This window comes from Engraulis encrasicolus, chromosome 10, assembly GCF_034702125.1.
Source record: "Engraulis encrasicolus isolate BLACKSEA-1 chromosome 10, IST_EnEncr_1.0, whole genome shotgun sequence".
Taxonomy (NCBI): Eukaryota; Metazoa; Chordata; class Actinopteri; order Clupeiformes; family Engraulidae; genus Engraulis; species Engraulis encrasicolus.
The window spans coordinates 55,751,472-55,894,660 of NC_085866.1; the positions used below are offsets into that span (position 1 = coordinate 55,751,472).

The 143,189-nt window shown below is 42.5% G+C and overlaps 2 protein-coding genes across 2 annotated transcripts; both read left to right on the forward strand.

Moving 5' to 3' along the window:
• The first annotated feature begins 38,684 nt into the window (after positions 1-38,684).
• Positions 38,685-98,178, forward strand: LOC134457388 (immunoglobulin-like and fibronectin type III domain-containing protein 1). Its single transcript, XM_063209388.1, has 28 exons — positions 38,685-38,931; positions 40,051-40,139; positions 43,101-43,139; positions 43,630-43,752; positions 44,418-44,557; positions 57,583-57,682; positions 57,874-57,918; positions 58,493-58,526; positions 66,218-66,407; positions 67,027-67,140; positions 67,768-67,930; positions 68,505-68,777; positions 69,748-69,931; positions 70,364-70,800; positions 71,276-71,317; positions 71,548-71,673; positions 76,705-76,829; positions 77,028-77,169; positions 77,285-77,578; positions 77,823-78,119; positions 79,128-79,313; positions 79,875-80,003; positions 80,397-80,705; positions 85,182-85,267; positions 87,151-87,343; positions 94,989-95,285; positions 95,827-96,153; positions 97,360-98,178. Exons 2-28 carry the CDS (start codon positions 40,094-40,096, stop codon positions 97,362-97,364), a joined length of 4,446 nt encoding a protein of 1,481 aa, XP_063065458.1. The 5' UTR covers positions 38,685-38,931; positions 40,051-40,093; the 3' UTR covers positions 97,365-98,178.
• Positions 98,179-99,028: 850 nt separating this feature from the next.
• Positions 99,029-113,210, forward strand: LOC134457389 (chromosome partition protein Smc-like). Its single transcript, XM_063209389.1, has 7 exons — positions 99,029-99,517; positions 103,198-103,323; positions 104,757-104,949; positions 105,538-105,703; positions 106,976-107,138; positions 111,149-111,398; positions 112,370-113,210. Exons 1-6 carry the CDS (start codon positions 99,245-99,247, stop codon positions 111,395-111,397), a joined length of 1,170 nt encoding a protein of 389 aa, XP_063065459.1. The 5' UTR covers positions 99,029-99,244; the 3' UTR covers position 111,398; positions 112,370-113,210.
• The last annotated feature ends 29,979 nt before the right edge of the window (positions 113,211-143,189 follow it).

Below are 143,189 nucleotides of genomic sequence, written 5' to 3' on the forward strand. Positions count from 1 at the left end.
CGGCCACCACTTCTGCTTTACGATTGAGCTGTGTCATGTCCAATTGAAAAGCAAAAAGTGGGGGCCAAGTCGCGCTGTGTTGAGCTGTAGGCCTACCAGAAAACCGGCAGTGGAAAAGAACCTTAAGTGGCTTTGGATAAAAGTGTCAGTGTAATGTAATATAATGTAACTGAGCAATGTAGCCGTTCCTTCAAATGGAGTGGTGGTCCTGCTTGACCATGCCGGCATCATATGACAGACAGTGGTGGCTCCCATCTGGAGCACACAGTAATCCACAGTCACATTACCACTTAACAGAGAGAAACATAAGACCCAATTTGTTTGAGTGTTTCGGGCAAGTGGATACACTATTTCAATATATATATATATATATATATATATATATATACAGTGAGGAGAATAAGTATTTGATCCCTTGCTGATTTTGTTGGTTTGCCCACTAATAAAGACATGATCAGTCTTTAATGTTAATGATAATATGTATTCTAATATGGAGAGACAGAATATCAAAAAGAAAATTCAGAAATTAACTCTAAAGAATATATAATAATTGATTTATATTTAATTGCGGGAAATAAGTATTTGATCCCCTGCCAACCACTAAGAGTTCTGATCCCGCAGATCAAATGGCACTTCCAATCAACTTGTTATCTGAATTGAACACACCTGTTAATAGTAAACTGCACAAAAGACACACTGAATCGGCAGAATCAGTCCATAGAATCAGTCAATCAATCAAACTAAACTTGCCAACATGGGACAGACCAAAAAGCTGTCAAAGGATGTCAGGGACAAGATTTTAGAACTCAATAAGGCTGAAATGGGCTCCTGGATATTAAAGAGCAAACTGTTGGTGCATTTCTTCCCAATTTTAGGACATACAAAATGATCATCAATCATCAATCTTAGGCCTGTCTCTGGTTCTATACAAGATTTGACCTTGTGGGAATTTAATAACCAAAAAAAGGAGATAAAGCACCTTAAAACTGTATGGGAGGAGCTAGGAAATTATCTCAAGGCAGCTGGGACCTCAATCATTAAAAAAAACTATTGGAAACACTTGATACCACAGCGGATTAAAATCCTGCAGTGCATGTATGGTACCCCGGCTTCAGAAGGAACCTGTTCAGGCTCATCTGAGGTTTGCCAATGAATGTCAAACTGGATTAGGATATGATTGGGAGGTGCTGGAATCAGATAACACCAAAATCAAACTGTTTGGCATTAACACAACTCTATGTGTTTGGAGGAAGAGAAATGCTGCCTATGATCCCAAGAACAACACCTTCTCCAACATCATAAATGAAAGTGGTAACATTATGTTTTGAGGTTGTTTGTCTGGCCAAGACACAGGACAACTTCACATCGTCAAGAAATGGATGGAGGGAGACATGTAAACGTACAATGCTGCATGCCAACCTCTTTCCCACCACCACTAGACTGAAGGTGGGTCATGGATTAGCCTCCCAAAATGATAATAATCCATAACATACAGCCCAAGCAACGAAGGAGTAGCTCAAGCAGAAGCACATTAAGGTCATGAAGTGGCCTAGACAGTTTCCAAACATTAACCCTATAATAATCCTGTGAAGGGAACAGAAGTTCCCATTTGGCAAGCACCAGGCATACACCTTAAGTGATTTAGAGATGATCTGCAAAGAAAAGTGGACAAAAATCATTTCTAATATACCCACAAACATTGTCATTAACTGAAAGAAACATCTAACCTCTGTATGTGAAAACAAGGGCTTTGCCACCAAGTATTTTGTCTTTTTTGACTAGAGGGGTCAAATACTTATTTCCCGCAATTAAATATAAATCAATTATTATATATTCTTTAGAGTTATTTTCTGGATTTTCTTTTTGATATTCTGTCTCTCTATATTATAATACATTTTATCATTAACATTATAGAATGATCATGTCTTTATTAGTGGGCAAACCAACAAAATCAGCAAGGGATCAAATACTTATTCTCCTCACTGTATATATATTCCAAGCAGTCCTTCCAAGCAGTCGATTATTATGCCAGACTATCGATGAAAGTGTCTGTGTTGGTAGAGTACGAGTACGATTGAGATGAAACTAACTTTGTAATGAACTGTTGCATGTTGAGGGACTATTCTCAGCAGCAGTGGAATTTTATGCTGCCCTTGTCAGCTCACCAGAGACTTCTTGAAGCTAGCTCTAGCTCCATAAAATAGGAAATTTGGTCCTATGGTAAAAAAGAATCCTGGAGGGTCACTTTAAGGTATGCATCCTGATATGTTACTCTTAATCTGTTGAGAGCAGAAAGCAGAAAGCAGAAATTGATTATACAAAGGATAGCCATTTTTGAAGAAACTCATTATTTTTACAAGCCACAACAACATAGCTTTGGGCAGAGTTATATCAATAATGAAAAGCATACTTACTCACACAACATTCATCAATCTGACGAGAGGAGATTTTTTTTAAGCAGCAGGTGTGCTGAAGGCCATCTAAGTTAATTTGAAAACTCTTTTGAGTTTTTTGCAGTTAAAATCATTGGCCTGAACTGCAGAGGCTTTTCAATACAAGGTTTCTTGACTGTTGAGAAAAAAAATAGGGTAAAAAAGAGTTTCACCGCACAGGCCCTGCTGTAAATTAGCTGTTACGATAATGGTAATCACCAAGTCATAATGTATTACCAAAGGCCCTGTGTACTCTCATAGTGGTGTAGTACTATGGTAGTTAGGGTTTTTTTCAGTGACTATGACAGCATCCCACTGGTAGAACGGCGTGCATTAAGGAGAGTCTTATATTTACTTATAATCAATACATACAGCATTACGGGATAATTGTTTAGAAGCATGTAGCAGTAGACTACTACACTGTAGGCTACTGTAGCATTGATAGCATTACAGTATGAATCCAATTCACAGAATCATACACTACTTTAAACTAATAGCTTCCATTTTCTAGACTTTTTTAGCAGCATGGTTTTTTATAAGCACCCAGGCTAAAAAGACAGACACATGTCAGGATTTATGATTTTTGAGTGACAAGGGTGTGTCTGGAAGGGAACCAAAGCGGCTTTCTTCCTCATACAGACAGCCAGCCATGATCCATTCAATGTGGACTTTCTGTCAAGCCTTTCCAAAGACTGATGGAGTGCTGTCAACTCTCACGAAACTGCCACATCAAAGACTTGTGAAGCCTTTTTGCCATGTTTTTTTTTTTATCTCGGTTGGTTACACATATTCAACTAGGCCTGAGATATGTCTTTATGCAGTCAGTGACTACACAAAAACACCTGGACCGGCTGACGAACGCATCAGATCTACCTCTAACATGAGCAAGTATCTGAAACCCTTCTTTCCCCTTCTATTACGTGCCTTGTTTACCAATTCCTCCCACGAGTTTGTTTACAAACTTTTGGTGTGTGTGTTGTGTTGCTTAGTCAGGCAGAGTTGTCTTCACCCAGAGGGACGTAGTCTACCTGTCTCTTCTTTAATGTGTTTACTAGTAGAGGAAAACACGTGGGGGGCGGGGGAGGGAAAGCAAACCTGCGGGGCACACTGTGTGTGTGTGTGTGTGTGTGTGTGTGTGTGTGTGTGTGTGTGTGTGTGTGTGTGTGTGTGTGTGTGTGTGTGTGTGTGCGTGCGTGTATTGATTACACATCTAAAAGAGACATGATGAATCAGTATGCGCCACAGGTGAGCCCCATCCATTCTCACTTCCCCTGCTAGACACACACACACACACACACACACACACACACACACACACACACACACACACACACACACACACACACACACACACACACACACACACACACACACGGCAGTGCCATCCATTCTCCCCTCTCCTGCCCTTGCCATGATGATTAAGCGAGTTGTGTGTGTGTGTGTGTGTGTGTGTGTGTGTGTGTGTGTGTGTGTGTGTGTGTGTGTGTGTGTGTGTGTGTGTGTGTGTATGTTGTGTGTGTGTGTGTGTTTATGTGTGACAGAGCGAGACAGAGAGACAGTGTCTCAGTGTGCTTGTGTGAGTGTGTGAGAGTATGTGTGAGTTTGAGGACTGTGTGTGTGTGTTTGTACACGCGCACATGCGTGCGTGTGGAGAGTCTGAGAGTGTCTGTGTGTGTGTGTCAGCATTTCCAACTAGCCATCCGCAGTCCACCCCATCACACTCCATACTTTCCGCTCGGTGTGTGTGTGTGTGTGTGTGTGTGTGTGTGTGTGTGTGTGTGTGTGTGTGTGTGTGTGTGTGTGTGTGTGTGTGTGTGTGTGTGTGTGTGTGTGTTCACACCTCAATATCGATGTCGGCATTATGAAACACACCACCAAGGAAACCTCCCATGTTCACAGTTAATGAATAGCCAGGAAAAAGGGGACAAGGGACCAGCAGGACACATGGCTTGTGTTTATATGTGTGAGGCACATACCTGTACAATACCTGTGTGTGTGTGTACCTACACTTACACTGAATCCTAATTCACACCAGAGCGGGGAGGCGGGGCGGGACGGAAGCAATTTTTACCGGCGGTGGCGAAAATACATGGAAACATATCTGTTCTACCAAACCAACCGGCGGTAGTCAAGCGGTAGTCAAGCGGTAGCAGCGCGGGAGCCGGTTCGGCTCCGCTCTGCATTTGGAAAATAGAACTTGAGCTGATTTTGGATGGCAGTGGCAGGCGGTGTCCCATTCAAAGGAATGGCAAAGTAGCGAGCTAGCTTTGGCTGTGGGGAGATTTTGAACAGGTCTGGCCGTAAATGCTGACGCTGTCAGTGTGAAAGTGAGAGTAGCACACAACGACCAAAACTAAGCAGAAAGACCTCAGTCGTCTCGCTGCCATTCCGCCACGCTCTAGTGTGATTTAAGCCTAATGCCCGGCTTACACTGTGCGACTTTTTGCCCAATTTTGCCACGCTTTGTCACTCGCACGACTTTTAGGAGTCGTACCGATTTCTTGCTCAATCGTAGGTCAATCGAGAGTCTCACATCGAGTAGTGTACATGAGGTAGCGACAAGCGATTTCACCTCACGATCGTGCAATCGTAGGGTCGCAAGAAAATCAAAACTGTGAAATCCTCATTGTCCCGTGTGAGTAAAGCTGGGCATACACTGTGCAATATTTTCAGTCGTGTGTATTAAGCTCCTGCTCACACTGCACGAGGAAATTTCACTATTTAAAAGTTCTTATCTCACGACTCATGTCCTCACACTATGCGAGCCGACGGTCGGATGCGAGCAGAATGGTCCGACTCAGAGCCATACAAAGGGAGAGTCGGGCAATCTCCACTGTGTCCGACTTCCGCATTAGCAAAATTAGCTGCTTTAGCGTCTCGGAACTGCTTAGTAGAGGTGCTTAACTCGAATCTTTGAGGCGTCTGGATGGATTGGATCATTCCAAGGAGGGTATCCGGATTAGACGGATCACTCGGATCATTCGGATCACTTATTTGAAATAAATAAAAATAAATAATAATAATGTATTTTTTAAAACGTTTCTGCCGTTGAGTGGCTATGCGCCTCGCCTTTGTTGTCCCATTTATCAATTCACATGGATAAATCAAAGAGTAAGACAGTTTGATCAACAAAACTCACTTTATGAATCGTCACAGTTCCTAAACTCATGCTGCGATCCGACCCTGGGTCTCCTCACTAAACATGCGACCACGACTCGAAGAGCCTTTGGCAGCAGTGAAACGGCATGTTCCTGATTTTGCAATAAATAATGTGTGTGTTTGTATTTAAGAAGACTAAAAGTCAAATATTTGATGAATGACGAGGCGGGAGTTGGTTCCGTTTTACTCAGTGAGTGTTCGTGACTGAACAGCAAACTGAGATATTAGAGAATGGCTGTTGTAGTCAACTAAAGAGGATATATTCCGGTTTCACAATTTCTCACGCTATAACTGCCATTTTGTTGACATATTAATGAAATGCCGTCTGACCCGCCTTTGGCGGATCAATGCATGACAGCCATCCGGTCTGTCCGGAGGAGGTCTTGATCCGGTTGTCCAAACGGATCATCCGGGTTTTAATCAGCGCTACTGCTTAGAATTGCGATTGTTAGTGCCTAGAAGTGGGCGTAGCACACAGCAAATGCAATGTGATGCAATGCAGGGAATATGACAAGACTCACTGTTCATAGAAATAACTTCAGATAAACGGTAAAACTGTTGTGATTATCATTACCGAGACAGTTGATAGTTTACATATTTGTGGTGATTACCCCGCAGTATAGTTCGTTAGTCCTTATTTTTGGCTTTTTATGTGGTGGTTCTATGTTGAGTCTATGGAAAGACAGCCGCTTTAGGCACGAACTCGATCTCGTTGAAAAGCGGGGCTGCAATTTATTTCCTGGTCCTCCAATTGCGTAACTCTCCCTCTGTATGGCTCTGGTCCAACTGTGCGACACAATGCGCGTGTTTCCTGGGGCTGCAGAGGAGGGAACATGCCTACCTGAGGTGGAGATGAGGACGAGATAAAGAGCGAATCGCACGGCCCTATTAACTTGTGCATGTGTAGTGTCAAATCGGGTCGTAGCACTTGATGTCATCAATAAAGTATCTTTACTATACTCTGTTCTACTCTTTAACTCGTATAATGTGAGGACGTGAGTCATGAAATGTGAACTTTTAAATCCTTGTGCAGTGTGAGAAGGAGCTTAATACCCACGATTGAAAATATTGCATAGTGTATGCCCGCCTTAAATGGAAGTCAAGTCACCTTAGAGAGCTCAGCAAGGATTCACTCAACAGGGTGGACACAAACAATACTGTGTGTTTGTGTGTGTGTGTGTAATATATTCCTGTTCTGAAGATAAATCAACTGGTACACACTGTTGCTTTGCTAGGAGAATCGCTAAAGATAGAAAAGTAATTCAGTGCACCACAGGAGGGTCATCAGCAACATTTTGTGCTGGAAGCAAAAGAGGAGAACGCTACCAAGCGTGCAAACGACACATTCTAGTTACACCGCAGAGAGAAATCAGATGAATTCTATAATTCCCACGATGGCCAATCATCTTCCTTTCACTGGAAAACACTCAAGCCTCCTTAACCAATCAATGTATCTGAAAAGGACAAGCTGAAAAGAAAATATAATTTAGTCTAGCAGCTGAAATCAGACTAGTGATACAGTATGTGTAGAGGGGGGTCTGTTCTGTGGCCTGTAAAAAGACTTTATCACATCTTTGCACATTTATGTGCACATAAACATAGCACATGAACAACAACAACAACAGGGCTGATTGTACGGTAGAATACAATAGTGTTTCTAAGCACGTAGAAAAACATAATAATAATACACCAGCCCCTGTGAGTGCGAAATATATAATACCAAGTAGTTTAGATACATGATCCATAATGGGAAGACCGGGCCGGACCAACTTTTCACTGTCCCATTATTTCTCAGGTCTCTCTCCTGGCTAGCAGGGTGCTGCAGGAAGAACAACATAAACATAGAGGACACTTCCTCTGGGGACAGCACGGTATATCACTGGGGATTCCCAGTGGACATCTAGCATCCATCAATTGTGTTTACTAGCATTAGGCCCATAAGTGACATCTCAAGAGGGCTCAATGTACAGAGCTGTGTGTCTGAAAAGGGCTCAGTAATGCTGTGTGTGCCCCATCTCAGAAACAATCTCATCACAGATTCATGTTGGATTAGACCTAAATCTAGCCTAGAAATCTAGACGCCCCTAGCGACCGCAAATTGAATTTGCTCCCGGGGGCAGTCTAGCGGACCCCGGTCGTTTTGCGAGGCTGAAAGTTATCCGATGACAGGGCCAATCAAATCGCGAGGGGGGCCGGGCTACTTAGTAAACAGGAACCTTAGAAGAAGCATGGTGTCCGTCCGTGCTACGTACAGCACGAAAGTGTTCACTTAATTTAAAAAGCCTGGATGATAATACATTTCGTGTCTGACATGGATTGATGTAATAATACACCATGAACTTATCGGACACAAATAGATCACAACACATTACCATTTGATCATTCGATGTTTTAAACTAGCTCGATAAGCTAAGTTGAGCATTTTACAGAACCAGATCACACGCTATTATCAGACCACTACTGTAGGTGTAGAATGAAATTGCTGCCCCAATTTCTAATAAGACACAATCACATTAATAAGACACAAGCCATTAAAAACGAGACATTTGGGAGCTTTGAAAGTCTTTGAGTAGCTTACTAAATAGATGGGAATTACATAGTCTACCAAGCTAGTGGCTAGCTAACCTGTCGTCAATAACAGCTTTTATTATATGCCTGCCCCAAATTCTAGTAAGATCCATGTCATTAAAAACGAGACATTTGGGAGCTTTGGAAGTCTGTAAGTCGCTTACTAAATAGATGGGAATGACACCTAGTCTACCGAGCTAGCGGCTAGCCAATCTGTCGTCAATTACACAGAGCTTGGTATCCGTGTATTAGTTATGGGTATACAGCTAGCTAGCTAACACCGAACATGATGTTGACAACAATCATAAATATAACCATTTAACAAGCCCAAAATGGCTCAACATTTCACTGGTTGATCAAGGAGGGCCATGTGGTTGAAAACGAGGCATTTTTTAACTGTATAAGTGAAAACACGATTTATTAGGACACTTTTGTGGCTGTGGTCATCACACGCAGATTCCCTGATTGTCGCTCCCAACGCAGGACGCTCCCCGGCCGGCTGGGTATACAGCTAGCTAGCTAACACCGAACATGCCATGTCGACAACAATCATAAATATGACCATTTAACAAGCCCCAAATTGCTCAACATTTCGCTGGTTGATCAAGGAGGGCTGTGTGGTTGAAAACGAGGCATTTTTGAACTATGTAAGTGAAAACACGATTTATTGGGAAACTTGTTTGTGGCTGTGGTGATCACACGCATTCACTGCTACGACGCCTCGGAATTGCCGCTTCACAAGACAGCTGTGACGTTACACAAAAGTGTGTGGGGATTGGTTGTTTGCCATCCAATTGCGTGGCGTTGAGTGCTGAAGCAACCGTTTATCCCGCCCACACTGCTGCCCAGCCCTCCTAGACCCTGGTACAGCTTTTTGCTGTACGGCGTCTAGATTTCTAGGCTAGCCTAAATCTGGACTCCGTTTCTCGATTCTTGTCGTTGCTAACCGTCTTAAGTCGGTCTTGAGTTGGTCATAAGTTGCTCTTGAGTTGGTCTTAAGTTGCTCTTGAGTTGATCTTAAGTTGGTCTTCAGTTGGTCTTTAGACGCAAGACCGACCGAAGTCGCGACCAACCTTTGGACGTACGTATGTACATTCTCAGACACGAGGAAGTCTTCGGAAATGCTTGGAGTGTCTCGCCTCAGCTCGGCTGCATTGGTCGCAATCAAAGTAGTGACGGCGTCATGATTCACGTGGCTGTCAGATACAATAATTACAACGCTATCAAAGTCCACAAATCTTTGTCAACACAACCGTGCCCTCAAAACCATCCCTCTTCGACAGCAGAAACCAAATAATGCATTACGTGTCACAATGTCTTATATTTTATTCCGGTTTTGCTAAATCAATTAACGATAAGTCTTCAGTAACTTCTCTCAGAAACCGGTGGTTGGTGGATGAGTGGTTGTCATGCCTTGCCGGAGGGTAATAGCAATGATTCTAGACCCGAAGGGATAAATGTATGCATGGACTTTTAAATCTCTAACATCCATAATATTCTCCTCTGAGTCCGCTTGAGTTCTAATTTTCACAATATGTTGTCGCAGTGGGAAACAAATACCCACGCGCGCACAACGTGGTCGGATTGCGCACACATTGTGAACATTTCTACTATGTCATTGTTGTCTATAGACTACGCTACACGAACTCCAACCCATCGCAACCCTGGGGAAAAAAAGCAGCTTAATAAAATAATGTGAGGATAGCCTACTCTGAAAGGCATGCGACATCACATTGGGATCATTTTACTTTGCACATTCAGCCTACTTTACGCGGCCACCTGGTTACTCTGCGGGAGGCAGAGGGTTGAGAATATGGACACGCACACACGCGCGCGCACACACGCACACGCACACGCACACACACACACACACACACACACACACACACACACACACTTGTCGCGCTGTCTTTGGGTCTCTGTTGTGGGTCAAATATATGTCTAACCGTTGTTACCCATATCTCTAACTTGAAGTGACTCAAGGCGCTTGCTGGAGAAAGCTCAGTCTTACTGTAGTTGATCAGATGTAGGCTATTCTTTAAGCTTAAACTCTGTAAACCCCAAGGGATGCCTTCGGGCTGGCCTCTGACACTGCCAACACCCGAACGCATGTAGAAGAACTCTAAGTGCGAGACAACAGCGAGGTCCTTCCCCACGCAGAGTGGACAGTTCAATGATGTTTGAAATGATAACTGAAAGGAATCGATCATTCTAAAATATATATTTGGTTGTTTATGTCGTCTTCCTGCCTGCACGCCCTTACGCGCAAAATAGGCTACAAGAAAAATAATTGCCATTATGACCTTTACGCGTAAAGATGTGCAGGAAGGGTTGATGCACGGAGGGTCCGTCAAGCACAGTACACATGACATCTCCATGAAAGTCGTTAAATACTTGTCAACGCAATCATGTCACCGAAATCCATCCCCAATAACCAAATGTCGGTCTACATATCACTGTAGCATAATCACTCCAAATAACTACACAGAAATGGCCGGTGAAAGCGTGATGGCATGTATACTATCCTAATTCTCACTTGCTGGTGGTAACTGGTAACATATCCATTTCGGCTGAATTTTAAATTAAGCGCAGGTGCCTTATCTGCACAACAGTATATCCACTTGTCCACATGTCAGGAGCAAGACCAACTTAAGAACAATTTAAGACCAACTTAAGACCAACTCAAGACCAAGCCGGAAGACTGTCTTACGAGCGACTTAAGACCTTGGTTACAACGTTGGTCTTAAGAACGAACAAAATGGCTAACGTCGTTAGCAAAGGCACTGTCGAGAAACGACCCCCTGACCAGAACGGGAAAGCGGGGTGGGATGGGAGCGTTTTTTACCGGCAGTGGCGAAAATACATGGAAAAAGATCTGTCCTTCCACACCAACACGGTGGTAGTTGAGCGGTAGCGGTGCGCGGGAGACGGCTCCATGCTGTGCTGCATCTGGAAAATAGAATTTTGGACGGCAGTGGTCGGTGGTGTACCATTGAAATGAATGGCAAAGTAGCAAACTGTTGTTGGCTGTGGGTTTTTTTTTTAACAGGACTGGCCACACACGCTGACGCTGTTAGTGTGAAAGACTGACTAGAACACACCGCCCAATCCTCGGCTGAGAACTCGGCCGTTCCGCCACGCTCTAGTGTGAATCTGGCCTTAAGGCAGACAAGGGCCAGGGACAACAACACATATATCATGTACAGAGCATAAAACAGATAGTAGAGAAGTACATCTCAACACATTCTATATTAATCTGTATCACATATCTTAGTGTTATACCACATATAAGTGTCTGTTCTTGAAACGAAATCCAGAAGTGTTGTATTTGATTTGGCTTCACAGTCTTGCCAGACCAGCACTCAGACCCAGGGTGATTGTGCTCACACTCACACTCACTCATAGCAGTAAGCTACCAACAGGGCACTTTGAAACCTGAGGTTGCCTGCCAATGTCAGCCAGAATTGTCCATCGCTGCACTTTGTCCCACTGAGTACTAGTGCTGGGTGCCAAATTATCTGGTCTTCTTGCACAAACACAATTTCACTGTCCCTATTATACGTGTATACCAGCAAGCAGGTCATTTCGTTGAGCCAGCAATGGCCACGTTGACAGGATGTCTTCAGAATTAAATAGTTCCAATGAGTTTACCTTGCTTTTCATTTATATTAATTCCGAACTGTGAAAATGCGACGATGTTTTCAAAGCGGAATTAAGATTTATTCAGAATTAAATTGAGTTAATTCTGAATTAAATGTATCATGTAAACGAGGCTACTGACGCTTTGTAAACATATACTGTAGATCTCCATTAGTTCTGCAAGACAAGACACACAGTACTTTGACAGATGAGGTTACACTGAGTTTGATGTAATGTCCCATATAATGTCAGATGATAAATGTACAACACATACACTGGCACCATGAATCAAGCCTTCCAATTAGCATACAATATGTCTGACAACTAAATAGCTGCATTCAATAGCAATAACAGCAAGAGAAGCCCCACACAGAACTAACAAAGAGCTCTTAAGAACAATTCCGTCAGCATCTGCTGTATGATTTATGAGGCCCTTTGCCACATTCAGATCATTGGTAACGAGCAAGACTATTTTTTTAACCAAAGCACCTAATATTTCTCCTTTATCTCTTCAGAAGAAATCAAATAAAACTTTTAACAATCTCAAAAATATTAAAACTGATACATATAGGTCAGTATCTTCTGGGACTTGTGTTGTATTTGTGTACAGATTGTGTTTGTCCGGGCGAGCCAAGATTTCATTGCTATTGCTCTGAATTATCTGTAGAAAGCCTACCTCTTAATTTAAACTCTACATCAGTGGTCTCCAATTATTTTTCTCCAAGGGCAAAATTATGTAAGCAAGTGAGGCTGTGGGCCAAACCAACGGCACACCCAATGAAAAACAAGTTAGATGTCTGGACACAGAACACATTTTCGCCTTTTTGTTATCTCTTCATGTCAATGTCTGTTATGAGACTGTTAGAATAAGATCTAACTCTTTGTGAATGTTTTGGAGAGATACATGTATGACCCACTAAAGTTTTAGATGATCGAAAAATCACTCACATTTGTCTTTTCATTTGTTCTTACCTCATGGCGGGCCATGCCGGATTTGGCCTGCGGGCCTTGGTTTGGAGACCAAGGCTCTACATGGTTTGTCTGGTCCAGAAACAGACAGATGTGTTTATTAAAGACAGGATTGTGTTTAGTTTTAAATTATGGGTGATTAGCAGTGATCATTCAAGGGGATGAATAGCAGTGGGAGAAGGAGGTAAGTTATGTAGCTGGGACACAAACTGTTGAGGAGAGAGCTGTTGCTCCAGAGTGGCTTTGGATCAGGAGTGTAAGTCTGTGAAATTAGAGAACAAGAAGGGCTGACAAGTGTGGGCCTGATGTTTAGGAGTCAATCTCAAAATCATAAGGTTGGTGGTTCAAACCCCATATTATCCATGGCTGAAGTACCCTTGAATGAGTCACATAACCCTTCATTGCTCCAGGGACGGTAACCAATAACCTGTACACAGAGAAACCAATTGTAAGTTGGATGGATCAAGGGACACCTCAAAGAAGAAATCCTAACCGCTCATCCTAACTTAAACCTCCTAAATGTCCTCTTATCTTAAGATTGGATAGAATTACAAAGTTAGAACGTTTCTTTAATGAGGCCCCATTGCAGTCAGTTTATGGGAGGTCATCAATGACATGCCATGGATATAACTTTTGAAATAAGACACAAGCACAACATTGCTACTCACATGGACAAACATTTCTTTATTTGAGAAAAAAACCCTCTTTATCTGAGTCATTGTTCTGTGTTTCCTGGTCTCACAGGAAAGGCAGGTCTTTCCAAATAAAAAAAGTCTGAGTAGAAATGTTGAGCTTTTCAGCTTATTGCAAAAGTTAGGTCAAGATAAAATTGGCAGCACTGGCAATATAACAAATCAAGGTGTTCAAGGACCTGCCAGCCCTTATGATGCCCTATAGCAGTATGAAAATTTTAGCTATAGCTAAAAAGAAGAGAGGTTGCGAGATCCCAGGCGCTCCAAGATTGAAATTGTGATTGATATTGTCCAAACATATTTGACATACAGTATTTTTTTTACAATCCCGAATGTCGTATAATGTGCCAGCCTCACCAATGTCACACACCTCTGATTTTGCCAATACACCCTTGAATATACAGTATCCACATTGGCCATTAGGCTTTTGTGTCTGGTCAATTTTGCTGGTTTTCAGTGGGAATATCACTGTCCACTACAGTATGGAGGGTCATATTACTAATACTAATACTAATAAATATACTAATACTGTCTTAAGTCCATGTATAAGTACTGTCTATGTCTATACTGTCTATGTCCTTACCTATGGCTAGATTAGTCTATGTCTGTATGGGAAAGCAAGAAATGTAATTTCAAATTCTTTGTATGACCAGTGCATGTAAAGAAATTGACAATAAAACCTACTTGACTTGACTTGATATTCAGTAGCTAAACTGATCATATTAAACTGAAAAGGAATAGGAGGGCTAACGAGGTGGTGAGAACAGATGCAACAGTCAACAGTGGCATTAACTGATGTCTCACAGCTGTCATTTATGACCTTGTTGATAATTACTTGTGATGACAATGATCAATATGTCAATTGTCATGACTGTTGTTGTCATAAGACTTCAGGTCAAAGGTCAATGAGGTCATGTGGACAGATGAGAAAACAAACACAAAGCCAATTTGCCCCTCCAGCATTGTGCTCCGCACTGATCAATGATCAATATCAGGGGAATGTAACTGGAGTATTCATTCATCCACTTCACAGTCTGAAGTATTCATTTGTCATGTCCTTAATGAAGACATCACATGACAAAGGAATGCACACATTAAAAAGTCTATTTCTTTTTGATGCGAATTGTAATTGTGAACGGGTGCTTCATGAGTCACTTCAATATGCTTTTGTTCTGTTCTTGGAGTTCTAATCTAAACCCAATGCCGAAAGTGGCCTTCAGATTCACAGCTTTTCCAAAAATCTTCTTTAAAACATCATCTTGTTTTTCTTCTTTTACTTCTTCTTTTTCTTCTTCTTCTACTACTACGTCTATACTACTACTACTACTACTACTACTACTACCACAGATCTTATAGACAGAGATACGTCATTCTAGTTCTTTTCAAGTATCCACCGTGATGTCGGGTGAACGCCCCTTTAGGAGACCTTCGGAGTCCTGAGATTGAGAATAAATGGCCCCTAAGCGCTGTAGATGGCAGTAGCACACTTCTTATGCAAACACAATTTGTTAAAAAATATTTTTTTATTTGCCTTGTGTTTCACTACTCAGTCCCCCCAGGATTTTGCACTGGGATTTTGTGATTTTTGCGGTCAAAATGTCTGATTTTGTGGCGGCATTTTCTCATTTTTTGCAAAGATTTTGCGCCCCTTTCTGGGGTTTTTTTGTTGACGTTGACAAGTCTGTAGAGCTACTGTTTTGAAAACCGAATTGTTTCACTTCTCGAGGTGCAGTCCATGCACGCACATACTAGCCTAATAATTATTTTTAAAAGAAACTGCTACATTTAACTGCGATGACTTCCCCGACTGCACTTGTGTTCTCTCTCGTGCACAGGAATGAAACAGGTAGGCTACTGGTAGACGCCACGCCTATCCTTTGGATACAACTTTTCAAGCTTTATGCAACTTTTTCACTCGAAAGCTGGCGCAGAGATGTCTGCTGCAGTGTGCATGAAGTTCACATCACAAACATGACAGAGGGGTCTGCATAAAGTGCCCCGGCTTTTTATGCTCCCAGCTCAAAGAAAAGCAGCCCGACTACATCAGCCCCGAGGACTGTGTTGAGCGCACCGAACGCCAGTCCAGGCTGATCACGCGCAACCACAAGCGGAACCACGAAGCACTCAAATAACAGAACACAATTTGCAGCATGCTATTCATGTCAGCAAACATAGAATAACACGTGTGCAATAAGTCTTGAAATATCCAAGCTGCAATGCAACATGCTGGATGCCAGCTGCCTATAAACTCCACAGAATGTTGAAGGGGACAAAGGGGAAAATTTGCGGGAAAAATGCGGCTTTACAGGAATTACGTGGCATCATGAAATTATGCGGAATATCATTGAATTTGCATGAATCCACGCGATCGCTGAATCGCGAAAAACTGGAGGGACTGACTACTGCATTCTCATTATACTGTAATCATCATCTTAAGAACATGGTTCTTCTTTAAATTTACATCCAGTGATCTGTTGAAATTAGACTGCTCTGTCAAAATGATCGTTACCCAAACCTTAATCTGTGGGGGAACTACTGTAATGATTTGCAGGCTGTGGGTAGTCCATTTTGACACACACACACACACACACACACACACACACACACACACACACACACACACACACACACACACACACACACACACACACCGGTCCAGCCAGGGACAGAGACCAAGACTGTCCTCAGTCTACTATGTCTTCAAAGGTCTATGTTGGGTTCAGAGACAGAACAGTTTCTGAGAGTCTGACAATAAGCAGGCCAGTTACATAAGTGTAGAGGAAGTTCAAAAGGTACAGCACAGTAAGTCTTCAGTTAGCTTTTCAAGGTGTCCGGTGAATTCAAGGTCGTTCCAAGTCCTTGAGTTGTGCATGTACTGTACTAGAAGGCTTCTTCTCCATTACTCTTGGTCTGTGCTTCTGAAATCCCTGGGAGGTCGACCTCTGCAGAGCATTCACCCAGTAACGCGTGCCTTTGCAACATCACCATTCTTTATCTGTCACTCCTTATTCAGGTTCTCAAGGCTGATGGCTAAACAAATAGCAGACGGCCAGAGAAGCCTGGTGTGTCCGTGTCCTCGCATACTGAAAAGACCAGGAGCTGTCCTCACATAGGCAGCTTAAAAGACCAGGATCTGAAGAAAGGAAGTTGAATAAAACTGAAGTCTGCAATCAAAGTCACCTACAAGAGAAAAAAAAAACAAAAAACAATAATTTTACTTATTTAGATGAAAAGTCAGTGTGTTGGTCTTGTTGGATTTTTTTATTTTTATTTATGTTGATGTTTTATTCACGTTAGTGTTATTGTTATAGTGGTGATAGTGATATATTATTATGCCCTTTTCAACAGTTATATAAACACTTAATGTGTTAATAATGAAATTAAACCATTCAATTATCATTACAATTACATTTCATGTGTCGCAAGTGTCGTCAGTGTTATGATTGTCAACATAAACAAATTCACCTCCAGTAATAGAGATGTCTTCAAAATTGTAAATGAAAAATAATGTGACAACAAGGGGAAAGCCCCTTATTATCGTCCCCTCAGCGAGCGTTGTATCACACAGAGGTTAAGCGTAATTACTCTCCCTCATCTCATCTGGCTGAGCTGAACTGTCCCCCAAGGGCCTGACTCCTAACTCCACAGCCAAGCCAAGCTGATCCCACTCATGCCAGGCTCTGTTGTTATTTCCCCAAGTGAAAGGCTTTAAAATGTGTTTTTATGGACCGAGGAGAGAGGAGCCCTCCCCTACCTTCCCCACTCATTATCACAGGAGTGGACGGAGCTATAATAATTTGTGCTGCCATTTGGCGCCATCATTTGCGCACACCAACTAGCGGGCCACGGCCGTGACAGGGGGCCATAAAGAAAGGAGCCTGCGGGTCTCTAAAAGTGGAGATATATGAGGAGAGGGCCGCCACATGACAGAGTTGTGCAGCCGGGATTATTTAGTGCCACTTAAAAGCATCAAGGAGACATGATGGAGTACGGCCCTCCTGATTAGGGCACACGGGTAGGTGAGGAGACTGCTGGAGGAGGGAGGTTGGGTCGGTAAAGTGACCTCGGCACTCTGATGGCAGCTAAATGACAAATGTTATAATCACAGGGATTGGTTATTGGGTAGTATTTAATGCCAATCAGGGTTATTCACCATATTAATGGGGAAATTATAATCATCATGTTAACAATGAACACACGTTTTGATCATGAACAACTCAAAGTCTTATTGTCAAAAAGAGAAAAACACGCACATCCGTCTCAAAAAAATTGGGGGCAGGACTAGCAATAAATGAAAATGAAAACTGAAAGAAAAGTCTGCGACACCAAGCTCCTGTTTCTCTTATTTCATGTGATGTTTCGGGCAGCATGCAGCATTGGGCAGCATGATAGCTTGGTGTCACAGACTTTTCTTTCAGTTTTCATGACAACTCAAAGTCTTACACAGTGTACTTTTATTGTTGTGGAAACGTCTGTTCCCACCAGAGCTGTAGCTAGTCTTATGAGTAACTAGGGTAACTGTAACCTCTGTAACTAGAGGTCAGATGCAGTGAGAGCATGGCCATTGCAGCCATGAACCTTTAGCATTTAAGTGGCAATGTTGTCAAAGGAAGCCTGTAAATTGTACCTCAAAGCAAGAGAAATTTAAATTTCATCCAGAAGCTCATTGAAGCCATTTCCAAAGCAAGCTCATTCAAATGTTCTACCATGTGAACCCATAGCCTTTAAGTGGAGGAGCAGGTCAGAGAAATCACCTGAATTAGACGCATACAGTATAGGCAGAATCAATACTGAGCGGGATTCATCTTCTTTAATCTATAAAAATCGAGCTGGGCTTGCCTTTCCCATTACTAATCTCTACCCCTATCCCTACGCATTCCTCTTGCCCCTCGTGCTTTCAAACGAAGCCGCAAGGTGTAGGGCTTGAAACGCAACCCCTATGGATTGAGATACCCCTTAAACAATCACGGAATGACACTCACTGCTGTCACTAATTTCATGCATTAGGTTGACGTTAATAGCGTAAATTTTTTCCACATGCGTGGAATTGACATTAGGACAATGTTAAACTTAGTAGGCCAACAATGGAATAATTATTACCACTTTAAAACTGTCAATTGCGGTGAAAATACTTAAACTTGTGTGCTGTTGTGGATGCCGCAGCTTGCCGCCAATTTGTATGCATTCAGGGACATGTGAGGGGTGGAAAGCCCTTTGCCGTACCCCTACCCCTCTGTCTGAACGTGAATCGAGATGCCACTACCCCTACACGTGGACAAGCAAAACGAAGGGGAAGGGGAAAGGCGTAGGGCTAAGGGGTGTAATGGGATTAACCGTTAAGAGAAGTCGGTCTTCAGAAAAGTTCATACTGTGACAGTGAAAGCTCAGGCTGAGATCATACAAAATGTATCACAATCTGAGAAAATGTTTTTTTTTAATCTAAAAGCACAAGAGTATAGGAATGTAAAGCTAAATGGCAGCATGTGCTGCATTTCCAACACTGAAGATCATTGCTCAGCGTACAGATAGGCATACTAGGCCAGTCAATCGAGCGTTTCACCCGGGACAAATTGCAATAGTAATCATTCCAAGTTTTTTTGTAATCCCTAGGTATGTCTAAATAACATATTAAAAATCTACAGCTTTATATTTAGTGGAACATACTTCTTTTCAAGGTCAAAGTTGGAGATTTCTCATTCATTTTCCCATGGGGAGACAATATAGGAGATACTTGGGGAATAGGATAACATTTTAAACAATGCGATATCAATTTGAAACTTTCACAATAATTTACTCAAGCAAAGACAAAGATATTTCGTATTGCAAGTTGTCTGAAATATGATGATTAAATATGCAAATGAGATCACATCTTCTTAAATATGTGATAAATTGCAACAACGGGCAAAATATAAAACAAATTGCAAAAGTATTGATTCACACTTTTTATTGATATTTAAGCCACCCTCCATCACATATGAAAAATCTACCTTCATCACTTTAGTGGAACATTGTTTTTTGAAGGTCAGAAGTAGCAGATTTCCAATGCATTTTGCCATTCAGTGGGTAAAATCGGATACTTTTGACCTTGGGAAAAGTATGTTCCACTGAATTGATGAAAGTAGATTTTTAATATGTGATGCAGAGGGGTTGAAGGATCAATATAATGTATGAACCATTACTATTGCAATTTGTTTTGTGCTTGGTCTGTTGCCACACATTTATCACATAGTTCAGTACATATGACCTCATTTGCATATTTCATCATCATCTTTCAGAAAATGGGCAATACAAACATTGTTTGTCTGAATGTGAGTTACCAACTGTGAAAGTTTCAAATGAATATGTCATAGTTTAAAATTTTACCTTATTCACCTTGTAGCTCCTATTGTCTCCCTATGGAGAAATGAATGGGAAATCTGCCAACTTTGACCTTGAAAAAAGTATGTTCCACTAAATATAAAGCTGTAGATTTTTAATATGTGATACAAGGGGGTTTAAGGATCACTTAAAAGTAGGAACCATTACTATTGCAATTTGTCCCGGGTTTGGGCCTCTCTCTCTCTCTCTCTCTCTCTCTCTCTCTCTCTCTCTCTCTATCTCTCTCTCTCTCTCTCTCTCTCTCTCTCTCTCTCTCTCTCTCTCTCTCTCTCTCTCTCTCTCTCCCTCCCTCCCTCTCTCTATTATAGCTCATATTTCACACAAGAGCCCCTGCAGCCCACACACACACACACACACACACACACACACACACACACACACACACACACACACACACACACACACACACACACACACACACACACACACACACACACACACAACACACACACACACACACACACACACACACACACACACACACACACACACACACACACACACACACACACACACACTTGCGTATTCATGTGCATATCAGGTCTTTGAAAAGCAATTTAAAAGGTATAGTAAGATGGATGGGGCCCATAGCCTATCACTGACGCCAGGTTATTTAAAATGGGCTGCATGAACACAAAAACACATATCTATACAAATATGGCACAGGCACTAAGTACAACAATAACATGCTTGGAGCATGTGAGAGTGGAGGAGATCAGTGTTGTTTGTGGTGGCATCCAGTTCTGCACATTGCAATATATTTCTCTCCCTATATTCAGGACTGGCCTGGGACCAAAATTGTGGTCCATTATGGCATATTTGGCATAGGCTGGCCCGTAACACATAGCCTACAATACATAACACAGGTCACTTTAATACTACATCCTGACTGGCTGAGTCCACTCCACAGTCTATATTGGCAATGGACCAAGTGGCTTCCCCCTTTAAAATGTCAGCCAATCCCAAGGGGAAAAAAGCAAAACAAAAACAAAACAACAACAACAGTATCTGCCCCTGAGGCCTGTCAGCCCAATGAGAAAATGCCATGTTTGCCAGATTTCCAGTCCAGACCTACCCTTATTCAAATGGTAGAAACTTGTACAAGGGGCTTGCCGTGATGCCATTTGAGGTGCACTCACTATGTCAGCCACATGAGCTGGAGTAGGTTTGCCTTGTGGAAGACACCTCAATACTGTGACGTGTAGGCAACGAATCGTATGTGAGGAACGCTGGATAGGAGAAGTATGGTGGGAGATGACACAGTCTTGGTCTAGGGCCGCTTCCTGTCCTCAAAAAGTCCCTTTGATTGAGGTGCTCTTTGGATCTGAAGATGTAGATGATAGAACAAGAGGAACTCCAAGGCATTGCCATTTAGAATATGTAATAAAGCCTTTATTGTAGTGGCCTGGTCCCATTCATCTTTTTAAAACCTTTTCAGGGATTCAGACAGTCATGATGGCTGATAGACAGTTCAGTGTGTCTGAGTCGCATATAGGTACACACTCTGAAAGGAAAAGCATTTTAACCCATTACGTAAGACGCAGCGTTAAAGATTTGCTGTTACCAGAATGGCAATGACCAAGTTGTAATTCATTACTAAAGGCCCTGTGCTATGTCATGGTATTGTAGTACTAGTTAACTTTTCAATGACTATTACAGAATGCCACTGGAGGTATGGCATGCATTAAGGGGCAACAAAGTGACATAAACATTCTTGCGGATCATGTGTTGTGACTGCTAAGTATGTCTATTTGGGTTTTGAATATTGACCAAAGGGTCAGATGTCGCAGGCAGCTTCCCGACATCTACAATAACAAATAATGTACGCTACTATAACTTGTTTGTTACTTAATTCCTGTACATTGTAATGTAATGTATGTAGACGACTACAGCAACCTGTGTAGGCCTATTTGGCTTAAAAGACCCCTGTCTTGGGTACCCAACCTTGGGTAGATAATCACTTTGGATTGAAAAATTGAGTTCTTTGAAAAGGCTCAGTGGGCCAGATGAAATGGTTCAATAGGCCGTATGTGGACCCAGGCCCTTATAAGCCAACACACCGGCGGGGGCGAGATTAAGCGACAGATAATTGCTGCGCTGTGTAGACAGAGTGACACAAGCTCATTTGCATAATAGCGTAGCTAATTTGCATAATATTCGATAAAGTCCATACAAATTGACGCTAAAATCGCCAAAATTACTTTTGTCTTCTCTATCGCCAGCGGCTCAATACAAAGTCAAAGCCATTTCTGCCATTAGTTTGGCCAGGATACAAGGATGTTTATTCTTCATATGCATAGAGATATGTCCATGCATAGTGTCACAAGTGATGTAATGAATGTAATGAATGGCCGGTGCAAAACGTGTGTGTGTGTGTGTGTGTGTGTGTGTGTGTGTGTGTGTGTGTGTGTGTGTGTGTGTGTGTGTGTGTGCGTGCGTGCGTGCGTGCGTGCGTGCGTGTGTGTGCGTGCGTGCGAGCGTATGTGTGTGTGTGTGTGGGTGGGTGGAGGTGGAGGTGTGTGTGTGTGTAGGTGTGTGTGTGTGTGTGTCACTGGCATCTGAAAACCAGTAAAGCTTGGCTGTGGCCAGTAAAACCGGTAAAACTTGGCTGTGGGTAACAACTCCACTTTCACTTGCACTTTTGGAAGGTAACTTGTTCTTGGATATGACATCACAGTTTATCCTATTATTTGCTCCTTCACGGTTGGTTATATTTAAGTTCAAGAAAAATCATACTCTGATTCTATTCATCTAAAATATTTTTTCACTATGGTCATAGCATTGATCTCCCTTTAGCATTTCATCTCAGAGCTTACACGTACCATGGGAAAGAAAGAATAATGACATATAATCATGACTGCCAGCAGGGCCGGATCTTGGGGTCCTAGGCGAAATATACACATGGGACCCTCAAAAGCCATTATATATATACAAGCTGTGTTTTGGTGTGATTTTAGTGTTTTGTCTCATTTATATCTTCGATTACTTCACATAAGTAACAAATTGAGATTAAGCCTTCTTTTTTGTGTGTTTACCGTGACTGATGTGACAGTTGGGGCACCTATGGTCAGATTTGATTGGGGCCCTAGGCAATTGCCTAGGTTTGCCTAATGGGAAGTCCACCTCTGGCTACTAGAAAGGCTTATAAGTGACTCAGGAAAACTACTAGCCACATAGGTCGGTGTGAAAAAAAAGTTAATGTCAAGCCCTGGTGTGTGTGTGTGTGTGTGTGTGTGTGTGTGTGTGTGTGTGTGTGTGTGTGTGTGTGTGTGTGTGTGTGTGTGTGTGTGTGTGTGTGTGTGTGTGTGTGTGTGTGTGTGTGTGTGTGTGTGTGTGTGTGTGTGTGTGTGTGTGTACATGGGTTCTCAGTGTTTATCAACACGATGTTATGAGGAGGGGCAAGACACTGGCAGACAACCACGTGAGCTAATTTTTTGACTGACAGCGGTTTCCAACAATCAGAGGTTGAGTTCTGCACTGCTAGGTTTGCACAGTCAGGTTATAAACAACATTTAGAACGGTAGGCTATCCAGTGCTGCATTGTTGTATATTTACTCTAGCACACATAACAGAACATTTCATTTCAAAGCAGAGAGCAACACGGCAATGTAGTAGACTCCAAAGTACAGCTCAGCGCAGCACTAAGTTTGTTGTTGGAAGTCCTGGCCCAGAAACACATTTTGCAAACTTAATGATGTTTATGTAATTCAGTGGTGTTTGTATGCGTGCGTTGGCGATGCTCTCTCTTGTTGAGTGCGATTGTATGTTTTTTCGCCCACTGACACACAAAGAATGTGTTTCCTTTGTGGTAATTATCTTCTATATGCTAGACTGGCATAACAGTACATCAACCTTAATGAGCTATGATAATAAAATGTGCACTGCAAATAACATTGTTACATTGTGTGTCTTTCTCTCTCTCCCTCTCTCTGTGTGTGTGTGTGTGTGTGTGTGTGTGTGCAGGCCCACTGACAGGGAGGGACAAAGGGGTATGTTGTCCCAGGCCCAGGGAGATAGGGGGCCCAGAATTGGGTTCCCATTACATTGTATGTATTGGGTAGGGGGCCCATTTGGATGACTTTGTCCTGGGCCCAGGGGAAGCTGTCAGCGGCCCTGTGTGTGTGTGTGTGTGTGTGTGTGTGTGTGTGTGTGTGTGTGTGTGTGTGTGTGTGTGTGTGTGTGTGTGTGTGTGTTACAAACATACACCATAGTACATAGTACATAGTACATAGTACATAGTACATTAACTACATCCCACTAGATTTGTGCAATGGAAGATACAGGGCACCACCTGATGGCCAAAGAGAGAAATGCATCAACCCGAGAAGTAATGTATGGTAATGTGCATTATATCCGTTATTTTCTTCTGTCCATGGACATTAATGTTTATAAAACGTCAGTAACAACATCTCAACCACTCTGTTTGGTTAGGAATCCTGCACTTTGTAATTATCCAAAGATGATGAATTGGTTCAAAATGTGTTATAATTTAAGAGTGTTCTTTCTTATTCAGTTCGACTTTACTTCCTGCCACAAAAGACAAAGGGAAGAAGTGTTGAAGAACATTCTGGAGGTCAAGGCCCTCAGCTATAATCATAATAGCACCGTCACACTGTCACGCAGTGCCCAAGAGCCGCAGTAAATGGGACAGCTGTTGTCTTTAAACACTGCGGAGGAGGTGCTGCACCTTTAAGCGTAATGCTGTTGAGAGTGTGGCCTTGTATGCCATGACTGGCTTGCGTCAAATTATTAATGTCAGCCAGTAAAATGAGTGAACAAATGTGACAGGGCCTCAAAGGATATTATGGTGGACAATGACTTCAACCTCAAATTATGAAGAGCCGAATGTGGCAGGCTCTGCCAATGACCATGAACAAGAATTTGGCGAACTGCTTATCATTGTAACTAGATATTACTTATTGGTCTAATTTCCAACAACTCCATGACAACTACAACTGTATTACAGCTACATTACAAGGCACTTAGCAGACAAATTTATCCCGAACAACTGGAACAAAACAGGACATAGACACGCTCCAGTGGGACCTATTAATGATTTGTACAGTTTGTAAAATGTGTAAGATGATCCGACACCTTATTTTTGACATCTGTTGCTGTTAATGCATGTGGTGGTCGGCACTATGCCTGGCACCTGATAGCATGATAGCTCTGAAGCATCCGTCATTGGGCCGCTGCCGCCGTGGTCGCAGCTATGTTGGAGGGACAGATGATGACTCCATGGGCCCCTGGGCCAGACAGTAAGGAAGGCCCCCCTGAAGGATGTTGCTAGTTTCCAAAGAGATTCATTGTTTCAGGTCAGAAATTAGAGACCCTATGTTGGTAGGGATTCCGGAGGGGGGGGGATAAGTGAATATGCGAATGCAAATGTGAGAATGAAAGTCCAATATATGCAATGTGAGAATGTAAATAAAGGCTTGGGCTTCAGGGCCCCCTTGGCTCTTGGGCTCCTGGGATCCCAGGACACAGTAGGCCCGTGCAGTAAGCCCGCCTTGGCCATCTGGGGGGGTCAAGGTGCTCCCTTGATCAGCCACCGCTGATGGGAATCCTGTGGCCTCAGTTGAGCCGCGACGTTTGTTGACATGTGACAACTGTCAGGTGACATCTCAGTCACTGCACAGTTAATACAACACATAGGGAGTGGGATCAACTAAGGCTGTGAAATCGGACTATTTGTTGGACTCTACTTGTGTTGTTAATGTGAAAGTTCATCTGGATCTATTCTGTAGTGGACATTACTGAACAAGCCCACGTTCAACCATATCTATAAATATATCTATAAATATGAACAAAATTCAAGAGACACCGCACACTGCTTACTTTTCTTTACTTTATTTCTCGGAGCGAACTATATCTATAAATATATCTATAAAAAGTAATATTTACATAAATATTGAAAAATCTGTAATTTGATATTCTTGCTTAGTCTTCCCCTTAAGAAGGCCTACTACTCAGGCCTAAGTACTACTTACTGTGAGAGTTTTTGGGAAACGCAGCCCTGGTTAACATTCTAACATAATATTATATGGTTGTGACGTCATCGGTCGAATGCTCCATTCATTTCAACGGGGCTCCCCAACGTTCGCACGTCTGTTATTTTTCGATAACGGACGGGTTGGTCTATACAGACCGCTGTCAATGGCAACAAGACTTTTCACTGCTAAAGCGACTTTTCAACAAGACTCTAATCAGCTGCTGTGATAGACAACACCTGTTGTCCTGGTTACCTAGCTGTTGCCGAGCGGTGTTCCACAACGGCACTGTTTTGTTTTGCGCAGCAACAATCTTAACATTAAATAGACCTAAAGAAATGTCCCCGCCATGTGTGAATCATTTAAGTATATCCATATAATAAGCGGGTTAACTTTCGGCGAGTCGGTCGCTTTGTGGAATAGCAGCACTTCAGAGAGAACAAGACCCCTCCGCTCCGCGTCGGGGTCTAAAGATTCTCTCTGTCGTGCTGCTATTCCACGGTAGCGACCTTCTCGCCGAACGTTAACCCTTACATATTATCCAACCATGGCAATATATTGTCTAGCCATCGTAAGTCAATAGGCGTGTTTACATGGGCACTTTTCGTTTAAAGAGATTAAATGTGATCGGTTTATCAGTATTCGACCGAACTGTACACGAGCAACTATTTAAGACATTAAATCAATTTTAATCAATTTAATCCGACAGGATGATGTTTTAACAATTGATGCAGTGAGTCTTAGCTGTTTCTTTGCTTTGTGTTACATGAATAAAATGAGGTGCTCTGTTTTTGTCTTTAAAAAATTAAATAAAATAAAATAAATCAATTAGAACTCTCACGTACAGAAGTCTATTTGGTCGCGCAAGGCTGTCGGTTTGTTTTTAGCCGCTTTACACACTGGACTAGGATACACAAGTGCTATTGGTTGCGAGTGGTGAAATACTTTTGACAGGATTTTTTTTTTTGTCCTGATCAAAAATTAAAGGGACATTCCACCGGTGGAGACATGAATATATTGAAAGTGGGTCATATATGTAGTAGAATAGTAGCATACATTTCTAATTTGGTGGAAGGTAGAAAATGACTTTTTAGTGCTTGTGGATTTGTGACAACAATCCCCATAATGCATTGCAATTCTCAAGTTCCACAGGCCACACCCAGGCAGCTCTGCCAGTAGCTGAATACGACTTCGTAGCTGTCAACCAACGTTGATGAAGCACGTGAGCGAGAACTTGTCACGATGTGGGTGTTATTAAATACAGCACATTTAAAGTCGGCCACAAATATGAACGAGACGATGAGCTCGCACCAGTTTGCTCTACTAACGCATTTAAACGCAACATCGACGAAATTTCGAAGTTTGACAGGAAATCTAACCGTCATGCAGCATTTTCATCCAGGGTGCATTGCTGTCTAAATGCGCATGCATGCGTTGACGACAAGTCGATCGCGCCTAGTGACTTACTGGAGCCTAAATGCCAGTGATTTCAAAAGCACTGGCACACTGATATGTGATAGGTCTGTTAGTGCATTAGGTCCAACCCCCTATGGGCGGGGTTGAAAGGCTTGTAGTCTCAACAGAAATCCACCTCTCTTACACTTTCTCCTACAATGATGCAAAATGACGATTTTTACATCATTGTAGGAGGAAGTGATAAGATGTGAATACGGATTTCTCCTGTCTCAGGGGGAATTGAGAGAGTGTTGCACGACCATTCAAAAGTATGACTGGGTGTCTAGCAATGGAAAGCCTAATGCAAATGGGTGGGGTGTCCCTTAAGTCTTTCACTAACACCCAGTGGTTGAATACGATATTCTGCAGCTAACTGTGGGGCCCGTCCAACAGTGAAATAGTTTGTGTTTTCAATGTGTACATACAGCCGGAACAAGAAGTTGGACTTCTAACGTGCACCGGCACATGCAAGGCGACGTGGCTGTCTGAGCATGAATGCAGGGGGCAGCTCCATCATAGTCTTGGCCATATGGAGAATCTGCTAAAAATCAATAGCTTGATGAATGCGTAGAGCAGAGCTATAACCAAATTTCCATTCATCACAGCCCAAACCTTTGGGATGTTTGTTTTGCTAATGGCCCAGGCTTTCATTTCTCAAGCCATCAATGGCCCCAGACACTCTGCAAATACTACAATCGATACGGCACCTCTCCGCTGATGTCTTCGAAGTGCTTCAAACGGCCACCTGTAAGGCCTCACCGCCGCATTATTACCCCCCTGAGGCACCATTCAGACAAGGAGGAAGAAAAATACCACAACCAAAATCACACAAGCAGGCTAATGGTGAAAAAGCCCTCATGAAAGCTGGACCAAAATGGCAATAGAAAAATATTGTGTGATCTGGAAGGAAGTGGCCACAGAATTATGTAGAACTCTTACTGCAGCTGGGCCTGTCGACGGGCCTATTCACTCTTTGCTGAAAACAGTCAACTACATCATGACAACATTGCTATGACATAAGCATTAAGTAACAGATTAAGACATTATCTGTCATTATAATTTTAGTGACAGTACGGTTATACTGTAGCATAGGCTCTGCGCCAGCGGTGTACTCTACTTTTGTGTGGTGGGTATACTGTATATTAGAGCATTTTTTGAAGTGGGTATACTGTATATATTTGTGCTATTCAAAACAATGGATCAATCAATTTTAAGTGGGTATACTGAAATCCCTGAAATTTAGAAGTGGGTATACTCCGTATACCCGCGTTCTACGTAGACTACACCACTGCTCTGCGCAAAGAGGTTAAAGAAATACACCAGAAAGTCAGCATTTGTTTTCTTCAGCATTGTATTCTGGTTAAGTTACACTAAATGTTTGTTTGTGACATGATGCAATATTTTTGTGCTTTGTTATTGTTGTTGGTTCTGACACATATCATTTTGTGAATACTAACAAAGATCTCAACCCTTTATTTGTGTACCCATGGAGATTTTTTTGTGACGGTAAAGATCACAAGCTTTTCTTCTTGTTTCCATCAAAATATATGTGGGTGATCTTCAAAAAAAACAGCAACAAAAAACCTGTAGGCATTCTACCCCAGTAAGTGTCAGTTGTTTGCTGTTGGCTCAGCTGATTTATGGCATGCCAGTGATGGCAGTAGTGTTGCACATGAGAGCGGCTGGTGTTGCCGTTGCTGCGTCTCACATTGCATATAGTAATGAATCAGGGCTGTCTCAATGTGGACAGTGAACGCGCGGGGAAACCCAATAAATCTCTGCACGCTAGGACAAGATGCCCCCTCTCTGTTGCATTGTTATCAACTCACCCCTACCACACACACAAAAAAGAAACAAAAAGCCTCTTGATTTCATCATTCCTTCCCCATATTGCCATTTTGACCAATCACCTGTAAAGTCTTCATGCAGTGAGCTACTTGTGACAGATATATGCTCTGACAACTGTTTGTCTTCAAAATTAAACACTCGGCTCAACACTGTTTATGGTATCGCATAGCAATAAGGGTGAAATGTGCGCCATTGCCAGTCGTCTGTGGAGCGGCTTAAGAATAGCACCTGATTTATATTCCAGTCTTGATGTCAGTTCGCAGATTGTTTGAACATTGCTAACCGTACTGCTAATAAATCAATTCTCTTTGCGTGACCTTTTCGAAAGAGGCTTGGTAAACGACTGCACAACCTATCACACATGCCCAACCCTCAAACACGTCCTGAACAACACTGATCAGATATGACATGGTCTGTGTTAAAAATGTAATTTCATTTGATTAAAAATGTGATTTACCAGGGTTACCAGGTCAATAAAAATAGTATGCATGGGTTGACAAACATTGTGTTGTTGTGTTTTAAATACCTCTAAGACTCATGGCATGATTTAAAGACGCACCTGTAGCGATCATCCCTGTCCCTGTGTGTGTGTGTGTGCGTGTGTGCGTGTGTGCGTGCATGTGTGTGCGTGTATGCATGCGTGCGTGTGCATGCACGTGCCCTGTCGTGGTTTGACTCCATGGGGGTCAGGGAAAGACACTCGGAGCACTTTCTCCTCTGAGAACAATCTGTGGGGTTATTTGTGTGTGTGTGTGTGTGTGTGTGTGTGTGTGTGTGTGTGTGTGTGTGTGTGTGTGTGTGTGTGTGTGTGTGTGTGTGTGTGTGTGTGTGTGTGTGTGTGTGTGTGTGTGTGTGTGTGTGTGTGTGTGTGTGTGTGTGTGTGTGTATGAATGATGCGTGTGTGTGTTAGTTTTCGAGAACAATGTGTGAGGTTATTTTCGTAAGGCCTCTGACATTTATCGCTAATGTGACGTTTACTTAATTTACGCCACCAGACATCATGAGACTCACAAATTCACAGATAAGGAAAACCAAATTCTGTCCATTATAATTGTTTAATTATAATGATCAAAGTGGTTTTAGTATAGTATTGTTTGAAGTAATCAAAGGAATCTAATTTGTTTTAACAACCATTGTGGCCTGGCTTGACTGAAGCAATCCCTGAATGCAAACTTACTCATTATATATGCTAAGCCCCCTCCAGACTGAAAACTTTGCAGTCATAGGCCCAAAACTCTGGAACGAGCTCCCACCCCACATACGGCCCCATCCCTATCGGTTTTTAAAGCCCATCTTAAAACTCATTTTTATGCCTTAGCTTTTAACTCTTTATAACTTTTCAGTTTTCTTATCCATTTATTTACTTATTGCTTGCTCTTCGTTTAATGTTATACGAGCATTTTATGTGCATTTTAATTAGCCTATTTTTATTTTTTTCAGACACTGCTTGTATACCTGTATATATTTTTTCTGTTGGTTATTATATTGTTTTATTTACATCATGTTTTTGTTCAAAGATTAGACTAGTTTCTGGGTCTATTTTTGTTGTCTTTGTGTGTCTTAAGGGGTCATCAAATCCTTTTATTTGCCTGTCCAACACTTTGGTCAGGTATCTTGTTGTATTTTTAAAGTGCTCTATAAATAAACTTTGACTAATTATCCAGTAACAATAAACTAAGCTAAAAAATGTACGGACTTTAATAAACTTCTTTGTTATTTTCAAGCTCAAACCACAGAGTATGCAGAAGATTAAAGGAGGAAGCGGGCAGGATACAGGCAACTGCTAGACTGAGCTGACCATTCTTGTTGTGGCCTAATAATGGACAGATGGCGTCTGGCACAAGAAGAGTGCAATGGACACAGGATGCAGGCTGTCACTTTTGAGAGGTCAGTAATCAGAGGCATAATTCAAACAGACAGTGCCCTGCTAAAATACACAGCAAGAGCATTCATATGCGTTCCAGGTTTATGTAATTACAGCGCATGTCGTAAAATGACTGTAGTTCCTGATGTTTGTGGACATACTTATACTGTATTTCTGCTCTTGCAACTCAATCAGCCCGATCCATGATATTACAATGATATTGTGTGCCCCTGAATAGAGCCCTTTTTGTGTGCCCTTATGTCTTTAAATATTATTATATTACATTATATTGCACTTAGCTGACGCTTTCATTTTATTCAAAGCGACTTACAACTACTATTTTCCAGGGTATTGGTTACAGTCCCAGGAGCAATGTGGGGTTAGGTGCCTTGCTCAAGGGCACTTCAGCCATGGATGGAGGGAGAGGTCAGGGGGATTGGAACCGGCAACCCCTAGATTGAAAGACCAACTCCCTAACCACTAGGCCACGGCTGCCTCCTATCATGAAGAGTTAAATATCATGAGGAGTTCAGACACTTCAACGGCGATATGCAAACTTTGCTGACAAGTCAAAGGAATGATACCCAAACAGCACCTTTACAAGTACCTCTACAAAATATGCCCAAGTTCTTCCATAGTCTACAATAGTGAAGATGCAGCAGCTTGAAGTGCTTTAAGATTGCCGTAAAACTGTATTTCTTGCTAAATGTACTTCAGGGGTTAGCCACTCTGAGTTGGGAAACTAACAGCAAACCGGTAGCATGTCATTATTCCGACGTCTCTTTAGTCCGATGCGTCAATATTCCGAAAATTTCCCATTGATCCTACAGCCCACTAACTCGAAATAATTAAATTAAACCCTTTGCTCCAACAGCTCAATGTTCTGACCAATGGCTGTTTGGGTTCGGTCATCATCCCAGGTCGTAGGTCCTGCTTTTCCTGGTGCCAAGTAGACTTCAGCTGCATGCGCTGCGACGAGCACATACAGCGCCGCCAGTTAGTATTGGCACCCCTTAATTTTATTTACAAATTGTGCAATATATCCAGAAATAGATGGATATATACACAACTTTTACCATCAGAATCTTTTAATTGAACATTATAAGATATTTGGAATTGCCAAGTATTTATTTCCAAATGCATTTTGTAATTTCAATGAAAAACACTTAAAACGGCATGTCCAGGAATATTGGCACCCCTCCTTCAAGGGTTAATTGCACACTATTAGACAGCAATGGCAGCCTCCGAAGGTTTTGGTTTTCATCAATGACTGTGTTCTTTCATTTTTACAACCAATCCACTGTGCATTTGGATGTGTTCTTTGGGTTTTTGTCTTTCTGGAGTGCACATGATGTTCAACTCAAACCAAGTGTTCTTGCCATGGTTACACATTTTACTGTAAATGATGATACCTGTCATGTCATGATGCCTGTCATGATACCTGTGATACGGTCAAAGCCTCCAATACCTGATGCAACAATGGGGTGACATAATATTATGGATCGGACACCATGCTTGCTTTTTGGTAGGGTGTCCTTTTCCTTAAAGACTTTCTTGCAGAGTATGCAAACATGCTGTTTGTGTGAGTCACTGAAAAACTGTGCTATTGCTTCATCTGACCTTAAAACATTCTTAAAAAGGCTATGCTAGGCATGTATTTTTTCATACAGCCGTCAGGTGTTCCCTGTTCCCTCTTTTATTAAGCAATGCGGTCTGCCTTGGTCTCCAACCAAAAGGCACGTCTTTGTGTAGTGTTTAACACAGGGTGCTTATTGAAAAAAACTACCCAAAACAGTTCAAAGTTGACCGTCAGGTCTGTAGATGTTAGTCCCTGTGTTTTTTCATTATTTGCACCGACTTCCAAAGACTTTTATCCTAATGTCTTCCTCTACCCCCCAAATCCAAGGATGTTCTTTACAGCTCCATGTTGGGCAGATTTCTGAATAACACAACACAGTGTTGGAAATGGTTTACCAAGGTCTTTTGAGATTACCTTTTATTATTTGGGGTCTTGTTTTTGCAAACAATAGAATTTGTGGTGTCCTCGGGCAGCTCCTCTGTCTTCACATTGGTGAAAGACACACAAGACAGGTAACAGGTGGCTATTTAAACACAAATATCATAATTCCTTGCCTAATTCATGTGTCTATGGACAAAAGCAATTGCTCAAAGGTGATTCCCATTTGCGCTTTACCATAATTGAGTCAAATTAGGTTTCCACAATGGTATCCAGTAAAGGGTGCCAATACCAGTGATCCCGGGAACTTTACTATCTTCAATTTTTTCCCTGTCATAGTTTAGTATTTAATGCTGTTGATATTTTTTATATTTAGTATCAACCACAAGCTATCTATAGAAAAATCATGGTTGACCTTATTATTTGTTGTCTGGAGATATGTCCCATAATGTACTTAAACTTCAAGGGTGCCAATAGTAACTGGCGGCACTGTAGATGCCGTCTGAGTCGGTCTTGCTGTGCCCTTACCAAAACCACCCCTAAACATAACCTAATGCAATGTTGCCAAGTTTTACAATGCCCTACCCAAAACCATTCCTAACCCTAACCTGTCAGTAGGCTATTGCAATGTTTCTGAGTTTTAAATTTGTGCCTTGACCAAAACTTTACCTAAACCTAACCTGTCACAGACAGCTGCATGACCACTGCGCAGGCTTCAGAGATGATGGTGATGTAAAGCAGCTTTTGGTCGGAACATTGGACTGTCGGAACAAAGGGTTTCATGTGATTGGTAAAACGTTATCTGAGAAGTGCTGTAGGATCAATGGGAAATGTTCGGAACATTGACGCATCGGACCAATGGGGCGTCGGAAAAACGAGCAGACCCCCAGCAAACCATGTATTTCTTCTAGCCAATTCAATAAACAATAGCTATAGTAACTAATAACTGTAGTATAGATGAGGAGGGTAGGAGAACAAATAAGGTGAAATCATCTGTATTGTAAACCTGTAGGGTTTATAAAGGTGGTAGAGTGTCTTATTTTTCATGTAAGCCATTGTCCTGCTTTAAGACAAGTTAAAAGAGGGAGCATGTCGCTAAGCTTGTGAAAGTCAATGGATCCGTGTAGCATGCTACATGCTACCCGGATCCATTGACTTTCACTAGCTACATACTCCCTCTTTTAACTTGTCTTAAAGCAAGACAACGCTTAACAAGAAAAATAAGACACTTTACCACCTTTATAAACCCCGGCGAACGATTTGAACTGTGTTAAGCCCCAAAATAGTGGCATACCCCTTTAAGACACAGCTTTATAAAATAGCTGTTACCAGAATGGCAATGACCAAGTCATTACTAAAGGCCCCCTGCACTGTCATAGTAGCGTAGTACTGAAGTTAACTTTCAATGTCTATTACAGCGTGCCACAGGAGGTACGGCGTGCATTTAGGGGCTACAGGACCATTTCAGCCAATTTCAATATGCTTGACTTGTCAGTACCTGGTAATGCCGCATTTTTTGGCTCAGCCCTTTCCAAGATCTGAGCTATTCTAATGGGGACAGGTCTTTGTTTACAGTACATTTTTAAAAATCTTAACATAGATAAAACTACTCCAAAAGTTTTCCCAAAAGGTATCGCTGTTTGCTAGTTGTCTGCTGATGTTGTATAACATTTTGGATATTTTTGGGAATAAATCAAAATGTTTTTTGAATTGTAAACAAGCACCTGCCCCCATTACAATGACTAGGATCTCGGAAAAGGCTGAAGAGAGAGAGAAAAAAATCCCAGGTACTGACAAGTCCAGGGTAGTGTGAGCATTACAACTGCATGTTGAAATAGGATGAAGTTATCCTTTAAGCAAGCAAATTCATGACAAATACAAATATGTTTTTAAGATAACTTTATTTGTCTCCTGCTGGTTTGCACACGCCACATCTCATTCCTCTTATAGCCTCTAAATATCAGGAGGAGGTGGATGGGGGGGTCTGATGTCACCTCAGTGAGTAGGGATGGATGGGATGGCCAACCCACATGTTCCAACGGAGGTTGCCCTGCCGGCCTGCATCGCACCCTGCCTGTACCCGCATATTCCCAGTGAGGTTGCCCTGCCGGCCTGCCTGTCTAGTTAGCACGTACTCACGCTGGACAGTGTCAGGAATGATCACTATGCAGCGTGACATTTAGTGAAAATGCAAGGCGATAGGCAAGAGGGTTTGATCTCTTAATCCCAAAGGGATATGTTGGCTGCTGCACCGCCTGGTGACCCCTTGCCTGGAATACCAAGAGGAACGGTGGTGTGGTGGCGTCTAGAAGGGGAGAAGAGAAGAGACACAGAGGGGGAGGTGTGTGTCTGGAGGGGGTGAAGAAAAGACAAGAGGGGGAGATGTGTGTCTGGAGGGAGAGAAGAGAGACACAGAGTGGGGATATGCATCTAGAGGAGTAAATGAGAAGAGATACAGAGAAGGATGTTTTTCTGGGGGGACAAGACACACAGAGGCATGTGTGTCTGTGGGGGGAGAAGGGAGATACAACGTGGGGGATATGTGAGGAGACACAGAAAGAGGATATGAGTGGCGCAGAGGGGGATATGTGACTGGGGTCAGATGAGATTCGGGACGGGAGGGGATCGATATGTGTCTTTCCACAGAGCCGTACGCAGGGTACTCCAGTATTAGCACCTGGTTTGCATTCGTGAGAGGGAATTCCAGTCTGGCACTGGTGATGTACAAAGTTCGGCAGATCAATTTAGCAGCAAAGCCAAATGAAATGCTGGCCAACATTGCAGTTGAGGCAAGCTGGCTACTTTTTCATGTTCAAATAGCAACTAGCTTGGAATAATGAAATGCTTGGGATATCTATAAATGTAACTCATTTATGTTCGTGGAAAAACATTTTAAAAAGAAAGATTTATTGCATAGGGAAGCATGATAGCTTGGTCTGCAACTTGGTGTGAAAAAGGTGTGAGAAATGAATTAAAAAAAACTACTGTTGTCTGTTTTTAATCCCATGCTGTGCATATTCAGGTGAAAGCCTAAGAACATTAACCTGACTAATGCCATCTGGCTGTATTTCACCACACACTATATGCAAGAGCATAACGGTTTCCTAACGCAACCATGTGGGGACCGTGAAAATCAGAAATATTGCCGAACGAATGAGCCAATCACGATCGCCAGGTGGGATTTTCCATAGATGGGCGGCGTTATGGAACTTCTCACCTGCCAGTCTCAGCTGTGTCACGGCTTGGGTTGAAAGTGAATGGCTGAAGTAGAATGTCAGTAAAGATGAGAACAGCTGTTAATACAATCACATGCAAGGATTTTTGATATGGAACATCATTTGAAAAATGCAGTTGAGGGGGACTTCACAGATGGTGAATATGAAGAATATGAAGGCGAAACATACCAGCTGGCGAGAGGCAGCTTATAAGAATGTAACAGAATAGAGATGAAAAAGTCAGCTTCAACCAGTATTTTTTTTTGCTCCCACTTTTTTCATATTTACGTAATGTTTTGGGTGAACACCCATCTAGTCATTTGGTTGTCCTGCTGCCAGGTCAGGTTTTTTTTCGGATGATCAGGCTTCAAACTACTCCTATAAGAATTATAACACACAAGTTCAAAAGTGCTGTGCTGTGAGGCTCTTCTTAAGCCGAGGCAGGCCCGTCGTCTAGTCTAGGAGTGTGATGCTTATCATGCACTATTGCATCCTCCAAAAATAAACACTTCATGTCTCCAATCAATCACAGTCTGGGCAACATGGTCGCGCCGGAACTCAAGCGCGTCAATTGTTTATTTTAAGGTCACAAGGACTGCGCGTGTGGGAGAGCAGTCATTCCTACCATCTTGCTGTGAGACAGTCATGGTACAGCAAAGCACATATTAGCTGCAATACACGCTCTCTATCAAAACTATATAATCCTACATAATCCAATATGTAATTGCCAATCAATTACGTCTGTATTATTCTTTTAATTAAGTGTATTTAATTTGATCTTAACGTGACTACACGCAAAGTCGCCATGGCTCCTTAGAATGATTTCCGAGTTGCACGAATTACCCCACTGCTGCTTTCGCTGAATGTTGTGGATCAAATTTATTTCCAATTAGACTCAGAGGCCTTATTTTTATTCCGCCAGGAACAGCAAGATCAAACAAAGTCTTCGACAGAGCCATCTCAAGTGTTGCGGATTATGATGGCGAGTGAGGCAGACAAAGAAGTGTGTGTTTGTGTGTGTTTGTGTGTGTGTGTGTGTGTGTGTGTGTGTGTGTGTGTGTGTGTGTGTGTGTGTGTGTGTGTGTGTGTGTGTGTGTGTGTGTGTGTGTGTGTGTGTGTGTGTGTGTGTGTGTGTGTGTGTGTGTGTGTGTGTGTGTGTGTGTGTGTGTGTCACAACCAAAGCGGCATCACATTTAGAACTTGTCCCCCTAGTGTGTCTGCTCTGGAAATCCACGAACAACTGAACAAACAGGCTGCACCTGCTGGTGTTAACCAAACCAAACACTGCCGGACAATACCAAGTTCAGCCGCTCAAGCATGCTGTGTCAAATCCTACGGATTTCATTTTTATTTGTTGTACAGCAACCGTTGATATAACTGTGCAAATTGGGGTGCTGCCACATGATTATCTCTCTCAGCCTGTAATCACATCGTTTCCAGGTTTCGCAGACACAAACTATACCTTCATGCTGTTTTTTTCTCTCTACAGTCGCTAATGTGGTGCAGTGATCGGACCGACTACTATAGAAGAACTGAAGGAACAGGATGGCCAGAGGGCCGTGTCATGCATCCCTCCCCTTATGTAATATGTGTAACACTATAAGTCCATTAGGAAGACAGTAATAGCAGCTGAACTGCACTTAACCTTCAATTTCCAGACTGGCCTCCGCCAAGGTCAACCGGCCTACACGGTCAACTTCAAACCAGCCGAACAATTCACCTTTCACTTCCACAGTGTGCCGATGCCTGAACCAAGACCCAGTTGCAAATGTGTCTTCCTGTCATTGATGTGTCATTGATTTACACTTGACTGTAAGCCAGCAAGGAATCTCCCAACAAGAAACATTGTACAATAGGCTTAATTGTGGCAAAAAAAGGTTTGATAAACTTTATTAAATTGCCATTTTACTACATCGTTAACTGATATGTATATCATTGTCCCATTTATTTATGTAAATACAAAGACACACATACGCACACATAAGGTAAAATTGTTAAGTGGGATGCCACTTCACTGCTAAGTTAAGAAACAAAAGCCCAAAGGGGAATTGGCCCTGAGCCTGTTCTATGACACTATAGCTCCACTGCAGAAGTGGGGCAGAATACCTCAACCACATTAACACCTTCTTTTCGCCCAAGCTCACACTTATCATGGACTTGTCAGCAAATATGCAGCTTGGGACGAGTGCGCTGTCACCAGCCATTAGGCACAGGGATATCCACCACGAGGTGAAACGTTCAGAGAGCACGACACAACACAACACAACGCACACGACACAACACAACACAACGCAACGCACACAGAACAGGACAGTCCTTGCCACCCACCACACCACACACACACACTACAACCTCCTCACCTCCCACCCCCAGCCTCCCCAATCCCAATGCACACAGCACAATCCTCTGCACCCCACCTCACCACACCCAACAGCCCAACCCTCAAGGCCGCCCCACACAACCCATCACCCACTGACTCCGCACCCCAGCCTCCCTGTTCCCTCTAGCCCTCTTTCCAATTAGCTACTCCCCTCGGAGCTCCGTGGGTACCGGCCTGACTCCCGCGGGGACTGTACTTATTCTGTCTAGACACGTGCTGGTCAGCAGGGCAAGTGAGTGAAAACATTTGCGATCGTCTGAGGATTTATTGTCTGACCGGGACAGGACGGTACAGGACAGGAAAGAGCACACAAGGCATAGGAGAGGGCGTCTGACAGCGTTTGGTATCCTTTGGGGACAAGAGATATAGTCGAGTGGAAGTGCAGGTAGGTGCCTGTTCTCTTTGTCCTTGTATGTTAAATCCTGGCTGAAATCAGGTGGTTTGTACCAGCTAAGGTGATCATAGACCAGAGATCGAACTAAGTTACCAATCTTGCTGTATTGATAACTACTATTTCCATAAATGTGTCCCCAATAGATTCAGACTAATTTATCAGTGATACAAAACTGTTTATGTTCAGCATATGACTGACTATGTTGTGTCTTATCCAGTAGATTCAAATCCATGACCTTGGAGTAATTACTCTCTCACTTGCTACACACCAAGCTTTAGAGGGCAATGTTTAAATATAACATGCAATGCGTATCAAACCACTTACAAGTACAACCTATTAAATATAATGCACATTATGGTGATTATTCAATAATACACGTTGGCTCCTGGTTGTATTTATACTTCAATGACGGTATGCCAGTTGAAAAGAAAATCAAATCAAGTTAATCAAATGTCTTGCGCGCCACTGAGTAGACATGCAGTGGAATTTTCGGGCACTTTTCAGCAGGTACAACTCTGAATTAGAACATGTCATCAAGACATTGCAGTGACGGATGAGTGGAGTGGGCCCATGCTTAGGGCCACTTAGCTGTACCCCACAAGCTGCTATGACGGTGGCACTTCCCTCACTCTTGGGGGCTGTCACTACTGTGCAGACACATCAGTCATATCCTGAGTTTGTTTGTGTGTGTGCATGCGTGTGTGCGTGTGCGCGTATGTGCTTGTGTGTGGTGTTGTGTGCGTGCATGTGTATGTGCATATGTGCTTGTGTGTGGTGTGGTGCGTGCCTGCGAGCAAATGTGTGTTTGCTGTTTGAGTGGGCAGTTTGGGTGGGAGTTATTGATACATTGTGATGTCCCAGTGTAAGTCTTGAGTATACAGTATCTGGTGGTAACCGAAAGGTACTCTGTCACCACATAGTCACAACATGACTTAAATTTGCTTTTCCCCCTACATAACAAAAAATGTACAGTAGTGAATGAGTTTGGATGTTATTTTATAATACATCTATTTTTGGAGGGGTTGCAGTCATTCATGCAGAATGGTCGTCTGGGATGGGGTTCATTTTTTGTTCCAAAATACATCTTAATTTAGCATGTTCTATTAACAGGAAATTTCCAGAATTTGGATCTGGTGTTATATGAGCTGTCAAGATGTTCAAAAAGGCAAAAGTCACAGACCAAACAGCCGCCGGACAAGGTAACTTATTTCTATTTAAATCTTAACTAATCTTAACAAATGCTCATTTGTAAGGAACAATGACTTTCAAATTCACATTACTATAGAGCCAACGTCAATTTTCCACACAAAACTACTGACACAAACTCACAGATATCCAGGGGCTGATATGAGACCAAAAAAGGCCCAGGCATTTTAGCATGGCTAGTCTCCAAGAAAATACAACAAAACCCCAAACAACAACAGCATTGGCCCCTGAGGATTGCCGGCTCATTGAGAAATGCCCTGTATGCCAGATTACCAGTCCAGGCCTGCTGATATGAAATGTCAATGGCACTGGCAATGCAGATCACACATACCACACTCCATATAGACGCACCCACATACACAACCATGCGCCTAACCAACCAACCGTCTGCACACCAACATGCCCACACGCACACACACACACAGTTCACAAGCATACAGTATTCACAACAGCTACATTACTGTGGTAGTTTCACTTAATGTATGGAACACTACAAAATAACGCTTTCAATAATGAAAAGACATTGAAAAGGTAACTTGTGTCAAAGACTCAAAGTACAAAATCAAAAATCTTTTTTTGTTATTATATGGCCCAGCAGTTTTACACAGACCACTTCACTTTAAGTGAATGAGGACTGCTCCATTGTGTAATCTACACAAAGCATAGCGTAGTAAAATTCATTTTGTTTCAGTCGTGCATAGGATTCGCTGGCTCTCAACATGGAGACTTGGACTTTATGATGGTCACTGCAGACAGTTTTAATGCACTCAATTTATCTCTTTTAGCTTAGAATGTAACCTACAGTGTACTGTGCTTACTGAAACACAAGCTATCACTTTTAGCTCTTCCACTAAGGGCCATTGCTCTGCCCATTCTCTCTGAGAAAGTTCAAATTCAAATTCTTCATTAGAGCATAGCACCTTCAGATGAGCACCTCATTTTTATCAGGGTCCTCGAAAAAACAGGCATACAGACACAACCCATGCACATAAACTCTCACACACTGAAGCTCTTCCTCCCTATCACCCATCGTGGCCTTTTTCATCTCTATCCAAGAAGATTCTGTGACTGTGCAGTAGTGCATAGGCAAGGCGAGTCGAGGCAAATGTATATGTCACTTAGAAATATGGCCAAACAAGTTGTTGCTGTCGCTTAATGATTCCAAAAGCACACTGCTTGGTTAAGTTAAACAGCCTTTAATAAGATGGGCTGATGTGTTGCGACAGGTGCCTCTTATTTTGTTTGTGTTAGCACATTTCATACACAAAGACAGATCATTGTGCTTAAAGAAAATAAAAGCAAAAGACAAAACATAAAAGAAAGGAACAATATGTGAGGGAAAATGATTGAACATGGGGCCAATAGCAGTGCTAGTCCGACTAGGGAGAGGAAGCATACACTGAATATCAAAAAGACACAGGCGGCTGTTACGTGATGAATAATGTGTGGTGAACCCCTGTGTTAAACAGCAGATAAACGGATGGGGTACACTTTGGCAGAAGCACAATATTTATCTGTCAAATAAAGTATAACGGATGGGACCTTAACTGGGTGCTTCACCGACGCAGACCCTCTTCCACGAATATTACAGCTTACAATGTTATTCATAAGCCTGTATTTCTGATATGAGTAAAAGTCAATGCGAAGTCGTACATCATTTTGATGGCTTGCACCTGTGCCTGTACCAGAATGGCTCCCGTCAGTAGAACATACCTATCATGTACACTTTTACAGCTTTAAATCAGTCAACTGCGATTTCACAACAGGAAAGGTTTTTAGATGAAAACAGAAATTAAGTTTAATGTATTGCGATATCTTCAAAGGACACAATGAATATTATATTCATGAATATTATATCATAATAATGTACAATAAGGTTTGAGATTACATACAATGGAAAGATATATGAATGTTGAAATTGATCATTTAGCTTTTGAAGCATCTTAACACTCTTCTGGTCTCATGTTTATGCCTGTATAGCTGTCGTTTTAGTTCCACATTAGATGTCTTCTATTTGTTTGGGTAGTAAACCAAAATGTAAAAAAAATGTAAAAGACTTGCATTTTGCAGTACTTTCCCAAGATGGCATTACTTAAACTCAACAAATGATTATAATCTTTCAGTCAAGATAAAGTCCAGAGCATCAGTGGGGAATTAAACGTTCCTTTTGAATAAAAGTAAGCCTAGGCTATAAAGATTTGCTCCACCTTTGAGTTGGTAAACTGATAAAACTCTATATCAGACTTGAAGACTTAAGCATAGTAGAGTCATTTTAGATAATTTATTATTTCCCTCTCTGCGATCAAAGGCTAATTTAATCCCTATAAACCCCTTTTGACCTTAAACTGAGATTTTGAGATGTGAGTTATCACAAGACATGAGAGATTTTTTTTTTAAATGTTCACTTTTTGCTCTAATCTGACTTTTTTCCTGCTACCTGTTTTTTTGGACAGCACATGGCAGTGTACGCTAGAGCAGTGTTTCTGAATTGGTGTATCGTGACCCAAAAGTGGGTCGCAGAGCAGTCCTGGATGGGTTGTGGAGCAGTGGCGTAAAAATGTATGAAATTTTTGAAACAAGATGCAGTGTTAAAGGCATGACTACGATATCAAATAGAGTGAAACATGGTTTATACTCCTTTCCACTAGTTGATAAACAGGGTGTTGTGTGTCAGCATAAAATGCAAATACTGATGCATATTATCGAATGCTTGGATATATTTTTTATATTTATTTGAAGATTCCGACGGTGCAACAAAATATTGGGTCACAACGTAACATTTGTGGGTCTCAAGACTATCAACAGTTAAGAACCACTGAGTTAGAAACTGCACCATGCTTCCATGTTCAACTTTGGTGTGACTCTTATTTTTGGCAAAGCGATTGACTATATGGAGTTCAATGTGTTCTTTCTTACCATGATGTTATATGATTCAACTGTCTTTACTAAAATAGGGAAAGATGCCTCAGAGGGAGACAAGGCCAAGAAGAAAGGTAAGTGATGAATTGCTGCACTCATAAATGCTGCCAGGGACATTATGTTTTCACTTTGTACACAGACACACGCACACACATGCTCATTCTCAACCATTTTACATAAGTATTTAATATAATATAATATTATATAATATAACTTAATGTAATATAACATCATATAATATAATGTAATTATAGAATCAGTGAAGCCTGTAGAATTTGAATTGATCTGATGGCCATTTTTTGAAATAGGGCCTAGTTTGCAGCTGGCTTAATGACCTATATGAAGTCTTCCATCCTCACACATCCTTGTCTAGGCAGTGGGGCATGAGTGACATCTAGTGGTGGAAAGGAGACTTGCACACAATATAGACCATAATAATGAGGTGATGGGTTAGGGTGAACAAAATTGGATATTTCAGACCAGTTTATGTCACCAAGTCGTTTAGATGACATACTTTGCCTGCTCCGTAACATATTTGTATTTTGTGGGATGTTTGGATTTCAGAGGGTATCAAGAGACGCTCCAAAGTCCCAGGAGTGATGATCACTCAGTATATAGAGGATCTGCCTGAAGGGAAATCCACACCGGACTTCATCCGCAAACCCATAGCTCTCACCATCCAAGAAGGTAGGGCAAAAACATTACAGCACCAATTGCTCTTGCTTCTCCACTGTGATGGTTTGGATTAATGTATATATCACACATCATACACAAGTTTAGGAGCTAAGCTGTTCTGCTTGCATTGCAATTGACTTCCAGAATAATGTAGATTTATGTATGCCATGTATATACCAATTTTTTGCATATATACTGCATACCTACTATGTGAGTGATAGCCCATTGTTATAGAATTACATAAGATATGAATAGATACGTTGAGAAATTGCAAGTAAAATTTTAATGAGAGATTCGGAAACCTAAAAATCTTCATTCTTCTGGAGGTCAATTTCAATGCAAGCAGAGGAGTTTTACTCCTAAACTTAGTTTGTATGATATGGGAATCATCACAGTGGAGAAGCAAAAAAACAACAACAACAAAACAATGGTTTTGACAAATCGACAGCCTTATTTATTAAATCTAACACTGCCCAGTGGCTGCATGCAGGGCTCTAAATCAATACCTGCCAACTTGTCAAATGCTGGTGAAAATTCAGTTTGGCCAGAAGGAAAGCCACTTTACCACCCACTTTGACCCATTAGTGAGAGTGTGTTTGGCAAGTAAGATGAACATATTCTAGCCATTTTGGCTAGTGATGAAAAAAATAATAATTTCGAGTCCTGGCTGCATGTAGGTAAACTGGCCCTGTTCAAAGCGAAGGTGAGCGGCGATCCCAAACCCGAGCTGACCTGGACAAGGGCCAAAGGTGACTTGACTGACACAGCGAGATTCCAGCAGAAATACGAGGAGGCCAGTGGAGAGTACACATTAGTGGTAAGGCCAGAGCAAGACTGCATGCCACCACATGACTTGTCTGACTATTCAAATGTCGGACAGATTCCGCACACTGTCCATTCCACCAAAAAATAATGATTCTTTGTATTAAAATTATTTGCGGATTGGATGGACAGTGTTTGGGGTCTTTCTTACACTTAAATTACCTATATCCTACACAGCTGTTCAGCTACAGAAGTGTTTCACAGTGTCCTTTTTTGAAATTGTCTGTGACTTGTAGCCTATGCTATACTCCAGGAATCTGTGCTATACTGTAGGAATGTGTATTTGATTGAACAGTCTAATGTACTCTGTATAGGCTTCGACAGCATTTCCATGCATAAATTACAACACATGTAGGCCTAGGGTGCATTCCAATATGCAGACTCCCGACCTCCACTGTGCTTTTGGCCTCACCTCGCCTCCTGGCCCCGCCTCGGTGGAGAAAATGCACGCTGTCAGACTAGGCACAACTTTTGGGGGACTGGTCTTCATTCACCATCTCAATCGCAAATGAGAAATTGACATTAGAATTGTGCTTTTGCAAGGTATTGAATTAATTTTCTGTCATCAGTGACGTCATCATGAGGTCACAAGCAGGCAAGTGAGCAAGGGAGGATGGGAATCCGCATATTGGAATCCATCTATACTGTATGATTCTACTGTGGGGTATCCATTAGTGTTAGATCAGACATATACTACTGAAGGAGATTTCATATAGGAAATCCTATTAACCATTGGTGGAAAAACATAATAGACCTATTAAGAGGAAACATATACAGCAGCGGCAGAAATTGAGACACCACTTCGAAATGTTCAGTTTTTCTGATTTTGCTATGGATAGGTATGTGTTTAAGTATAACAAACATTGTAATTTCATTCCATAAACTACCAACAACATTTCCTCTGAATTTATAAAGAAAATATTGTCATTTAGAACATTTATTTGCAGAAAATCTAAAAATGGTCAAAATAACACGATGCAATGTTCTCAAAAAAGGCAAAGAAAACTAGATTGCATTCTCACAGAAAATGCTGGAAGCGGGCTTGCCTTTTGGGGCAGAGCTGAGCAGTTTTATTTTTGATATCTCTATACATAAATTAAAAACAAACTAGTATTGAGAAAACAAAGCTAAAAGAAAAGTTGAAAAAATCCATCCACCCAGTCAGAAGTTATGGGCCAAACAATTCAGCCATCTTGGATTCAGCCATCTGAAAGTGTTGTAGCTCCGTTTTGGTGATATACTAGATTACATACATGCTATTTTAAGTTGGCTAAGGAACACTGCATATGATATAATTTTGAGAATCAACATGGGTCCGAGAGGGATTCGAACTCACAACCTCCATATCTCTAATCCAGCACCTTTGCTATTGATACTAAATTACATACATGCTATTTTAAGTTGGCTAAGGAACACTGCATATGATATCATTTTGAAAATCAACATGGGTCCGAGTGGGATTCAAACTCACAACCTCCATATCTCTAATCCAGCACCTTTTCCATTGATACTAAATGACATACATGCTATTTTAAGTTGGCTAAGGAACACTGCATATGATATAATTTTGAAAATCAACATGGGTCCGAGTGGGATTCGAACTCACAACCTCCATATCTCTAATCCAGCACCTTTTCCATTGATACTAAATGACATACATGCTATTTTAAGTTGGCTAAGGAACACTGGATATGATATAATTTTGAAAATTAACATGGGCCCGAGTGGGATTTGAACTCACAACCTCCATATCTCTAATTCAGCACCTTTGCCATGGATAGTAAATGACATACATGGCATTTTAAGTTGGCTAAGGAACACTGCATATGATGTAATTTTGAAAATTAACATGGGCCCGAGTGGGATTTGAACTCACAACCTCCATATCTCTAATCCAGCACCTTTGCCATGGATAGTAAATGACATACATGGCATTTTAAGTTGGCTAAGGAACACTGCATATGATGTAATTTTGAAAATCAACATGGGTCTGGGTGGGATTCAAACTCACAACCTCCATATCTCTAATCAAGCACCTTTACCATTGGGCCAAGCAGCTGGCTGTCACAAGCTTTCCAGCAAGACAATATCACATTACATTGAAGAGCTGTACTGTACAATGGGATTCTAGAATTGTAGTGCAGGTGCTCGTTAAGGGCGCGATCACACAGACCGCGGATTTTACAGTAGGAGGCGGATGTGTTCTATTGTTTGTCAATGAAAATGAGCGGATTACGCGTCTAATATCAGCACAAGGCGGGTTGCGGATTCTCCGCCTCTCCGCGCCGGGCGGATCGAGTTGAAAAAAGCTCAACTCAAGGCGGAAAACCCCCGGCGGATTACCAGATGTTCGATAGAAGACCGTTATCAACATTCATATCAGATTCACCGTCCAACGTTAGGAGAGCAAGAAAAGAGATCGTCTTCTATTAATTTTGCATAGATGAATGGACAAACCATTTTGTGTATGTTTTCCCAACATTTAACAACACCATCGATTAGGCTACGTTGCGAGTGACAGTTGAGTCGTTACGTTGCCTAGTAGGCCTATAGTCACCACATTCGAATGGGCAGTGGATCCGCGCTCGGTGTGGTCACTTCTGATTAATCAGCTGGACGCGCATCGCAGATTGTAGGCAGAAATCTGCGGTCTGTGTGATCGCGCCCTAAGGTGCTGTTTCCACGTAGCAGGATATTTTTTTAGCAGGGTATTTTTTTCTCCTGCTACGTGGAAACGCAACATGTGGATAAAAAAAATCCTCCATTGTAACAAATGTGTTTCAGACCCCTAAACAGGATATTTTTTTCTCCTGCTATTTTTTTCTCCTGCACCTGGATTTTTAAATATCTGCTACGTGGAAACGGAAGGCCAAAACCAATGCAAAACCAATACAAGCAGGAGAAAAAAATATCCACATATAAAAATATCCAGCTACGTGGAAACGGCACCTTAGGTGCTTAGCTGGATATTTTTATATGTGGATATTTTTTTCTCCTGCTTGTATTGGTTTTGCATTGGATTTGGCCTTACGTTTCCACGTAGCAGATATTTAAAAATCCAGGTGCAGGAGAAAAAAATAGCAGGAGAAAAAAATATCCTGTTTAGGGGTCTGAAACGCATTTGTTACAATGGAGGATTTTTTTTATCCACATGTTGCGTTTCCACGTAGCAGGAGAAAAAAATACCCTGCTAAAAAAATATCCTGCTACGTGGAAACAGCACCTAAGAATAGAATGTTGAGAGAATGTGACCGTTGAGATGGAACCCTTTATTGGCAGCACCTGTTCTGATTGTATGTATGGCAGTTAACTCTGTGCCATAGTGTGCTCTAAGCCAGAGGGCAGAATCAAAACAGTTTCTAGTTTTTAGATCGCTGTTGTTAAAAAACTAAAAAGAATTGACACGTGTCCTGCTCACAGTTTGGAGTCATACGTGTGATCTTTCTAACAGTCCTTGAATGAAGTTTATAGGTTAAACGATTCAGTCACAATTGCACCTCTTGTGGAAGATGTGCTGACCTCTTCAGAAAGGCACTTCAAAAATAAATAGGAGAAGCCATTGGGCCAGCCCAGCAATTTTACACACCTGCCATTTAAAAAGTAATGAGAGTTGGGGCGTGATCTTTTCACAGTTTTGAGTCATTGTCCAGAGCTCGCTAACAATGCTTCAACTAAACTTCTAGGTGAAAGTGTTGATGTTTTTTGAACTAAAAAGCTTCCTACACTCTGATCCCTAGAGTGGCGGAACCTTCATTCACGAGCATTCCACCATTGTTACCTCCGCCAGGAGGTTATGTGATCGCCCGATTTCTGTGTTTGTTTGTTCGTGTGTTCGCAGCACCTGGCCTCTTGCGCCACGTCACAATGGCAAAGTCATCAGACCGAATTAGAGCCCTTATAAATGTCGCCTTCACGGGCTCGGGACCTCTCGAGACAGCTGACGACACTGCTCACGTGACAACCAAGCTCTGGACTTTGGCACATGAACGCCACTGATCCCGGAACAATCGGAAATCATGCGTGTTTTGTTTTGGTTCTCTTTTCTTTTTTTCACCTCCACTTGAGCCTCCACACCCACGACATATCATTTTTAGCTGAAGTAAGCTAAATTAAACAGTCAGAGACCAGCATTGCTGCCATATATGCATCTGCAATTGAATGACATCAACTGGTGTTGTTGATAGTGATTACAAGACGATATTTTAGCTTTTATGATACTGTTTACATGTCAGTTGCATGCATGGGCGCCATGTTGATGATGCGTGTGTCGTCACACAAAACACAAGCTCGGGAGCTCGTTGTTCTATACTTCCGCCAGAGATCAACCTCGATAATTATCGATCTGGCATTGCGTCACCAAATGTTCACTCCCACTTTCCCGAGGTTTTAGGTCGGCTTTTTGGGGATTCTCGACTTTTTGAACGAGGTAATAGTCTGGACAGGGTGTGATGACGTCACGTCCCAGCGAGTATAAAATGTCCTGCTGCACCTGTCAGAGTGTCATCAAAGAAAGTAGATCTAACAAGAAGCGTCATTTTGTTTCTTTTCCGGTATCCACTTTATGTCGGGTGAACGCCCCTTTAGGAGACCTTCGGTTAGGAGACCTTCGGAGCAGTAGCGGTGGGTGGAAATTTTGATTGGGGAAGCACTATACAGAATAGCGCAGGTGACGTCAGCATAATAAGAGGTGTCGATAGGCATGGATTTCAGTTCTTGCCTAGCTCTATTTAATATGCCATGATGAGGTTTGCAGCAAGTGAAACGTGTAAGTAAAAGAGACACAAGCTTGCTCCACAAAAAAATCCCAAACTGTTTTGAGATGTGCACGATGCAAGGGGTCACTAGAGAAGGGCAGGTTGCATAGTCTAAAACCTCTGATGCTCTCAGATATCGGCTACCAACCATTCCAGTGCAAGTCCATCACCACAAAACCGGAGACCTTTTGTAGCCTAACAGACAAGCGTCACAAAGTAAGAGTTTCCACGTAGTCCACCAGATCCCAATCAGCCCAGCCCTCTGCACGACAGAAGAGATAACTTAAACAACAACAAATGCGCTGTCTTTTTCTATCCCTGCTTGTTGTCACACGCGCCCTACTGTTATTCGTGACGACAGCCAGGAAATATTGCGCAGGCCTGCTAGGGTCAGTCCATCTGCCACGAATGACTTTATCCCGCATTGACCACAACAGCATTACAGCCAATAAGACGTCCTTGATTACAGCACAAAAACACCAGCTCTCACCTCTATTCTCTACAACCGACAGTGGGATACGCTGCGCACAACAAAGCACCTCAGTAACTTTACGACAACATAATTTGCCATAACCGCATTGAACATCGAGGCACTCGGCGGTGCTATTACAAGTAGCAAGCTAAACATGACTTACCCACCAGTTGCCTCTCGAGAGCACTCTGCGAATTAGGTTCATCAAATCGCCTATCCAATTCCTTTGCAAATCATAGACTGTATGGTCCAAATACAGGAATCCCAACACCGATCTCAAGACATGTTCTCTTTTGCTCTCCATGGTGTCAATATAAAACTCTGTACTGTCCGTGAATGAGACTGAAGAACAGCGCGGGTAAAGTGTCATCTCTCTTACAAAATACTTATTTGATATTGGTGGTCAACAGCTTTAGGGCGGGTTTATTAGAGCCAACTTCCAATCACTACGAGAAAGCCAGGAGAAGCACATCCGTCTAAAATTTACCCAGGAAGTTTCTCCATACAATGCACAGTATTACAGCCGCACTCTGATTGGCCAATGCTCCTCAATGTTTTATCAATCGGCGGCAAGAGCTCAGGTGAAGCAACATGCTGTTGCTGTATGCATGCTTCCCCTCATACACGTCAGTAGCCGAACCAGAAGACTGCTCGTCGCCATGGTTACTCCTCAAACAAAATCATGCACTCGTGGGGGAATGTGGTAGAAATCATAGCCGAGATGTTTAAAGAACTGCAATTTTAACTCGCCACCGGTTGAAATTAAACGTAGCCTTCATGAAAATACAGTATATAGAATCTTGACAATATTGATCAATAAATATGGTTCGTTTTTCAGCTGAGTTCCAGTAGGCTGTGCTTCCCCTAGCTTCCAATAGGAGTCGCCACTGCTTCGGAGTCCTGAGGTTGAGAATCAATGAAGTCCCCTTAGCGCTGTAGATGGCGGTAGCACCCGTCGTGTGCAAACACCACGAAAAGAGAAGAAGAAGGAGGGACAACGCCCCCTTAGGAGACCGAATTTTGAGCACTCGCTTTTGCATTGAGTGGGCGTGTTTCGAGTCCTCTTTATTAAATATCCAACCTCTTTGGTGTCATTAGCAACAAGATGTACGAGTGGTCTCTGGTCTGACACTGGTCTCAAACTATGTAACTATGAACTATGAAGTTCACAATGCTGTCACAAAACATTCGTAAATGCTTAGGGAGAGGTGCGCGCGAATTGCAACTAGTGCATAGTCCGTGGTGATTTGTTGCTTCACAGCGCACTGATGCCACAGCATATCAGTAGGCCTACCACAAAACTTAGCGTAGCGTAGCCTACTATGCTGAACTTAATTTCATAACGAACGAACGTTGAAGAGATTCATAACAGCGCACTGAAGGCATAGCATATCGCCAGCAACACAAAACATTCCAGCATAATATGCTGAACTCATAGATTGTTATAACCAGCTGTACTTAATTTCAGAACCAATGGTGAAGAGGTTCATAACAGCGAACAGTGATTTTCAATAGACCTAAGGAATAGGGAGCAGGGGATGCCTATTCAATAGTATTAAGAATATTCTGTCCATTTGTTTTTTGAATGAAAGAGAGAGCGTCAAGCAGGTGAATCCGGCAATGCCCTCAAGGAGCCAAAGTGTAGCAATGAAATACGAACAAGAATTGTATAATAGGTAGACTATTCAAAGTTATTATAGCCTCTGTGAAACGTGAAGTCCAAGCAAAAGCATCAGACACACGTGCACACCGCTCCCCGCAATAGCTTTCCAAATCCTACCTCATTCTATCCCAATTTTAATGTCTAACAAAAACTTAAAGGCCTGTATATATTGTAATTCAATAGGTCTACAGCTCATCCACTGATTGATCCATGTACTCCATCATCTGACTCAAAAAAAAAGACGAAATTACCGGCAACATTGTCACTGCGAGCTCTCTGAGCTCTGCGCTTTAGCAGACGTTGGCACCAAAGGAAAGGGGTCACGTCTTTCAAGCTCGAAGTTAAGTTTTCAACCAGTTGGTGAACAAACATGGGATGAATGAATGGATCCATGCAAATTAAATAGTATGTGATGACTAGAAAATGATATTGACAAGCTTGCGGTTATGGAATGACAGTGGCGTCAGTGAACTCAGCGACGCCCTCAACGAGCCAAAACTTATCCGTGAAACATGCAAATAAACTAGGTTGCAACAAGAACTTTATAAATAGTTGGACTATTAAAAGCTATTACCCTCTGTGAAATGTGGATCTGAGAGGGATGTAGTACACTTGACAACCATGTTTTCTCTGGATTTGAGATTTTAGAAGGTATGAAAGGCATGCTATCATATTTCTTTTATAAATGTTAAAAATGTGTCAAATAGCAACCTGTGAGCTTCAATAAGCATTTGCAAATCACAATAACTTTGCCAATAGGCATACCACAATCACAGGTGAACTAAACAGTCCACAGCTAACCAGAGGAACATGGTACTGTAATTATAATGGAGACCGATATAATTTGGTTACAACTTCACAGTTTTCTGAACAGGTCTACATCTACATGGATGACACCACATCACACACATATCTTATGTCTCTAAAAAGGAACTGAACTTCCTTGACGGAGGTCTGTGCTCTCTGAGTGCATTTCTAGTTTTCTACGGGGACCCAAACGTGTACAAAATCGACGAAAAAGAAAAATCGACAAAGACACGCTATAGCAGAACAAATGATCTCCAAGCCGAGCCGGTCGTTTTAGTGTTTGAACGGTGTCTCTATCTGGAAAGGCCTAGGAGGAGATCCATTTTCTATTTTTACAGCCCTGCACAAGAGAAGCAAGCAAGCAAGCATAAACTGGACCACCAGCTCAATACCCTGACATGGTTAGCCCAAACTCCAGGCCCGAAACCCCTTGAAAACCTCTGGAATGTGATCAAGAGGAAGCTGGATGGTCACAAGCCATCAACCCAAGCTCAGCAACTTGAATTCTTGCACCAGTATAATGGAATAAAGTCATCCAATAACAATGTGAAAGACTAATGGAACGCATACCAAAACGAGGGGGAAGACTGAGTTAACAAATTAGAAGTGATCTGGAACTAACAGAGGGGGCGAGGGGACCCATTGGTTGAGGTGACTCACCAATCGCTGACCTTATGTGGATGCTGGCTGGCCCACAGGTTGGGCAGAACATCGACCCCCCCAGTCCTAGAGGAGGAGGAATCAAGCACAGCAGAGTACCATGAGCCTAATCCACAGCATCACGAAAGAGAGACCAAGACCCAGGAGCGTAAGCCACCCATCAACTGGCCAAAATCCTGTGAGAAAAAGGTGTGGGAAACAGTCAACACAGACATCACCCTGCAGGTGGAGATGCAGCAAAGAAGTTGGAGAGGCTGGGGGAGCTCATCTACAGCTACGGAGCAGAGTGCTTCGGTGTTGTAGAGAGAAAGAGGAGTATACCATCCATCCCTATGCAGTCAAGGAGGCATCAGGAAATAACTCGACTGGTCAAGGAAAGAAAGAAGCTAAAGAAACAGTGGAATAAAGCCACTGAAGAGGAGAAGGAGGGCATAAATGTGCTGCAGGCAGAAATAAAGAACCGACTGTCCGCACTGAGGAGAGTGGAAAACCTGAGAAAGAGGCGCAGAAAGAAGTAATGGGCAAGATCAAACTTCTTCAAAGACCCTTTCAAGTTTGTGAAGGGGCTGTTCGCGAAAGAGAAAAGTGGCAATCTCCAAGCAACAAAGGAAGACCTCGAAGCCCATCTGTCACAAACATACTCGGACTGCTGCTGACATGAACAGGTGACACTTCCACACAACATGCCACCTTTACCTCCTCCAAAACATCAGCTAGACCTCAGCCCTCCCAAGTGGAGTGAGGTCGAAAGAGTGGTATGTCGAGCAAGAGCATCCTCCTCCCCTGGTCTAAACGGAGTGCCCTACAAGCTTTATAAGTATGCTCCGGACGTCCTGCGTTTCCTTTGGCGACTCATGAGGGTGATATGGCTGAAGCAAACAATATCAACAGCCTGGTGGAGGGCAGGGAGCATCTTGATCCCAAAGGAAAAAGACTCTACTGATATCAGCCAGTTTCGCCAAATCAGTCTCCTGAACGTAGAGGGTAAACTCTTCTTCAGCATAGTGGCTCGCAGGTTGACCACCTACCTGGAAATGAACCACTATATTGACACATCAGTGCAGAAAACAGGGATGCCAGGTTTTCCTGGTTGCATGGAGCACCTGAGCATGATATGGCACCAAGTCCAGGCCGCAAAGAAGGATGGGAGAGACCTCCATGTTGTTTTCCTGGATCTGGCCAATGCTTTTGGCTCAGTCCCACACAATGCCTTATGGACTGCGTTCAGCTACTTCAAAGTTCCCCATGCTATCACTGCCCTCGTTAGAGCCTACTTCATAGATGTGCAGATATGCCTGTCAACAGCGGACTACAGCACAGCTTGGCAACAACTGGATGTGGGCATCATGGCAGGCTGACCATTTCTCCGCTAGCCTTCACCATGGCCATGGAGGTCATCATCCATGCATCTCGGTGGGTGGTGGGAGGAGAGTAGCTAAAACCAGGCCTTCGACTACCTCCCATTACAGCATACATGGATGATATGACCACTCTCACTTCAAACATCCCATGCACAAGACGACTGTTCAGGAAGTTGGAAGATAACGTTGAGCAATTGTGAAGGGAAAGCTTGCGGAACAACGCTTCTACATCGGTGAGGAGCCCATACCAACTGTTGTAGAGAAGCCAATCAAGAGCCTCGGGCGTTGGTACGATGCAAACCTCAAGGACACGGACCAGGTGGAACAGCTCAGACAGGATGCCTCCAGCGGTCTTCAGAACATCGATAAGACAGTGCTCCCTGGCAGGCTGAAACTTTGGTGCCTTCAGTTTGGTCTCATACCTCGGTTGGTGTGGTCTCTGACCATCTATGAGGTGCCGATGTCAAAGGTTGACAAGCTTGAGAGGTTGGTCAGCTCCTTTGCCAGGAAATGGCTAAGTCTTCCCAAGTGCATTACCAACATAGGGGACAGGGATCCAGGAGCTACCGCTGTCCAGTCTCACAGAGGAGTACAAGAGCAGCAAATTCAGGCTAGAGATGATGCTGACTGAGTCCCGAGATCCCTTCATAGCCAGAAACGCTCCCACCCTTGCAACTGGGAGGAAGTGGACTCCAGCAGTAGCGACACACCAGACCAAATCACCCCTTAAACACAGAGACATTGTCGGCCATGTGTAAAGGGGAAGAGCAGGCCTTGGTCTGGGGGAGAGCAAACCTGCCTGGTGCAAGGCATCGCCATTACAGCGACGTGGGCTTGTGGTCGAGGAGATCCACAGAGAAGAGCAGGCTGCAAGGTGAGCGAGGGCCGTCTCACAGGAAAAGCAGGACTATGGATGTGTTGGGAAGATGTTGAGAAGCGAAAACTCTCTTGGAAGGAGATATGGGACATGGAAGCTTCCTGAACCAGATTCCTCCTGCGAGCCACGTACGATGTTCCACCATCACCAGCAAACCTCAGCCAGTGGTACGGAGAGGATCCTGCTTGCCACCTCTGTTCATCTCCTGCAAACCTGAAGCACATCATGGTCGGCTGCAAAACAAGCCTTGCACAGGGTCGTTACACCTGGTGGCACAATCAGGTACTGAGGTGCCTGGCAGCTTCCCTGGAGAGTAGACGAATGTTCGTCAATTCCCTGCCTCCACCGTCCTCCCATCCTCCACCCACTGGGCAATTTGTCCATGAAGGGGAGAAGCAACCAAAGATCCGCCCACCAAAATCAGAGCCCGGGCAACTGGCAGCAGCACGAGACTGGAGACTCCTGGTAGACCTGGAGCAGAGGCTATGCTTCTCAGCGGAGATTGCCATGATCAACCCCAGGCCAGACCTTGTGCTGCGGTCCCTGTCAGTTCGAAGAGTCTACATTGTAGAGCTCACAGTGCCCTGGGAGGACAACCTTGGTGAGGCCTTCGAGCGGAAGAAACTTTGGTGTGCTGAGCTGGCAGCGGATGCTGAGCAACAGGGCTGGAAGGCCATAGTTATCCCTATAGAAGTAGGCTGCAGAGGTTTTGTGGGCAGATCTGTGACCAGTCTCCTCAAGGACATGGGGATCAGAGGCCAAGCCCAACGCCAATCGATCAGAGCCCTGGCCAGGAAAAAGGAGAGACAACACCTGGGCTCCGAGATGAGATGACGCAAGGGGTGTGCGGTCTAGAAGGGGGTATGGTAGAGGGGGGCACACCTGGGACGCCAGGTGTTGCATCAACGAAACACCATAGATGAGGCGGGGTTTCCACCTGACGACCCCAATGGGGCACCTAAGTCTCCACCCCTTCCGGGCGGCTTCTGGGGCTGGCAACGGAAAAACTTTTGACTGGGCTGTAATGGACTGATCAAAGCTATTTTCCGACCCACCTCGCATTTCCCCGTCGATCACACATATGCTGTGCCTCAGAATTAATAACAACCAATGGTGTGCTTGTTGACTTCACTTGGCAAGCGATTTTTGAGTTGTGAGTGTGCAAAAATATGTAATTATTTGGACTACACTTCACTGTCATCATATGTGAAATCCGGAGCACATGCCAAACGGGATGAGGATTTAGCTTGACTCGCTCCATTGACTCGCATTCAAAATTTAGCGAGCTCCTGCCCCATGTATCGGAAGTAGAAGGGCGTGACTTAGGTGCCCAATGACACCCTTACCCTCTCCTACCCACCCTGTGATGACTATCAGCCCCACCCACCTTTCTAAGGTAAACAAGGACTGTAACACCTAGTCCCAGGTATGCGGTCAGGCACAAGCCTGGCTCAGGGAGGAGGACGTCCCTGCCATGCAGAGCCCAAGGCACTTAGGGAAAATAACATCACATCCTTTGTTTTTAAAACAAAATATTTACTTAGCTCAGGCTTTGAGGGGGACAGACACACTCAGAGAGACAAGGTCTTTTGGGGGAGAAGCTGGCCAGCTTGTGGGGGTTTACGCGAAGCAGTTCAGCCATTGGGTTTCGCCGCTCCTTGCTTGCAAGGATCAAAATCAATGGTAAACTCTTTTTTCTCTAGAAAACTTTTTTTCACATTGATGTGTGTATAATTTTCTTCTCAGTATGTTCAATACTTAAATATATTTATTAGAATTATTAGCATAGCTTAGCATAATCACCGCAAGTGAATGGAACCATTAGCATCAAGCCACAAGTGATCACTGAACTTAACATTAATTTTAAAGTGGTTTATTTGAAGATGTTCAGTTTGGCTATATTGTTAAACTAGGCAATGCAAAAAAATACTATGTATTCTAAGTATGGTTCCAGGGCTTTCCGGAAATGAGAAAGACTGTTCCTTTGAGGTGGATATGAAACCATCACACAATCAGTGTTGGGCAAGTTACTCAAACACTGCAATACATTACTGATTACATGTTACTGTCTTTTCAAAACAATCCCTTACATTACAATAGTACTATATTTAAAATGTAAGGCATTACACTACTACACTAGTTCAATTATTGTCAATCCCTATGACCTGCCTGCATGTCATCCAGGGTACATGGATCTTGGACCAATTTTAAACTGATAGTAGTACCTATACACATAGCAGGCTATATGGATTGAAACGCTACTGATTCACCAACATTTAGTCAACTGCCAAATTTGCACAAGCCAAGATTCAATTTTCCCTGTTTAATTTTAAGATGGTTCAGTTCATTCAAAACTGATGCAAAGTGTGTTATACAGTAGATGTTCAAAACCTCACATTTTATGTGTAAAATCTCTGTGTTGTCAGATCCCCAAAGTTTCTGGTGAGGATGCAGACACCTACAAATGCTATGCCCAAAACGAATATGGGAAAGCAGTTGTTACAGCTATTCTCAATGTCATTGAAGGTGAGAGCCTGTTCACAAGTACTGACTCTTTAGCGATCAACATAAAAAAAATGCTCATTTGCAAGGTCTCACTGTCTGAATATTGTGAACCCCCTCATATTTATTTCCGGTCCTTTCCTTTCCTTTGCTTTCCTTTCCTTTCCTTTCCTTTTATTTTCTTTCTTCTCTCCATTTCTATTCCCCAATCTCAGTTGGATATAAGAAAAGTAAAGCTCTCCAAGTGGAGGAGACTGCAGGTATGTCACATTCTGTCCTTGCAACATTCTCTGTCTCTTCTGCCTAATCGTTTAGGGGTGGTAAGGAAGGCAAATACCATCTGTGAGGATCTTTCACACCCCTTACACCAAGCATATGAGTTTTTGCCCTCAGGCAGTAGGTTCAGGATGCCTTCATTTCAGACAAACAGAGCCCGTTCATACCCACTAGCATATCCATGTTGAACAATGTTACAACTGTAAGACTGAACGCTTTGCACTTTGGCACTGAATAACTGCACTTTAGCCATCCATCCATCCATCCATCCATCCATCCATCCATCCATCCATCCATCCATCTATCTATCTATCTATCTATCTATCTATCTATCTATCTATCTATCTATCTATCTATCTATCTATCTATCTATCTATCTATCTATCTATCTATCTATCTATCTATCTAGCTAGCTAGCTAGCTAGCTATCTATCTAGCTATCTATCTAGGGTCTAGAGGGTTTGCACAGCACAACCTCTAAGATTTACACGTAACAAACTTGTCATCAGATAATCTGTTCATTTATTCTTTTTTTCAAATAATGTGTTTTCTCCACAGATCCTACTGAGTTTAGAAAAATGCTACGAAAAAGGTATGATCACCATCTTGACCTCTCGACACGTAGCAGACTACAAAACTGTGTGATGTCCACTAGTATTTTTTCATGTTGGTGCAGCTTTTGTCTTCTCTATTGTTTTCGCTTTGCCTATACAGGTAAATATCATTATCTATTAATTATTAGATGTATAATGTTCAATATGTCTACCTGTTTTAATTTAATTTAATTTAATTTACAGATTTTCTCAATTGGTTTGGCAACTGAGATGACATTCCTATAACCATTGGGTCATTTGGCCAAACATTCTTACACTTCTGCACAACAGTTCAGATAACTAACAAAATGTCATATACCTCCCAAAACAGCTCATTCTTGCATCAGCACTAAACCTTCTCCCCTTCTCACATAAATAGTCAGTACCATAAAAATGGCATATATCCTTCTCAATTACTTTGGCTCATTTGCATTCATTTAGTCCTTCTGTCAAAATAAACTGGATGGTTCAGCATAACTACTGTACATGGATCCTCATCACTTGCTCATATCACTCTAAAAACAGTTTACCCATGTGTCAAAACTAAATTCCTTCCCCACATATATCATCAGTACCCCCAAAATACATAGTCCCTTTGCCATTGTGTAAGCACTGCAAGTCAAAATGGTTAGATGTTTTGTCTACGTTCAGCTCACAGATTTTGACTATGCATAAAAATGAAAAAGTGAGTGAAACCATTGAAGTTTGACAACAGACAATTTACCAAGGACATTTATCAGTCACTTTCTTTACTGTAAATTTATATACAGAAAATAATGCCCATATATTAATTAGAGGTCTCTTATGGGTTTGGTTCATTTCTCAAAACAGAGCATTTCTCACAACATAGCATTCTCAAAATAACATGGACAAATCCCACAACAACTAGCAATTGTTCGAAACAGAATGTCATTTGGGAAAATGTCAAGAAATCAGCCAAATGCAGTTTTTCTCAATTGGTTTTGTACATTTCTCATAACAGAATAATCATTCTCAAAACTTTTTGTTAAATTGTAGCTTCCTGGTGTTAGCTGTGCACATGATAAAATCAGTTTTTCATAGTTCTCAGCATATAGCAAATGCTTTTGTCCACCATGCAAAGGTTGTGTACAATTCTCAGCTTTTCTGTACGCTCTCAATTGCTTTATTTGTCATATCACTCAAAAAGCTTTGTCACTGAATACACAAAACTATCTCACCCCACAAAACATTTAGGTCCTAGGTCAGGGGTACTCAATTAAAAGTCCCCGAGGGCCAGTTTTTCAAAATTCCTCCCAATAAAGGGCCGGGCCGGGCTGACACGACACGACCCCCACCAAAAAAAAATATTTAAAAAAAAATAAAAAATGATAAGGCCTTTGTAATCACAAAACACACGCACTCACACCCACAGCAGATATTTAGTTTCCAGTGACAGGATGGGAGAACATTTCTCTCATAAAGGGCCTGCATTTTTCTGGAGCACTGTGGGGTGAGGTGCCTGCCTTGCTGTTATTGCCACCCACCCTTTAGTATTTTTTTTTTAAATGACATAAGATTATCTTTTTTAAATGACATAAGATTAGCCTATATTTGCAGACTACATTCATAAACATTTATTTCTTAGTGAGAAAACCAATAAGCCTGAAGATAACACTTTTCAAACAAATGTTGCTTATTATGACTTTGTTTATGCAGCTCTCACATGCATAATGAGAATCAGATGCAATAATGGACCCAACAAAGAGGACACATAGATAGGAGGACACCAGGTTTTGCCAACAAGAAAATGGCACATTGATGCAATGTTGATTAAATGCAACAGCCAATAATAAATCATCAAGTTGCTCATAACTTTGTTTGAAATCTTATGAGGGGCTTAGCTTTCCAAACGAACTATTTGGGGACTGTTTAAAAGTGTGAAAAGTTTATCAAGCAATTCGTTTTTAAGTAGGCTACCCCTAGTTAGCTGCCAGCAGAGCTCAAACACAATTTGCCTTCATTTGTGTTAGCAACTAGCTACAGCTAGTGCTAAACCAATTCGAAGTCCTAACACACTGTATGCAATGAAATGTGGACCATTACTTTCAAAAACGAGGCAAAGAGAACTTTGTAAATAATTTATTTACAAGTTCTACCGTACTTCCCTTCAGTAGTCTACCTCACAACAGCCTCTGCCACCCTCATAGTCACTTCTGTTTGGAGCCTGCAGGGAGAAACTGATTGAGGGGGCGGAGACACGGCACGCATCTTAGCGTCTGTAGCGCGATTTCAAAATAAGAGCCGGCAGCGCGATCGGACCAAAAAAAAAAAAAAAAAAAAATTTTTTTTTTTTTTTTAATTTTTAAAAATTATTCGAGGGCCACAAATAGATGCCCCGCGGGCCACAAGTGGCCCGCGGGCCGCTATTTGAGTATGGGGGTCCTAGGTCATAGTATAAGTCTTGCCATGCAAAATGATTTACCAAGCTGTCATAATGCGTCGAGCACTGTATAATTTCCATTGAATTTCTGTCTATAAATACGATCTGGATTGGTAAATTGCTCGCAGGTAAGTATTGACTGTCTCTAATCAAAGGCAGTAAAAGGGAATCATATTTCAAAGAGAAAACAGGCATGTAATTCAACAATAGGCACTGCACTGCATTACATTACTCTATGCCTTATGTGCCCTGTATTATTATGCTCCAAGCAAAATCATAAAATTCCCCTACGATTTCCCAAGCGAGTAAGTGCACTTTATACAATATTAGTGCATTATTTTAAATTTATTTTGCTTTACAGGTCTATATTTTTATTCACATGGGCCTGCAAGATAAGTAAGAAGGGGTGATAGAGGGCGCATTTTGACACCTCAACCAGAGTTGGCTTTTTTTACCTTCGCCAAGACAAAGTCGGCGAAGGTTATGTTTTGACCGCTGTGTATTTAGTAGGGCCCGAGCACCGGAGGGTGCGAGGCCCTATTGTTCTTGCTTTGTGATACATTTTTCCCGCACGTTGGGCCATTTTTGAGGTGGTTGCCATGCGTAACTTTGAACGAAACTTGGCACAGGTGTTGGATATAGTGTCACGATGGACTCCAATACAGCTCAGCCCCCAAATCGGCCCAGAGGCTCAGTAGCGCCCCCTTAAGTCATGGGCCTATGGGGCGGGATCGGCATAAAGTTGAAGCTACTGGCACCAAATTGTTTGTGCTTGTATAACTCACTAAGACAAGCAAAAAAGTCTTTGAGATGCCATGGCCACACCCAACAGGAAGTGAGGTAATTGGACTTAAAGTTCAACTTTTGTCAACTTTTGACATACGACAAAATTGTCATACCATGAACTTTGATGTACTTGTCCTGAACCGTACAACTGTTCGGTTTCGTTTCAATTTGTAAATGATCTTAAGACATCGCAGATGATATATTGCGAAGGGATTTTTAATATGTTGTAAGAAAACAAGATGGCGGCTTGCTGAAGTCTGATGAAAAAATCACAGAAAATGTGCTTCTACTGTGCCCTTTCTGAGGGGGTTGCCATGCATATCTTTCAACGTTGCTTCGCACAGGTGTTTGGTAGGGCACAACGTACCTATCAAAACAAGCCCCACCCCTAACTCAGCACATGGGCTCTGTAGCGCCACCCTAAGTCCTGGGCCTATGGGCCTGGACCGGCATAAAGCGGAAGCTACGGACTTGAAATTTTTTGGGGGTGTGTATGTCACTAAAACAAGCAAAAAAGTCTACAGGAAGCCATGGCCACGCCCAACAGGAAGTGAGGTAATTGGACTTGAAGTTGAACTTTTGACATACGACAAAATTGTCATACCATGAACTTTGATGTACTCCTCCTGAACCGTACACCTGTTCGGTTTTATTTTAATTTGTAAATGATCTTACGGCATTGCAGATGCTTTATTACGAAGGAATTTTCAATATGTTGTAAGAAAACAAGATGGCGGCTTGATGTATTCTGATGACAAAATGACAGAAAATGTGCCTCTACTGTGCCCTTTCTGAGGGGGTTGGTATGCATATCTTTTAACATTGCTTCACACATTTGTTTGGTACGACAGCACGTACCTCTCCAAACAAGCCCCGCCCCTAACTCAGCACATGGGCTCTGTAGCGCCCCCCTAAGTCCTGGGCCTATGGGGTGGGACTGGCATAAAGTTGAAGCTACGGACTCCAAAAATTTTTTGTGTGTGTATCTCACTAAGCCAATCAAAAAAGTTTTTAGGATGCCATGACCACACCCAACAGGAAGTGAGGTAATTGGACTAGAAATTCAAGTTTTGACATAGGACAAAATTGTCATGCCATGAACTTTGATGTACTTGTCCTGAACCGTACAACTCTTCGGTTTCGTTTCAAATTGTAAATGATCTTAAGACATTGCAGATGATATATTGCAAAGGAATTTTCAATATGTTGTAAGAAAACAAGATGGCGGCTTGATGTATTCTGATGAAAAAATGACAGAAAATGTGCCTCCACTATGCCCTTTCTGAGGTGGTTGCCATGCATATCTTTCAATGTTGCTTTGCACAGGTGTTTGGTAGGACACAATGTACCTCTCAAAACAAGCCCCACCCCTTACTCAGCACATGGGCTCTGTAGCGCCCCCTTAAGTCATGGGCCTATTGGGTCTGACCGGCATAAAGTTGAAGCTACGGACTCCAAAATTTGTGTGTGTGTGTATCTCACTAAGCCAATCAAAACAGTCTTTGAGATGCCATGGCCACACCCAACAGGAAGTGAGGTAATTGGACATGAAATGCAACTTTTGACATACGACAAAATTGTCATACCATGAACTTTGATGTACTTGTCCTGAACCGTACAACTGTTCGGTTTCGTTTCAATTTGTAAATGATCTTACGACATAGCAGATGATATATTGCGAAGGAATTTTCAATATGTTGGAAGAAAACAAGATGGCGGCTTGATGAATTCTGATGACAAATTGACAGAAAATGTGCCTCTACTGTGCCCTTTCTGAGGGGGTTGCCATGCATATCTTTCAACGTTGCTTTGCACAGGCGTTTGATAGGGCAGCATGTACCTCTCGAAACAAGCCCCACCCCTAACTCAGCATATGGGCTCTGTAGCGCCCCTCTAAGTCCTGGACCTATGGGCCCAGACCGGCATAAAGTTGAAGCTACGGACTCCAAATTTTTGGGGGGTGTGTATCTCACTAAGACAAGCAAAAAAGTCTACAAGAGGCCATGGCCACACCCAACAGGAAGTGAGGTAATTGGACCTCATTTTAAAACAGGAAGTTGGTCACCATTTTAGTGGAGTTCTTAAATAGCTGTATCTCGTGAACCGAACGGCGTAGAGACTCCATTTTTGTTTTGGGCAGGATGAGATGGGGTGATATGCCCCGCCTTGAGCCGTAGGTGCGAGGGCCCGTCATCGCCGCTCGCGGCTTTAATTTATTTATTTATTTATTTGTTAATATGTTTGTTTGTTTGTTTGTTTGTACTTCGTATAACTCAGACAGAACTGAGCCGATTTTTATGAAATTTGGTGGGATGATTGGTCATGACCCAAGGAACAATCAATTAGTTTTTGAGAGTGATTGGGTCAAAGGTCAAAGGTCAAGGTCAAAATGTTTGTTTGTACTTCGTATAACTCAGACAGAACTGAGCCGATTTTTATGAAATTTAGTGGGATGATTGGTCATGACCCAAGGCACAATCGATTAGTTTTTGGGAGTGATTGGGTCAAAGGTTCAAGGTCAAGGTCAAGGTCAAAAACGTAAATTCAGCCGATTTTTATGAAATTTACTGGGATGATTGGTCATGACCCAAGGGACAATCGATTACTTTTTGGGAGTGATTGGGTCAAAGGTGAAGGTCAAGGGGTCACGAAAAGGTCAAAAAAGTTTTTCTTTGCCAAGCACTATATGCCAGAACAACGTGTGCATGCGGAATTGAATAAGAGGTCAAGACTGGGCCAAATATGTAATATTACGATATTCCGGTCCGATTTAAATGAAACTAACACCAAAATTTGGAGAATGTTACGCCCCACACTCTGAAGATGGCCAGAAAAAAATAAGTGGCGTAGGCGAAGGTTTGCGCTCTACCGAGTGCCCATTCTAGTTCTATTTTGCAATGAGATGTCTGTCAATAAATAGGCCATACACTACATGTAAATCTAGTCCAGTCTTAGCTGATCAGTGTTACATAAAGTCGAATTTACTTTCCCATCCAATCTAAACAACATTTCGCTTCAGAAAATATGCTCAAGAGTGTACTAGTCAATTGACAACATGACAGATTGATTTGTAGCTTGTCCTGGCACTATGACACAATGACTAACCATTCTGCTGGCACTGACACGTTCATTGAAACAAAAACTTGGTTTTGAAAGACAAACTAGGGATTTTGAGCAAGAGCTGCGGTTTTGCAGGTCATCCACGGTGTTTTGCCATTTGTTAAAGTTGTTTTGAGAATGAATATTATGTTTTGCAAATTGCGAGAGAGATTCGAGAAATGTACAAAACCAATTGAGAAATACTGTAACAGAGGAAACTGTGTAGTATACACGGTTGTAAAATTATTTTCTACAAACTAGTAAAGTTAAAATATCATCTGGCCTGTTGAACACTGTCATGAATTTACTGTTTAATGAAATTCTTAAAATATTGTGTCCTTGACGGTTTTGACAATTGTGTAGACTACTTTGCATATGATGACTTACACAATGAAAGCATGCTGATATGTTTTGGAGAGGGCAACCATTACACTGAGAATTGTCTAATTCGTTTAGATAAGCAAGATCAATTTATGAGGAAAATGTACTAAATGTATGCTCAATGTGTCAACTGAAGGGTACCTGTACATAGCCATCTGCAGAGACCCAACATTTGAGACATGTACAAAGCATTTGATATTAGATGAAAGCAATGAGAAATGCCATTCTGTTTTGGGAAATTGCAAGTTGATTTGGAGATTTGTCTGTGTTGTTTTGAGAATGTCATCTCAGTTTTGAGAAATTAGCCAAACCAATCGAGAAAAACTGTAATCTAATTTAATTTACATTTTTCAATTTCTTCAGACAAAGTTTTTTTTCTCTTTTACCGGACATGTTTCGACGGTATAGCTTCTGTCTTTATCAGAGGGTCACATGTGATGTGTGGCGTGCTTTACATTAAAATCAGCTGATGTTGTTGTGGAGAACAGACCTCCTGTTAATAATGACAGGTTGGACACACCCCCTGCTGTTAGAGTTGTCCTCTTAGGATGGTGGTCCAGGTGGGGGAGAGCATGTATGCCCCCTCATCTCTTTTCATTGTACATGGTTTGGAGTCTATAGAAATCAGAAAGCTCAGCCCAAAAACCATGAACAGGGATGAGGGGGCATACATGCCCTCCCACACCTGGACCACCATCCTAAGAGGACAACTCTAACAGCAGGAGGTGTGTCCAATCTGTCATTATTGACAGGGAGGCCACACCTCCTCAATATCCATGTGACTCTCTGATGAAGACGGAAGCTATGCCGTCGAAACAGGTCAGGTAAAATATATATTTTTTAAAGTTTACGTCTGAAGTAAAAGAAAAACTTTAGTGTAACATTAATTGTTGTATTGTTGTTCTTAAACTAATCATCCTTACACGCTACATTATGTAATGCAGTTTCTTATGCTTAAGGACAAAGTAAAAAAAAAAAAATCTATGATAAATGACTGCTGTTCTTAAAACATGATGTATGCAGGGCTGGGAAAGAAAAGGAAGAGCAGCAGAGAAGAGAGGGTGGAGTGGATGACAAGTTCTGGGATCTTCTCATGAGCTCTGATAAGAAAGACTATGAAGGTCTTTGTAACGAGTTTGGCGTCACCGATTTCCGCTGGATGCTGAAGAAACTGAACGAAATTAAGAAAGAGAGAGAGGAAGAGCAAAAAATGGTTTGTGTTTTGCTCTGTTTCTGAGCTTCTCTTTTGGCATTGGCACATAGACTGAGCTGACTGACTGTTTTTGTTATGTTTTCCATGCTAATGTTCTTATGCTAAGGTTGTTACTGTCATGTCTAAATCCCTTGTATGAGATATCAACCAAAAGAAGCCAATTGGCAACATTCGATGTGGTATGAGAATGGACACAAGTCAGATAAAGACAAAAAACAAGAAACAGTAAATGTCAAGGACACATCAGCAGCTTTGAAAATTAGCTTGGTAGTGTGATAACATAACATAACATTTTGATGATGCTTGTTTGACAAGAACATCCATCATTACAATGTAGTCATGCATACATAATAAGTCTTGACAACCACATGTCCAAATAGACCCATCAGTCAAGACCAACATCAGTCTTATCTAACCCCATTTTCTCTAGGACGGGCATCAGAATGGTCTAACTTCCTTTTCTTCAAGACGAGCATCATTTATTGTCTAACTTCATATTCTCCATGTTGTCTCTCTAACCGCATACTCTTTCTGTTCCTCCAAACACCCCGACCCATGTTGACCATCATCATCCTCAAACACATGTTGAACATCTTCATTCATCCTTCACTCCATCCAGTATGTTGAGACTATAAGTAACCTGAAACACATTGAGGTGAAGGGAGATGGTCTGGCCTGCTTCTCCATCGACATGGAGCTCACTGACCCCAACAGTAGGATTTTCCTCTACAAGGTGAGCTGGGGTGAGATCAGAATGATGCAAATGACCGTAACTTAAATCACATTCACTTTCAAACAACATTCAGGGTCATCTGACCCCTCAAATTCAAATGAGGATCCTTATTTTGATTAAGTTGAATTTCCTCAATATGCAGGTATTTAATTGTACGCATAGACCAGCTGAAGCTTAAATTACATTACAGATAAAACACAGAAAACAACACTACCACTCACTTTTCAATGCACACCTGCTACACATAACCATTCATTCATTCATTCATTCATTCATTCATTCATTCATTCATTCATTCATTCATTCATTCATTCATTCATTCATTCATTCATTCATTCATTCATTCATATATTCATATAATCGTGTGAGCCATGCTGTAGAAAATATAAAAGCAGCTGGTATAACACATTAAGTAAAAAAATCAATGCCTGAATAGAAGAAGACCTGTGCTTTTGGCAATCTTACGGCTAGCTGCCATTGCTGTTAAATGGCTCAGTTATGCCAGAGTTCGCCAGAGGGTGGTGATTACGTGTCAGAGGCTGATAAAATTCTTAAAAGCTAATTTCAATCCCTAGCGCAGAGATTCAGAGTGATTCATGCTGCTTCTTCATCTCCTGTGTGTGTCAGGATGGGGTCATGATACCTTACAGTGAGGAGATGGATCAAAAGCACAGCCTGAAGCGCATTGGCAAGAGCTTGGTCTTCTCCGTCCGGGACCTCAAGTCAGAAGATGCCGGCCTCTATCAGATAGACGTGGAGGAGGTCAACATGTTCTCCACAGAATTCAAAAGTAAGATTGCATCGTTAAATAAGCTGTATATTATATTATATTATATTATATTATATTATATTATATTATATTATATTATATTATATTATATTATATTATATTATATTATATTTATGTTTTGTGCTGTCTGTCAGTGTCTGAGTGGGCATGTATCTAGTGTGTGACACATCAATGTTGTGGCAAATGACTGAGTATACATGTATCATGAGTATGTCAATGTTCAATGGTGTTTAATGTCTTGATGTCTGTTATGTATGCCTGATGTATGCTGTTACAAGACTGTGATGGTTTCCCTTGGGGACAATAAAAGTCTATCTAAAAAGTGTACCTATGTTTTTTGTTATATTATATTATAGGCCTGTTATATTATATTATATTATATTATATTATATTATATTATATTATATTATATTATATTATATTACATGATATTATATTATATTTTATTATATTATATTATATTATAGTGTGCATGTGAGGAAGGCTACACTGTCAAGTATGCTTTAGAAGTGCAGTAAACGTCTGTAAAGAATGCTAATGTACCTACAGCTGTATATGTGCTCTATGTGCCTAGTTCCTACCGTCGACTTTGTCGCAAAGATCCAAGAGGTGAAGGCCCAGGAGCGCGAGGATGCCGTTTTTGAGTGCGTCCTGACCCATCCTCTGCCCAAGATACAGTGGCTGGGGAGGAACTCCACTCTGGAGGACGGGGAGAAGTACACCATCACCGTGTCCGAGGACAGGCTCATCCATCGGCTGCTGATCAAGGACTGCCTGCAGCTGGACAAAGGAATCTACACTGCAGTGGCTGGCATCAAAACCTGCAGCGCTTGGCTGATTGTGGAAGGTGAATATTGTATTGACGATGCTGTCATTTTCATTTTGCTTGCAATAGGTTTTAAGACAACAAACACTGCCTTTCATGTTTCGTTTGATAAAAATGGTCTTACCTTCTGCGTTAATTGAAATATTATTATAATAATATAATTAATAATGGAAAAATTATTGTATTAATGTAATTAATACATTATATAATTAGTAACTGACTTGATGTAATAATTCAGCCGCAGCCACACAATCGTCTGTCATATACATACCAATCAGAATAATGAAACTTGTCATATTACATTGCATTACACTATATTAAACTTAGCTGATACTTTTATCCAAAGAGATTCAAGGATAATACAGGGCAGGGATGGGACCAAGTCACTAATTTGTAAGTCATAAGTCCTTCCAATTAAGTCCGAGACGAGTCAAGTCACAAGTTAAGACACAAATTTGACCAAGTCAAGTCCAAGTCGTGCCAAAGTCAAGTCAAATCTAAGTCCAGGTCTACCCCCCTAACCAATCGGCCATGGCTGCCCCTGACTGTTTTTTTGTTGTTGTTATTTGTTATTTTTGTGACATGTTGTATGACCAGAAACACTTTTTTGTCTTAATGTAATCATTTAAACATTTTTGACTTGATTTAATAATTCAGCTGAAGCCTCATCACTGCCAGTCATATAAGTACAAAGCAGAATACCGTAATAAAACAGCAGATCATATCCAAAGTCTTTGGTATAAAGTAGTGTCTCTTAATGGGGGCTCTATTAGGGAGCATTGAGAAGGACACAGCTGAGAGGGCATGTACTCAGTTGAAAGTGGGGTGCATTAGTCCATTTTATTTTTTAATACTAAGGGGGCAAGGGCAGGCTTATGATGAGGTCAAGGGGGCATTGGCAGGCTGAAAAAGGAACCGCTGATGTAAAGTATGTCATCTAGATCCTCCATCTTACTGTCATACTGTGTTGGTATACCTCTGCGGCTTGTAGCGGACACTGGTGCGAAGGGCAAAAAGGCTGCGAGGAAGACCACGCAGGCGGGCGGGGGAGCAGACCTGGAGAAGCTGGCACGGGAGCAGCAGGAGAAGCTGGCGAAGGAGAGGGAGGAGGAGATCAAGAAGAGGCAGCAGGAGGATGCGGAGAGGCGCGCACGAGAGGAGATGGAGGCCCGCAGGTATGGGGGCGCGATATGACAATATTATATTGTGAATAATAAGAAGAGAAGAAGACGATTGTCGACAACCTGCCAAAATGGAGAAATTGTTTATTGTATAGATCACTCACCTTGGAGTGACGGTGTTTAATTAGTGATGATGTTAACTTCATCAGAGTTATATTTTTTTCTTATTTATTGTCTTCATTTCTTTTTGTTACTGTATTTGTTATATTCCAATAGTGCACTTTATGAGAGTGTTATCTGTGTTTATATTTAAGATTGTTTAAAATGTTTGCACATACAAAATTGCAAGTACAGTATATTCGTTAAAATCTGTTCAGAAAGGTTTGTAGCCCTGAAACTCCTGCTTTTGTTCTTGTCTTTTTTTCGATGGAAGATCGTGGTGCTAAAATATCGTGATATGACATTTTCGCCCACCTCTACCCGCAGGGTAAAGGATCAGGCCGAGCTGGACCGCCTGGCACAGGAGGAGCGGGACAGGCTGGAGGCCGAGAGGCGCCGGGCCCTGGAGGCACGCGGCATACTAGGAGGAGCTGGAGACTGGTCCGCAGATGGTTCTGGTTCTGGTAAAGGGGCTGGCGGAAAGGGGACAGGTGGCGATGGCTCCACTGATGGCTCAGGAAAAGGTAAAGGCAGAGGCGGCGGGTCAGGTGACGGCTCTGGTGACGGGACCGGGAAAGGGTTTGGTAAAGGATCCGGTGATGGTTCTGGTGGCGATGGATCCGGTAAAGACGGCAAAAGAGGTGCACGGGACAGCGATGCCTCCAGATTGAAGGGGAAGGGCGCAGCAGGCAGTGGGCGTGGCGATGGCACAGATGGAGAGGGCGACGGAGATGGTAGCGGAAAGGATGGCAAACTAGGCAAAGGTAAGACATAGGTCCACTGCACATCGGGTCCGACAAAGTGTGGAGCACTGCTCCTCCAAAGTTCGATTCCATTGTTGTCAATACAACCCCACACATCTGCGCCGATGTCCGCGAACATTCATGGATGTCGGCAAGCAATCAGAGGCGAGTTGTCTTTTGTCGGAGCTGCCCATTGACTATCCATGCTATGTTGGTGTGAAATTGGGTTTGGGGTCGGAATTCTGTCGGAAGCTAAAGTGCTCCGCAGTGCTGTCGGAGCCAATTTGCGGAGGCCCATAGCCACTCATATCTACTCAATATTCTATTGTTTTAATCGATTTAGATTAGCTATTTAGTATACTGCTAAACACTATTTGCCTTGTGTGAGATTATAGGCCTGAATACCATCAAGACAGCAGTGAGATTTTAAGTGTAAATGCCAAGATGTTTTTATACAGTGAAAGATGGTGTAGTGATGAAAACTTCCGTTTTTCAGGAAATGGCCTAAATGCTGGTGCTGGTGCTGGGGCAGACGGAGGTGTGTACAAGCCAAGAGCTCATGTGAAGTCGTACACATGATTCTGCTTTGTTGCTCTGCTAAGCAACAAGCTGGTGAATTAGAATAGCCTAATTGTTGTCAAAGCACACGTGCACAATATGCACAGTGCACACATCCACAATGAGATTGAAATGGCAGCAATATGTGTTTGCATGACACAACACTCATATTGCATCGAGTTGACCCACCATTTCAACAATTCCTATCAGATTCACTGAAAGGTGATGGCACAGACCCAGATGCTGATAAAGATGAGGATGAGAATGAGAAAGACAAAGCGGCCAGGAGAGCCAAGAGACAGAGGCAAGGGGACCTGGTCCCTGACAAGGTTGTGGGTAAGGCTGACGAAATAAAATATATTGCACACTGGATTATAAAATCAGGCTAGCATGGCGAAAACAGGCCAATATTATCAAGAATGGTGTAAAATATTAATTATTTAAAACTACTTATTGAAGGTGAATATCCAAGCTAAGCTAAAACATTTAAAACCTACTGTAAGCTTGTGAGTGTGTGTAATACTGCTGAATTTACTTAATACAATGAATAAATTGTTTCCAGGTGAAATATTATATAATAGACCTATATATTAATATTAATGTTAACATTTTGAATGCCAATTAGTGCTTCTGTAAATGGCTCCACATGGCATGAACACCAATCTCTCTTTGAGACTTTTAAAAATGAAAGCTGTGACAACAGCAGCCTTTCTCAGCCTGTACCATTTGCATGTTATTTGCATTGCTATTGTAAGCTCGTGTACATGATGTAACCTTGTGAAAAGCACTAACACTACGTACTGACAGTACAACAGTGGGTGGACATCAACTACATATTCTGTGTTGTTGATAAGAGGTCTCATTTGACTGTTGGTCTCATGTTACTGTCTTGTGCGCATCTGGGTTTCAATCTATCTCATCATATATATCCACGTCTATAATTTATAATTTAACGTACTGTATATTAGTACCTATTTGAATATGTAAAGATATATGTAGAAGCATGAGTTGGCACATTCACATACAATGTATCATGCAAGTTAAAACTGGGAATTTAAGGCCAAAGTTGAAGTGATGTTGCATGCTCAAGATCAGTACTACAACAGTCTGACGAATCTGATTCAAATGACTCCTTTACATCAACCACATTGTATTGGTCGTATAAGATCTATGTCAATTCCGACCATTTCCACATATTTCTATACAAGTGGATCAATTTCACAGATTTAAACCCAGTTATTGTGTACAATGTGGTACATTGTTTACCATCTGACCTTTGTTTGCAATACAATTGCAGAATATTCTGCATGAATTCAGTCATGCACAACAGACAGCAAAAGCAACGTTCAACAACTTCTTTTTATCCAGCAGTGCATGGCTGAATTCATGCAAATAGGAAAATGTGAACGCACACATTATACGATGGTATATCAATGTGTGACATTGTCTGGTGTCTCACAAGGCATCAGACAATGAAGTTGAATGAAGAGTAACAATACCCATATTCTATAACTGAAAATGTTCTCTACTACTACTACTGGGAATGCACACAAGGAGGATCACGAAGATATGCAGGATCACAAAGACGTGCAGGAAGAGTAGATGGCTCACAGGAAATGGAAGATGAAGATGGAGACTGGGCAGCAGATTTGAACGCAGCAGGTGGTGCTGGTGGTGGTGAAGGTGGTGTTGGTGGACGTGGTGGTGTTGGTGTTGGGGGTGTTGGTGGCCGGCCTCATAAAGGTGGAGGCCGATCACTGGATGATCCTAATGCATCTGACAACGAGGACGACCCTGATGCACAGGGCGGCACTGCAAACAATGCACCCGGCAGCAGACGGCGTGCCAGACAAGGTTCTCTGCTTCCCGACAGGGTGATTGGTAAGAGAGCGACCGGGTCATTGGCTGCATGGATGGATGCAAATTGTATTCATTAAAATTCACCTCGACGACTTGGTGATGCGATTTTAATGAATCGAAGAGTTTAAGTGTCCATTTGTGGACACAAGCGTTCTTATGTTTGTCCAAATTAATACTGTATTTGTCCTAATATATCTGTATGTTAAATGTTTCGTCATATCGCAAGGCCAGTTTGCGTATAAAGGGGCATGGATGCAAATGGTCTTGTAGTTGGTGTTTAATGTTTTGTTTGTGCGTATTGCATTTCAACGTATTCTCCGTTGATGTGCTGATGTGTGTATCAGTGTGACATAATTTGAAATCACTGGTTTCACAATGAATTGATACATGCTGCTACATGCATCACATAACATTCATTGTGCTACAGAACAGCTGCTTGAAGTGTAATATGAAGAGAGCTTCATAACATTTCAAGTAAACCTAATAACAGTAGTGTATCTTCTTACACATCTGTTAGCACATACCGTAAATAACTAGGCCTATGCAGTCACCTCTGGCTGCCAGGTAGGCCTATATCCCTGAAACCCCCCAGACCTCTGGTGGTTAGTACCATAGAGGCAGAAAAAAGAACTAGAATGGCCAAGCCCAATTGTAATGTCAAATCTAGCAGCCATTTTGTGAAGGTAGACCTGAAGGGGCTCACCTCTGTTAAAAAAAAAAAAAACGTCTTCATTCAGTGGAAATATCCATCGACACTGTATACAAGGAAAACATTTGAAATGTGCGGCTAAATATGCACGTACCTAACTAATATGAACTGATTTTATTTATTCATATGATGTTAGTGGATATTTATCCTGGCATTGCAAATCTTGTCCTTGAGAAATGTCTCACTTCATATTCACACAATATTATGCCGCTTTTTGACAGAGGTGGACACTTTTCCCATGGATTTGTAGTGACTCAAGAGCTCAGATATACACAAGATGGCAGTTGCGCTTATCGTTTTCAATGCTGTCAGCCATTGCTGTGGCCACTCCAGTCTTTTCTTTTTTTATCTCTGGTGGTTAGAACATAAAGCTGCTGGCATCTTGCTTGTCTGAGGCCTGCAAAACATAATCGACATGTTCTAAAGTTATCTTGCACCCAAAAAAAGTCAGCCATGATGAAAGTTGAACGTCTTAAAAGTGTTGGCGTCCAAAATTTCATCCAAACCTTTTAGAGAGGTTTGACACACGATCCGTCCACCCGTTGAAATGCTATGGCTCAGACAAAAAGTAATCTTGGAAACATTGGCCTTGAAAGCGTAATCAGTTCGTGTGCCTATTATAGAGTTTAGCAGAGAAGATCTGGCACAATTTCCGACGCAAACAAAATTGTGGCCATCTTCAGTCTGGCATCTAGGCCTACCTATTATTGCCTGTTACCACATAAAATTTGTTGTAAATCCATACCATACCAAACCATTACACTCCTAACACACTGTGGTTTGGGGATATAACTAGAGATGTGTATTCTACACATCACATATTATTTGTGCATGTACACAGTATGAACATTGAGGTAAAGGAAGCACGCATTTGCACATTTCCTTCCGATATATCATGTTCATATCAAGCTGAAAATGTTTTCTACCACTGAAAATGCACGCAAGAAGGATCAAGAGGACACTCAGGATCTCGAAGAAATGCAAGATCACTAGGACATACAGGAAGAGTAGATGGCTCACAGGCAATGGAAGGAGGAGACTCAACAGAAGATGAATTTTGGCCCACAAGAGGTGGTGCTGACGGCAGTTATATTGATGGCGGTGGTGATGGTGGTGGTTTTGGGTCACAAAAAGATGGAATTGAATTGCAGGATGACCCTGATGACCCTAGTGCATCTACCACCCGGCGCAATAGAGCACAGGGCGGCACTGCAAACAATGCACCCGGCAGCAGACGGCGTGCCAGACAAGGTTCTCTGCTTCCCGACAGGGTGATTGGTAAGAGAGCGACCGGGTCATTGGCTGCATGGATGGATGCAAATTGCATTCATTAAAATTCACCTTGATGACTTGGTGGTGGGATTTTAATGAATCGAAGAGTTAAGTGTCCTCTATATGTGGACACCAGCGTTTTGTGTTGTTTGTCTTAATATTCGTCTGTTACATGTTTGTCGCATCACAAGGCCAGTTTGTGTTTGAAGGTACATGAATACATATGGTCTTGTGGGTGTTTTTAGTGTTTGTGTGTATTGCATTTCAACATATTCTTTGTTGATATGCTGATGTGTATTACGTGTAGTGTGCAACATATTTGGAAATCATCATATGTACAATGCACTGAGATACATGCTAGATGTATCAATTTTCATTGCTTGAAGTGAAATTTGAAAAGATCTTCATATCACTTTCCGTAAACATATTTACATTCTATGCATCATAGAATATTTCGCCATTCAACATTGATTACATATGAAACAAAGAAGCCACGTCTGACTATCTCTTGAGCTTGGGCCATGCACATGAAAGCATTGTTCTACATTGCAACCCAATGCTCAAGTCTTAAATTGAGTATTTCTGAGTCACCAGAAAGTTCTGAGTTAACAGTTACCAAAAATATATAATTTTGATTCAGTCGTATCTTCACCGGTCATTCTGGATAAGAGGTTATTTGTTTTGTGCAAAATGACAAACAGCACATCACACTATTCTACATCACTGATTCGGTTTATGACAGCTACAAGAGAGAGTCCATGTTTTGACATAATCTCTTCAGTTATTTCAGGACTCGTGGATGAAATCTGAACTCTGGAATTTTATGCCATGTCAGCATATCATTTACTGCATGGACACAGACATGACAGGTCAATAATAATAGATCCAAGCAAAACATGGATTTCAGAATTTGATCTAAAGAGGAAATGCAAACACCACCGTCTCAAGATAAGCATTTAATCCCCAATGTCTATTTTTACATTCACATCTACAAATATCTACAAAAAAGAGCACAATTAACGGAAGTATTGAGGTCCAGGAGTATAAAGCACCATGTGCACAATCTTGCGTGCTGTTTTCTTTAAGTGGTGTAAAGCCATACTCTTGAATGTACTCTTGATCTTATGGTGGTTCACTGGGAAAGCATGGCAGACAAACTCGGCGGCCTAATCCATCCTAAGCGCCTTCAGCATGTTCTTTGTTCTGCCAACAAACTCACAAGCAGTGATAGTGGAACCCACATCCAGCGAGTGGACAGATGGAAATCTTCGTACAGACACTCTTGAGCAACCCTGTTCATTGGTAGTCTCCTTATTCAATGACCCTATACACCGTTTCAAATCAGGCAGCTTCCACAGCATGTTAATTATGAGGGTAACTGAAAACAGAATGCTTGAAAATCAAATTGCATGACAGTATCAGCCCGTTTTTGTTGGTCTTTCTGGAACCCATGTCAACGTGTTTTTCTTGTTCTAACACTTTTTCCACCAAAGCAATAATCTAACCACCCAGCTGTGTGTTGCCAGATCCTGGGGTTCAGTTTGTGGTGGGGCTCTCGAACGTGACCTCCATGTTGGGCCAGCCAGCTGAGCTGATGTGCAAAGTAAGCAGCGAACAGTGTGAAGGCACCTGGTTCAAGGACGGGAGGAAGGTAGGTGGCAACAAAAATAATAATATTAATAATAATCTACCATCCAATATGTATCTGAGTGTAGTATCAATCTGTGACAGAATGAAGGATTTAAATGATTGTAAATCCTTGGTAGTAAAATAGTCAAGTATCATGCTTTCAGTTACAACAACAGTATGCCAATGGCCTGTCACAGTCCCTCCACTCTGCTTGTGTTAGATCACTGATGAAGCTGGAATATCAGTGTCTAAGGATGGAGCGTGCCACAAGTTAGTCATCGACAACTGTCAAGAAGAACACTCTGGACGGTACCGCTTTGAGGCCGAAGGACGAAAATCAGAGGCTATTATAGCTGTACAAGGTTCGATTTTATGACACAGACAAAGGGGATTATTAGAATTAAACAAAACAGTCACACACAAGTCATAAAGCATTGCTTTGATTTTGACTGACAGCTATTTTGTTTTTTACATTAGATCCACCAAGATTCGTTAAGGAGGAACTGGAGAAATTCTCAAGCCCAATTACCGTAAAAGCTGGGCAAAGTGCAGTCTTCAAGTTGCCCTTTGAGGGTCACGAGCCCTCTAAGATCCAGTGGTACAGGAAAGGGGAGGAGCTTCTGGATGAGCCGGGCGTCAAGATCGAGATCTCGCCCAACCAGAGCAGGCTTCTCCTCAACAAGTGCACGCGCAAGCAGACGGGTGAAATCAAGATACGGATCAAGAACGAGTATGGCACTGTTGAGGCAGTCACACAACTCGTTGTCCTTGGTAAGCACGTTCACCTGGAAGATCACTCATGAAGGAAGTAACAGAATAGTACCACTGCTGTGTTCTGTACAACAAAAAATTGATCAATCCCTAGCATGTATAGTATCCAGTTAGTCATTATTGTCCACCAAGAAGTCCTAATTTAATGCTAGGAGTAAGGCTATCTTGAGCACCTGTATGTTTTAAATAAGCATCAATTGCAGACATTCAGTAGATAATACCAGTGCCTTTTTGCACAATCTAGACAAACCTACTGCACCTCAAGGCCCAGTGGAGACTGTGGAAAGCTCGGGCCAGTGCGTTGAGATCAAGTGGAGAGCACCAAAAGATGACGGCGGCATGCCCATCAAGAACTACATTCTGGAACGGCAACAGATCGGCCGCAACACGTGGACCAAAATCGGAGAGATCCCTGGCAATCCCACCTACAAGGACACCAACGTGGAGCTTGGACGGAAGTACTGCTACCGCATCCAGGCAATCACAGAGCAGGGCGTGAGCGAGGTGATGGAGACAGAAGACATACAGGCAGGCACTTTGGGTAAGGGGTCATTGGGTTGATTGATTGATTGATTGATTGATTGATTGATTGATTGATTGATTGATTGATTGATTGATTGATTGATTGATTGATTGAAGCCGCAACTCTCTCTTTAGTAGATACATTGAGGGCAACCCTCTTTTACAATGCTGACAGGATATAACAAGGGTCATTACTTAAAAGCATAAGCCATAGATATGGAATGTCTGACAAATAAAAACAACAAAACAAAGTGAATTAATTAAATGTAAAAGTGTAGAATGTTAGTCTCTGGACAAGGGGTTGTGTGTGTTTAGTTTTTACAGTGACAGAGTTTCTGACAGTTTCTAACGGAAAAGTGAACGAATACAGACTGGATTCACTATGACCTCTGCCTAGGTAAGGATGGATAGCCTAACTGGCAACAGAGATGACAAAGTAGGGTCGATTTGTTCCCATGCTCATAAAATTACCTGTTCTTGTTATCATGGCTATTCAACCAAGTACCTAGGCCTACAGTATGGTAGTCGTATAAAATCTACCTCCTAGATCCAGGTTACTTAAAGGGACACTGTGTGAGATTTTTAGTTGTTTATTTCCAGAATTCATGCTGCCCATCACTCGTTATCTTTTTCATGAATACTTACCACCAGCATCAAATTCTAAGTACTCATCATGACTGGAAAAATTGCACTTTTCATACATGAAAAGAGGGATCTTCTCCATGGTCCGCTATTTTGAATTTCCAAAAATAGCCATTTTTAGCTGAAAAAATGACTGTACTTGGACCATACTAGAAAATATTTGTTTATTATTCAGTAAACTTTCATGTAAAGATCAAATTTGGCAATAGGCAGCCCAGTTTCAATGAGCAGCATGGTTGCAGTACCTTTTTTGACCATTTCCTGCACAGTGTCCCTTTAACACTGCTGGCATCTCACTTTCATTTTCTGAAAACTCAAGACAGTATGGTTAATACAATTGTACAGCCCTTGCACAACCCTCCCCTTCCTTTTTATTTTGTCACAGCATTCCCTTCACAACCAGCTGCACCAAAGGTGGTGAGTGCCTTCAACGACTGCATCAACCTGACCTGGACCGCCCCGTCTGACACGGGCGGCGCAGGCTCTCGCATAGTGGGCTACAACCTGGAGAAGCGGAAGAAGGGCAGTAACCTCTGGAGCCAGGTCAACCCCGCAGGGGAGCCCATACAAGGTTTGCTTCATTCACGGAAAAACATGAGTCACAGGGATTTATGAGGACCAAGCATCTCCCGAAGACTTGCTTAACCCATTTTAGCCTGATGCTGCGTATATGTTGTTTGACCTTTGGTGCCTGGAGCGACATATACACTGCATTGAGGCTCTTGACATTTGAGCTTTTTTTATTAAAAATGTGGGTATGTTAAAGCTGAATGAAAACATTCTAATGTAAGATGAGGGTCCTAGCTTTTAAATGCGACTATTTCATTTTTTATGTACTTCAGAGGCTGAGATATTTAGGTTTTGATAGGCAGATTAATGGGCACCTTTTACCCAAAAAGGGCTTAGGCATAAAGCAGGCATTTTTTACAGGTGCCTTAAACTAAAATGTGTTAATCCATGCTACCAACAGCTTTATTTTCATCTGCCTTTGATTATTAGCTTGTAAGGTTCTTTATCTACAGTCTCTACTTGATAATACTATCCATGATATTGTTCTTCTTTCTCTTTCTCTAGCACATTGAATCGAAACTGTGTATGATAATGTGATATAAAAATGCTATTGCTATTGTAGGAAAGAAGTATGCTGTGAAAGATGTCGTTGCTGGAGTGGAATATGAGTTTCGAGTGATAGCCATCAACCTCTCTGGCCCATCGGAACCCAGTCATGCATCGCCATTTGTGATCGCACGAGACCCCAAGAGTAAGGCACACAGAGTACTGACCTATTTATTGATTATTAATTATCCTGTATTTGAGACCAAGTACAGTGTCTTTCTTAGTTAGAAAGATGCGTAGTAAGTGTACTACACTTAGTTTTTTTGTATTTAGTATTTATTTTTGTATTTTTTGTATTTAGTTTCTTGAATAGCTAGTCAGTCTTATTCATTCATTTATTTAGTAAAGTAAGTTAGTTACTTAAAATATTTAGTTGGTGCGTAACTTAAGGCATTAGCTATTAGTTACTATCCCAACTACTCCTCATTGCAGAGCCCTAAGGCACAGTTTGGTTGATGTAAGTACATTTTCATTAGTTAGTTTAATATGTAGCCTAGGTGTAATTGCTATCACAGCTTTTCTTGTACTAACATTCTAGAGCCCCCGGGCAAAGTGCTTGACCTGAAGCTAACCGAGACCACTTACAACACCGTGTCCCTGAGCTGGTCAAAGCCCGAGGAGAGGAAAGGCATTCAGGACGAGCCGAAGGGCTACTTTGTGGAGGTCAGGCCGGCGGAGAGCTTGGAGTGGCTGAGAAGCAACACCACCCCCGTCATCCTCACCTCGTACATGGTCAAAGGCCTGAAGAGCATGGCCATGTACTGGGTGAGGGTTATCGCAACCAACGAGGGTGGAGACAGTGAGCCGGCCGATCTGGAGAACTACATCATGGCCATGCCTCCTCCTGGTAGGCAAAGCTATTCAGCTAATGCATGGGTTTACTGTTTGTAAACAATCCCCGGCTGGGCGAACCTGGCTGCATACTGTTCAACCCCTGATTGTTGGAAACTGCTGTCACTCAAAAAAATGTGCTCATGTGGTTGGCTGCTTAGCATCTTGCCCCTCCTCACATTGCCAATGTATGTAAATGTAAAACCTATATATAAGTTACTACATAGTGTTGGCATCTGTCCTAGTTTTCCTTGACTGTCCTGGATTTTAATGGTGTCTGAAATGGTCTCGAATAATGCTATTTCCCTGGACACTGAATTAACGGGGGCCATTGCTTACGCAAGGGACACATACAGGCGAAACGAGCGAAGCGTAAAGAGGCGAAATTCAGTGTTCCATTCTGGCAGCTCAACCGTCATCAGGTTGTCGCGGCGAATCAAATGGATTGAAAAAGTTATGTTGTTGATTTGATTGGCCGCCACAGGCGAAATTCCCTCCTCATTTGCATGATATTAAATTTGGTTGAATAATTTCGCTCCTATTCGCATGCATTCGCCTCCCTCTTAGGAATCAAGAGTGTAGTATGAATTGTCAGAAAAACAGCTCCCATAGGATTTTTGTGCTAAAATTCACATTTTCATTTCCAGTGTTATTGATGATGCTGAGTCCATTTATGGCAGTTTCATTTTGATCAGAAGTTGCTATCCGACAGTTGTAAAGGGTATTTTGTCCACCTACAATCCTGCTGTATCAATCTCATTGGATCTGTGCACATAATATAAAAAATAAATATTTCAATTCTATTAGGGTTAGTACTGTGAGAAAATTATGGGTTTCAAATTGTATGATCCCTCTATGCCCTCTATTTAACCCTTTTAAGCAACCATTTTTAACATCCACCTTAATATTCCAAGCTAGCATTTTTTAAGTTAAAAAAGAAAATGTACTGTAATGGTAATCCATACAAAATAGCATGAACATGAATAGTAGACAGCCCGCTTGAACATAAACTCCTGCACTGCTGCTTCGCTTTTTTCTCCTAAGCAGGTGCACTTTGGCTCAAGGAAATAAGTCACTTCAAGATATGATCAAACTTAACTCCAGTTGCAGTCATAGCATCAACAATTAGAACTCTTACTGGTTCAGCTCGTGCATTGTCATTCATTTGAAGGGACACCAGCATTTCACCAGTAGCTCTTAGTCTCTCCTGAATGAAAATTTCAAACTGTTTCTGACCTTTCTCTGACTTTTCAAGTGCAAATGGATAGGCAGTGCAGTAGAGCTCAATAGAATTATGCATCTTCACAGCTTTTGCCCTTGATCTGATGGCAACATCTCCCGTAAGCTGGTCGCGTTCACTTCGCACAGACTTGCTGGATTGAAGGAAACTGTCCAAATACTACCTCACAATATGAGCAAGATGTAGTGTTGTGGTGACAAGACAAGGGCAGCGGCATCCTGACTCTGTCCTACTTTCCCACCATGACTCTCGAGTTCCTTTATTTTCCTTCATGCTCTATTTTCTGATCTGTGAACAAACGAGTGAAGGGAACTTCTGATTTTGGGGGCAACAAAATCCTCTTACCTAAGAGCATTCCATGTAATAGGTTCATATTGTTCCAGAGCATTCATTTGCGCAAGATGGACTGCCATGAGGTGAGCATAATTCAGGAGATCATATCCAAAGAACTGCTTGATAAGGTTCCCCAACGCAGTCAGATAACCTTCCCAGTCCACTGGACGACAAGCACTATGCAGAGGACTCTCCACTTGCTCTTGTACGTGTTGTACAAGACATTGATCAAACTCTATAGTGGCTTCTCCTGCTTGAAGAGTATGGATCACTTTCAATTGAGCATGTGTCAATGCCACTTCCATGAATTGTTTTGCCAAGAGCATGCCGTGCAGCAAACATACCTACAGTATGTGCAAAACACCTGCTCTCAGAATCCTGTTGCCCACTGACTGCAAAATCTCAAGAGCACGTTTGTAAAGGTCAAGATCAAAGGTGATGACAGTTCTCCTCTCAGGACCTACTACAAAAGCAGAGATTCCCTGTGTCAACAGCAGAATAGTATATGGGTTGCATAATCTATATGCTAGGTCTTGAAAAGTAGAGCAATGATCTCTGAATTTGTTATGCTATGACTCGGATTGCTGGTATATCAGCACATATTTAGTGGCAGCCCAAGTAGGGATGACTTCAAGTTGACTGAAGTTTTACCAACTTCTTGGGAGGTTTGGGTGTTTGTTCATTTACGGACAGAATGAGGTCACCATGGTCAGTTTCCTCTTCTTTGCTTAGCTGATGCTGCTCCTTCTCATTTGTGTGCCTTTCTCACTTTATGTGCTGTTGGTCGCATCACTTGCTAAGTAATTGGCAAGTGCCCATGTATGAGGGAAGGCTTTGGAAACAATGTTGTCCACATGTCTTTGTTTGAAAGTTGTAAATCGAACTGGCCTGGTCCTGATGATTGCTTGCTACAAGTTATTGACATCAAATCTGAGATGTGGGGACAGGAGTTTCTCAGGGATAACAATGAGTTGGTTTCCAGCAACTAAATCTTCCTCTCTTTGATGCATTACAACCACTGTGCAATGAAAGGTGTTCTGTCTAGTGGGGGTGTTTTCTAGGTGTCTAAGGTTGTAAATGGCAAACCAAACATTTAATCTTTTTTTAACAAAATCGGGTAAACAAAGCTCGCCCGCCCCCTTGCAGAACACTTTTTTCTATTAGTTTTTTTAATCCAATTATTCTTTGCTAATCACTACCAATATAAACGTTAGAATAATTCACTTTAGTTACAGTGTATCATGTAAGTGAGTACACTCCTCAGATTTTTGCAGATTTGTGAGCATATCTTTTCATAGGAGAGCATTAAAGAAATTTCACTTTGACACAATAATTAACAACATATATAACCGCTTACATTTTTTGTTCACTCAGAAAAAATCAAAATACAGCCATTAACATTTGAACATTGCCCACAACAGTGAGTCCACCCCAGATTAAAATCCGGTTGGCTCGAATCGAAGGGATTAAAGAGATGTCATCGGTGTGTGTTTCAACCTTTCTTTACATTGAACTTTAACATTTTGAGTCTGCACCTGGCTTAACCCATTTTGTCCTGGAGTGACATATATGCTGCATTCAGGTTCTTGAGATTTGAGCTGTTGTATTAAAATGTGGGTATGTCAGAGCTGGATGAACACATTCTAATGCAAAATGAGGGTCTTAGCTTTTAAATACAATTCATCTCATGTGCTTTATGTGCTTCGGAGGCTGAGATATTTAGGTTTTAGAAATAGGCTGATGGCACCTTTTCCCAAAAAGGTTTTAGGCTAAAATGGCTTAAATAGATTGGGGTGAGATTTGAATGCAATACTATGGAGAGTATCATGACCTGCTTCAGTAGTCACATTGCAAATTGATATGCATGTTTCTTTTAGGTGTAATTCAGATTTACAATATTAACAGTATCCATTCATCCCCAAACCATGTCAGTCCCACTACCATGCTTGACTATCGAGAGGATAAACTTTTTTGTAAAACTCGCTTGTTTACCACCACACATGCTTGACACCATCTAAAGCACATCTTGGTCTCAAGAGAGATGAACAGACCAAGGATATGAATCACTGGAACCATGTCGTGTGGTCTGAAGAGTCCTCTGGAGTTTAAGAAATGGAGAACATTTATTTTTTGTTATAGCAACTTCTGATCATAATGAAACTGTCATAAATTGACTCAGCACCATCAATAACCCTGAAATTGACACCAAGATTGTGAAAATGTGATCATTATTAGTAGATAGCATACATTATATGAAGAGCTCTTTTCCAAAACGCTATATACACCATTTTTGACTTTTTGCATTTTAATATTGGAATTGACTGTTAAGAAGTGCTATCATCTATGTGTGAATTTTTGCCATTCAAATGTTTTGAGAACGTACTTTTTAAACCTCTATAAAATTAATTTTGCAATTCAATTCAATGGAATGCCCAATACAAAAATGTCAATTTCCCAACATTCTATGAAATGGATATATCTCATTTTGGAAAAGAGCTCTTCATATGGATTTGATAGCTATACTGGCCAGGGTAAGAAAGCGCCTACAGAGGAGGGGTATAAAGGGGTCCGAAAATGCGAAACCCGTAATTTTTCAGAAGTAGGACCCCAAACAAAGCAAATGAAACAAATCCTACGGAATGACATTTCATACTACACTAGAATGCCGAAGTTTGCTTCGCTTGACCAAATTTGCGTCTATGTGTCCCTACTGTTACAAGCAACAAATTTGTTCCACCATGCTTGCAAGTGCTTGCACAGTACTTCAGTACCTCTATTTGCTTCCTGTGTTCATCTGCATTTCTGTTGCCTGTTTATGTCCTTTTATGTCCAGTGACTCATTGTCTTAGGTTTAATGTAATGCATTGATTTGCATCAGTGTTGAGTAATAAGTGCGTGCCATCATGTTCTGTCTTGCAGTTAGGCCAAAGTTCACGACTCGCAACATGCAGAGTTTCATGGTGGTGCGTGCAGGGAATACCTTGAGGATCAATTTAGCCTTTGAAGTAAGTGTTGGTAAAAATCACATCATTGTTGCCCTCAGAAGCACACAACCATCTCAAAACGTATATTATGAAAGTATGATATGAATCGCACTACTGACTGTCTAAAATGCTAAAGTTGTGTCTTTTTTTACTTGACTGTGGTAAGTAGGGTTGCCAACTGTCAATGAAAAAAATACGGGACACTTCATTGTGGCGGGGATCTGGGGGTCCTCTCCCAAAAAATGTAGCAATTTTTAGATGTAATTTCCAGCATTTTAACGTCCCGTGTTCCGTTTCAGTTCAATACGGAACCCGTACTTTTGTCTCTAAATACAGGATGATTCCGTATTTCAAGGGACGGTTGGCAACCCTAGTGGTAAGTCTTTCTTCAAATCCAAAATGAGAGACATTTAGAGTGCAACATAATGTTGGTATTAAATAAGTACAGTTATACTAATTAAGAAAGTCAGTAGATTTCAGTTATACTATTCAGCAGATGCTAAATACACTATTGACCTGTTCAGACTCGACGTCCTCATGAATGCGTGTGCATCGTTGACTCAAACACACCATAGATGTTTTAAGGGTATTACGAGAGACTCCACCCTTTTGGGTGGTACTGCACTCTAGGGCTGCTAACAGCGGAGTGCAGACTCCTTTCAGAAAGAATGGGCTGCACTAGTCTCTCGACAGCGGCCACTAGGTGAACTGCAGGCATGGGTAAATAAGGGAGTGGGGAGGCTGTATATAAAACTGACGAAACACAAACAGACAGTGCAGACACTAAAGAGAGGAAAACTGCTGTTCTGAAGCGTGTACGTTGATAAAAATAGAGATTCCAAAAAGTACAATTGTTATGCTATTTTGAGAGGGAAGAGGCTGTTCCAGAAGCATAGGAAATGTTTGTTGTTACAAGACATTAAACTACTGACTGGACTGATGACATCGTCAGGAATGCCCGTGTCTGTCGTGCCCACTGCATATCTGAAGTTAGCGTGACCATCCGTTATCTTATTTCGGAGAAAACACCTGTCGAGTTTCTGTACAAGTGAACGGTGCATGGTCGATTCTGGGCTAACGATGCGCATGCAGCCAAATTACGTCATATCTGCTTACAAACTCTAAAGGGGTCAATATCAGGTTCCCAAACTGGGGGTCAGTACCCCTAGGCGATCTGGGAGGTACTGCCTGGGATTCACAGAGAGAAGGGACTGAGTGCACGAAACCTTGCTTTCATATGATATAATCATTCCATGAATTGGTTTGTAACAGTATTCAGATGTATGGTTAATATTATTACCAGTAAATTTCAAATGATTACAATTCAGCAATAGGCCTACGGAACAGAAAATGTTAGAAGTTTGAAAAACGGGGTCTCAAAATATTCTTAGGACCAAAATGGGGTCGCAGCAGAATAAGTTTGGGAACAACTTTGGGAATCACAGATGTGAGCTCACCTCACCTCCTGTGTGGTTAAAAATCCAAAATTAGACACAGTTACAGAGAAATATAATGAAGTGTGGTTATTCTTGTCAGTGATGGATTATGACTCCATGGGCCCCTAGGTCAGACAACAAGAAAGCAGACCCCCATCCTATACCTACCACCACACACCATGGGTGTTGCCAGTTTACAACAAGATTCAGGGTTGAGGTTGGGGGTTATGTCCCCAAAAACATTTGAAAAGACAATTGTTAGAAGTGTGGTTCACCCAATATGAAAAAGGAAATAAAGAGCTTAGGGCTTGAGGGCCCTCTTAACTCTTGGACCCGTGCAGTAGGCCTAATCCATCCTTGATTCTTATCCACAAATTGTTCAGCAGAGCAGTAGGTCTACTCAATATGCTATGAGACCATGTCGCCATGACGTACTGTAAGCTCACCTCCTGTGCGGTTGCCATGCAGGCGTCCCCGTGGCCGGATGTGGAGTGGGAGAAGGATGGCATGCACGTGAGCAAGAGGGCCACCATCAGCAACTCGGACACCGGCTCCCAAATCCTCATCCCCTCCTCAGAGCGCAGCGACACCGGCATCTACACAATAGTAGTGAAGAACATGGTGGGCCAGGAGACATTCAGCATTGAAGTCAGAGTCACAGGTATTGTATGCATGCATGCACACATGTTTTTCCATTTTGTATTTGTCACATACAGTGTGCTCTGGTGATTATGTTTTTGAGATTTCGGGGTGCTGTGGTGCAGTATGCTAAGCCCCTCACATGCTATATGTTCGAGTTCAGACTGGATCATGTCTCAACCCCAGGGATCTCTCTCTCCCGTTCTCATCCTGTCATACTCTCGACCCTCCTATCAGCAATAAAGACACAAAAAGTCCCTAAATATGTACTACATGTATTATTAATTACCTATTATGTTGAACACATTCTTTTCCATTGTATTTGTCACATAATGTTTTTTGACATTTCATCGCAGTGTTCGTTTCTTAATTCTTAAGATGTTTCAAATACTTTTTCATCTCTCTTGGAAAAGTCAAACATGAAATTACGTGTAGTTACGTGTAACATGTAATTAAGTACAGTAAATATACAGTATACCTGATTATTGTCACCTAATTACGCTGCTACCCAATGGACACTGTAGGCCCAGTTGCCTATAGTCAAGTCAAGTGCTTCTATTTGTCACATACCCAAATACATACCCTTTCTGTCATGAAAGGGAGCCTATCTGCTTTCAATACTGTATAAGCAAAAACATGCTGCCTTTAAAGGCATCACTGTTAAGCATGATTTTGAAGAAAGCTAAATGGAAGTTTGTTGGTTTGCCCTATAAGCCTACCAACCATTTTGATAATAATAGGACCATACAGTTGTAACCTACAATTCCATCAACTACAGAGAGGCCACAACAAAGATTATAATTTACAAGTATAGTGTCAGGAAAATGTCCATTAAGAAGCTGGGTGTAATGGGGATGAGTGTGGACGGTGGCAATAAAACCCACAAACAGAATAGTGACAGAAACTCCTGTAAGAAAAAAAGGATATACTGCATGTTTCACTCTGGTTTATGTGTTAATCATATTTTATTTACAAAATTCGTGCAAGCATGGGAAACCCACTCCACATTCACTACGGCTAATCTGAAAAAGTATGAACTATGAAGTTGATCTTTCAAACAGGATTGGAGACCTTTTGTACCTCCTGTACCATGTTTACATTTGCTTAAAATCAATACACCCTGCATCATTAAAAACATCCGCATCTTCATGTCACTATCCACTTTGATTCACTCTAAAGTCGTACCTGCATTGTAGCCCTACTTACTGTCAGGGCAGGCCCGAGGCATAAGCGAACTATGCAGTGGCTTAGGGCCCCCAAGCCACCAGGGGCCCCTGTGAGCAGCGAAGTTCCATATTGCATATTCAATAGGCCCCCCACAATTTACTACTCACTGTATGTTCTACATACTGAATACATTTGTACTTCTCTGTAAGTTGCTTTGGATAAATAAGTCTGCTCTCTTTAGGGATCCATAGTTTGGCCTATAGGATTATGAAGTATCTAATGCTGCAGCCTGATCTCCAAAAATTCTGTGCTCCTGGACACGGATGTTAAGGACACGAAATCCGTGTCCAGGAGCACGGATTTTGCCAAAATTCCGTGCTCCTGGACACGGAATTATTTTCCGTGCTCCTGGACACGGAATTGTTTTCCGTGATGGGCACACGGAAGTGCTTTCTATAGGCTATTACCACAGCACTGTGTAACTCTATCATTAGAAAATACACACCAAATGCTAATCCTAAACAAAATAATGCTATAGCAATTTAAGTTGTGCCCTGACCAAAACATTCCCTAACCTTAACCTGTCATTAAAGACATATTTATTGAGAAATACCTTTTCCAGTTGGTTGCTAGGCTATCAAATTCATATAATGAATGAAAGAAAACTAGCTGTGCCCAGACCAAAACAATCCCTAACCCTAACCTGTCAGTAGGAAATGTTTTTTTTTAGAAAAAATATTTGAAATTAGAAAAATCCTGAGAAAACACAAGGCTGTGGAAACATAGAGCTATGGGAGTAGCCTATAGAGAGAGCACTTCTCTGTGTCCATCACGGAAAACAATTCCGTGTCCAGGAGCACAGAAAACAATTCCGTGTACAGGAGCACAGAATTTTGGCAAAATCCGTGCTCCTGGACACAGATTTTGTGCCCTTAACATCCGTGTCCAGGAGCACGGAATTTTTGGAGATCATGTTGAATGCTGAGTAGGTGGGGGCCTCTGATGATATTTTGCTTAGGGCCCCATAAATGCTTGGGCCGGCCCTGCTTACTGTATATCTAGCTGTTATCTCCTTTATTTACCTTTCTTTGATAGTTTAAAACCAATGTGTGTGTTTGATAGCTCTCTGTCCAAGGACCATAAATGCAAAATTAGCTTTTTAGCTAACTCTGGTACTGGAACTGCCCTATACATACCTGTGTGAACCTGGCCCCCATCAAATAATCCAATAAACTAAATTAAACTTAAGATCCAAACTCTTACATTGGCATTCCAGGTTATACTGAAGCAACTTTAATCATATTTCCTTTGGATAATTTTAAAGTGACAAAGAAACAGCAGCATTTGGTAATAGTAAACGTGCCCACAATACACTAATGGGAGTGTAGTTAGGTGAAAGACATGACGCCACTTTTTTGTGACTCACTACATACTTAAATACATTGTCTTTTTTAAATCAAGCACATTTTTTATATAGCTTAATCAATTTTGATAGAATAATGATAGTATAAAGGTAAAAAATGGAGTAACGGTAAAAACATAAATTACAAATTTCACCTGTACCTATTCAAAACAGGTTAAATTCTAGACACAACACATTATAAACTACTTTGGCATAATTCTACATTTGTCTTGTTTAACAGTGACTAAAATAATCTGAATATAATCTTCACAGTTTTTGTCAGTAATTTGGGGAATTTACTGTGTCACTTGTATTTCCTGAATTATCAAGTTGCATAACGACAGGGGGTGTTCACTCACGGAACTAGCTACTAGCCACAACTGGCTCACCCTAATCCTACCTAAGTGCAAAATGAATGGGTGTCAATGGAGTTTTCTACCATTATCATTTTTGTGATTTTTTATAATTTTTTGTCCTGAAATATTAATATTAAGTTCGAAGCTAGAAATAATAAGACCCCATTTGAGTAGCGTTTCGATTATTTTGCGTCACTAGATTATTATATACTGGGTCACAAAGCTCAATTTTTATGGGGCCAAACCCATAAACATTAGCGGGATGCTAGCGAGTACAGGTTGAAATCTTCTAACCTGCTGTAAAACTACACACGTGAACGATTTGTCAATACAGCCTATTGTTAAACAACAGTCATAGTACTTACCAGGAATGTTTTGTTGATAATATTTGTGACTGGATTTGTGACTTTGGTTGACCAAGCTCTGTTTGTGTGAGGAAGTCATTCATGCAGACAGTGGCTGTCAATATGTTGTATTTACAAAATGTCTAATATGCATAGTCTTCAAACAAAAGGAGTTTGAGGACGTCACTTAATTAAACGTCTTGCTAGCTAACTTGAAAGCTGGGAGTGTGAAGACCAATTTAGGTTAGTGTGTTAGCTCCGCAGGGAGCACCAGGGTAGACAATAGACTGAGGAGGAAGCGGTGGAGATAATGGTTTTAAATGGGTTGGGGATAGAGATGTTTCACAGGAAGAATAGACCCAGTCTAATCCATTCAGGACCAATTAGAAGGGGGCAAAAGCCAAAGGCCTTTACTGAGTGGCAAGAAAGAGATCTGAATGTATGGTTAAGTCACGAAGACCACAGGTCTCATTGGAACACTTCCAATATCCTCTGTTCACCCCTGAGGATGTAGACATTTCACATGAATTTATATAAGTAAGAGGGATTTTCCCCCTTTTTACTTAGAAGTCTTCACTTGACATGAATTTATACAGTTTAGAAATTAAATATTACGCTTGTAGAAGAATCACACAATCTCAGAAATTTACCAGTTAAAATGACTTTAGTAGTTTTTACCAGTTAGCAATGTTTTCATAAACCTGCATTTTACATGAAACAAGAAGAGAAAGCTGTATTAATATGTAGGCTACTATTCTGTCTTTGAGCACCACAGTCAGTAGAGTTGTCACAACATGGCAAGAAGCAGTCAGTACCCGAGTTTAAAAGTTAGGCTCTATGCAAATAAGGAGGGCCATCAAAGAGGGCCTTAAAGCCAGTAGTTCCCATACTTTTTCTGCTGGTACCCCTTTTGAACTAAGAATAGCCCCCACCCCCTTTTTTACAGGAAAACATAATGCATTAATTAACCATACAATTTGATACCGTTACACACCAATTAATGGAAAGGTTATGTCATACAAATGCATGTATTCAATTGGTTTTATACAGTGTGCTCTCTCTACAACACTGCTAGGGCCTCTGTCCCTCTTTGACACCAAAACCAATTGAATACATGCATTCATATAACAGGAAGAAGGGGAGACACGGGGGCGAGAATTGAAGTGGCAACTACCAGTAGGACCTCCATTACATTGTATTACATTGAACTGACACTTTTATTCAAAGCGACTTAAAGGGACACTGTGCAGGAAATGGTCTAAAAGGGTACTGCAACTATGCTGCTCATTGAAACTGGGCTGCCAATTGCCAATTGATCTTTCAATTAAGTCAAGTCAAGTCAAGTCAAGTCAAGTTTTTATTGTCAATTTCTTTAATTGCACTGGTCATACAAAGAATTTGAAATTGCGTTTCTTGCTCTCCCATGCAGACATAGACTAATCTAGGTAAGGACATAGACAGTATAGACATAGACAGTACTCATACATGGACATAGACAGTATGGACGTAGACATTGCTCATACAGACATTTAAAGTGCAAGACTGGACAACAGAAGACTTGTAGAGAACATACATTAAGAGGAGGTATTTTGTTGTTCTTTTTCTAAAAGTCCTTTATAGCGTTCTGACATAGTAATAGTAGCATTTGAAGAAATAAATAATTTAAAAAAAAAAAAAAAAAAAAAAGGTTTTTATTAAATACACCAGCAGCAGTATGTGTGTGTGTTTGTATGTGTTTTGTGTGCGTGTGTGTGTGTGTGTGTGTGTGTGTGTGTGTGTGTGTGCGTGTGTGTGTGTGTGTTTCGTGCAGGTAGAAAGTGCGGTGTGCGTCTGTGTGTGTGTACCTGTGTATGTGTGTGTGTGTGTGTGTGTGTGTGTGTGTATGTGTGTGAGTATGAGTTGTGTGTCAGTGTGTGTATGTTTGGGTTTAGTGCAGAAAGTGCAGTGTGCTTGTGTGTGTGTGTGTGTGTGTGTGTGTGTGTGTGTGTGTGTGTGTGTGTGTGTGTGTGTGTGTGTGTGTGTGTGTGTGTGTGTGTGTGTGTGTGTGTGTGTGTGTGTGTGTGTGTGTGTGTGTGTGTGTGTGTGTGTATGTTTTGAGTTAGTGCAGGTTGAAAGTTCAGTCAAAGTTAAAGTTAAAGTTAAAGTTAAAGTTTTCTAAGTAATAAACAAATATTTTCTAGTATGGTCCAAGTAGAGTCATTTTTGCAGCTAGGCGGACCATGGAGAAGATCCCCCTTTTCATGTATGAAAAGTGCAATTTTCCCAGTCATAATGAATACTTAGAATTTGATGCTGGTGGTAAGTATTCATGAAAAAGGTAACATTAGTGAATGGGCAGCATGAATTCTGGAAATAAACAACTAAAAATCTCACACAGTGTCCCTTTAAGTTATTTACAGGGTGTTGGTGACATTCCCTGGAACAATGTGGTGGTGCCTCGTTCAAGGGCACTTCAGCCATGCATTGAGGATAGATTGGGTAATAGTGGGGATTGAATCTACAATCTTGTGATCTACAGGATTGAATTTGCAACCCTGTGATCAACTCCCTAACCATTACATCACAGCTGCTCCAATGTGTTAGGGTACCAATGTGCCGCACCAGCTACACCCACACTAGGAACTCTCCATGTGTAGGCCATGTGTAACACACCAAACCACCTAAGTATACACCAGTCATATTTTGGGAAGCCCTTCTCCATCATTATAAAAGACTTGAGCCATAAACAAAGCCATTAAACTGTCAAGTCAAAAGAAATAAATTATTTACTCAAAACGGCTGTATGTATGACACTGCTCCATAGACTATATACTGTACTTAAATACCACTGTGATCTGACCACAGTCACACGTATGCTCTCTCTCTCTCTCTCTCCCCCCACATTTCCCCCCCAAATAATACATTGCAAATGCATGCAGTGAAGCTGTGCTTCTTAAATACCAATGTTCCATTGTGATACAAGTGAGTGCACAACCACACACAGACTCCAAAGCTCACATTCCGTCCAAAAATACATTGTATGTAGTGCAATACACTGTGTTCTTAAAGGTAGAGCATGTAGAATTGTGTCCAGGGTACCCAGTGCAGGTATGCTGCCCATTCCCAAATGTTATCTTTTCATGAATATGCCTGCTTGCTAAGTTCCTGATTTGCGAATACACTTTGGCTAGACCGAGGGAATTGGCTACAGTTACTATGGCTAAAATCTATGTACAGTCCAACCTCAATATCCAATTGCCTACAATTCTCAAGATTAGTGAGTAACGTGTAACTGGTATCATTTTGATGAGGACTCCTTCACTTGTGTTATTAACCATGGTGTGAAAGCCTGGCCATTGTGTTCACGCGGCCACTCAGGGTGACTGCTTACCTCAGCCTACCTACGGTACGGAACTCTAGTATGTAAATGCGTACCAAACCAGTACCGTCACCCCCCGCCAACTTTCATGAATATTTATGAAGCCAGAACAGTTTACAGAACTCTAGTGTAAAAAACACTTTTGTAATTCATGTTTGATCTGGATCCTCGATGCCCTGGAGCACTTGTCTGGGAGGAGTGAGCTCAGCTCTGGTTTAAAATGAGTGGTGACCAATTGCTGATAGTTTACGTTCATGACGCACAGTATGTTATGCGCCCGCGAAGGGCGTTTGCCTATTATAGGCAAATAATATAATATGCCTATAATAGACCGACCTGGAGGACAACTAAACCCTCCACCAGAGAAGTGTATTCAGACCATTCATGAAGTAATTCTAAATGAATGGTCTGGCTAGCTAAAGATGCCCATTACTGGAAATTCAAGAGACACAGACAAGACTTATTTTCTTCTTCAGTGTGAGCACTGAAGAATGAAGGTACACATCAAAACATGTTTGTGCGATGAAAAAACAATATACTGTATGCAAAGTTGAGTATTTGGGCCCACACCCTCACAACTGAAGCCTGCTCCAAGCTGCTAAATAGAATAGACAAAGACAACAGCCAGCTTTATATGTAAATGTGTCGATTTTCCAGTCATAATGAATACTTAGAAGATTGATGGTGGTGGAAAATGTCAAGAAAAAGGCAGCATTTGTGATTGGGAAGCATACATTTGGGAAATAAATTTAAGAAATGACCTGCTATACTTTTAAATATGACTGTACATAGTTATCACGAGCCGAAACTGGATGGCCCCCATCAGCTGGAGGAGAGCCTTCCAATCCCACAAATTAAGTGTAAAAATCACACACACAATCAAATAATTAATATCAATAAATATGCCTGTAACTTAAACAAATTAACCCAAGCCTCCGGGTCCCGTTGAGTTGGAGAAGAATGTCCCAGGCACAGTGACACACACATGCAAGCACTAAAATAATATAAAGTAATATTAAATACACCTCTGACTGTTACAGATGAGCCAAAGCCACCGGGTCCCATTGAGCTGGAGGAGAACGTCCCCGGCACGGTGACGGTGAACTGGGAGCCGTCGATTGACGAGAAGCGTGATGACCGGCTGCACTACTGCGTCTCGCAGCGTGACTCCACCAAGCGCACCTGGCACATGGTGGCCGACCGCCTCTTCAATCGCAAGTTCACCGCCTGCAACATCATGCAGGGCCGAGAGTACCACTTCCGCGTCTACGCCAAGAATGACATGGGCATGTCCGCCCCCTCCGAGTCGCCCACCTGGGGCACCACCCGGCAGAAAGGTACAGATGGGCATATGGGGCATAATAGGTTACAATAAGCAGAGAGGTATGGCTGGGCATGGGGCACCATTAGACAGAGAGGTGTGGATGTCCTACTGCTGAGTAGAGAATTATGAGAATTATCGCCCACCTGGGGCACCACCCGGTAGAAAGGTACGGATGCCCTACTATACTGCTGAGCAGAGAGGTATGGCTGGGCATGGGGCAGCACTGAGTAGACAGCATGGGAAAGCACTAGGCAGAGATGTATGGCTTGGTATTGTGCAGCACAACCCTGTGTCATGCCATTTCGTAGTATGGTCACAAAAATGATCTATAATATTCGTGATACCGCAGCACTAGGCAGAGAGGATCATTGAAGTTGAAGTTGAGTTGAAGCTGTAACAGCTGCAAAACATGGACCGATATCATTTAAGTTAAGTAGTGAGTCAAGGCAGATGAGCAAATAATTTTGGGAAGATAGTGTATCTCTAGGTATGCTGTGCATCAATCCAATGTTAAAACGCATACATTTACCTCAATCGGTCTTCCCTTCCAACAGAGAAGTTTGTGGTGGCCATGCCGGACTACAGGAAGTGTGACTTCCAGTGTGCGCCGTCCTTCACGGCGCCCCTGAAGGTGCGCGTGGCCCCCAAGGGTTACGAGTGCTACATGACCTGCGCGGTCAAGGGCAACCCGTTTCCCCGCATCACCTGGTACCACAACAACGTGAGCCTCAACACCAACACCAACTACCTGATCACCAACACCTGTGGCGTCTGCTCCATCCTCATCCTGCGTGTGGCCCCGAGGGACATCGGCGAGTACATGGTGACTGCCGAGAATGGACTGGGACGTGCCGAGACCGCCACCAGTCTCACCGTCAGAGGTTAGAGAAAACACAAGAACATTTTAGAACAGGATCCATATGGTCACCAAGCCCACCGTCAGCGGGTACAGGAAACACAAGAACATTTTAGAACAGGATCCATATGGTCACCAAGCCCACCGTCAGCGGGTACAGGAAACACAAGAACATTCTAGAGCAGGGCCACCAAACCTACTGTCAGAGGGTAGAGGGCCTTGAGGAACACAATAACCATCTAGAACAGAGCTGAGACCGCCACTAAGCACACCGTCAGATGTTAGAAAGCGTATGGTAGGAGGTCTCGGCGTGACCCAAGGCGGTCTCGGTGTGGTGACAAAGGGGACCACAACCAAACTTACAGTCAGATGTTAGAACGCGTATGTGAAAACCTCTTAAAACAGGGCTGAGACTGCCACCAAGCTCACCATTATGCTTTTTCTGCTGGGACACCTACTTTTGAGACCCCCCCCAACTTCCTATTTTCCTAATGCAAAACATATTTTTGGCCGACTTAAATGTATATCACAGTAAAGGTAAATAGATGTACAATCCACTGAAGTGAACAGTGTCACTAGCAATGCATGGAAAGGTTATAAAAGCATATTCAAGGTGTTATACAAACAGTCCCTTCTGTCATCGGCCCCCTTGTGGTACCTCCGTGACCCCCTTTGGGATCCTTACCCCCAGTTTGGGGAACACTGGTGTAATGGATGCTAACTAGCCGAGTCTGGCGGTGGAGTGTTTGTAGACCTCCATCCCAAAGCGTCATACAAGTATGCTAGCGCTGAGCTACTGATTTGGACCTTTAGCTCAGTGGTATCGCATCGTGGTGCTTCACATGCTGAACTGGAGCATACACTGCAAAGTTGTGAGTTCTAGCCCCAAGTCGCGGACTGTGCGGGATGTAAGCTTAGTAAACTTACTGTAGCAACCCCAAGTTTCTTCTGGAAGTAAACAGAATGGGTGGGGGTATTTGTCAACACGTCAGAACAATGGTCTGTGATTGTGTTATCAACATGTTTGCGCATCCTCTTAAGGGAATGTTTGCTCACCTTCATATGTTACACAATGTGATTGTTGTTGAAGAAAGCCTAAGTGATTTAGTTAAGTTAATTTACTTATATAATGATTTGGCAACGTTTATTCAGGAAATACTGCTTTCATTTCTGTTCTATTTAATTTGAAATTACAGGGCTGACGTATGTTGTTTTCTCATTTATATTTCAGATTGAGATGTAGAAGACTCCAAGAAGATCACCACCCCTTTGTTATGTGACTGCTCTGTCCATCACTTTAACATTTGGATAGGGAGAATGCAGGGGCGAGGGACCTTTTTCAATCAATGGGTCTCTTCAAAATGTTAAAGTCCTTCAGGGGCCGTACTATGAACAAAAACCCCCGGATGTTCCCTTTAGGGCTATATATTGAAGGTGGCCTTTACAACAGGCACCACTTTCACTAGGTCCCCTGAAAATACATACTTAATTGTATTGCAAATGTAGTTTCTAAGATTACTTTACAAAACATGTCATATTTCATGTGAAACTGCATAACATTAAAATTATCTTGGGGGCCAGATAATATGGCCTCATGACCCGTAAACAGCCCACGGGCCATAGGTTTCCCACCCATGGGATAATGCAACTATGGACATGAGTATTGGATATAGAGAGCACATGTACATATCATGATTTAATTGACTGTTGTGTGTTTTTCATACATCTCAGATAGTAATTTTGTGTGGTTCATATAATGACTTTAAATGTAATGTTTGCAATCACAAAGAAACATCACTGTCTTTTCTGCATGAGCGAAGTGGAAGCTGTGAATCTTCATTATTACTGCTATGCTATCAAGTGTTTCAAGCAAAACAAAACTTTTATTGTCTAAATGGTGTGTTATATTATGCAAACAAAGTGCTTTACTCTGTATGAACGGATCAGTTGTCAAACAGTTATTACTAACATTGTCTCAGAAAAGACAATTCATAATCAAATACAATTTGATACATATTCATAATCAAATACAATTCAATGGAACACAAAACAGTGCTGTTCTTCTGGCTCCATGTATGTATGTATGTAGCCTATGTATGTATGATGGTGACCTTTTGGGAAGAAAATAAGAGTGTCTGGCTTACTGGTGTGGAAGCAACATTCTATCTTAAGAGCAGGCAGTCAAGTTGTTGTTTCCAAGAACACCATGGTAAGTGTCATCGCCATCTTCATGGCTGGAGCTTGCCTTTCCTCCATGTCAACAACAAATCTGTGGTTCCTGTAAAACAAAAGTTGACAATTGACCCTAATTCTTTCACAAATCTTCTGTTTTGCCCCACATCTCATTTTCATGTTGGCACTGGGTATGGATGTAGGCCATTGGTTTAATTGAGGTGACCATTTCATTTCCATTTCCCTGTGAAAGGAACAAAATGATGTTGGTGTGCATACAGCAGTCTGGCTACACACATAAGTTGTGGTTCCAAACTTCTCCAACTTGTAAGCAAAACGCAGTGGGATGTGTGCAGGAATAACAATTCAACTCAAAATAGGTTATAGTAAGTAGAATTGTTCAACTTAACTAAAAAGTAAAAGACTACTCAGATCAACGTAAATATCCATCCCCACCCCCACTGTGGATCGCCACGTCAGAGACCGCCGGGTAGTGGATGCCTGCGGCAGAGGTCAGAGGGGAGGGAGGTATGGCCACGCCGTCTGCATGTGCTATAGGAGTTAATTGTATGTCATAGGCTCTATATGTCTAAGGAGACACGTGTGACATTTTCATTAGGTAAGAGCACACACGGCTTGTGCAGGCTAGCCAGTCACAGACGCAGTACGCCTTTACATACATGCTTCCCTACCAGTAACAGAGCACCGCTGCCACGCCTTTCCCCTTATGAGCCAGAGAAGAACCCGGCCCCCCTCTCTGATTTTCTTTCGGTACTTTCTGATGCCTTCTCAATGAGGTGTCCTCTGCCAATCTTCTCCATTCAATTGGCCTACCACTAATTGATCCGCCGGACCAAATTCAGTCAGAATAGGTGCTGCTGCAACAGAAGTAGGCTAGTTTCTCTGCAAGATCCCAGTGCCTGACCTTAGAGTTAAGTGTTAAGATGACAGCAAAGCACCGCAAAAGCAAAAGCAACAAAAGCGAGGAAAACAACTTCAAGCATGAAATTCCGGAGCTCGACGCGCGACCTGGAAACCAGTACGCTTTGCTGTTCGTTCTATTTCTTATCATTGTAATTGGCGGAGCTACCGTTGGCTGGTTCTGCTTCCAGCAGCACCAAACACTAACCTACCTAACAGACAACCTCATGGGCATGCAGATGCGAATGGTGAAGTTGCAGGCTTTCCAGGAGGAGCTGCGAAAGTCAACCGAGAAGGTAAGTAAGGTTGTGCCCCCCGGTATACAAGGTTAAAACCCACTTCAGATGAAAGGCAGTCGACATATCAGTCTGTCGAAAGCGTCTGTATAGCAAACCGTGCCAGTTCTGCCTAACAGTTGTAAAAAGAACATCGAGTTCCCAAACGCGCATGATGAGATTGACCGGTGTCTGGTCGGCGCACACAACACAACTTGTGCCTGACCGCCTGTCGGTGCAAACGTGGTGTAAAACCCGTTTGCCACACAAGCAAAATTGTTATTCGGTTTCGGGACATCCATATTGCCCCCCCACTGAACGCCCAGGACGTAGTTGGCAATGGGAAAGTGGGATCGTATTTCCTCCCCCCGGCGTGGTACCAAAGAGAAGCGCATGAAGCTATACTATGTCTAAATCGCAGGCATAAGATGAACTTCACCCAGCGGCTAACATTCAGTGGTCATTACACGTCCTCAGTCCATTCCCCTGCACATTTTATAGAACTAAAACTACTCTGTTACACCCCTGTAGTTCTCACTGCAACTGCCAAATCCCTGTGCGCACTTGGGAGTATTCATGATCCCTGTTGCTATCCTCGTCTAGATACAGCTGCACACCCGAGCAATGCTGGCAATTGTCCACTGAAAGAAGGTAACCCTAAAGGTCAAAATAGCCCCTCTGTTCACAGTTTGCCCCAGGCATGAATGTGCATATTGTGCCTGACTATAAGAGGAAACAATTGTTAACTTAAACTGAAACACATTCATGTCGGTGACGTGTATATACCATTGGACACATGTAATTAAACCAAGGGGGAAGTGCAGCCTATGCATTACCTACTATTCTATGTATGACGTGTACTTGTTGTTTAGTGGGCCATTGCACTGCCCCCTAGTTGGCACTGTGCTATCTAGGCACAGAATGAATGAACGAATGAATGAGATTCCCTCTCTCCATGCAGTATGCACCCTCCCGCCTGCCTACTCCATGATGTGTAACACGTAGGTGTTACAGGTCATGCATGTTTAACCCTGCAACATGCTGATGGCAGTGTTTGTTCAGAGATTGCACATTAATCCAGCGGCACACATTGCAAGAACATGAACTTTGTTTTACTGGTGGGGTTGGTGAATATCTTGCTGTGGAGATTTCCTGGAGGCAGGTGGGGATGGGTCAAGGTCAAATCAGATGGGGCATATTCAGAGGTGTTCAAAGGTCACACAAGCTATATATGTGCATATTGCATGCAAATGGTAAATGCATTGCTTACATTTTCAGTTCCAGTGAACGCTCACCCACAAGCTGAGTAGATGTTGTGCTGTGTTTGACAAATGCAGCAGTACTGAGCTTTGGTTTAGCCCACTGATAATGTACTATATTCATCTGGTTTAGGCCCATGAGATGGTACTGCAACTCATGGGAACTCATGGGAAGTCAAGAATCAGTAGCCGAAGCAAACCTGTGCATGTATGGCGTACAAAGGCCAGCATTGAGCTGGGGGGGCCATCTTGAATTTTGAAATACACCTTACTTTTATTTTCAAAATTGGTAACTTAAACAGAATGGCAGTTACATGGCCCCAGACCATGTACAACGAGGATTAATTTAGGTAGAGGGACATTCAGGTAGAAGGGTATGTCTCTTTGGATGCAATGCCATGTGGTTTGCACCAAGCATTTTGTGTGGAAGCTTTGTGTTGAACGTAGCACTCTTGCAATCACTTGCTGAACTGTAAAGCTAGTAAACATGCAGTGCAAGGTATGTAGTGGCTGGCATGTCATGCAAATGATATGTAGGTCTATTAATTGTCCTTTCAAATGTGTCGTGCCACGCAAAGTAAACCCAGGCAATCATGGGTCCTTGAAACTATGCTAGTTCCAAACTAAGAATAATGATGACCACGGAATGTCACATTGCTGTACATTACGTATCAGTAGATGTGCATGTCCCATGTTCCCATGTGGCAAGACCCCCTGATAAGCACTGCAACACATGTACCTGTTCACATACAGCTGGCCTCACCCTAGTATAGTGGCTTTGGGTGGGGGTGCGCTGTATGCATAGGAGAACTACCACTACAAGTCAAATGCCCTGCTTGGGACTAATAAGGAGGAAATAAAGATACTACAACTTCGTGCAGGCTATATGGGGAGAAAAACATGTCACAAGATTACTTTACATCAAGGTAACGATACATATCACAATATACCATTATTGTGTTTGCTTTCAGTTATTCTCTTTATCTTCTCTTTATTGTGTTGTGTCGCAAAACCACATTTCTTTAATTTTTTTTAATTCTTTTTTTTTTCAAAGTGTTTTTTTGGGGCTTTTCAGCCTTTATTGGTTTTTGTGAGACAGGACAGTGGAGGAGAGACAGGAAGTGAGCTGGGAGAGAGAGATGGGGAAGGACTGGCAAAGGACCCGGACCGGGAATAAACCCCGGGTCGGCCGAGTGGTAAACGTGTGCCCTACCATATCAGCCACGGTAGGGCCACATTTTTTTATTCTTAAAGCGTGCATAGTGACAATACGAAATGTTATTCAATTATAGTCACGATAGAGGTGAACGGGCATGATCCACTTTGGTATCACGATAACGATATACATCGTCATATCGCCCAGCCCTGCTACAACTATCGTGAGCTATGGACTTCACATTGTTCTTGTGGTGCCAATGAGTTTAGCAGCTCTTCTTTTGTGTGTCCCTAAATACCCTCAGTTAAGGATCAATCCATGTCTGCCTGGTGTCTATGTGTCTGTCAGTCCACTGTGACCTGCTGCAACTGCTATCCCTCGTTTTTCCCTCTTCGTTTGTTTGGCCTGCCGACTGGCTAAGCATAATTGACCTACTTGCATTGTCAAAGCACTCTGTCACTTTCCAGATGAGTTCAGACGGAAGATGAAGGGTGCTAGAGCCTAACTCTGGAATAACTCCAGCATTGGAGTGGGGTTTGCCAGAGAACTGCAAAACCACACAGTCTACAAAGCCCCCACATTAATGCAACATTAATGGGCAAATGGACACTGCTGCATTTAATGCACAAATACTTGCATGGAATATGATGACTAGTTAGTTCAGATGACTGTTAAGTGACCACACCATTACCATTAGTGGCCAGAAATTCAGGAATTGCAGGATTGCATGTCTGCATGCGTGTCTAGTATCTTCCCTTCACAATTCTTCCTTGTTCCTTATTGTCCCTTAAACTTCAGGTTTATTGACTGTTTTTTTTTTCTTCACATGTACTAGACATGCAAAGGAATCGAAATTGGTTTCTCATCATCCAAGGCGTAGAACACAATTATAGTGCCCTATTACTTGTCATTTATATTCATCATACCTTTCTTATTTACTAACACCTTCTTATTTTCTTTTTCTGGTGTGCCGTTATCCTCCTAGCATTTTTCTATAGACTTGCTATATTTTTACATGTTCCTTTTTTCTAATGGTTCTGTGTTGTCTAAGTTTGTATAACCATCCTTGTATAACCCTTCTGAACGGGTTGTCCACCTGATTTTTGTTTCCATGTGTGGCTCATACTGTACATGTTGCGGCATGGCATTGAAGGTGTTCTATTCTGTGTGTGATTTTTATTTTTCTACATCGTAACCTGAAATGCATTCCTTGTACAGTGTGTGTTTTAACTGTTCTCTTCCTTGTCCCCTTTTCTATGTTTGTGTTTTCCTCTTTCCTGTCCTAGCATGGCATCGAGGGCATTGAGCAGCGCCTGCACTCCCTGGAGGAGTCATACTCTGTTGCCCAGAAGCAGGTGGGCATGGCCCTGGCCACCGCAGAGCAGTTGAAGACATCAGACCTACCCGCACAGGTACCAAATCAAAATACTGACACTTTTCTCCAGAGCCGCGTACAGTTACTTTCAGGCAATTGGTTACAGTCCCTGGGGCAGTATGGGGATGGGTGCCTTGCTCAAGGGCAGTCCAAGTTAAGTTTAAAACAAGAATCTAATCAAAATGTTCATCAAAAAAGGTTGTCCAAATATCCATCAAAAAGAAAATAAACCTCAGACCTACCTTCACAGGGGACAAATCAAATCATTACAATACAGCTGACACATTTATCCAAAGCGACTTAGTCATTACAGGGTACATAGTACAATGTGAAAATACAGTCAATCCGGAAAGTATTCACAGCTCTTCACTTTTTTCACATTTTTTTATCTTGCAGCCTCATTCCAAATGCTACAAATGAATCTCTGTTATCAAAATCCTACACAAAGTATTCCATTATGATCATGTGAAAAACAAGTTGTCTTGACAGTTTTGAAAATGTACAAAAAATTGCTTTAGATTGTGTTAAGCATGTGTGGTAGTAAACCAGTGAATTTTTCCAAAAAAGTGCATCATCTGGCTAGTCAAGCATGGTAGTGGGACTGACATCGGGGGACATTGGGGATGTATGAATGCCGTCAACATTGGAAATCTGAATTACGCCTAAAGAAGCATGCATGTCAACATGTGCTGTGACTACAGAAGCAGATCATGATACTCTCCATAGGATTTCATTCAAAATTCACACCCATCTATTTTAGCCAAGTGCAGACTCAAAATGTACAATTTCAATGTACTGAAAGGTTGAAACATACACAGATGACCTCCCTTTTAATCCATTTTCATTTCGAAATGAAAAAATGAATGTAGTTACTGCCAAAGGTGGTTCTACAAAGTATTAAACAAAGGCTGTGAATACTTTTGTAAATATGATATCTTTGTTTTTTATTTTTATAATTTTTCAAAACTGTCAAGACGACTTGTTTTTCACATGGTCAAGATGGAATAATTTGTGTAGGATTTTGACAAGAGATTAATTTGTAGCATTTGGAATAAGGCTGTAAGATATTAAAATGTGAAAAAGTGAAACGCTGTGAATACTTTCCGGATTGACTGTATGTGCCTTGCTCAATGACGCTTCAGCCATGGAGGGAGAACTGGATTGGTAAAGGTGGAGATTGAACCTGCAACCCTGTGATCTGCAGTCCAACGCCCTCATCCTTACACCACAGCTGCCCAAAAGAGAAAGGAGTGTGTCTCTGGGTCGCTAGTCCAAGTTTAGTAAAAAAGGAAAAACTGGGGCTCCTCAAAAAAGGTAAAAGAGGGGATTTTTAAAAAGGTTTTTAACTTTAGTAAGGAGAGACTCAGATGTGTTTTTGTGGAAGCACTACATAGCTACAGCCATGATTTGATAAAATTCTGTAAAGAGTGCCTCAAAAGCTTCCCCTCCCTTTTTTGGCTACCTGCACAGGTGTTGTCACTGCACACAGAGATGAAGACGCGTCTGGCGGAGATGCAGGCGGCGACTGTTTCGGCTGACCAGCTGGCCCAGCTAGAGGCCACCATCGCGGGGCAGAGCCAGGATTTCCTGGCCGTCAAGGAGCAGGTCCAAGGCCTGGCTGGGTCCAGCGCAGAACTCTCCCAGACCGTGGAGAGCCTCTCAGGTAAAGGCATTACATTTCTTAGGGTATTTTAGTGTTGTTATTAGGGCTGGGTATCGATCCAAGTTTCCTGGATCAATTTGATTCTGATCCAGAAGGTCTCGATACGATTTGAAACATTCAAAGATGGGGGATGGCGCAGATCTCTCTGTCTCTCTGTCTAAACAAAACTAAAATGAGGTTTTTGGGTTTTTTCCCCTCACCTTAGCTCCAATGGGGATTTCGGATTGCTTTGGTCTTTGACATGGCTACTTGGCATGTCCCAAGATCTAGAAGGCAGAGAATGCGCGCACATCAGTGGCGCAAGTGCTGGACAGAATAAAATAACTGAAGTAAATGATAAATGTCCGCAACCCTGTTAATGCTCCTCCCAGTCCCTTACATGTATCATTTACTCATGTCCCAAGATCTACCCTTGTTTGTCTCTGTCTATCTACCTGGCATATCTTGAATACATGAACTCTTGCTTTTTGGTTAGTGTGTTAAAACGCATTGAGTTGCATGTTTTGCATATTGTGATGCACAAGCACAATAATTATTACATAATTACAATAAGGCTTATTAAAAACAATAATTCCTTATTCTTTTCAGGGAGCCTGGAGGCCAGCCAGGCCCAGATGGACGACAGGTCTGCCTCCCTGGGGGCGCTGGGTGCCCAGCTAGAGGACCAGGCTGCTAAGGTGCAGGGTCTTAATGACCTGGTCGCCGCCCAACAGGCCCAGCTAGAGGCCAGCACTCAGGACATCGCCGGAGTCAGGTGAGTGGACAAAAGCTGGTTTCAATGATTTCAAATAAAACGTGTAGATGTATATATACAGACAGATGTTGACTTTAAAGTCAATAGAAGCGCTTAAAGGTGCACTGTGTAATATTCTTTTGTAGTTTATTTCCATAATCCATGCTGCCCCATGACAAATGTTAGGGTTTTTCACAAATACCACCACCATCAAATTCTAGATTCTAGATGTGTGTGAGATTTGAATTAAATCCTATATGATTTCTTTAAAATCTCACACACATCTATTTTAGGCAGGTGCAAGACTCAAAATGTAAAAATTCAATATAAGGTAAGGGTGACGCACACACCAAAGACCTCCCTTTTAATCCCTTTCGATTTCGAGACGTTTTGGGCTAACATGGGCCCTTCTCAGACACTATGGGAGTTTAACATAGGGGTGTACTCACTTAAGCACTAGCATAATTTCACAAAAATGGAGAAATATGTCACTGAAGTTACACTATTGACCTTACTCTTCGCCCCTAAGCTCAAAACATGGTGCATTACACTTACTTAATGAGTATTTTGGGAATAACGAGTGTTTACTAAAATATTGTTCAAAATGTTACTTTTCAAAAGGGGTGTACTCATTATTGCTGTGCACTGTACGCATGTCCCATATGTTTCCATGTGTTGGCTCCCGAGGGCTCTGCTGGAGGCGGAGAATGCAATGTTATATAATATAATAGATTCCCCTTTGTCTTACTCGGGGCTCTGCTGTAGCCTAATGTAATGTCATAGAATATATTTCCATGGGTTTCTATGTTTGCTACCCAGGGCTGTGCTGGAGGCTGAACATGTAATGTAGTACTTATACCTGTATTTCTATGTCCTTACCAAGGCTCTGTTGGAGGCTAATGTGATTTTAAGGAAGAAAAATCCGCACTCACAAACTGCGTCTCATTATTTATTTATATTACCACCATGTCCAAAAAGCAAACGCGTTTCGGCTAACAAGCCTTCATCAGTGCGTGGTACCTCAGTGCGTGTACCACGCACTGATGAAGGCTTGTTAGCCGAAACGCGTTTGCTTTTTGGACATGGTGGTAATATAAATAAATAATGAGACGCAGTTTGTGAGTGCGGATTTTTCTTCCTTAAGTTGACGCTTTTTATCTCGCACCCAAAGACTTTTGTTTTTTCGTAATGTAGTACTTCTAGCTGTATTTCTATGTCCTTACCAAGGCTCTGTTGGAGGCTAAGGTGATGTAATAGAATATATGACCCTGTGTTTGTGTGTGTCCTACCCAGGGCTCTGCTGGAGGCGGAGGGAGTTCAGCGTGAGCAGCAGGCTAACGTGGAGGAGCAGCTGGAGTCCATGAGGTCGGGGCTGCAGGAGCAGAGCAAGGCAGCCCAGAGCCTCCACTCAGAGCTCAAGGCCCAGCTCGATGCCATCCAGGGCCAGGTAGCACAGGTGAGAACATCCACTTTACTCATTCACCAAACACATACAAAAATTGTAAAAGTACTCATTAGCCGCCAATCAAGTACTCCGCACCAGGGCCTGGCTGAATGCCATCCAAGCTTAGGATGGAGAGGTGAGGCCCTTCACTCTACACTTAGTTTAAAAAGCAATGTTAAATCCACAAATCATCACCAATAGTAAGAACTGTAATTGAAGTTGGTTAATTGAAATAACCATCCAGGCTCAGGTCACACAAGTAAGAGACTTCTACACGTAAATTTTAAATTAAAAATCATTACAAATTTATCAGTTAGCCTCCAGTTAGGTAGGGCTCAGGGCTTGGCCGAATGCCATCCAGACTCAAATAGCACAGATGAAAACATCCATGCCTGCTCTTATATTTTTAAAAATAATTATTTAAAAAGAAACATCAATGAAATTCTTTGCACTCAAGGTAAAAATGATAAAATTGAAGGTGATAAAAAGCTTGACAAGTGAGGACAGTCCATCTACACATGCAGTAAATCCCTCCATTTAACACTTAAAGGTGCACTGTGTAATATTTTTAGTAGTTTATTTCCAGAATTAATGCTGCCCATTCAAATTTGGCAGTAGACAGCATAGTTGCAATATCTACTCTGGCCACCATCTTACACAGAGCACCTTTTTTACCCCTTTTTCCCATACATGAAAAAGGGGATCTTCTCCATGGTCTGCCATTTTGAATTTCCAAAAATGTACATTTTTAGCTGAAGAACTAATACTGTACTTTGGTCATACTAATAAATAATACTTAATTACTTTGTAAATATTCTTGAGAAAAACAAAACAAATTTGGCCATGGGCAGCACAGTTTGAATTAGCAGCATAGTTGCAATACCTACTCTGGCCATCATCCTACACAGTGCACCTTTTTTATTAAAAAAGAAAAAAAAAACATTAGAAAATTATCAATAAGGCCTGTGCTCACGCTAGTCATTACAAAATTATAAACAATTGGCCCACTCTCCTAGCTCAGGCTCACCTTGACACCATCAAGGTCCACAAGTGAGAACCTCTACTGTACTCTCCATACTTGCAGTATGTTAAACATCAATCATCATTTTTTAAGAATTCAAGAAGTAATGTAAGAAGCTTTTAGGGCGCAGCTCGACACCATACAGACTCTGGTAGTGGAGGTGAGGACCTTTGTGATCACATCAGCGATGAGATCAGTAGTTATTCAAACTTGAGTGAGAACTCCCAGGACCCAACTGCATGCCATCCAGATACTTCCACTCTACTTAATGAAAGTGGAAGAACATATAAGGAAATATATTCTCCATTTCACACACACACACACATTACACACACACACACAAAATGACACAGGTGAGAACCTCCACTTCACACTTAAATTAAAAACTGTGGCAAAAAAATGAATATGCACTCTCTGAGCTCAGGGCTGTTTGTGCTCTTTTCCTTTGTAATGCGGGCCCACCCATACTTCCGGCAGATGGCCCAGGTAAGGACTATTTACTTTACCCACTACCTGCTCTGCTGATGTTTTGAAGTGAAGTGGACAAAATGGAGAGATTCTTTACTAGACCGACTGCCTGCAACCTCAGTATTGATTCTGTCTTTGTTTGTCAGTCTGGTTTTGAGAGAGGGAGCGAGCGAGCGAGCGTGCACCACAGTGAGAGTGGGAGAGAGGGAGATGCTAATTTTCACTGTCTCCCTTAAATGCCTAATTTGATGTTTGATGTCTTTGTTAACCACAATAAAAGGCGTTGTCTTCGGGTGTGGGGAGCGGGGGGAACTGGTGATGACCAGCTCTCCCACATTATTCCACGTCTCAAGATCTTAATCAGAATCGCCATGTGTAATTCCAAAACCTCTCACAAACTTTAGAAATGCCAGGATTAGTATGGTGTCGGCTCAAATTGAATTTCACATTGCTAACTTTTCAGTTTTTTTGTTCTAACCTGTTTACAGATCAGCCTTTTTTTAAATGTTGTCCCAGTCAACGTTAGACTTAAAGGCCATTAGTTGTGTATGAGCAGACTGAAATGCTACCAATGTTAAGATATCAATATGAAGAACAAGATCATGTCAGTATTACTCCTACTGTGCCAATGAAAGAAGACATGCAAGCTATAACAAGTACAGTAATGCTCAAGCTTTTCTGGGCAGCTCTGCTGTGCTACTTTTTCACTCTGGGATCTCCCTTTGGGATCCTTCCTCTCACTCTAAAGTGCAATTGGGATAATTGTGTCTTAGCACAGTCTACTCGGGCGAGTTCAGTTGAGCTGCCAGCAGTATAACACTATTATTGCTTGAAGCATTTAGAGGCGTGTGTGTGTGCGCGTGCGTGAGTGATTTCATGGTTATAAATACAGCCAGCATGTATCCTCCCTGTTTAGTCAACAGTTCCAGTGTCTCAGCCCATCAATTGCATTCCAATAGGGCTGTCATTTTCTCCACAAGTCAGGTTGGAACGTGATCTGCTCGAGGCATTTTACTGTGAAACTAGCAAGCTACGTTACAGCAGATTCCTCAAATTTACCACAATCTTCAGTGACCTGTGAAGATTCGCTTACTTGTTTCTTTTGTACCGAGTCTAAAACTTAAAATCAAAGAACATCCTGGTACTACTGAGTAGTGGAAATGAGATGCGTTTATTGAGACTTCAGATAACGACACTCCATAGTTATACCACAAAAAGCATTGTTGAAATCGCTTCTACTTAAGTACATCCCACAATGACCAAATGAGTTGATGCATGTAGTTGCACAAATTACAAATCTTCATGAAAAAGACGCATACTTGGCTGTGTGTGTTTAGGAACTGGTGCTTGTCAGCTACAAAACCATTTCGAACTACCATAAAAAGGAACTACTCCGGTGCAATGAGTCACTTCTCATTCATTAAAAGGCTATGTCAAAAGACTCATCCCGTGGTCACGTTAAAGACATTTGAGAATGGTAAAAACATCAGCATCTGCATCAGCAATCGCAGAAATGTTTGGTGTCAGGTCTGCAAGATGACCCTGATGGCGTAAGCCGAAACGTTAAATGTAACTGCATGAAGTTATGAGTGTGTGACGACCATTCTTTTTCAAGTGGTGTCAGGTCTACACCAAATAAGCACCGTAAACCAAACTAAAAGCGGTCCAACAACATATTAGGGTGTGTGTGACCTTTTTTTGGTTAGGCTGTATGTTTGTATGTTTTTCTTGGTTGTCAGGGTTCATTTTTAAATGTTTTTCCTTGTGGTGTTTTTGACATTATCCAACTTTTACAGCATGCCCTTAGTCCTGTTTCTTTTTGTGATGCATGTTGCATGAATCACATGTCAAATTAGCCCATATTTCCCCCAAAATCAATATGTTGCTCAGTTTGAACAGTTGACATGTTGTCTTTGCATCTCCTTTCAAGTGTATAGAGCGAATGTTTTTTGCAAAAGGAAAATGTTTTATTCACAACTTGAGTTTTTATGGTTTTCTTGGTGTGCATGTGCGCTCGTGCGTGTGTGCGTGTTCCGAGATGGATATAAGTAATTTTGCAATGAAGCTGTTCATATGTAATACATGTAATGTAATGTTTATATAACCTAAGTCAGGGGCGTCAAACTCAAATTGAGGGCCAAAATCAAAATCTGGCAGAGCTCAATATTTATTTAAACAAATTGTGTATTTAAAGCTCATAGTTGAATTTGACAATTGTCCCCATTATATATGGTAGTTCAAATGTGCCTGCACATATTGTGTTTCGTATGAGATGAGTTGTGTTGCATATGTGTGTGAGCTGATTCATTGGCTTGAGACACTCGTATTCCTTGTTACTCTATACATAACTGGTGTATGTGGGCCAGCTGTAATACACATTTGAAATGATCTCGCAGGCTGAATAAAATGACTCTGCGTGCCAAATTTGGCCTCCGGGTCTGAGTTTAACATCCCTGGCCTGAGTCATTTTGTAATGAACCTCTTCGGATATAATGCATGTACTGTTTACTGAGTCTTTTATGTTGCCCTGTAGCTGGAAAGTGCTGCCTCTTCAGAGGCGGCCCCAGTGGTTGAAGAGGAGGCCCCGGCAGCAGAGGAGGCTGCCCCTGAGGCCGAGGCAGAGGCCGCAGAGGAGGACATTGCACCAGTCGAGGAGGCTGTGGAGCAGGAAGAGGCGCCTGCTCCCATTGCTGCTACTGAGGATGAGGTGGTGGAGGAGGCCAGCGAACCAGAGGCAGTAGAGGAGGAGGAACCGGCAGCAGACGCAGCAGCTGAGGAATAATGTGAGTCTAGCTGCTCTTAACGGATCGTTTTCAGATACATAATCAAAATGCTGAAAGGAGTTATCCAGACATGAAGGTCTATTGGTTTGGGAATAAATGCTATAACCGGATAGAGCAACATGATGTCAGCCGATGTCTTTTGAGAGCGTTTGATCATACAGTGTTAGTGAAATTAACCATGTTAGCTGTGCTACATGTTTGATGCAAGCATATTGCAAAAACGCAATATTTAGCTCTCTTATACAGTTCTAAATAACATCACAATTACCACAGTCAGCCTTGGCACAACCTTTGGGGGGACTTTTCCCCATTCAACATCCCGGTTGCCAATGGAAAGAGACCTTTTTAAAATGTGTTTTATGAGGTATTGAACAGGCTAAAACTTCTATGGTCAATGACCTCTTGCCTTGCATGAATTTGCATAATTTTGCTGATGCAAAACGTTCAAAAAACAGCCCAATATTCTTTCAACTCTGGATAACTCCTTTAAATGAGTAAGTGTTTGCATAGACTGTAAAGCCCCCCACACCATGCTGCCGATGCCAATCCTTATGGTGGCACCATAGCATAACTTTGGTTAAAGGAAAACTTTTACATGTCTGAAGTATAAGAAAAACCTGACATGCTTAGACGTATAGCTACCGTCTTCATCAGAGGGTCACACGGATGTTGATGTGTGCCTTACTTTAAAATCCTCTGTTGTTGTGGTCGTGTGACCCCTGATTTTAAAGCATGTCACACATCAACATCCATGTGACCCTCTGATGAAGACTGAAGCGATACTGTCGAAACATGTCAGGTAAAAGATACACATTTTACATGTCTGAAGTATATAATAGTAAGTTTTTTACTATAACGGACATAATTAATGTCAAACATCTATTTGGCTAAAAGTATTGTTATGGTGATGGTTACTATGAATGAATTCCAAAGTATAAAGACTGATATAATTCCCCCCTTCCTCTAAACAGATTTACTGTGTCTGGACCTGGTTTCACTGAGAGGAGAGTCAGCCACCAAACCCAATGATGTGGAGAGAAAGGACTTGACCACATGTCTTATGACAAGCAGGACAATAAAACATGAAGTTCAGAAGGTGTTAACTTTGATTTCCTCACAACCACCACGTTACAGAAACGGAGAAGGCGAGAGAAGGGGAGTTCAACTTTCAAAGAGGGAACACGCGGCTTGTTTTTGGCAGGTCCATGGGCCAGAGGGATTACACTACAAGCGGGACTCTCTGGTGCCAAGACCACCTTTGTAAGCCTTAACCTTTTATACAAAAAAACACAGCAATGATCTTTATATTATATTATAGTGTTTTTAATTCATGGTTCACTTCTACTGCACTAGACTTTGAGGGCATGAGCACTGTAATCCTCTGAAGCGAAATGAAAACGTGAAAAATGAAATGCTCACTCTCACTATTCCTGTAAAATGTGATTTTTTTTGTTTGTTCACATGAGAGTTACACGCCCTTCTGTCTTCAGAGTCTGTGCAGTAGACTACAGGAAATTGCATTACAGTGCTGTCCAACTTGTTTACACAGTGGGAAGCTAAGGGTGATGTTTTGGTTGAAGAGCCATCTATGCTTGGCTTATATGGAAGGAAGGGAGGAGCATTGGGGGGGCTGATGCACTTAACTGAGTGGATTCTAATGGCTTTTGATTTCGGTAACCTTCTAGGATGTTCTGTGATCTGGCTCACTGTTAAATGGTGCTGTGGCACACTTCATCTCGGGTCTGATAAAAACGAAACGTGTTAAAACATTTTTTTGAAATAAATGCTGGATTCACCATTTTTACAAAAATACGTACATGACTGCAGTTCTGTTGTTCTGAGTTGTTTGTGAAGCATGAGAATGGTTGTGTATGTGTGTGATGAAGAGATGCTTTCCCTGTTCACATTCCCCTGTTCAAGGGCTTTTACTTATTGTTGTGTGTTTGGATGATATCGAGTTGCCAGTAGGGAGGTCTAAAACTATTGTCCTTTTTAGATCCCTTCCTCCCTGATCATTCTTTATTACGGCCTTCATTCCCATTATGATTTGGGGAAAATTGACTACTGAATGTACACTTCAAATTTGGTGTAATTTGGTGTTCTGCGTTTGACTTGTCAGGTATCCTACCACCACATGTTTGATGTTTGTATGAATGATGAATCATTGCTTTAAGGCATCACAATTGTAATTTAATTCTGAGAAAAGGGATTTTGCTTGAACAATATGAATACTCCATGTGCTCACCTGTGGCTAATTGTTTCATTGTCACAATCTCTGGAAACTGCAGAAAGCAGTACAGTACTAGTTAACCTGACATGCATTTATATCAAAAGACGAGACTGTTTTTTCTTTTCACTTTCCTTCTCTCCCCCTGACCAGTGTGGTATGTATGGAAAAAAATGTTAACGCTGCTAAACTGTGGAGGATTCTGGTTGCCTAGAAGAACAGCTCTGTCCCCTTCCAACAACAGCTGCACACAGCCAAATATCTCAGCTGAACTATAACACGGTCAACAATAATCCATCAACTCATGAATGTTTCAGTGATCTGATTTTTAAAATAAATAAATCTTTACCATAAAAATGACAAGCTCACCTCTCCAACATACTTCTTTCATACTAACTTAATCCTGCATTACTTAAAGGAGAAATCCAGCCAACTTCAACAGGCAGTGGTTTTGCTCAATGCTTACCCATGACTTGTCGGTACCCAACAATTCAGCCTTTTCGGAGATCCTGCCCATTTTCATAGAGGCATGATTTGTTTTCATTTTTTAACATACTCCAACCAAATATTATCCCAAAAGTTATGTTGTAAGGTGTCAGCTGATTTTGCAAAACCTGTGAGATGGGATTCAGAGCACACTTTCCCCCCCTTTTTTAATGAACCATGCCCCCATTAGAATGGCCAGGATTTCTGAAAAGGCCGAAGCAAAATGGTACTGCTACGTCTGATTCTTCTTTTTGAAATTAAATTATTGGCCAATTCCAAGTCCGATATCCTGGAGATTATGACATGTAGATGGCATGCTTATTCCTACATGTTTTTCCAAAAACAACCCTCATTTTACTAATCATGGCTTTTCTACGCTGAGTGTTCTGTTTTCAAATGGAAATGGGGAGACCGGGTATAAAGGTAACACATTTTGGCACAGGTACAGTTCTGCAACTTGTTGGTAAAGCACACACACTTGTCTACTACAAATTACCACCAACATTCTTTACATTCAACAGCACTCAGTGAGTATGCCAGATGACCCATCATCGTAGTGAATCCATATTCGGCCTAGTAATTGATACATAGGCTAAATGCAGATATAAAGAAATAAATGCAAGATTTCACACTGAAATGACCAATATTATTTACGCTGAAATTATTCTTCTGACGATGAAGAGACCGAAGAGAAGTCGGTGCTAGTCACGCTGAGGGACAGAAAACTTCATCTTCAAGTCGTGTAGTAGTGCTGAGGACCTCTTTCATTTTTAAACATGCTGCTATTTCAGGACTGTTTGACTTGTCTTGTGTGCCCTCCTCTGTATGTATAATTCACTCATGCTGGTGAGGTGAACAGGTTTGGTGATGAATAAAAAGCACTCTTCCTCCGTGTTCATCTGTCCTGGAAGAAGCCTCAGTTGCGTGGTAAGGTTTGTTTGGTTACAAATACACATGGCCCATCATTGTGGACAACATATCTTTTTGAAAAGACTTTGACACACGCACGCATGTGTACACACGTGGGTACACACACACTTTGTCTCCCCCTTCATCTCTTTTCCAAAAATACTTCAACATACCTGAGGGGGGTCATCCCTATGTTCCCCCCAACCGGGGAACTTAGGACCCTTTTTTCAAAAAAGGGTTCAATGTTCCCCACTGCTTCCAAGTAGACTGCTGCCGCATGGCAAAGCGCAGGTTGTTGTTGCACCTCTGACACGTTAGGTTTAGGGATAGTTTTGGTCAGGGCACAAATTTACATATCAGAAACATTGCATTACTGACAGGTTAGGTTTAGGGATGGTTTTGGGAAGGGCACAATTTGAAAACTTGGAAACATACAATGCGGGGAACATAGAACCCTATTTTAGAAAAAGGGTCCCAAGTTCCCCGGTCCCATACAAAGACAGGGGAACATAGGACCCAGGGAACATAGGTACGCTCCCGTCCATATATAGTGAACCAAATTGGAATAAAAGTGTCTTTTTGCCCGTTCTTTTTTCCTGCCATAAATTAAGGAGTTTGCCGTCTTTACAAATCCTGCTAATGCTGGAGCTCCAGCCGTCTGTGCAGAACAGTCTGCCACTTGAGGAGCTAGAAATACTACAGAAACTTTATGAAATGTGATGCCCTCTACTAGTTGCAGTCAGACCCACTGACAACTTTGACAGGGTCCGGGACAAGATCATCTGAAAGGGCCCCTTTCTCAATATGTATGGGGTACCCCCCCTCTCCCGCGCCCTGATTGTAGTTCAATTTTATATACTGTTGGTATCACAGGAATACAACTACACATCTGTCAAATGTAATTATTTACAATGGATATGCTGAGTGTGGGGTAGACCTCATTAGGTCTCATTGCAACAAAGGTTCGATGACCTCTCCCTCAGATGCTCTCTTCCTCCCTCTCAGTTTCTATTCCTCTCTTTCTCGTAATCTCACTTTCTTTATTGCTCTTTGTCTGCCCCTCTCTCCCTCTCCCTCTCTCTCCCTCTCTCCCCATCTCTCTCCCTCCGTCATCAGTCCCATGCTTAGTCAGGTCGTTTTGTCCATTTACTCGTCTCCAGTCCGCTGTGCAGTCTCGGATGAGAGCTCACCCACACTGTCAGACTGCTCCAAACAACTACCTGGACAATGCAAGCCTGCCTACCAAGGTAAAAAACAATGTTGTGGTTTATTAGATACTCTACCTTGCCATGCCTCATTTCTTTGTTTAATGAAACAATAACGCTTATTTTTCGCACAAAAATTGGCCGTTTTATGCCCTATTTCTCCAGTGCAGAGTTAAGTGTGATAACAAACAGCATTGTCATGGTATGGTTTACTTTTAGGACTAGCAGTCATGTAACAGTTTAGTAGGACAATGTTGATTGACTGTGCATATGTGTGTTGTTGTTAGTTCTGAATTTGTGTGGGAGAACTTGAGCAAATAGTCTTTGGTCAAAAGTGATTATTGATTATCAGCTTCCGTGAGAAAGCAAAGTTTGCACAGAGCATCTTGTGGTTTAGGTTACCATATGTTCAGTGAGTGTGTGGTCAGCCAACACCATTGGGTCTTCCTGCTACCTCTATTGAGTGGATCAATCACCATAGTATTAGCAAGAGATAGGCAGAGATGAAAACCGGAGAAAAGAACCTTGTCATGAAGTGTGTGTGTGTGTGTGTGTGTGTGTGTGTGTGTGTGTGTGTGTGTGTGTGTGTGTGTGTGTGTGTGTGTGTGTGTGTGTGTGTGTGTGTGTGTGTGTGTGTGTGTGTGTGGACATGTTTGTGAATTGGCGTGTGTGTGTGTGTGTGTGTGCATACATGCTTGTAAGGTCGCTCGCCACGCCATTAGACCAAAGGTCTTTGCTTGCTCAGCTCTTCCGGCTGCTCAGGGTCCCAGGGCACCATCCTGCAGGATGCCATTGAGTAGTCATCAATTATACTCACAAGCAGCCTGCACATAGGAAACGTGAGACCCAGAGAGATATTGATTTCCCCTCCTCTTGTCTTTGTTCTCTTCCCCCGAGCTGAGAATGCCATGCCTTCCGGCTCCATGGGTAGACAGAAGACACTGTATGCCTACAGGCTTCAGTGTCTGACTGGAAATGCCCTTGATAATTGGTGTGTGCTACCCTGTTTCTCATGAAGTGCTGAGATGCTCACTTCTGCCACCTCTGCATGGCATATTACAGTACTGTCTTCCACTTGGGATTTCACTTGTACTTAGCTATTATCATTATACTATAACAGTCCCTTATAAGTTATCTGTCATTTCTCTCAGACAGATACAGCGATGCTCTACCGAACAAAAAGCCACGTGCAATTTACAGTTTAATGTACCATGGCATTTAAATCTGAGGTTCTTATTTGTTCAGTTTCAATGTGTGAGGAATAGACAGATGATGTCATAATAGAGGGTCATGCATTGTGTGGCCCATATTGGCCTGAGATTTGGTGAAATGTGGATTTGTCGTTGAGTTTCATGGCCATGTGCCAGGCACTGGCTCCATATGGACGTGCATTGTTATAAGCAAGGTTTTTACATTTAATGACCCCATAAGAATGTACGTCAACAGCCATAAATCCCATCTTTAAGCCCATTGTCAGTTAAACTATGACTGGAGTATTTAATCAAATCACACTGCGATGACTGGATGACTGGAACTCAATGCCAAGAATGGTATTTTGTCGCTGTACACATTTAAGTGTCTTTCAGACCAACGTATGCTGTCAACATGTTTAACCCACTTCTTCACCCATCATTAAGGCAAGTAGGCTAAGTTTAAATCAGAAATGTAAACTGTCACTGTGGCGGCCACGGAACAAGCAAAGGAATGAAACTCGCACCTTAGGGAGTAAACAGGGAATGTTTTTGACACGGCCTAACAATGAGGGAGGGAATGAGGTCAAAGGTCAGCAGTCAGAATCAGGTGAGTTACCGTACGCAAAGTCCCCTCCCATAATTCATTTCACTCCATGGCCACCTTGGCTATGTCTCAGGGTTGCAATTTCAGATTAGTAAGACCATGGGCATCCAAACAGGAATGGGACAACTTGAGCGATGCACAATCCACATGGTTGGAATCGCAATGAAAACCACATTATAATGGCTATCTAGGATTGTCCGTATAGAAAGCAACGCTGCAAAACATCCTACTGCTATGTTGAACTGTGCATGTGCGGCATTTCATGACAACACGTTCTGCTTCGTGGTCCATAAGATCAAGTGCACGTGGACGTTGTAGCAACCCCATGCGAGTAGCTACCCAATGTGAGTTGCACATGTCATCTGCCATGAACCAGTGGAAGCAGACTCTTAAGGCATACCGACTGGGTTTGAGCAGTCATAAAACCTTGCGTGTTGAGGCGGCGAGATAATTGGATAAATGACAGCCCTACTCTCGCAAGCAGTTGGCTCTTGTTGCCGGACAGGTGAGATATGTGCAAGCAGCAGCGCCATATTGGTGTAACAAATTGCCCCCGTTCATTCCTATGTGCACGTTCTGAAGTTCTCCGTCTCCTCCTATATAGACCAGCCAGGCTACGTCCTCCTAATGATGCAACACCTTCTGCGTTGCTAAATGTGTCAGGTCAAGAGCAATGCAAGTACTTTCTGTGCTCCAGAGGGCTGGGGATCTCCACCCACTTTGTCTGGAAGCAATCAACTTTGAGCAGCTCCAACGGCCCTGTGTAGAGGCATGGTCAAGGCAGTGACGTGGTTTAAGCAGAGAAGTTCTACTGGGACTAAGAAAATGTTTGGTTTGAACTTCAGCACTGCCCTTTCTGGCATCGACCATTAGCAAACTGAGGGAGGCGGGTTAACCATGCCGTTTGGAAATGTTATCTTCTTGGTCAGACCAGAATCTCTGTACGAGATTTGAAAGTCGATGATAATCAGGCTAATATAGACAATCTCTGCCATATGTGCCTAGACACAAGAAAATGGTCGGTCGGATGTGGAGCGTTTCCACACTGTCCAGTGAAAGTTTGCGTCAAATCAATTTCTTTGCCCTTTTTCCTTTGGTTTTGATTTTTGATTTTGTTTGTCTTGATTGTTTTAGAGTAGGGCTAGGCTGTGAGTGGAGAATTTTGTGGGTGTATCGGCCGACGGCCTGTATAGGTCCGGTATACGATACTCTCCTAAGTTCTGCACCATGGCGGGGAGGCAGGGAGAGGAAGGTGGTAGTATGATGGATGGCATAGAGATGGATACACAGGAGTGGCAGTTGAGGAGAATTAACAGAGGTACTTTGGATGATGCAGGAAGGAACTCTGGAGTTAAGAGGCTTAGAGGTGGGGACGGTGAAAGGGAGAAAGGTGTCTTTGTGGTTGTAAGGTTTGACAATGGTGGCGTTAAAAATATGGATCCGATGAAATTGACGACTATACTGAAGAGTCAACTTGGGATAATTCAAAATGCTAGAGTTCTGGATGATGGCAATTTGTTGGTTGGATGTGTGTCTGAAGAGCAGGCTGTGAAGGCTTGCAAGTTGCAATGTATTGGGAAGGCGAAAGTAGTGAAAGTGGCGAGAGTTGGCAGTGAAGGGAGTAAAGGAGTGATATACGGGATTCCCGTGACAATGCCGATGGGTGAGTTGGTGAAGAATTTGAAAGAGAAATGCGGGGCTGTTGTGAGTGCGACACGATTAACTAGGGGGGTTGAGAAAAAGGAGACGGAGTCTATTTTGATTCATTTCAGTAGCAGAGAAATTCCCACTGAGCTCTACTTAGGTTACATGAGATATCGAGTGAGGGAGTTTATATACAAACCTTTAAGATGCTTTAAATGTCAGAAGTTTGGTCACTGCTAAGGTGTGTAAAGGAGTGCAAAAACGTGTGCAAAGTGTGGGGGAGCTCATGAGTATGGAAAATGTGGGGAGGGAACAAGCCCGAAGTGTTGTAATTGTGGGAGGGGCGCACAGTGCGGCGTATTGGGGCTGCGCCGTTATGAAAAGAGAAACTGAAATTCATAATGTGAAATTGAAGAATAAAGTGTCCTATGCAGAAGCGGTGAGAAGAATTGACAAAACTGGACCTGATGGTAGACCTTTTGCGAATTTGCCAGAAGTTAGAGGTGGGGTGGGGAGACCTATTAAGGAATATGGCTGGAGGGAGAAAATTGACCTGGTAACGTTTATTGCAGGGGTGATCAATGCGACGGCGGAGGCAAAGTCGAAAACTGAGAGGATCCAAATTATTACAAAGGCAGCAATTCAGCATCTGGATATGGTGGGACTAAAGTGGGAGGAAGTGAGGGATGGGCTCTGTGTGACCCCTACAAGTCAGGAGAGTGTGGTAGTAGGCCAAGGATGACCAATTCGCTCTTATGATTATTTTACAATGGAATGCAAGGAGTCTGCTTACCAATGGTCAAGAGTTTAAAAAGGTTATAGCGGAAATGACAGTGAAACCTGATGTGATATGTATTCAGGAAACTTGGCTTCAGCATAGGTTTGATTTTGTTTTGTTTGATTATATAATTGTTAGGAGGGATAGGGTGGGGGGAATTGGAGGGGGTTGTGCTACCTTTGTGCGACAAGGAGTACCATATAGAGTTCTGGGCCTTGGGCAGGAGCAGGAATATGTGGTGGTGGAAGTGTGGGTGGGCTCAAGGAGAATGGTTGTCATAAATTACTATAACCCTTGCAAACAGTTGGCTCTGGCAGAGCTAATGGAAATTGAAGGACAGGAAATGGGGAATGTGGTTTGGACTGGGGACTTTAATGCCCATAGTACTCTGCGGGGTGGAAATCGTACTGATAGTAATGGTCAGGTGATTGAGGAGCTACTGAGTGAGAAGAACTTAGTGTGTTTGAATGATGGGAGGGGCACAAGGTTTGATGTTAGAACGGGGCATGAATCTGTGTTGGATCTCACTCTCTCATCGAGTGGGTTAGCGCCAAGGTGTGAATGGGAAGTCCATGGAGACGGAATTGGGAGTGATCATTATCCGGTTGTATGTACAAGCGGATTCCAAAAAAGTTGGGACACTTTGTATTTTGTGAATAAAATCAAAATGCTGGCATTTTCAAAACATCCAATATGTTAATAAGGTAGAGCATTATGTACAGACAACATATCAGTTGTTAAAGTCGAGCAGAATAATTGTTTTGAGGTAATTATGTGATCATTTAAAATTTGACCCATGCAACAAATCTCAAAAAAGTTGGGACAGGGCCAAAACATGTTGTAATAGTTGGATAATTCTAAAAATTACACAAGGAAGAATATTTTAAAAGGAACTATATTGACTGCCAACGTGAATCCACAAATATAATACCATCACATAGAGGCTGTGGCATTCAGCAGCGAAGATTTTGAGGGACTAATTACTTATCTATTACACACAAAGATTGAATAACCAAAATTGCAGGCATATAAGGCCTATTTCCGCAATATAGAGTTCTGTGTAGTCATTGCACAAATTATAAGATCATGACATACTCAAGATCAATAAGCAAACTATGACACTCCAACAATGACAGCTCTCGAAAAAATGATCATAAACACAACACTTGATTAATGCACATGATGCAGACATTAAATATTGCTGCATGCAGAAAAGCTCATTCTATGGACCTAGGAGACATGTGAAGCTGTCCTCTGATTACAGAATGGAAAATATTTAATCAATTTTGAAAATTATGGAGTCATGCACCCTCCAGGTTATATAGAAAAGGAATACTTCAGCTTGATTTAGTGGTCAGTCTGAAAGACAGCATATATGATGGTAAGGGGGTGCAGAGGTGACTTGGTTAGGGTCTTCTTACTCATGTAGAGCATTATAATGAATGCTGAATGATATATGCAGACTTTAAACAGCATACATAGCCACCAAGGCATTATATTTTGGAGCACCGTCTTTAGATATTGCCCCATAATGATGGCAAATTTCAATCTCTACTATGTCCCAACAGTGTGGTTCCATCATAAGAGTAAACAGGTCACAAAATTATTTTCTTGCAGTCAGGATATGCCACATATTAAGCATAACAAAAAGGTAAACAAGTTGAAGAACACACCTATCAGTTGAGCTACTGAAATCATGTCTCGCACATCAAAATATCTAATTTTTGAATAAAATTATGCCATCAGTCAAAGTATCTAACTGTTCAGTCTCATCCCTTGTGTTGTGGTTAGTCTTATCCAATATAAAAAGCATGTTATTGGCCCTGTCCCAACTTTTTTGGGATTTGTTGCAAGGGTGAAATTTTAAATGATCACATAATTACCTCAAAACAATTATTCTGCTTGACTTTAACAACTGATATGTTGTCTGTGCATAATGTTCTACCTTGTTAACATATTGAATGCTTTGAAAATGCCAGAATTTAGATTTTATTCACAAAATACAAAGTGTCCCAACTTTTTTGGAATCCGCTTTGTACTTTGGATATTGATATCAGCGTCAGGCAAGGTGGGAGGGCAGGGAGGTGGGTCTTGGAAAAGGCAGACTGGGAAAGATTTAAGGACTTAAGTGACCTATTTCTCAGGTCTGTTCCAAACACGGATAATGTGGAGGTGCATGAGGGTGAGCTGCGCCGAAGGATCTATATGGCTGCCATGGAGTCCATCCCGAAAAGCTCAGGGAAGATGGTTAGAAAGGCAGTCCCCTGGTGGAATGAGGAATGTGAGAATGCTGTGGGAGCTAGGAAAAGGGCTTTTAGACAGCTGAGACGGACACATAACTTTCATCATTTGATTGAGTATAAACAGGCACATGCAGTAGCCAGGAGAATCATCAGGCAGAGTAAGAGATCATACTGGAGAAATTACTGCAATACCATAGGTAGTAGTGTGGAGATTACTGAAGTGTGGGGTATGATTAAAAAAATGGAGGGGAATAGGAGGGGATGGGACTACCCAATTCTTTCAGATGGTGACGTGTTGGCGGTGTCTGACTGTGAGAAGGCAGAAATGATGGTGAGGACTTTGAGCAAGGTCCATAGCTCTGACAACCTTTCAGGTCAGGAAAAGAGAGGCAGAGAGGAGACCATGGCACTGTTTTGTGATGTTATCCAAAAGAAAGAAAAGATACAGGACAAGTATAATGTTCCCTTCACAGTATTAGAGCTTAAAATGCGTTGGAGAGGTGCAGGAATTCAGTCCCAGGGCAGGATGAAATATGTTATAAAATGCTGTCACGTCTGAGCGATGAGGGTTTGATGGCAGTTTTGAATTTATTTAATAGGGTGTGGGAAGAGGGATGCATTCCTGCAGCATGGAAAGAAGCAGTCATTGTACCTATCAGAAAACCTGGCAAAGACCCTTCTAACCCTGTAAATTACAGACCGATAGCTTTGACATCTCAGTTTGGTAAGCTGATGGAAAGACTGGTCAATGAGAGATTAATGTACTTTGTTGAAGAGAAGGGATTACTGTCAAGATATCAGAGTGGGTTTAGAAAGGGTCGTAACACGATTGACTCTGTGGTATGTCTTGAGAGAGCCCTATCTCACGCCTTTCGTAAAGTCTTCTCGAAAATAATATATTAATTTTCATGGTGCATTCACGTTATTGCCCGCCTTTCGTAAAGTCTTCACGAAAATAATAGATTAATTTTCACGCTGCCTATTCACTTCAATTGCCCCACTGCTGCTATGGTTATCCAAACGTCTGCAGGGGCGGGGAGGGGGTGCTGACAGAACACTGCTGATAAACTCGGGACTCACTAATTCGACGCCCTTTCGGTACTTAGGCCTTATGTCCCCTAAACCTAACCCTAACCCTAACCCTAACCTTAACCCTAACCCTAACCCTAACCTTGACCCTAAACCTAACCCTAAATAGCTTGTTTGAAATGTTTGATTACCATGTGACAGTAGGCTACCGAAAGGGCATCAAACTAGTGGGTCGCTAGGCAACAGTCGGGCAATTCAAGTGAATAGGCAGCGTGAAAATTAATCTATTATTTTCGTGAAGACTTTACGAAAGGCGGGCAATAACGTGAATGCACCACGAAAAATAATATATTATTTTCGTGAAGATTTTACGACATGAGTGAGATACGGTTGCTTGAGAATGAAATTAGAAAAGCTCAAATACATAAAGAAACTGTGGTAGCTGTATTTTTAGATGTTGAAAAAGCATATGATATGCTTTGGGTGGGGGGCCTCTTGATCAAGTTGCATATGTTGGGGATTGGGGGAAACCTCTACAACTGGGTTATGGACTTTTTAAATAACCGCAGCATCCAGGTTAGGATAGGGAAGGACTTATCAAGACGTTGCATTGTTGAGAATGGAACTCCGCAGGGGAGTGTGGTTAGCCCCCTCCTCTTCAATTTAATGATTAATGACATTTTTTCTGAGGTGCAGCCAAATATTGGACAGTCCCTCTTTGCAGACGACGGTAGCCTATGGAAAAGGGGGAAAAATGTAAAACACACGGTGAAGAAAGTCCAAGAAGCTCTTACAACTGTGGAGGACTGGGGTAGGAAGTGGGGCTTTAGATTCTCCATAGAGAAGACGAAGGCCATGTTCTTCACGAGGAAGAAAGTATGTGATGAGTTGGAGCTGCAACTGTACAACTGTCCTGTGGAGAGGGTGTCTTCTTTTAAATTCTTGGGTGTGTTCTTTGACACTAGACTGACGTGGAGAATCCATATCTCAAAGGTAGTAGACAAGTGTAAAAGTGTTTTGAATTTAATGAGGTGTCTTGCTGGGAAAGAGTGGGGTGCTGATATGGCCTCTTTGAAATTGATTTACACATACCTGATCAGGGCAAGGATCGATTATGGATGTTTAGTGTATGCTTCTGCGGCAGCTTCTGTGTTGACCAAACTGGATGTAGTCCAGGCTTCTGCATTGAGGATCTGTACTGGAGCTATGCGGTCCTCTCCTGTGTGCGCTCTGCAAGTGATTACTGGAGAAATGCCTCTGGGGGTGAGAAGGAGACAGTTGCAGGCCAACTACTGGGTGAATCTGATGGGTCAGCGACCCAACCATCCTGTTAGAAATGTTGTTGAGCCAAGCTGGGAGAGTGTGGTGGCAGATTTACCGAGTTTTGGGTGGACTGGAGAAACTGTGGCACGAGAAATGAATGTTTTGCATTGCTCTTTTTGCCCAACTGTAATATGGCCTGTGATACCTGTATGGCAGCTGTGTGTTCCAGAAATTGACCTGACACTGCTTGAAATCAAGGAAAAAGATCCTGAAGTGGAGTTAGTGTATAGCTTCCACTGTCATGCAGAAGAAAGATACCATGATTATGTTTTAATATTCACTGATGGATCAAAGGATCAGGAGTCAGGGGTAACTTGAGCAGCCTTTCTAGTCCCGAAAATGAAAGTTCATGAGTTGAAGAGAACGTCTGATTCATTGCATGTATTCACAGTCGAGCTATATGCCATCTTGATGGCTGTGCAATGGGCAGGTCAATTGCAAGACAGGAGGGTTTTAATCTGCAGTGACTCTGTATCTGCAATCAAAAGCATTGGAAAGGGAATGTCTAAGGGGCGGCAGGATATTGTGTATGAGATTTTATTGGCACTTAATGATGTGGGCAAAAAGGGAGTGACTGTGTCATTTTTATGGGTACCTGCACATGTAGGGCTCAGATGGAATGAGAAGGTGGATGCGCTGGCCAAGGAGGCGACTCGAAAAGTACAGATTGATGTGCCTCTGACTCTGTCTAAGTCTGAAGGGAAGAGTATTGTGTGGCAGAATTCTCTTGCTGAATGGCAACAGTTGTGGGACCAAGAGACAAAAGGCAGGCATCTCTATTCTTTAGTTGATAGTGTTTCTGACTCAGTTACGACATGCACTAGTGGTAAGCGTAAGGAGGACGTCATCATTGCAAGACTGAGAATAGGCCATACCTGTCTGAACAGCACTTTATATATTTTAGGAAAACACCAGGACGGACTGTGCACTTGCCAGCAGAGGGAGACTGTTGACCATTTTTCCTCCATTTCACCACCTCCCTACCCGACCCTACACCCACCCCCCCTCCCTTGGTCACATATAGGCGGAATCTACGCAACCTGTCACGCACTAGCTTTGCATCAGTGGTGGCAGATGCCTTGCCCTCAGCAAGCGTGCTCTCCTCACTCGATGTTGACACTGCTACAGATTCGCTCAGCTCCACACTGACCTCCTGCCTCGACAACCTGTGCCCACTAGTCACTAAACCTGCAAGACCTTCACAACCACGACCATGGCTGACAGAGACCATCCGAGCTCTACGTACCACCCTCAGAGCGGCAGAAAGGAAATGGCGCAAAACCCGCAACCCATCTGACCTCGAAAAACTTAGATCTCTACTAGCCTCCTTCTCCGCCTCTGTAACAGCTGCCAAGACGACCTACTACAACGACAAGATCAGCAACACTACAGACCCACGTAAGTTGTTTTCTACATTCAAGTCACTGCTCAACCCTCCCCCCCCCTCCTGCGCCCACAGACCTGAACCCAGACAACTTTGCCACTTTCTTCACGGAAAAGACGGCAAATATTAGCAAGCAATTCTGTGAGCCGCCCTCCCGCCCAGAAGACAGATTACTGGACCGAAAAACAATCTGGTTTCAGAAGTGGACATTCAACTGAAACTGCGTTACTCTCAGTGACTGAAGCTCTAAGGACTGCAAGAACGGAAGGATTATCTTCGGTCCTCATACTACTAGACCTGTCTGCAGCCTTTGACACAGTCAACCACAAGATCCTCCTGAGGATACTCACAGCCATGGGAATCACAGGCGTTGTCCACTCATGGTTCAACTCCTACCTCTCTGGACGCACCTTCAGTGTGTCATGGCAAGGGAAGCTGTCTACGACTCACACCCTCTCCACAGGCGTACCCCAAGGATCAGTGCTGGGACCCCTTCTGTTTGCAATATACACCTCCTCCCTGGGACGTGTCATTCAAACACATGGGTTCTCCTACCACTGCTATGCTGATGACACCCAGATGTACCTGTCGTTCCGTCCAGAGGACACCACGGTTTCGGAACGCATCTCTGCCTGCCTCACCGATTTGTCAACATGGATGAAGGACCACCACCTACAGCTGAACCTGGCCAAGACAGAGCTCCTGGTGATCCCAGCTAAAGAGTCGCTCAGTCACAACATCAACCTCAAGATAGGCTCCACCATCGTGACCCCAAACAAAGTCGCCAAAAACCTTGGCGTCATGATTGATGATGAGCTGTCATGCTCCAACTACATCAACTCGGTCACCCGGACCTGTCGACTCCAGATGTCCAACGTACGGAATATCAGACCTGTGCTGACACAATATTCTACACAACGACTGGTCCAGGCCACGGTCCTGTCCCGCGTTGACTACTGCAACTCACTCATGACAGGTCTACCTGCTTGTGCGCTAAAGCCTCTGCAGATGATCCAGAATGCGGCAGCACGGTTGATATTCAATCAACCCAAAAGGACCCATGTTACTCCTCTATTTATTGAGTTGCACTGGTTACCGATCGCCGCCCGGATCAAGCACAAGGCATTGACCCTTGCCTACAAAACCATCACTGGAACGGCCCCAGCTTATCTGAAGGACCTACTAACGCCTTATGTTACTGGACGAGAACTGCGCTCATCCAGCACAAGCCGCCTGGCTCTGCCATCCAGTCGCTCTAGGTACTCCCAGTCAAGATTGTTCTCCGTTGTGGTACCCAAGTGGTGGAACAGTCTCCCAGAGGCAGCAAGACTAAGCACATCTCTTGCAGCCTTCAAGAAACAACTAAAGACATTCCTCTTTCGAGAGAATGTACTAGACTAATGCTTGAACTGGCCTTGCCCCAGGGCAGACTCCTGACATGATGTTTAGTTTAGTTTAGTTTAGTTTAGTTTGTGTGTGTGTGTGTGTGTGTGTGTGTGTGTGTGTGTGTGTGTGTGTGTGTGTGTGTGTGTGTGTGTGTGTGTGTGTGTGTGTGTGTGTGTGTGTGTGTGTGTGTGTGTGTGTGTGTGTTTGTGTGTGTGTGTACTCGTTATTTACTCTTTATGATTAAAAAAAAAAATTAACCCTCTTTGCAACTGCACTTGTTGTTCTGTATATCTCCTGTGCACTTTATTTGCTTGTGATGTTGGCTTGATTATGTCCTCTTTTGAAAGTCGCTTTGGTTATAAAGCGTCTGCCAAATGCAATGTAATGTAATAATGCATGTATTGTTGCTTTGCCCAAAGTATGATGCTCACAGGCAAGATTTGATCAGGCGCTTAAAGCGGTGTGGATTGAAGGAGATATCTTTAAAAAGTGTACTTGAAGTGGGCACAAGTGTCAAGGGAAAGCGGTTTTTCTTTAAGTTTTTATTAGATACTGGCCTATATGGCAGAATTTAATGCTGTGAAGCATTAGCCCAGCAGGAGGCAGCAATGCAACTCTTTGGATGCCAGCTGCCGTAAAACCCTAAAGAAGAAGAAGAAGACACAAGAAAATACGCTGGAGGAGTTGATCATGTATTCTTATAACGCAGCTTCTAAGATTTACAATGATTCCTTACACATGGTGCTTTAGTGATATCCTAAGAATTTGTGGCCTTTTGAATGTATTCACTTATTAAAGTACAAAACAAAGACATAAAGCTAACCTATTCAAAGACAAAATGTTTGTTTTTAGACAAAGCAATGATCTTGTCTGAAGCACTAAGTAGCATCTCAGCTACACAGATTCTGCAAAAATCATGAGAATAGCAGAAAATGGAGGGAAAAAATCTTTATTTTCAATTTTCTCAGTTTAACCTGGGCCTACTTAATGTTTTCTTGTAGCTAGTCAAAGACGTACCTAACACTATTTCAGATAGCTAAGTCTTAAGTCTTAGCACTCGTCTTCTCCATCCCCCATGACAAAGGCAACCTTAACCTTAACCTTTTCCACACACCACTTCCTGGTTGCCATGTTTTCATGGCTGCCCCCTGCTCACATGTGTGACTGTACATGCACACAGGGACGGCACGTTTCCTTAACGTCTCCGTGAGCAGTGCGAGTCTGAGAGGTTCGCGGGCTACCTTGCACACTGCACAGTCAACGTCCACGTTCTATCCGCGGGCAGCTGCCATTCCTTTTCAATGAAGCCCGCCCATTGAACGTGGATGACCGCGCAGGATAATAGACTCGAGTTTTATTTTCAAGGAGCAACGCGGACCGGGCTTACACCGCGCTCCTGTGTGAAAGGCATGATTTGGTTTCATGTTTTCTATCAGTTTCAGACTGATAACGGATGCGTTCTGTGGACGTAGGCCTACTGTACTGTGGATGTCCGCGCCGTTGGTGTGAATGCAGCGTGATGGATCGGAATGTATCAGTATATTTCTGCCCAGCTGTGATGAATGTGGTCCTCATTGTTGAAAACATTCTTTATTAATTTCCAGATCGTATCTAACTCCAGTCCGCGATGAGGAGGCAGAGTCTCAGAGGAAGGCCAAGTCTAGACATGCCAGACAGACACGGAGATCAACACAGGTAAAGACTTTATATGAAGCCATTTAAGGTTTTAAACTCTTAATAACAAGGTTTAATTCCACTGCTGAAGAAGGCACCATGACTATACAGTACTGGGTGTTCAGAAAAGGTTTTAAGACCAAATATTTTTTTTTTCTTTTAACATTGAATAAAAAAACGGTTTAGTGGTTATAAGTGAAGGAAAGCAATATCTGAATGTCTATCGCCACACTAAATATGTGAGTGTTGGAGTGAACTTGTCTGTCGGTTGCCCCACTTGCCACCTGCAGGGTGACCAAAGACGAAAACATAAGGACATGTGTATGTCCCCGGTTCTCTGAAGGAATGGAGAGAGTGTCCTCTCCTATGGGAGTCACATCCTTGGTAGTACTATCATGAATACATTTACCTTCCCTGCCAAAGGCAAAAAGGCTTGCCTTTCCCACCGTCCTAGGGGGCTATAAAAGGCAGCTCGCACCTGCGCACATCACCACCATCCTGAGCTTTCAGAGAGAGAAGGGCGGAGCAGAGGACACTGTCTCTCCATTCCTTCAGTGAACCAGGGACATATACTGTACATGTCATTATGTTCTCTTTCAGTCACTCTGTTCGAGTGTCCTCTCCTATGGGAGTTGCAAACACTCCCGTTCGAATCACCGACTACGGGGACCGACCGTAGGTTTAACTGCATAGAGGAACAGCCCAGGAATAAGTGGAGCCCCAATGGCATAGCCAGTGGCCTTTGGACATGTGGCAGACGCCTATAGAATGGTACCCAGGCTCCGCCCTCGCAGTGACGCAACACCTTCGGCTCAGCTACACTAGCTCAGGCCAGGAGCTTGTTCATGAAGATTCCCTTCCCTCCACAGCGGGAAACTCCATCCACTTTGTTAGGAACTAATCAACTTTGAGCATTTCCAACCGCCCTAGGTAGAGGCGTGTTCAAGGAGGTGATGTTGTTCAAGCATTATTCGGACTAAGAAATGTTTGGTTTAAACTTTGGCTCAGTCTGTTAAGCCCTCGACCAATAGCAAACGAAGGGAGGTGAGTCAACCATGCCGTTTTTAATGCCATTAAGAATGTTCATTGTTATGCTCCTGGTCAGACCAAGTCTCGAAGAGATTTTAAAGTCATGATAATCAAGTAAGGAGAATGGGGCACTTCCCCCTCACTGATGCCCGCTCAGCTTTGAACGGGCCACACCCATAGAGCCCACAGCTCCGGATGTGGGTTAAACAGTTCACCATGAATCTAGGAGAGCAGGTCCCTCTTCAGAGGAACCTCCCATAGCTCACCCGTAAGCAGGCCAGCAATCTCCACTAGCCAGGGATGCCCCACCCCTACTGGCGGGCAACTAACAACAGAGACCGAAGCTCTAGACAAACTTTGTGTAAAACCGCCATAAGCAGGGCCACAGGGTGAAAGGCACACAGCCTCCCGCTGGGCCACGAATGTGGCAGGGCATCAGTACTCAAGGAAGCATCACACGGGTGTTTAGAGAAAAACAACCTGCATTGGGTGTTTTCTGCAGATGCAAACAGGTCCACGTCGGCCTAGCCGAAGTAGTCCCATATCAAGCCCACCATCTCGGGATGGAGTCTCCACTCCGCCTTGTCAGCTCCGGTGTTTAGGGCTCCCGGGACATGTGAAGCTCTCAGAGAGAGAAGGTGCCTATCTGCCCACAGCAGAAGTCGCTTGGCTAGGGAGTGTAGCTGCCTAGACCGCAAGCCGTCTTGGTTGTTGATGTAAGCCACCACAGTCATATTGTCCGTCCGGACTATGACATGGTGCCCGGTTAGAAGAGGACAAAAGTGCCCCAGACCCAGGAACACCATCAGGAGTTCCAGGTAGTTAATGTTAACTGGGGGGACCAGGTGCCACTGACCCCACGGCCGTCCAGTAACGCTCCCCAACCGGGATGTGTCCGTACAGAGAACCTTACGAGAGGATACTGTCCCCATCGGAGATCCTCTGCTAAAGACGTCCTGCTCCCTCCATGGCTCTAGGGAGGCGAGACAGCTATCTGACACTTTGACAGCACAGCGTCTGTGACGGATTGGACATAAATGCAGCACATTAACCCACCATTGCAATTCTCTCATTAAGAGACTGCCGAGGGGAACCACATGGATACTTGTAGCCATGAGCCCCAGCAGGCGTAAGAACATGTAGAACGGAAGCCGTCACAAGCGGTGGAACCGTGGCAAGAAGGCCTTCTCGCTGGGGACAGGTAGCTCTTACAGCGCACAGGGCCCGCAGGGCTCGATATTTGAGGGTATTCTTTGTGGTCATGAGCAGCATGGGTCTGTGACCGTTGGAGAGACACCGGGGCCAAATAGGCTGGACGGCACTGGCTAGCCAGGGTAGGCTTGGTGTAGGTCACCTAACGTGATGGGACCACGACCTTGAACGCAGGTTGCTGTTTCTTTAGCACCTCAAATTGTTGCTGGATAGCATTGATAGCAGCGGAACCAAACAGGCCCGTCTCAGAGATGGCATGGTCCAAAACCGACATTTTGTCCTTGTCATTGATGGACGAAAGGTTGAGCCATGAGTGACACAGTCCAACCATAGAGAGTGCCATAGCGCAGCCTGAGGCCTGTGCTGTGCAACGAGATGACCTCAAGATGAGGTCGGAGGCCGTCCTGATGTCTGCCCATAGGGCATCAACAGGTTTACCCTTAGCGAAAGCATTTTCCATTTCTGCCCCTAATGCGCCCATATAGGCCGTCAGTAGGGTGGAGGCATTCAGTGCACGCACGGCTAGGGCTGGAGATCTGTAGGATTTTTCCCAGAGGTCAGCAGCAAAGCGGTCCGATTTATGTGGAAACTTAGGCGCTGTAGACGGCAGGAACAGGGGCAGGTGACGGGCAAGGCTCCCCTCCCTACGTGGAGGGAGATCCCACAAGCCATCCATGCCAGCCGGGACCTCAGAGATAATGGCCTGAAATGAAGGTATTACCTCCTGAAGAGATGGAATCACTCATGGGAGATAGAACCCATCGAGGATAGAGTGCTTTTTAGGGGAAGGTGGTGTTGGCCATGCAATGCCCATGCAAGGGCCTGGATGGTATCTGCTATGTTGGCAGCACCGTCACCGTCCGAGCTCGCGATTCAGGAAATTCCCTGACCATCCAAAGACTCAATAGCCGCTATGGAAACGCAGTCCATTAGGGCATCATCTACCGCAGGTGAACCAGGCCGCTGGGTAAAAACGTGAGCAGACTCAAGGGGTTGAACAGCTCTGCCACGTTGTGACTGGGTATTGTCCCAATCCTCATCCTCCGAATCGGGTTCGGTTCACGGACGAATAGACTCAGCTAATTCAGTTAGCGTTGCAAGCCTGTGCCTGCCCACTTTCATTTATTTCATTTATTGTTTATTTGACAGGGACAGTGCACAACATACAATTGAGCCAGATTATAGCCCTAAGGCTAATTTTCATCTGTAGTCCCTGGACAGGAAGGTGTTAAGATAAAAAGGAATTAAAATTAATAATGATACAAAAATATGACAATAACAGTGAAGTGATAGTTAATAGCTTTGTCACGTTGAATCGCAGTACGGCGACAAAAGACTACTGATTTTTTTCTGCCAAAGCAAAAAATGCCTCAAACCGGTGACAGCTTTATCTGGACAGAAAAGCGAATATGGCCAGGAATTAAAAGACAGCACTAGACTACTCTTATTCCAGCCACGCTAAGCTCCTGCTTAGCTACCCCGGGTAAGTTGGTCGACTAGCAGAGACGAATGCTGGTCTTTGGTCCAGTCTTCAAACGTACCTTTTTTGCTGCTTTCGGAGATAGTCCAAGAGTTGAAGTCCGAAGTTTACTTTGGTAATTCAGCCCCCTTAACCTTTACCACCCAGGCAAGGTTCTTAGTCGGACAGTTAAACTGAACTATGGTAATTAAAGTACTGTAAATCGGTGATGACTCACGAAAGCGAAGAATGGAAAGGGTGATGTGCGCAGCTGCACGCTGCCTTTTAAAGTCCTCGAGGACGGCGGGAAAATCCGACCTTTTTGGCTTTGGCAGGAATGGTAAATGTATACGTGATAGTACAACCAAGCATGTGACTCCCATAGGAGAGGACACTCGAACGGAGTGACAGAACGAGAACTTACTGTTGCTTTAAGGCTTGGTACAGGCTACATGTTGTGTATAATAATTGCATTGAATATTGATTGTTTCTCTTACTTACTGCAGGGGGTGACCCTGGCTGAGTTGAGGGAGGCCAAGAAGTCTATGGATGGCCAGAATGACATCGGCAGCAGCAAGTACCCCAGTGGATCCTTGCTGCAGAGGAAGGATGTGATGGATGAAACTAGACTCTCTCTGCCCTTACTACCCCAGCTCACAGAGTGCGATGGAGGACACAACGCCAAGTGGAGCAAAGGCCTGGATGAGGTCAGCCATGTACCAGACGGGGCTGGGCCTATTTTTACTCTCTGTGACGCTGCACCAAATTACATGGCCATTTCAGATTAAGTCAGTGTGGCAAACCTGCCTATCTGTCTCTTGCATTACAATTCCCCCCGGATTGGTACAATCAATGAAAATCAAGTAGGCTATTTCCAATGGCTCGATGCAGGGGCTTGCAGGGGTTCATGCTGGTGTCTAACTCGAAGGAAAACATGTTCCAGCTGATTGTAGTTTCAACCAGTTAAGTAGCAATGGCTCTATGCTGGGCTTTAGGTGACAATGCTCTAGTCCCGTGGTCCGCAACCAACGGACCGCGGTCCAGATCCGGACCCAATTGCCATCCGACCCAGACCAGGAATAAATTCTTAAAATATTTTTAATTTGGACGGGAGGATTCATTTGAGGTCGGAGCGATATTTTTTTTCCCTATCTGACACAACCATGCTTTTACCAGCACTGCACTTAGCAAGAATTGGAAGCTACAAGCCAATTGCGTGTGAGTCATACTAACCACATTTGTTATAAGGCTTTTATTCTGAGACACCGTCATGCCTATTGACAGTGCATGCTCTTACTGTGACAGGCATCACCGCCTCTCACCCTTAAATCTGATCAGTGCACTGCTTGAGAGGTGCCGACGAGCAGAGAAAATTAAGATCTTCTTGCAAGTTAAAGGAAGCAGCGGCAACGCTGAGAAGAACCAAGAGTTGGTTGTTGAATAAACAGAAAGTAGGCTAATGCGTGCCAGTCTTTCAGACAAACATTTCCAAACCCATTCACCTCATATGATCCGAAAACAATGCATAATCGCGCTCTTATGATGAGTGCATTATTTATACCCCTCCGGACCTTTTACTGGGAGGATCTGGGAAAACTGGACCTCTGTGAATTACTTGAGGACCCCTGCCAAACATCTTCTATTAGAGCAAGATAACCCAAACCCTGCCCATCCAGTGCAAATGAGTGTGCTCAAGTTTGGTTTCCTAAGGGGGCATTGTCCTTCTCCTTCACTTTCGGTGGCATTTGGTGACGGCTTGCATGAGATGTGCGCTACCGCCGTCTACAGTGCCAAGGGAACTCGCCCTTACGAAAATGGACCGTGGTTTTACTATGAGAACTGTAGCATGTTTTTAGTTACTCATAGTTGTCACAGTTTTTTGAGCACGGTTTGTGACTATGGTTTAACCATTGATTGACTATAGTTCAACCATGGTTTAACTATGATTCAACCATGGTTTGACTATGATTTGCCCATGGTTTAACTATGGATTTAGCCATGCTTTAACTATGGATCTATCATCGTTTAACTATTCAAAAATTAATCTTGGTTTTACTATGACAACTAACCATGGTTAATAGTTATTCATTACATTACAGTGAGCTGACGTTTTTTTTTAATCTGAAGCGACTTACAGGCTATTGGTTACAGTCCCTGGATCAATGTTAGGTGCCTTGCTCAGGGGCACTCCAGCCATGGATGGAGGTCTACGGAATGGTGAGGGCAAGATTCGAAACTGCAATCCTGTGATCTAGAGTCCAACTCCTGAGCGATTACACCACGGCTACTCACATGTAGTTATTCAGGGGTAACCAAGAAAACCATGGTTCGTGTCTATGGTTTAACCATGACCCCTTCCCCCCCACCATGGTTTTTTAAAAAAAGTGCTTTTGGGGTGGGCGACCATGGTTTAAAGCAAACATGTTTTATGGGGTTAAACCACAAGTTAAACCATAGTCACAAACCATGGTTGTCATGGTTACACTAAAAACCATGATTAACTATAATCCATGGTAAATCTATGGTAAAACCATGATTAGTTTTCATAGTAGACGCATGGCTGATCTTTGTAAGGGCTACCACTATCACAGTTACTGTACTAGAACAATGGTTGGTTGATAGTTCTTAGAATCACTATGAAATGTGATAGTAAAACCATGGTTACTGCATTACAACCATGGTCAATTTTTGTAAGGGTAGAGTAATCATTACATACCATGGTAGAACCATGTCACTGCTTAAAAATCACAGCAATACCATAGTAAGCTATAGTACAATTATGGTAGGTTCAGAGTACTGAGTAATCATGGCATACCATGGTAGAACCATGATAATCATAGTAATACCATAATACACCATGGTCCATTTTCGTAAGGGTCCATTCATTCTCAACCTAAAGCCTCCAAAGGTCTCCTAACCAAAAGTCTCCTAAAGGGCAGTTCACCTGACATCACATGTATCCAGGAAATGTACGGGCTTGAAGTATCTTACTCTAATAGAAGATGTTTGCTGTAGTTCTCTCACCAGCCATTCTGGTCTGATTGGCTGTACACGTCGTTTCAGCCAGTAGCATACAGATTTATCTTTGATTGACAACAGGTAAGTCAGCCCTCTGAGAACTGTGAAAGTACGGCAGCTTGGCCAGACCAAGAGCATCGCAGAGCCTTGTAGCCAGCTTGTTATGCTGCTGAGCATGAAATGCCATTGAACCTGTCATAGAACTGAGTGATTATCCATGGATTCCTACTAGTAGTGAAATGATAATAAAGTATAGCAAAGAAGAGTTTAGCTAGGTGTATTCACAGCAGAAGGCACATATTAATTACAGTAGGCATGCCTGTAGCCCCTTAATGCCTGTGGCACGCTGTAATAGACATTGAAAGTTAACTACTATAGTACTACATTACTATGACAGTGCACAGGGCCTTTAGTAATACATTACGGCTTGGTCATTGCTTTTCTGGTAACAGCTAATTTATTATGCCATGTCTTAAGGGGTTAAATGCTGTCCTGTTATTTTAACAGAAGTGTGAATCATTATAATGTTTCATCAAAGTGACTGACCTCATTGCTGCACTGTTTCATTCTACAAAAGAATTCAGTCTTAGGCAATGACGGAAGAGCATCTTTGAGTTGTTGAAAACAAAAGTGCCAGCTCAAATAAGCAAAATATTTTTTTATCAAAACCATTCAACCCTTGAAGGCGTTCAAATGGGAATGATTACTTCAGTGTTTTTGAGTCAGTGACAACAACACAAAATTCCTCTGTTACAATTTTCAAGCTTGGAAATCTGAGGTCTGGTGCGCAGCGTTTGCAGACTGAGGCTTGCTCTGTTCCAGTCAGCTCCACATCTTCTTATCAGTCATCAGATATGGACAATATTGCCTCAAGCGGTAAGTACAATGATGAACAACAACCACAGGTCAAGACAAGCTGTGTGGTAGCGGCATATGAGGCCACTGCCACTCGGGTTGCCATTTGTAGGCCATGCATATACATGTACCGTACATGTCTTTTTTCCTGAATACTACTGATGTATGACATTTTTCTGTCCTTGGGGATACCAAGCTGCACCTGTGTTTGTTGTTCCATATGAGTTTAGTTCCAGAATCAGAATCTCAATCAGTTTTTCTGGCCAAGGGCATCCATGTCAAAGATTGCATATAGATTTAGCCTATCTCTATCAACCCTCTCTGCCCTTTAGCGAAATATGACTCCCTTGGCCCCATATTATTGCATCAGCATGAACACATCTAGAAGTATAAAACAGTATGAAATACAATGCAATATAATGGACAAAAAAACAGTAAAATGTGGATCAATGCCATTCCAGTGCTATTTCTCCATCACAGAGATGATACTACATCAGCCATTAAGATTATGTGAACCCTGATACAGCTCTATTTCAACCCATGCGTAAAATTAGGGCCAGAGCAAGACTAAAAGGCATTCACACTAGTCTTTAAGGCATTTACAGTCCAGATACACATGTGGAAATACAACTCACAGAGAGGTGTGTTTAACTATGAAACACCCTGAATACAAAAATAGCATGTTCTGTATTTAATGCAACTAGCCCTGGCCATAACTAAATACAGTAAATACACAGGTCAAAAAATACAGTATTACAGTAAAATACAGTATTAATTCAATACTTAGACAGTGGTTTAACACATTATTGAGTATATTTGGTCTCAGAGTACTCTCTGAGTGTTGAATTACAACTGCATTTTACTTTTAAGACTGGCAATGATGTCTATGTTGAGGAATCTGATGTCAATGTGAAGGAAAAATGCCCTCTTCCTCAGTCGGTCTGCCTGAGGGGCCTCACAGCAGCTGACAGCTTTAAATGGCCCATTAGATATACTGCACACCCAAAATGGCAGGTCTGAATGGCCCATTACATACTGTACAGACCAAATGTGTTATTCTTTGCATTCCGTACCCTCATGTTCCACTGTACATCATCAACCGTGTGATCAGGGAGTCTGCTGTCCTGTCTCTGGCTGTCAATGTGTGTCATAGTGTGCCTGACTGAGAATCAAACGGATAGCAGCATGTGTGCAGCACACCACAGCAGGTTTGCAGATGTTTCCACAACCCCCGTCCACATCCACATCATCAAGCCAGCCGCTAGCCAAAAATGCCAGGCAGGGGTGGTGGTAGTGCACTGTGACAGGGGTGGAATACATCAAGAGAAATAACAAAAGTTGAAATTGGCAGTCAGAAAAGAATGACAATACGTTTTGGACATACAAATTAAATCTAGGTTTTGTCATGAAATGTCCGTTGAAATCATTTCTGGACTTGGTTCAGATAGCATTGCTCTGTGTGTCTACTCTGAAATGCTTCTATTTTCCAAAGTGCAGGTGCTGGATTGAGAGATGAGAATGAGAACCCTGTGTGTCTAAGCAAGCTGTCAGGAGTTGACCAGGAGACCACCATCTCAACAGCGCAAGCATGTCTCAGGATCTCAAAGGTACCAGAACACATGCACTCCTCTCTAAAATTTGAAATAAAAATGTACAACATCATTATATGTGTGTACAAGTGCATACAAATATTAAGATGACCTACAATAGATACCCATGGCGAGTTAGACTTAGACTTAGACTTCTTTATTGTCCAGTAAACTTACATGAAATGGAAAGACAAACACACATCACAGTCAACACAATTAAGAATAAATAGATATATAAGTAGATGATAAGATAAAACCTGTGAAATAAAATTAAATCCCATTACTATCCATGTCACACAGTTAAATATTAAAAACCATTTACATTTTACCATATTACTGCTAAGAGGAGCACACAGAGCTTTCTACGCTGAGTTATGATGCACTGTGTTACTGTATAAAATTTAAAATGATCAGAATACTACTGTTAAACGACTAGTGAGGAGCACATAGAGCTTATCTGCTCTCTGTTACTATGACCAGTTCTTTGTTAAGAATAGCCACAGCTGATGGGACAAATAACGGCTTGTAGCCATTCTTCCTTGCCATTGGGACTTTAAGTCTACGTCCAGATGGCAGTATCTGGAAAGCATAGTGAAGAGGGTGAGTAGGGTTCAGATAGACTTGATGAGCCTTCTTTGTTAGGGCCTGCATGTGTAAATGTGAAAGTTGCAGCTGTTTGTATCCAATGATCTTTCCAGCCTGGTTGACGATCTGGTTTGTCCTTTTGTTTGACAGAGAGGTACCCATACCATGACATAATGTTAAATGTCAGGACACAGAGTTAGTACAATTTTACCATTAAAAGGTCCTTCATGTAAATAAGACTAGGAGGAGACCAGATGCCTTGGCGCGGCTTGAGATACTGCAGAATTCGACAGTTCACCTCTTTCTTCACTAGATGGAAGCAAAGTATACCAGCATATCACACTGAAGAGATGCAGAGACATGAATATCATCAATGTACATGCCACATACACTGGCAGGAATGATCTTACATTGATGCAGTCATAGGGGCATTGATGCATTCATAATAAGTGCTGTATGTGCTTACGTATTAAGACATAGTAAGTAGTTCAATCCATGTTAGCTTTATAAAGCTGATAAATGCAGTTTGAATTTGAGATACAATGAGCCATCCTTATTGTTCATTACAGCTTTTTGGAGTAGAATACGTATTTATTTTATTGATGGAGGGCTTAGGTACATGAAAGATTAACAATGTCCCAGTGATAATATCACAGCCTGAGATAATGACAACAGTTTCGTTGTTTCATTTCCACTACTTGAGACATGTTTTTTAAAAGAAGTGGTTCATTTACTGTATGCCCAAATGTATATGGATAATAGTTATCATTAATGGTAGTGCACACAGTTCATCATATACACATGCTCTTATTATTGTGTCTCCATCTGAAGAACAAAAAAAAAGTTTTTTTCACAAAAAGGTGCATGAACCTGATTACTGACTAACTTTTGGAGACCAACCATTTTGAGAGAGCCTCAGAAGCCGGATTTTTTTTTTTTTGGACCTGTTGTGTCTTAATCAGATGGACAAGAGGACAGGGCATGTTTGGGAGAGAGGTGGGGTAGGGTTGTCAAATAACCAAGTCCAGATTCGAACCTGGGTCACCATGGGCAATGTGCCCACACGGCATGGCATATTTGCACACTTTACCACTTTGTTTTTACATTGCGATAGTAGGTGCTGGGTGTCTAAGCGTTGCACTGTGAAACTGTGGTAAAAAAAATGCCTGTGCCATGTCTGACAGACTACAGTGGGTCAGATAGGAGGCACTAATGAGCTTCTACTGTTGGCCTGGAGCACGGCCAGAGGATACCCTGGGCACCGACCAACACTTACTATTGCAGCGCCAAGACATCTGTATTGTACCACAAAAACACAACTTATTGAGGAGAAGAGAATGGTTCTCTCGCCAAGACAGCTGTATTTGGGCAAAGAAACACACATCCTGTTTTGCAGTGAAGGCTTATCTGTGCTGATAGGTGCTAAGTAACTGTCATGCCTTTCAACTTTTCAAATGTGGGGCCTCTAAAAAGGGGGAGAGAGAGAGAGAGAGAGAATGAGAGGACAACCACAGCATTTGCAAATCTTAAGTGCTGTAATGTCTAAGTACGTAGTCTGGAAGCTATAATGGGCAGCAGTAGTCGGCCAGTGAGTGCAGCATAGTGAGTCAGTGCTATGCTCACTTGCCATTCTAAATGAACCTGAGACCATTACACACAGTGTGTGTGCGTGTGCGTGTGCGTGTGCGTGTGCGTGTTTGTGTATGTATGTGCAGGGAGCTGCCAGGGAGGGACAAACAGGTCCGTTCAGGGAGAGATTGGGCCCAGAAATGGGTCGTTATTGTATTTTATGTATTGGTTTGGGGATATTTCAGGCAACATGGTAATGCTGTGTGTGAGTGAGCATGCACACGTGTGTGTGTGTGTGTGTGTGTGTGTGTGTGTGTGTGTGTGTGTGTGTGTGTGTGTGTGCGTGCGTACGTGCGTGCTTGCGTGTGTGTGTGTGTGTGTGTGAGGGACAGAGACAGAGAGAGAGAGAGAGAGAGAGAGAGAGAGAGAGAGAGAGAGAGAGAGAGACAGAGAGAGAGAGAGAGAGAGAGAGAGAGAGAGAGAGAGAGAGAGAGAGAAGGGAGGGAGAGTGAAATGAAGTGTGTGCATGCGTGCGTGCGTGCGTGCGTGCGTGCGTGCGTGCGTGCGTGCATGTCAGTGTGTGTTTCAGATCTGCAGATATCACTTGTCTTAGTGATGCAATCACTGGACCAGTCTAGTAACTGCAACAGTTAATTGTCTGTAGATATTAATATTATTAGTTATAATTCTATTTTTTTTAGCATTGTTTTACTCATACTGTCAAAGCCAAATGGTTGGGATAATACGCCCGCTGGAAAACATGATCTGCACACGTTGTGTTAATCTTCAGTCAGTGTATGTTTTACCTAATGAGAAAGAGCAGCTGTTGACTTGGTGTTTTGAGAGCGATTTCATCACATCTGAGGAGTGTAACGTCTCACTTGTCCTCACACACGCCATAACCTCTCAAGTGAGACTGAATGTAAGCACAGCGCAGCACAGCACAGCACAGTTCAGTAGCTTTCACTCACTTTGGCCAAAACTTGTCTCCCCTTTTCTTTTTTCTGCCCTGTACAGCAGCAGTGGACCACACGGAGGGGCCTATCTTAGCATTCCATACCATGTAGGGTAGTGTGCACCGCAGTCAGCGCCTCTTCTCTTCCTCCTTCTCTGCATGTAGGGTAGTTCACAGTGCCTCTCCTCTTCCTCCTCCTCTGCAGCCGTGGCCTTGTGCCTTTGCACTGGATGTGGGAGTGTTCAACCATTGAAGTGTTGAACAGGGGCTTATGGATGCTATTGAACATGCCCACGAAAGGAGGAAATTAGATATTAAGCCAGTGATTCCTACATGCTAGTATAGGGCTGATACAATACTGATGGCCAGTGACTGTAAGCCTAGTGATCGTCATCGATGCATCCCCTCCTAGCTGTAGCCTTGTGCTTTTGCACTGGATGTGGATGTGTTGAAGAGGTTTGTGGAGGCTAGTGAATATGAACACGAAAGGAGGAAATTGAAAATTAAACTAATGATTCCATCACCATACTAAACACCTGATGCAATACTTGTGGGGGTAATATCAATACTATCAGGGGTGTCAAACTCAAATTGACCAAGAGCCAAAATAAAAAAATCTGGAACGAAGTTGTGGGCCAAACTCAATATTTATTTTTTTAAAGTCCTAAAATTGTGCATACACACACTTAATACCCATATTTAAATTTCACAACAGATTCTCTTCATCGGTCAGATGGGCCTGAACATCCTCTATTGCATATTGTTGTGAGGTGTTTCATTGGCCTAGGCCCACTCATACTGTTTTCCAGATTTGGCCCCTGGGTCCGAGTTTGACATCCCTGCTTTAAATCGATACATCCCTGTTGAATAGGGCGTAGGAAGTGATTCAGTGATTCCACCAAAACTACTGATTCCACGCTAGCATGGATCTGATACAATATTGGTTGTAATTGATGGTAATATCAATACTGTAGATAATTTAGATTGATCTTCTCCTAACTGCGTCCTTGCACCTTTGCACTGATGTGGATGTGTGGAGCAGGGAGCAATGGAGGCTATACTGCACATGAACATGAAAGTTAGAAGTTAAACTAGCAGTTTCATCACTCCAGTATTCATCTGATATAATTAAAATGGTCAATAATTGTAATATCTACATACTCTATGGACATTGTGGAGCAACATACCCACCCCCAGCAGTACCTTACATATGAAATGATACCTCGAAAAGGGAGAAATTAGTATTTAGTATTAGAGTATTTATCCCCATGGCTGAAGCTTTTCTATAGCAGGAAGTATAGTGTAGGCTACTGAACTGAACACCAAAGGAAAAACATTGAAAATGAAACTAACAATTCTATATTGCCAGCATTAGTCTAATACAATTAGCTACTAATTACCAATAAATTAGAAGATGTATTATAAATTATTGTAG

Excerpts from the sequence above, each read along its gene's own strand:
- LOC134457388 (XM_063209388.1), top strand. The coding sequence starts at position 40,094 with ATGTTCAAAAAGGCAAAAGTCACAGACCAAACAGCCGCCGGACAAG. Across the intron at positions 69,932-70,363 it reads GAGGAGATGGAGGCCCGCAG|GGTAAAGGATCAGGCCGAGC; the intron begins GTATGGGGGCGC and ends CTCTACCCGCAG. Across the intron at positions 71,674-76,704 it reads GGTCCCTGACAAGGTTGTGG|ATCCTGGGGTTCAGTTTGTG; the intron begins GTAAGGCTGACG and ends GTGTGTTGCCAG.
- LOC134457389 (XM_063209389.1), top strand. The coding sequence starts at position 99,245 with ATGACAGCAAAGCACCGCAAAAGCAAAAGCAACAAAAGCGAGGAAAAC. Across the intron at positions 103,324-104,756 it reads CATCAGACCTACCCGCACAG|GTGTTGTCACTGCACACAGA; the intron begins GTACCAAATCAA and ends CTACCTGCACAG. Across the intron at positions 107,139-111,148 it reads TCCAGGGCCAGGTAGCACAG|CTGGAAAGTGCTGCCTCTTC; the intron begins GTGAGAACATCC and ends GTTGCCCTGTAG.